This window comes from Petromyzon marinus, chromosome 44, assembly GCF_048934315.1.
Source record: "Petromyzon marinus isolate PM22_M1 ecotype Great Lakes invasive population chromosome 44, UKy_Petmar_22M1.pri1.0, whole genome shotgun sequence".
NCBI lineage: Eukaryota > Metazoa > Chordata > Hyperoartia > Petromyzontiformes > Petromyzontidae > Petromyzon > Petromyzon marinus.
Window position 1 is genome coordinate 3664252 of NC_133710.1, and position 144179 is coordinate 3808430.

Consider the following 144179-nt stretch of genomic DNA (forward strand, 5'->3'; position numbering starts at 1 on the left):
GTCGCGATTTTTACACACCGCACTAGGTACTAATTTGAGGCCAGAACCGGTTCAGATAATCGTCACTGGTGTTGGCCGTGAGCGGGAATCGAGCTCGAGTCGCCGGGTTCGTAGCGCTGCGCGCTGACCGCTACACTACCGCTCCCCACCATGCACGCACACAGACACACGCGCATGTGTCCGCATGCACGCACGCCGACACACGTGTCTGCACTCACACACACACACACGTGTCTGCACTCACGCACGCACACCAGCCCGCCGACGCTTGTGTGTGGGCCACCAACTCCGCCGCCCGCCCCCCACCCCCGCTCACAGCACCGACGTCCACGCGGGATTCACTTTAAAATGTTTCTCTATTCGGAAAGGAAGAGAACAACAACAAATCTCTTGCGTGACGCTTACAAATAAAATTAAGATAAAACAGATGTCGGCGGTGATCGGTGAACAGACGCAACAGGCGTGGTTTAGCATGAGGGTGAAAAACATTATCTACAGAGACAATACTCATTATTGTAATAATAACAACGGAGCCGGGAGATTCACATAGACACGTGGGCGAGCGATTGATCGGCGACACGTCCGGCGCGGTCTCGGCGCGACTGCCAGAGCACGTGCACCGGGGGTAACTCCGCACGCACCACCGATCGATCTGTAGGTACGGGGCAGAACAGCACCGCTCCCAACCCCATCCCCGCTTGGGATAAACCAACATCACCCACTGCCACCTCTGGTACGGGAGGGGGGGAGGGGGGTGAGGGCCCCGGCCGCATTGAAAAAGGGCGAAATTCACAGTGTGGAAGCCCTCTCCCCCCCCCCCCCCCCCCCACTTGCCCCCTCTTCCCCACGACCCCGTGGTTCGCTGTGGCTATAGTTACAGGAAGTTGCTTTGACTTGGACATTAATTACTGGGCCAACTCCGGGCTTATTTAGGTCGGGGAAGCGAAGAGGAGGGGTGGGGGGGTCAGAGGTCGCTTGGCTTGAACCTCGAGCGGTGCAGTAAATCGCTGACCTCACCACTCCGTGCCCGATATTTAGCGCAGAAGAACAGGCGGCACGGCCGACTTTATCAATTACATTCCCCCCCCCCCTTCCGCCCTCTTTAAAATTGCCACCACCCCTCTTCCCCTCCCATCTACCCCGACTTCCCCTTTCTCTCCACACATTCTTTCAAGCAATTTGGCAAAGCGCTGGCTAATGGCGAGCGCTTTTATGGAGCAAGCGTGATTGGTAGCAGCGCACGGGACCCTAAAGACCCTGGCCACGGCCCAAATTCATCATTGGTGTACTCTCGTCTGAGATTCCGTGTGCTCGGGGATTTAAACCCACAGAGGAACCTCCCCCCCACCCCACCCACCACCACATACCCCCAGGTGGTGCCCCCCCCCCCCCCCCCCACACGCTCACACGGGATGAAGCGCAGAACGTCAAACACTTGTCTCCCCGTGTTCTCAATGCAGCACCCCCATCAATACCCCCCACCCCCACCACTCCCGTGTCGCCTCTATATCAAATACAGAGATTTCCAGCTCAAACGAGCATCTCCCGTTTAACAGCCCTACAGAAGCCAGTGGTGGGAATTCCTCATTGCAGTGGCAAGGGTCGAGTCTACCCACAAAAGACTCCCTCCTACAAAGCGGCGCTAATTTTATCCACCCCGGAGAGGGGATGATGGGGCCGAGTCGACCCCCTCCCCCCCCACCCATCCATCAGGATTTGAACTCGCGACCTTCCGTTCGTGTGCCGCTCACTCTGCCGCTGGGGCCTTTCCCTATATACAGCGCACACCATAAAAACACGATTTGTCGTTGCGATAGAGACTGTACATGGGTCAATACATTTTTTTGCGGAGGGGGGGGGGAATTAAAAGATAAAAAAAATATAACATTCAGTGTGTTGGAAAGAGGAACTAAAAAAAACGTTCCAGCGAAGAGGGCCGCGATTTACCACCGGCCCTCTCCCTCTCTGCAAGGCACACGCGCGGGCCCGGGGTTCTTCGCCGCTCGGAGGGCGCCGTTGCGCGACAGTGGACGTGGAAAATATCCCGGCGAAAAAGTGGGATCCGGTGACTCCACACGAGTGGACGAGCGGAGGGGGGGGGAGGGGTTGTTTTGGGAAACGAGGAGGTCGTGGCGATGGCATCTGGAAACACAATACAAGGATCACCCCCCCCCCCCGCCACCCCCCCCCCCCCCCGCCGTGCCCTCTCCACTGCCTCGGGAACGATCGCCAATGTTTAATGTTTAACACCAACCCACACGGTTTTTGTTCTCTGTAGAAAAGCCGCCGTCAAAAACGCTCCTCGTCTTATTGCCCCACACGACGCACGCCAGTCGGCCGCTCTCGGTCCGCGGCTGACGTTCGCCGCAAGCCCTTTGCGTCGGTTAGCACCGTGCCCCGGGAGACGCTCGACACAGCTGGACCCCGGCACATGACCAAGGCGCCCGCCCGCCCGCCGCCTCCAGCAGTAGCCGCTGGTGCTGCGGTGCGCTACGAGGGGGACCGAAACGCATCGGTCGATCGCGGCGTCGGCTTGGCAGCGCGCGGGCTGGCGAAGGTGGCGCGAACGCGCCCGAGCCTACGCTTGTTCGTGTGTTATTATTTAAGAGCGCGCGCAATTGGCTGCCACGAGTGATTATTAAAATCGGCCGAGGTCCGCGCGTACGCTGTGCGCGCAGGTGCACGCAGCGAAGCGAATTCTACGCTGTCAAATTATATATATAAAAAAAATCAGAAATATAAACGATCGGTTTCTTGAAACGATTGCGCAGAGCGCTGCCGTGCGGTGTGGCAAAGCGAAGAGCGGGTTTGCAGCTGCGCCCGCGTCATTGCATAGCAAGGTGAACGCCCACCACTGGCACTGCGCGCCGACCACCGGTGCCGGCATTCCAGAATCGCAGCACACGTTTTTTGTGTTTCTCGTTTGGAACCTCGCCCCGGCCCGTCGTGCTGCTCTGCAAGCCGGCTCGGAGCGATTGTCGTTTTTTCCTCGCGGATTAATCCATGGCGTCGAGCGTTCGGCCGCGGAGTCGTGTGGGACGGGGTTCACGAACACGTCGCGCTTTCACGGGCCGCTCGCGGTCGTTGCCGTGCGGCTCCGAGTTCGCGCTCACGACGCGGCGCTGCTTTTTCCGCCGCCTGCCGCTTAGGAGCCGCGGGTGCTTTCCAAACCAAATATGACAAAAACAATCTTAATTTTATCCGTCGCTCGCTCTCTTCGGTTAGAAAAAGTCCCCGCCTGGATTTGCGCGACTCTCTTCGTCCGAAATGATGCTCTGTGGGTTCATCCGTCACGGCTCTCGCGAGGATGGATGCGTCTCGTGGTCGGGACGCAGAGGCACTGCACTGTCACAGTTCACGGACCATGTTTTACACGCGCTCATCTTCATGAATTGCCAAGTGGTTCCTTGAAGTAAAGTATTGACTGCACTGACGCCCTCTCTGTGGCACACGATTCTCAAAGGGCATCAGGCGACGGCGCTGCGGCTTCAAAGACTATGGGCGCAAGGTATCCCCATTGTCACTCTGCTGTTGATCGGAAATCAAGAGGAAAGTCTCATACAGTTGGGAGTCTTGCACCTGCCAATAAATTCCTGCTGATTGTGCAATACCTATAACCATTTACGGATTATATCATTAAAAACGGACGATAATGGTAATAAACTAAGCATCTGACGTGCTGCAATGATGAGCGGCGAATCACAGCTCGGCCTTGATGGAGAGTTCATTCGCCGTCGGCCCGTCGCTGTCCTCCAGAAGCGCCGTCTCGTCAGAATCCTCCTCTTCCTTCTGCTGCCCCGCGGCATGCTGGGAGCCCAAGGGGGGGGGCAGCACTTGGTGGTGATGCTGCACAGCACTCTGGGAGGCCGGCGAGAGGCTGCCCGCAGCGTAGGGGGTGCCGGCGTGAGCGTAACGCTGCTGCTGCTGCGGCGGCGGCGGCGGCGGGCCATCGCGCCCCCCGTAATCGCCCATCTCCTCGTCGCCGTCGTCGTCGTCGTCCCCCTCGTCACCGTCTTGCCGCAGCAGCGGCGTGTTGGAGCTCTGGTTGGAGCTGGCCGTGGAGGTGATGTGACCGTCGGCCCCTCCGTGGCCGTGGCCTCCCGCCGCCGGCCCCGCCGACGCTGCGTGGTGGGCCCGCTCGGCGTGCGAGGAAGCGCCGTGGCCCGTGCTGGTCGACCCGCTGGCGCTGCTGTGGGAACGGCTCGTCTTGCTCGCGCTGGCGCTCACGCTGGCCACGGGGCAGGCCGTTCCATGGTGCTGCAGCGCCGGGTGGTACGGCGGGTAATGCGCCGCCGCCGCCGCCGCGGCCGCGGCCGCCGCCGCCGCGCTGTTGGGTAGAGCGTACCGGCCGGAGTAAGCTACAGAAGCAGCCTGCGCCGCCGGGTGGCCGCCCGGCATGGGGTAACCGTAGTGGTGGTAAAACTGCGGGTGCTGCTGCTGGTGCTGCTGCGGGTGCTGCTGCTGGTGGTGCTGCTGCTGGTGGTGCTGCTGGTGGTGCTGCAGGTGCGGCACGGGCGGGTACTGCGGCTGCATGGCCATGGGCCCTGCGTAGTTGCTCAGCGAGCTGGCGCTCAGCGACGTGGTCTGCGTCGTGTTGGCCGACCCGGAGGCCGACAGCGAGCGGCCGGCGACGCCGCCGCCGCCGCCTCCGCCGCCGCCCATGGCGTCCCACGGCCCCGGCGCGCCCAGCGCCATCGACGGCTTCCCGGCGCTCGTCGCCTCCCAGCGGCCGTTCGCCACGCCGGCGGCCGCCCCGTCCTGGACCCAGTCCCGGGCGCCGCACGGGAGGCCGTTGGGCGCGCCCCACTCCCTTCCGGCGGCGCCGTTCCCTTGCCACTCGCGGCCCGCCACCGCCGCCTGGCCATTCGCCGGCCAGCCGCCCCCGGGTCCGGCGGGCGCCACGGCCGCGGGGCCGGCGCAGGAGGCCTCCCAGAAGGCGCGGACGCGGGCGTGGACGTCGGCGAAGCGGGGCCGCTTGGCGGGCGCCTCCTGCCAGCACTCGCGCATCAGCGCGTAGACGCAGGGCGGGCAGTCGTCGGGGCACGAGAGGAGGCGGCGCGCGCCCAGCGCCGTCACCACCTCGGCATCGGGACGGCCCCCGTAGGGCCGCTGGCCCCAGGAGAAGACCTCCCAGAGGAGCACGCCGTAGGACCACACGTCCGACTCCGGGGAGAACTGTCCGCGGAACACCACCTCGGGCGGCGCCCAGCGCACGGGCAGCGGCGAGTTGGGGCGCACGCGCACGTAGTCCGAGCTGTAGGCGGCGCGCGCCAGGCCCAGGTCGCAGATCTTCACGTGGAGGCGCTCGCACACGAGGATGTTGCGGGCCGCCAGGTCCCTGCGCGGTCACAAATCGCTCGGTTGGGATGGTGCCTGCGGCCGCAATTGTGCAGCCACTACCAGTGAGTGGCTGCTCACTCAGCGTGTGCCACACAGGGGGTGCCCCTTTACACTTTTTGAGATGAGAAATCATTATTGTTATTGTTAATATAACAGGCACTAAGGGCCCTGGCCGGCCCTGGCCGGCCCTGCCCGGCCCTGCCCGGCCCTGCCCGGCCCTGCCCGGCCCTGCCCGGCCCTGCCCGGCCCTGCCCGGCCCTGCCCGGCCCTGCCCGGCCCTGCCCGGCCCTGCCCGGCCCTGCCCGGCCCTGCCCTGCCCGGCCCTGCCCTACGCGCGAGCGTAGACTCACCTGTGGACAAAGTGTCGCGAGGCCAGGTACTCCATTCCGGCCGCCACCTGCGTGGAGAAGCAGAGCAGCTCGCGGCGCTCCAGCACGGGGAAGCCGAGCACCTCGCCGCCTCCGCCTCCTCCTCCTCCTCCGCCGCTCCCGCTGCCGCTGCCCTCCTGGTTGCTGCGCCGCCCGGCCGCCGTCGCCGCCGAGATGAGGAACTCGCGCAGGTCGGTGGCCCCGCCGGCGCCGCCCGCCCCGCACGCCGGGTACTCGAACACGAGGCACGGCGGCTGCTGCTGCTGCTGCGGCGGCGCCGGCGGCGGCGACACGACGCCCAGCAGGGCGCACACGTTGGGGTGCGCCAGCGCGCCCATCAGGCGGGCCTCGTGCAGGAACTCCTGCGAGCGCGCGCGTGCGGTGGCGTGGCGGTCAGCGCGCTGCGCCCCAAACCCCCGGCAACCCGGGTTCGGTTCCCGGGTTACGCGGACAAACGTCGTTGACGATTGTTCGAACCGGTCCTGGGCCCCCCCCCCCTAGGTCGACTCGGCCTCAAAGGAGTACCTGTCGCGATGTGTAAACATTAGCGCTGGGGAGAAAAATGCGGCTGAGGCCACCACTTCAATGCCCTGCTGCAGTCCAGCCAGGGGAAGGCTCACCAGTGGCAGCTGTCCCGGTAGCGCACAAGATGTAACGCAGCATTTCCCTGCACCTACTTTGGCTGCCCGCTCTCATGAGAATTAAACGTTGGTTTTGACCATCATACGTCGAAAATTACTCTCATAGAGCAGAGCGGCTAGGAGAGTGCTGCCTTTGACTGCGTGCGGGCCAGACTGTCACTTGGAATGATCTCAGAGTTACATCCGTGATTATCCACTTCCGTGGTCCATTCTCCATCCCGACGAGTTGCACCGCCGTACGAGAGATCCGATTGTACTCTGTCTCGTGACGAGAAAGTGCAATCCGCCTGAAATTGTGGAGGAGTAAAAAAATAAAAATCGCCCTAAAAAAACTAAACAAAAACTGGAGACGTTTGTAAATTGACGAGCGAGCGAGCGAACGAGCGGGCGCGGGCGCGGGCGTGGGGTTTCGAACCCCATCGCTGTATGGCACACGACGGTGTTCCTCCGCTGCTTGCCGGTATCGCCGAAGCCCGGAAGCGCCCCACCCCCTCCCCCCCCCTCGATTCAAGAGACTCACAGAAACCATCACAACGAGCCCAGCGCCAATATAAAGTAAGTGCCAAAGACTGTTACTTTCGTCATCGTCATCACCATCGTCGTCGTTTTCACAATCACCGTTAACACCATCATCATCGTCATCAACGTCGCCATCATCATCATCATCGCGCTCGTGCCGTTCTGTGCGACCTGCACCTGCCAGAGTCGCGCGTCGCTGGGGTCGCGAAGCGTCTTAACGGCGACTTGCTGGGGGGCGGCCGCGGAGCTCCCGGGATGCTGGGGGGGCTGGCAGGGCCCTCCGGCTGACGAGGGCCCCCCGGGCAGGTAGAGCACCCCCCGGTAGACCTTGCCGAAGGGGACCTCGCCGAGCTCCTCCAGGATCTGCAGCGACGAGGGGGGCAGCTCCCGCAGCTTGAGCTGCGGCGACAGGAAGCCAAGCAACACGACGCGAGAAGGTCAAGATGCAGCCCCGCGCAATTGCTCGCTCGTGCCGCCGTCGGCAGAAGGGGCACACGTGCACCGTAGGGAGACCTTTCAGAGGCTGCCTGGCTGACTCTTTCGCGTCGGCCCGACGTCTCGGAGGTGGTGGGAAGTGTCCCCACGCTTTACCCCGCGTTAGGCAATCCGATGATCGACTGTGAAGTACACGGCTGGGGAGCGAGGAGGCAGCAGCCGGCAGGATGAGGGAAGTTTTAGGAAACCTGCCGCCCCATTGTTGCCACTTCCACACCGGGACATGCAATCGAACGTGTGACCTCGATGTATGCTGAACTAATTTCGCAGCATACGTAGCCAACCACGGTAGATCGGAGGTGCGGGGAAGGACAACAAACTAACACAAAAAGCAGTTCTTAAGAAATGAGTTTTCATTTGCGAGTGCGGTCATGGTAACCATCACAGCAATGGAACAAAATATAAATACATATTACACATGCAACAACGTACTATATATAAATGCATTCAAAGGAAATTGATATTTCGCTGGAGAAATCCACGCACGTGAGAGCCAGCTCCTTGGAGCTTTCTGGGAAGCGTGCGTGTTATTCTTTCTCTTCGGGCCGTTCCTGGAAATCTTATTTTTTGGAAAACCTGCGGCTGGAGTTGCCGCAGCAGGTGAGAGAGGGAGAGAGAGAGGCAGGCGGAAGAGGGCAGGCGGGAGAGAGAGGCGGGAGAGTGAGAGAGGCGGGAGAGTGAGAGAGAGAGAGAGGCGGGAGAGTGAGAGAGAGGCAGGAGGGAGAGAGCCAAGCGAGCTCCCCTGAGACATGGTCTCCCTCTGCTGTGACACGGGGCAGGTACCGCCACCGCATCTGCGCCGGCTGGGGAAGGGGGGGGGGAAGGGGGGGGGGGCAGTGGCTGCTTAGTACCACCTGGGGAGGAATATGCTACCCTCCCCCCCCCATCCTGGACAATGTCATCCAAGGGCAGTGTCAACCACGGGGGCAGTGTCCACCACGTTGGCCACGTTCAGGCCAATGGCTCAAAAGACCACACATCCCAGATTGGGATTCGAATTTTATGAACAATCTCAGAAACTTAAGTTCAATTCCCAGCCATAACTAACGTCTTGTGCGAGTGCTATTTGAACACATTTAGGGCCTCACCTGTCAGCAAACCCTTAATTGTATGTGCGTATGTTGAACTTCTTTCATACCGTACGTAGCCAACCATTCTAATCGGAGGTGTGGGGGAAGGACAACTAAACACAAAAAAGTAGTTCTAAAGAAATGAGTTTTTGATCTAGATGTTTCAAACGCGCATAGCTCCAGTTGCTTCCTAATTAAAATGGTGCGGGGTGTGGAACCATCAGCACTAGGTATGGTGCTTACCACACCATCCCTTTGTGCACTTAACCCCGACAGTGCCACATTGGTTACACGATGGCGCCTCTGCGTCTGTGCACGCGTGTTGGCACTCCGCGCGGTTGCGCAACGGCCCTCTGGTCGCATTCACTTAAAAAAGGTCCCGGACGCATTTGCCGAGCCCCCTCCGAGGCAACCCGGCTGCATGGGCAACGCTGGCCCAGCCCACGTCTCGCACAGCCGCGGCCATCCACTCCTCCACTCGCTTCCCAGCAGCAGCCGCCTCACCGAGCCGCATGAACTCCATCGCAGGAGGGTCCTCCTGCCCAAGTTCTTCTTTAAACGCGCAGGTGCAGCGGGTTGGGCAGGTGCAGTGTGTTGCGATGCGCCCACGCGCGCGTACGTAGAAGGTGGGTGGGGGGTGGGAAGGATTCGCCTGACCCCCGCATTCTCTCTCTCCCGTTCCCCGCGAGATTCGGCGCGGCCCCGGCGAGGCCGGCCGCGCTCCGCCACGCCATTAAGCGGCGCCCCGCGTGACCCCGCCACCCGTCTCCTTAAGTGCCTCCACGTGTCGCCGTGGCCACTTATCTCAACCATCTGCTCCCGCCGAGGAGGAGGAGGAGGAGGGTGTTTAAGCCAGAACCCGAGCTCCGTCACAACACAGGGACGACTTTCGTGTAAATCGGCGCCCATAAATCCCCGAGTGGACGTCTGACCGAGTGGCCGGGGCCGCCGGGACAAACGGGCGCAGACACGCGCGTGTGCGTGCGCGTAAACATCCGTTAGCGTGTCGACCTCCCGGGCGCGCGGCTAAACGCTCTCGAGAACGAGCGCCGACCCCGCCAGGGCTCCCTCTCTCCCCCACCTCCCCCCTTCGCGGGTACCCGCAGCAGCCCCAACACATCCTCACCGTCATCGGTAGACATGGCCCATCCACTGCTGGATGACGGTCTCCCGAAGACACTCTCAGCCCCCGCTAGCGACTTTTGCCACCCGGGTCCACTCAGCCCGAGCGATGGTGTCCCCAACTCGGCACGTTCACTCGGCCTCGTGCTCGTCTCCCTGCCGCGTAGTTTAGTTCCCCGCTCGCGACTCCTCCGCTCTCCGTTCGCGCACTTCGCAGGCCTCGATGCCGCTTTCTCCGCCTCCGTTCCGCGCGCCGCAGCGGGAACCATTTGCGCGCCACTGTGTTGGCAGCAGCGCGCAAGGTGCGGACCGCGAACACTCACGCGGGCCAATAACGACGCAATGCGGGAGAAAACACCGACGCACGGCAGGCGATGTCCTGTGCAGTGGCGACGGTGGCGGGAGAGGGCGATTCATCTCCATTGTCTATCATAGGCCGCGTCGCAGCGAGCAAGCGCAAAGGGTCGTGCGTTCGCGAGGAGCGGGCGAGGAGGTGTCGGCGCGCGGGAGAGCAGCGCCGGGAATTCCGCGGGCGGCACCCTCGCGCGCAGGGGCCCTTCGAGCGGGCGGACGAGCGAGGAGCAGGGCAGGCCTCTCCTCGACGCCGGCTCAACGCTTCAAAGCGTCCTGCGAAACTCCGCATACGAGCTCACAGCCGCACGCACGCAGCCGGCACGTAAATCGAAGTGGTTGAGTGGGGACCGCGAGTGTAATCAAATGCCGGAGGTGTATTTATGCGCCGATGCCGATCGTTTCGCCCAACGTCTGTTTTTGCACTCTCCCCGTTGCGAGACGGTTCTCCCGGCCACGAGCACCACGGGGTTCACTGGTTCCTTATTGCCGTGGGGCGGAGGGGTGGGAGGGGTCCGCCGCTAACACCGCGGCACCTCCGCCGGAGCGCGTGGGGCCAGGCGAGTCCCGCCGGATCTGCACGCTGCGCGAAGGCAACCGTTCGGGCCTCCCTCACCTGCTTGTGCGGCGTGAGCAGCGACAGCTCCATGTCGTGGCGCGCCACCGGCTTGGCCTGCGAGCGGGGCGACGCCGCCGAGGACTTGCGCTGGTTGCGGCAGACGCAGACGAGGAAGAAGAGCAGCGCTACCAGCGCCGGCACGGCCAGGCTGGGGATGAGGATGTACACGATCTCCATCTTGTTGTTCTCGCGCGGAGCTGCGCGCACGCACGACAGCAGCAGCCACGGTCACTACCGCGGGTCGCTGTTCCCGCTCGTCGATTTCCCCCCCCCCCCACCCGTGCCGAGGGCTCGACACAGACTCCATGTACTTCCTGGTCAGCCGAGGCCTATTAGTACTGTACACCCGGCTGCGATGAAGTCGTACACAGCAATAACGCACCTCTGGTTGGCACCGTTGGCTACGTACGGTGCGAAAGAAGTTCAACGTACGTGTTCATACCGGTACCAGATCTCGGTGCAAAAAGTTTCCTGCCGCCTGAATGCAGCCCTGCGCCATGGACTCAACGATGATGACAACAGCGACAGACAACAGCGACGATGACGACGACGACATTGTCAATGACAGACATCAACAGCAACAACAAAAACAACAGCGATGACGAAGACGAGCGGCCGCCCATTCACCACCTAGTCGACTTTTTTTTCTTTCCCCACAGAAAATTGCCGGCGTCGCTCGTGTTGCCGCCGGCGGGGGCACGTGTTGCCAGCAGCAGCAACACCACCAGCAGCAGCAACACCACCACCACCAGCAGCAACACCACCAGCAGAACTTCCCATTGTACAGCTCCTCACACTTTCTCTACCGCCCAGCTCTGTGTAGACAAAGATCAACACAGTTCCCCGACAGCCTGCACCACGCTGTTGGGGAAAGTGCTGTTGGCGAGCACCGATGAAGGCCGGCATGGCACAGGAGGGGCGGGTGGTGTGTGACCGGCACCGCACCCTGCTGCCTTCGTCTCCCCAAGACCGATGTTTTACAACAAGGCCCCACCGCCCATTTAAGGCTGGGTTGCCAGAGTCGAGTCCCAGGACCGGTTGAGATACTCGCCACCGACGGGGCCCCCCAGGTGAACCTGGACAGCGGGGGGCGGGGACACACAGCCTCTTGGGGCCAGTGCAGGACCCCCACTCTCTGCTTCACGTTGATGGGAAACAAAAAAGGGGGAGGGAGGGGGCAATCAAAAACGCGCGCGAGGCTCCGAGCGGCGGCGGAGCGCGGATTCCTTTCCTCTCGCTTTTGAACCGAACCTGGAAGATCTGGGCACGATGGGGGGGGAGGGGGATCATGAAAATGTGAGCGCGAGTGCAAAAAACCAGACCCCGCACCCATGCTGTGACAACACTTAATATTGAGGTGCACGTAAATTTGAACTTGTGCAGTCTTTCTTGTCTCTCTCTCTCATTCTTCCCCGGCTGTGTCTGGGCGGCTGGAATTTCCGACCGGGGCCAGCGTGTCAGCCCTCATCGGGAGAGGTCATCCGTCAAACGCCGGGCGGGCAGCAGACTGAGCCACAGCTGCACTGGGTTTTCGATGTGACCTACCCCCCCCCACACCACTCCACCCCCCTCACACCCCCCCCCCCTCCTCCCACTCTTCCTCCTCACCCACCTTCTCTGGTGTCTCTCCATCCATCCCCCCCCCCACCGCCATGTCTGCTGTAGCTGCCCTTGCGAGCCCCCCTCCCCCTTCCCTCTGCCCCCCCCCTCCCCCCCTCATTCCGCCCCTCCCTGGGTTCGGCGCTGTGTGTTGTGGGGGGGGGGGGGTGATTCATGGGCAGAACGGGGAGATTGACAGGAGGGGGCGGGGGAGGAGCCCAGATTGAGAGTGACGGGAGGGAGGAGGAGCTGGGATGGAGAGAGGCGAGAGATGGGCGTGGGGCAGCGTGGCAGTGCGGGTGGCCGCGAGGTCGCCTCAAATGTGCCGTTGAGAGCGTGGAACGTGAGGCAAGCGACCTCCTCCACTGTGCCTGGAACCCTGTACCCCCCCCCCCCCCCACGAGCAGCAGAGAGCGGCATTCGGGAGGAAGCGGTGGCTGGGCTCTGGCGGGCGGCCCGAGCTTGCTCAGAATTTACGAGGGCGACGGTGACCGAGCATGCCCGGCGGTAGCCCCCCCCAACCCCCGCTGCTCCTTGTCAACGTTAAAGGTGCAGCCCTGCAATCGCTCGCTCGCGCCACTGCTCGGCCGAAGGGCCTCCCCCCCCCCCCACTAGAGGGTGCCTCTGGCGAGTCCCTCCAGGAGAAGGTATTTGGCGGACTACTCTTTCCGCGCTGGACAGATGTCTTCGAAGGAGATGGTAGTCGCCGCACCTTAGCACACCCACCGCACGACTAACCGTGGATGTGACCATTTACACCACTGGATGGACAGAGGTGATCGGGAGGGGGTGAGGGGGGCGGAATTTAAGAAACTCGTCAACCACCGTTTCAACGGCCGTGCGCGCCGGGAGATGGAGTCGAACCGGCGACCTCTGGATTGCAAGTCCGGTGTGGTGGCCGAATGCCACACCGCCACTGTGGCAGCGTCCCGACAGCCCCAGTAGAAAGTCGGGCGGAAAAATCGGAGACTTTTGATATCCTTCGGGTGGCGGCAGCCGCGGCGTAGCTAATGCACCGCGCGTGCGTTACCAACCCGGCAGACAACCCGAGTTCAATTCCCGGCCACGGTTAACAATCAGTTGCGAGCGATATCCGAAACGGTTCTGCGCATACCCCACCATCAGAGCCACGCGTGTACGTATGTTGAACTTCTTTTGCACCGTGTGTAGCCAACCACGCTTATGAGAGGTGCAGGAAGGGGGAGGGGCAACAAGAGCCATGCTTTAGTAACACAAGCTTGTGCGCGCTGCTCGCTCGCTGGCGACGAGTTCCCGAATTAAAATCTCCGCGCTTCATAACGCGACAACGGAGGGCCCCCTGCACCCCCGCGCCCCCGGAATAAAACTGTGGGGGAATGTTCATTCATGAGCAAATGAAATAATCCCGTGGCCTAGCGCGCAAAACGGAGAAGGTGATCCTGTGGGACGCCGTGGTGGAATCTCCGCCTGAAACAGGAGCCCGTTTGTTCGGCGGAGGATAGAGACTGCGCGCACGCACACAAGCACGTCGGCAACGTTTCTGCTTAAACAGTGAATAATTGAAGCTCCTTAAAAGGGAGGCAGTGGGGGGGGTGGGGAGGCAGCGGGTCAGGGCTCCCGGCTTCAGGGTCAACCTGCCGAAAAGAATGGAAGGCTCCTCACGGACGACAAATGAGATCAACGACCTTGACTCCGGTGGCTGTGCGCGCGGCACCGCTCCTCGCGGGGGCCGGGCAGCCGCTGTTGTGGCTTCTGCCGTGACGCTTTTCGACGTACGTTTACTCCTCGGAAGGGTTCATTGGGCGATAATGTCAGGTCCACGTAATCGAGAGGCGGGAAGTACCGACTGACGTTTAAGTGCTGGTTTTGAGCTGACTTTTAGCGCGGGTTTTTGTATCCAAGTTTTGTGAAACCCTTCCAATCATAAATTTTGATTTAAAGCTTTCGTGACTGCAGGGATGCACATTCTTGGTTCTTTCGGTAAAGTCACGTAGAAGGGAAACAATAAAATAATAAAAATATAAAACAATAAAATTCTCACGACGTTTCGACTGCAACACAAGCAATAATCATCAGGTGTGAAAACCACAGTTGTGGTTTTCACACCTGATGTGGTTTTCACACCTGATGACGATTGCTTGTGTTGCAGTCGAAATGTCGTGAGAATTTTAAACGTCACACCTGATGTGAAAACCACGGCTGTGGTTTTCACACTTCATGATGATTGCTTGTGTTGCAGTCGAAACGTCGTGACAATTGTATTTTTTAGATTTTTATTATTTTATTGTTTCCCTTCTACGTGACTTTACCGAAAGAATCATCTTGGGCAACTGTCGGTAGAGCGAGTCGCTAATAGCGACAAAACTTTACACGGGTTTAATTCGTATCGGATCATCTGTATGAGAGGTACCGAAGCTATCGTGCATTATTGCTTTCAACTTTAGTCTAAAAGCGTTATCAAACTGGAACACAATAAAACACACGCACACAATCTCCCATGTATGCGTTTCAGTGTGTACATTTGTTCCACTGGCCACCCATGCCGTCTTATGCCATGGCGGCCTTCATAGGTGTTCGCAAACAGAACTTGCTACACGAGGGAGCTTTGTACTGGTATGTGTGTGTGCGCACAAAAGGGATATGGTTTCAGGTTTAAACATTTGAGATATTCGCATATTTAAGACAACTTTCCATCTTTTGTTTTTAGCTAACCATGATACGTATTGAATGTGTCTTCATGTTGATCACCCAATGCTATGTCGATACTACTCAACAACACATCTTGGAAAAGTTTACATCTAGGCCCTACGACTTTTAAAATTTCCTGCTGAACCCATAAAGCCAGGAACTCATGCATAGCATGCGCGCGCGTGTGTGTGCGTGCGGGGAGCGGTCGTGTAGTGATTAGCGCACTGCGCTACATGGCCAACACCAGTGATGATTATTTGAACCGGTCCTGGGCCTCCCCAAGGTCGACTCAGCCTCAATTAAGTACCTGGTGCGGTGTGCAAACATCGCCACTAGGGAGACAAAGGTGGCCGGGCATAGTGCTGGACACCCACCCACTGGTGTGCCGTTCCGGCCTTCATAGGTGCTCACAAACAGCACTCGCCCCAATAGTCTGTTCAAGCCATAGGGAACGGGGGCGTTTATCTTTGTGTGTGCGTCTTTGTCTGGATCTATACTTGCGCATTATGGCGGGAGCTAGTTGCCAACGTCGAGGGTCTCCTGGCCACGGACGAGGGGGCTTCGGTGGGATCTTTGTCTGCGCGTGCATGCGTGCGCGTGCATCGCGGCCACTCACAGCAGGCCGGCACGTCGCACACCTCGGCGCGCACCGACTCGTCCAGCGTGAAGCACCAGGGCGCCTCGCGCTCGGCCCCGGGGTTGCGGCAGTACGCGTGGCCCCCCGCCAGCTCGGGGTGACGCGCCGGCAGCAGCGCGTGGGCGTGCGGGTAGTGCGAGCTCCACGGCTGGCACTGGTGGCCCGACCGCGTCACGCTCGCCGTGCCACGGTACTCCACGCCGCTGGCGTTGAAGCACTTGTGGTCTGCCCGGCGGGAGGCGACAGGCTCGGGGTTACGCGGTGGGGCCTAGAGGTCGCGACGACGGTCGCGGCCTGGGCGACCGCCACGTTAATTAATTAAACAGCGACCCCTCTCTGCTCACCTGCCCGCCCGCCCGCCCGCCCGCCCGCCGAAGCCCGCTCCCCCCTCCCCACCTCACCTCCCCGGCTTTGTTCACCATGTGGTAAAATTGTAAGCTTTTCTACTTTGGTCAAAAATAGTTTCTTCTCGTCCATGCCACCTTCCACTTGGTGGCTTAGTTCATCTTGACTCTGAGAAATTTCCGTTCGGGTCAAAGTTCCGGATGCAGGGACGGACATCTGGCGGCCCTAACTTCTCCGGCCCACTACCCACGAGCATCACTGTTTCATCGGCACCTGTGTGCGAGTTGCAGTGAGAGTTTTCGTTATCCGGTGAGACTAAAAAAAGCGGCGCATTTTTAACGCACTTAAGGGCCGCAGGGAGATGAGCAATAACACGAATGTCAAAATCCTCTTACAGTGTCTCATCGTTCTTTCCTTGATATCGCATCTTTTCTATGAAAAAAAATACAAATATCCCCCCCCCCCTCTCCGTGGTAATCAAGCGATCAGAACTCTGATCCACAACCCACCCACCCACCCTCCCCTCCCCTCCCCGCTCACCCACCTCGGTCGATGGGTTTCGCCGCGGGGATGCCCACGCGCACGCAGTTGGCCGCCTCCGGCGTGCCGGTGGGCGGCAGGTCGTCGCAGTTGGGCAGCCGCAGCGCCATGAGCAGGATGTGCGAGGAGCGAGCGACCGCGTACTCGGCGAGGCACAGGTCCGTCTCGAGCGCCTCGCACTCGTCGCGGCAGAGGTCGCGGGGCCGCGGCACGGGCGAGCGCTCGTCGCATGACGGGAACGCGTAGTGGCACAGCGACGGGATGGCGAAGCGCGAGCAGCGGTCCGAGAGCTGCGTCGCCGTGCCGATCATCGTCAGCGCCGCTGCGCGCGATGGGGAAGGGAGCGGGGGGAACGATGGAGAAAATGGAAGGTAAGTCGAATTAAGTTTAAACCGGGGGGCGAGGGCACAAGGGACCAGGATGAGTCTCGTATGTAAGAGTGACATGGGTCACCAAAATGATAAGAGCGATGATAGCGATTGATGACCGAGTTAATGGAAAGCACAGCAAACAAAGACGATGGTGAAAATGTATTAAATCCACCCCTCCCGTCTCTTTGAGTGGGATCGGGGGAAGGGGGGGGGGGGAACGTGTGGTGAGGTTATGTGCGGGCAACTCCCACCTCTTCCAAGGCATCTGGTAAACTGTGGAAGAGTAGGCCAAATACCCTCTCTTATGGGGGCTTCTCTCGATAGCAATGGCAACGAGACTGAAACCAGTCTGGCGAGTAATGAAAATGAATCAAAGAGTAGGATTGTCTAGGATTTAATGTCGTGTGCCATCTGGCTGTGGCCGGAGGTTTTTGGCCTAACCTGGGAAGGTGGGGGGGGGGGGGTGGAAGAGAGCTTGCTTTTGCTGCTCGGCCTACAAAAGTAAACATTTGGCGAGCGCAAAAGCACGCGGGGGGCTTGTTTTCGTCCTCCGCTCGGATGGGCGCGAGCGCTCGCCCCCAGGAGTCTCGGCGGCGACCCAATGTCGGTTCGCACCGCCGGGTGGTCGCGCGCCCACCGCGAAAAAGGCGGGGAGCGCAACGTGGCCGGTTATATCAAAAGGCGCTCCACCACCCCCCCCCCCTCCTTTTCATAACACGTCGGCTCTAAGACCGAGGAGACAGGGCGGATTTCTTCTCCACAACTCTGGCTTGTCGCCCGATGATGCTGGTTGTAGTTACTGGCGAAACGCCGTGCTCGAATTGTGAATTGTGTGGGTTTTGTGGGTCTCCGAGCACACCGATGTGCCCTTAACTAGTAACGACTTGGCACGCTTCATTCACGTGACAAACCCCTGACCGATTGGCTGTGTCGGGCTCCTCTCCCCTTCCTGAATTTGCGGTGGCTTTGGCCCACGCCCGACGTCAGAAAGTAAACCGATGGTCCTGTAGTTAAACCGGGACATCAAGCTGTGGACAAAGCCTGATTTGGCATCGGCAGAACCACTGCCATTTTGACAAGCACAGCGATCGTCCTTGCGAGCGCTCGGGTGGTGTTTTTTGGCATAGCGCAACACCTTGTTCGTTACATTCCCCCACCCCCCGCCTCGCACGCGCAGGTTTTCTCCGGGAATTCCGGGTTAATTTTTTTTTCCTCCCGACTAAAAGGGCACCTTTGCCCGGATTGTCCGCCTATCCTCCGCTCTCTCTCTCTTTCCAAGCCATCGCGCCTTTGACGAAGGTGTTGCGATTTCTACGCCAGTCGTGCAACAGCGCCAACGCAGCATCACCAAGCCGTTCGTTTAATTCCAACACAGGAAGGAGAGAGGTTGGGCAATTTTGTTGGCACCGCCTCTGGCTGCAATTTTCACTTGTCTGCGGTTTCCAGATTCAATCTCCTGGCTCGGCACTTGAAACATCGGTGAAAGTTTCTTGAATTCCCCCTGCCTGCCCGCCTGTCTCTGACCACCCAGCAGTGTAAACGGATGCCCCCGCAGTTAGTCTGTAATGGGCAGTAAAAGCACGTGTGATGGGGTAAAGCACGTGTAAATATCTCAACCTCTCACCAAGACGCCTAGTTAGTGCGGAAGAGGGAGGAGCCAAAACATCGTGCCACCTCCTCCGTGACCTTGTGGTCACAGCGGCATTGAAGGAGTCGACCCAAACACCACTCCGGAGCCCCCTTTCGACGAGGCCCCTTCCGCCGGCATTGCCATGGGGCAGGCAATTGCAGGGCTGCGCCTTCACAACCCTGTCCGTTGTGAAACCGTAGGAGGCGGAGCGATTGCCCAATGGCAATGTTGCGCTGCGCTGTAAATTCGGTGACCCCAAATTTCAATTTCCAACCACAGTTCACATCAGTGGCGGGTGACATCCGAAGCGCGGAGGAGAGAGGGGGTTGCCAAAGGTCTGTACAGACATATGATTCTGCTACTGTGTGACACACACACACACGCATGTAATGATTTTAATGCCTTAAGAATGTGGGATTATAGCGCAGCCAGCGTTTATTAATGTACACCACGGGAAGGGCAGGAGGTCGTGCATGTTTACTGCTCTGGGAGCCCCCAAATTAATGCAGCTGCTCTGCCGCTCCACTCGCATTATCGTTTAAATAAAAAAACGTAAACCCGGGCCAATAAAATTAATGCAATGCAGAATGACCGCCGAGAGTCAGGGGATCCGTGGCACCGTCCTCCAAAAACCACTCACAGCAGACATGAGGAGGCTCCCACACGCACACACACGAGGCAATGATCCCCCACATATATCCTTGACAGGCTGTTGGGGCAGATGGTGTTAGCAAGCACCGGTGAAGAAGGCCGGCACGGCGCACAAGTACACACAAAGACAAAGTCCCCCCTGTATAGCCTTAAACAGACTGTCGGGGCAAGTGCTGTTAGCGAACACCTATGAAGGCCAGAACGGCCCAAGAGGGGGTGGGTGGCCAGAACCACGCCCGGCCGCCTTTGTCTCACTAGTGGCAATGTATACACAAATCACCAAGTACTCATTTGAGGCTGAGTCGACCTCGGGGAGGCCCAGGACTGGCTCAGATAATGGTCACCGGTCTTGGCCGTGAGAATGAAAACTCAGGTCGCCAGGTTCGCAGCACCCTAACCGCTTACACTCCCACTCCCCGCAACACCTCACACTTGCGCTCGTGCATATACATGCAGACACACCTGCACACAACACGCATGCAAAAGCACCCGTGAACGTCAACAGTAACACACCGATAAGCAGATATGCGCCGGCCCACATGTGCACACGCGGGCACACTCGTACGCACGCGCGTCTCCCACACATGAAGCCACGTACACGCGCGCGTGCACGCACGCACGCACACACACACACAACCCCGCACACGGGGAGAGGGAAAGCCCCTCTGGGTGGGTGCTGTGCGTAAATAAATATCCAAATATGTTAAGTAGCTTTTAATTGTGGTCACTCTCCGCAACAGTTCCACCCCCGGGTCCCCAGGCCACACGGCCGGCGCGATGACGGCTCCTTTGATGCCACCCTCCTCCTCCTCCTCATCATCATCGTCCTTCTCATCATCGTCTGAGCCTTTTGTTTTTTACTGGAGGGGGGAGGAGGGTTAAATTATCCAACTGCCCTGACTGTGCCCAACCTCATCGTGTCACAGGACTCGGGCAGCACCAGCGCCTGCGCAGTTCTCCACGCACTGGGTTAAGGGGGGGACCACGCCGCATCACCGCTATCACGTGGCCGGCGGTCGAGACGCACACGGTGGAGTGGCAGCCAAGGGGAGGGAGGATCGCGCACGACTGGATCGACGCACCCTGTGGAGATGCAGCGACGGGGTCGGCCAAAGGTGGCATCTCGCACAGGAGGGAATGGCACCCGAGAGAACGTGCCCCGTGGAGACGGATCGACTCGTCCGCGTGCAGGAACGAGATTCACCGTGGCGCCACGCGACCGCGAGAGATAGCGATGGCTCAGTACGGAGGAAGCCTTCACCCGGCAGGTGAGAGAGGGGCTTGTGGGCAGGTGACACGACGGGATGGGCCACCTTACGAGGTCTTGCACTACAAACCTGGCAGCTCGAGTTCGCGTCTCAACATCCCCCTGCAGTGGATAGACAATTATTATCGCCGATGATGATGGTGCCGATGACGATGATGGTGATAACGATGACGAGGCCCACTCACCGGTGATCTGGTTCTCGATCTCGCCCTGCTGCTGCAGGGAGTCCACGTAGATCGTGCTGTTTCCGATGAAGCGGGCGCACGCAATGCCGCGGTATGGCTGACAAAATCCTTCATCGTCATCGTCATCGCTGTGATGCACACGACACGCACACACAGATCCCCACCCACCCCAGTGAGGCCTCTGGCAGACTGTTGGGGCAAGTTGCCGTTCGTAGCGAGCAACACCAATGAAGGCCGCCACATGGCACATGAGGAGATCGGTGGCCAGCACCGCGCCAGTGCTGATGGTTACACACCACAGCAGGTACTCATTGGAGGGAGAGTCGCACTAGAGGAGGCTCGGGAACCGGGTTCAGATATTCGCCGCCGATGTTGGCCGTGAGCGGGAATCGAAGCCCAGGATGCCGGGGGGTTTTGAGTGCAAGCAAGGACAACGGTCAAGAATGAGAATTGAGAAAATGTTCTGGAGCCGGCCTCGAAGCTTCTCCGTCCGAAATCATGACACTGTCCCCCTATGCTGGAAGGCGACAGGGTCTATTCATTTAGAGGTTGCCACCCATGCCCGTTACATGCGGGGCACGGAGGAGATGTCCCCCGTCACTGCCGCCACCGCCGCCCGATAGGAATTCCGCCAGTAACCGCCTTGAGATTTTTTGCCGCCCGCCTCCGTCGTCCGAGCAGCGACTGCTAATAAAGCAATGCCACCGCTGCAGTCGCCGCCCCCCCCCGTCTCGTAATTGCAGAGATGTTTATTTTCGTAGCAAACGAGGAAATTAAGAAATTAAGCACGGTACACATTTACTGGAATTGGAATTCTCCAAGGAGCGGCGCTGTACACAGTGGAGGGGTGGTGGGGGGTGGGGGGAAAGAGGGAAAAATGACGAGAGCTTTGGCGAAGTAATAATTAAAAGGTTTCTACGAAACATCGCCAGCCTTGGCTCGAGGTTCGCGAGTTTGAGCGCGCGCGGCACGGCCCCCTACACGGGAGCGGCGTTGCCGTGCCCAAACAGCGCTCCCCCCCCCCCAAAAGACAACGGCCCTTAAGCCAGCGGCGGGGCGTGAGCAAGCGGCAACATTGCAGGGCTGCGCCTTCCAGCCACCACCGGACACGCACGTGAGCCACACGGACACGTGACGCGCAACGCGGTGGAATAAGCTCGGACGTAATTGCACAGGGGCGGGCGGTATTAAACGAAGCTTTCCAAATAAACAGACGTGCGCTCGCCCTCTCACATCCACGTGGAACTAAACAATGGGGGGGGGGGGGGGGCCCGGGCCAATCGTGAAATGTGCAAAACGTTGTTGCTATTTAGGCAAAAAAAAAAAACGTTAACAATTATTATGATTAAAAATACACGGGAGGCATGTTGGTCCGCCCGCTCGCCAAACAGAGGGGGGGGGGGGTGGGGAAGGAAGTGTCTCCTGCGATTTGGCACAACGTGGATCGGACTCGCCGTCCAAAACCCATCCATCTGCGCGTTTCGTTTTTTCACCCTCGGAATGTTAATTTTTTAAATAGCGTGTTGTGATAATGGCCGTGGGGCCGCCCTGCGAGTCCGAGGGTCCCCTGGGCTTCGCGGAAGCAAGAAGCAAGCAAACAGCGAGGGGGGCGCCCCCCCCCTTCGGGGGCCCCTCCCCCCCACCCCCGTTCATTAATCCGTCCCCTTCGTCACGTTTGTGATCGCGTGCGTGCAGCGGCTACTCACTGTCCATCCTTGCCGGAGCTGGGGGTCGGTACCGGTCCTGTGGGAGGGGGCGGCGGCGGGGCAGGTATCGGGACGAGATGGGCGACAACAATCAGCGGGGCCGAATCGTGAAAACGACAACGCCCTGCTCGCGCGAGAGGCTGCCGCAATCAGCTGGGTGCCAAACAGGCCCCGCCCCCGCACGTGAGCAGCCATCGCGACACGGCAGCGCGGCTCGCGCACCCTTTACATCGAGAATGTTTTGACTGCGTTATCCGACAGTTTTAATCCGACCGTGATGTCGGCGTCGCGTGTACCTCCCCCCCCCCCCCCTCCACGGTCCGTTCGAATCTCTGGCAGAGCGGCGCGTCGGGGTGGTGGTGGTGGTGGAGAGATAACGGTGCTTATGCTGTTTCATTAGGTACCCCCCCCCCCCACCAATTATTCCGTGTGCTCACGGCAGCACGAGATTACTAAAAAGCTGCGTTTCTCGGGGGAGGCATCCGCACTGGGTGTCGTTGTGGAGATTTCACGAATTTGACCGCGATCGTCTCTCATTGGGGTCAGCCGTGCGGCCCTCGCTCCGATTAGAAACAGAAGCAGTCGTTCAACCTCGTTGAAAAAAAAATATGCCTACAAAACATCTTCCCATCCCCTCTCGCTCGCTCCTCTCTCTCTCTCTGGTGTTGGGACTGTTGCTCAGGTTGGGAGCGTTGAGGAGTCCATGTGGATAGCAACATCCGCGGCGTCACAACAAGGCGATCCGTCGCCCCTTCGGGTCGACAACTACAGGGACCCCTCAACGCTGCTTCCTCCTCCTCCTGCTGCTGCTGCTGCTGTTGCGATTTATGGCTCCCCGCTTGCGTCCAGGCGCACGAGGGACTCAGGATCCTCGGCCTCAGGAGGTCTCCGCCGCACACCGCGTCCCATTCGCGAAATGTGCGGGCGCGTGCCGTTAGAAGTCGCGTTTATTCCTCCTGAAGTTATCATTATTGTTGTTGTGGTTGTTGTGTGCCCGTCCGATAAACACGCGATACGGACTGTGCCTCGCCTCGACTTCTTCCACCATTCCCGTCCGTTACGTTTGATAAATGAGGTAACTCCCAAGTGTTTCTTTCTGACCGTGAAAGGGAAGGGAGGGGAGGGGGGATGGCTGTGGGGCCGGTGGAAGCGTTCGCGCATCGGGACGCAACCTCGGCACGGCCTGCGTCCGGCTTCTCTGTGGCGGCGACACCGCATCGAACCTCGGCAAATCATCTCCGCCGCGAGTTTCTGGCGCCCGGTAGTACGACGGAGGGCGTCTGACAATCGATCGATTAAAAAACAATAACACCAAGCACGTGCAACAGACTCCGCCGTGCCACGTGACAGCACCAAAAAAGCAATGGTTTTGTTGTCCAAAGTTCAAATTTTTCCCCTTTCTCAAAAGCGTACCAATAAAAAAATAAGAGTTATTATTTTTTCCTAAGCCGAGGGGAAGAGAACGGCCCCGAGGGAGGCATCTTAACGGCCACGGACGGCGGCGGAGCCACGACGGGCGAGAGTCGGCGAACGACGAGAGGGCGCAGTTGAAACATAATAATAATAAGAGGCGCGCCACAAGGGGAATTTGGCTTTTACACACAACAGCCATCGTTATTACGCATTCGCTCAAATATTTGCTGGCGAAAAGTTTCCAAACTTCTCCACTCAACCCCCTACCCCAATCGCAACTCCCACTGCCCGACCTCCCCACCCTCAACCTCCACCCCATACCTCCCCCCCCCCCCCACTGCCGCACCCTCCACACCCCCCACTCTCCGCGTTGGGTCTGACCGTCATGGCCAAAAATGACAGACTGCTCCTCGGCTATCAAAGAACACTCGGAAAACACGGATGCGCGGCACGGGTGCTTGCATCGGGCAGAGACGGCCCGCCCCGCTCACCTCGCCCGCTCACCCAACCCGCCCGCCCACCCGCTCGCTCACTCGCCCAGTCCCTCTCATGCTCGTGGTTGCTCGCCACCAAGTCAGTTTTATTTACTTGCCAGCGGCGAGTCCGGGGGCGCCGTCTCAGAGCGAGCAACGCGAGCGCGACACGAACACCAACAACCCCGAACCTTCGCGAGCGAGCGACGATGACGACGACGAACAAACGCCGGCGGGCTCACCGAACTTGACGAAGAGGATGCCCATGGAGGAGACGGAGCGCGGGCCGCTCGTCGCCACGCACTGGAAGTAGCCCGTGTCGGTCGTGTGCAGGTTCTGGATGCGCAGGCGCGAGCCGAACGGCGTTCGGCGCACGGTCACCCGGCGCGGCTCCTGCAGCACCGGCGCGTCGTTCTTGAGCCAGCGGAAGGTGGGCGCCGGCTGGCCCGCCACGCGGCAGTTGAGGATGGCGGTGTGGCCCAGCGAGCTCGTGATGTTGTTCATCGGCTCGAGCAGAGTCAGGAAGTCGCCTGAGAACGGGACGGCGGCGGGGAAAATGAGTCGTGGCTCGCACGTCGTGCCGGCCGTCTTGGCCGCGGTCGTGGCCGCGACGCGTTCGTGGGGCGTGCCGTGCGCGTCGGTTCGGCGTCGGCGTCGGGACGTTTCGTTTTTCCAGAAAAGCTACGGGGGGCGCGCGGAACGAAGCTAAATTATTTTATGTAACTGTCAAACAACTTTTTTTGTTTATTTTAACAGGCAAGGCCCGAAAAGTCGCCACGCGGTACGACCCGAACGCTACGGTGTCACGCGATGAGGAATTCGGCGTCACGCGTCCAATTATCACTGTGGAAGTCGCCGGGTAGCTGGTAAAGGCACCTCATAAGCGCAAATTGCTATTTGCATAGGTATCCAGGTTCATTAAATACACACCCCCCCCCCCTGAATATAAACTGTGCATACACACCACATAAACACACTACGTACACACACTCCACACGTACAACCCCAGGAGAAAAATTCACCGTGCGCACACAGCGAAACACACAAAGACACGCGCACACACACCCACACACGCGCATACATTCACTGTGTACATGCGGCACGCACACCGACACACCATCATGGTGATAAAACCACGGCACCAAAAACCGATTCGTTGGCGAGGAGCAAAGCAAGAAAAAGGCAAATCATGAATTGAGTGCAGAGCCGTTGACTCGCTCCTTGTGCACCGCGCAAGTTCCACACACGGACTGTTGCCCACAGTCCGGTTTAGTGTCGGGAGGAGCGGGGGGGGGGGGTAGAGCAGGAGGAGTGGGGGGGGGTAGAGCACGAGGAGTGGGGGGGGGGTAGAGCACGAGGAGTGGGGGGGGGGTAGAGCACGAGGGGAGGGGGGGGGTAGAGCACGAGGAGTGGGGGGGGGGTAGAGCACGAGGAGAGGGGGGGGAAGAGCACGAGGAGTGGGGGGGGGTAGAGCACGAGGAGTGGGGGGGGGGTAGAGCACGAGGAGTGGGGGGGGGGTAGAGCACGAGGAGTGGGGGGGGGTAGAGCACGAGGAGTGGGGGGGGGGGTAGAGCACGAGGAGAGGAGGGGTAGAGCACGAGGAGTGGGGGGGGGGGGGTAGAGCACGAGGAGTGGGGGGGGTGGAGCACGAGGAGTGGGGGGGGGGTGGAGCACGAGGAGTGGGGGGGGGGGGTGGAGCACGAGGAGTGGGGGGGGGGGTGGAGCACGAGGAGTGGGGGGGGGTAGAGTACGAGGAGTGGGGGGGGGTAGAGCACGAGGAGAGGGGGGGCAATTGCGCACGAGCGGGAGGAGTGGCCAGGGACGTTCTGAGGGCCACGCAAAGTGACCGGGATAGACGGGGGGGGGGGGGGGGGGGGCACGGGTGAATTCATGAATCAATGCCAGACGAGCCACTCTCACGGGTGACTGGGTGAGCGTGACCCAGCACGCCACACACACACACACGGAAGAGGTCACACCAGGGTGGTTCATAAGTCGGGTTCCGAGCCGGCACCGCACAGGACCTGGGATCGAATCCAGGTTGCGGCCACCTGGGATTATACGGGGGGGGGGGGGGGAGGGGGGGGGTTCAAGATGTAGCGAGTCGATGGCGTCAGGGCGGTCGCCAATGACCGCGCAGGAAAACCCTCGCATTCGCGTTATTTGTGCACTTAAATCAATCTGAGGTCCATCCGTGAGAATTCAAACATCGGTTTGATTGCCATGCGAAGAGCATTGCTCTCATACGGTGGACCAGGTGGGAAAGTGCTGCCCCCTACTGTGTAGCAACAGAGGTCATTTGATGGGATTCTTCGCGGTAGCTCTGCTCTATTCGTTTTTGCGGGCCATGCTCACACACCAAGGGTCACACCGCTGCTTTGCGTGTACGTACGCAGAACTTCTTTCACACCGTACGTAGCCAACAAGTGCGCACGCTAGAGATCCGAACGGATTCTTCTTCTTATCGTGACGCCGATCGCGTGACTGAAATAAAACATCGTGGGGAAAGACAAAAAAAAACACGCAACTAGTAACTCAAAAAAAATTCACAAATTCTGCTGGGATTGGCGAAACGTGGGGCGCCCCAATTCACAGAAACCATCGCTACCACCCCGGCACCAATATAAAAACGGCATGATGTTTTGTGGCTTGGAACCGAACCAAGAGCGCGCTCTCTCTCTCGCTCTCTCTCCCTCTCAAACTGATTTATAAAGGCAGCCGGCGACCGTCTGATTGTAAGATCTTTTTTACGCATTTCTTTTTCTCTCGCGTACATCAGGAGGCTGCCAGGGGTGCTGTCAGGCTCAGCACATGCTGGGCTTGAAACCCGGGGGGCCGCGGTTTGATTCAAACTCCTGGTGCGGCAGATGAAACGACGAGGGTGGGGGGGGGGGGGGTCGGGGAAGATTCTTAAATCCCCACCACCGCCTCTGTGTCCACCCAGCCAGCGGTGCAACTGGGTTGCACCACAGCGTGTCGACTGGTAGGTCACGTGTGGTCTGGTAAAGTGCCATGCAGCGGAGGGGGGGGGGCGGCTCGAAACCCTCCCTCTTGAAGTGGAGGCTCTTCCGCCAGCAATTGCAGGGGCTGCTCCTTTAGCTTTACGACAGTGGGGACGAGAGCCGCCGTCATCGTCGTCGTCTGTGCGCCACGGCGTGGTGAAGACCTGGCCCTAGCAGGCCCTGCGCGTGCGATGAGCCACGCATCCAGGATGCACGCCGCGAGATGACTTGGCAATTGGCTCTCTCCACGGAGGTGGTGGTGGGGGGGGGTGTCTGTAAACATGACCCGCATTACACAGTGCGAGTACAGTTCTCCCGCTCGCCGTCCCGGATAACCTGTTGAAATGAAAACGGGAGTTTTAAAGAGCGGCGTTTGGGCTTGCCGAGTTTCTGCGCGGCGAGAACGCGACACGGAGCCGCGCCGCGCTTCGCTCGCCGGGATATTTCCACCGTGTCCGGTGTTGCTTTTCATCTCTCTCGTAGGCGAGCGCTCCGTCTCAACTCCGTTAATTTCTGTCCACTTCCTCGACAAGCTTCTACCCTCACCCTGCCCCATCGCAACGATCCCCAGGGCTGTATTAATGTCTGGGGGGGGGGGGGGGGGGGACGATGACGACTCAAGGGGGTGCAGAAGCTCAGGGCCTCAGATCATTATAGCCCCGTTAGAAAATAATATACCGAATTCTCTGGATTACAAAGCGGTCCAGAAAACAGGACCAAGAAATAAAATAGATACCGTATTCTCTCGATAATGAGATGCTCCCGTTGAGCAAGAGGCACCCCTGACTTTCTGACCCGGCCCAACTGAGCATCTGTGAAAAAGAGATTCACAGCTAATCGGATTTCTCCAGGATCAATAAAGATTCTGAACTTGTGCAGTTAAGGTACTTCTGGTTCACACACATGCATATAAATGCTTTAAAAATCAGCGCACGTTGGAGTCCGGAGAGTACACTTAATAATGGTCTAAACTACAACGGTGCCCTTTATTTATCGAGCAAAGCTTCACCCCGAGTCTCAAGACTTCTTCGCGACAGTCCTTGGGCTGGGGGTTATTTGGGCAATTCCGTTCACGCGCGCCTGGCACGTGAGGAGGGAAAACCGGCGCGCGCACCTGACAGAACGCGCGCGTGGCAGAATCGCACAATCTTTCTTGACCCGCGCAGAAATCCGATGAGGATATTTATGTAGCTATTTGTCCCACAGATGTCCAGTAGGGGCAGGTTAGAAAGTTTGAACAAAAAGAAGGGGGGGGGGGAGGCTACAGACCACCGTTGCCAACTAGTGTCAGCCACCATCTCTCTGGCCTCTCTCTCTCTCTGTGTCATGAAGAAGGGCTATTGCCCAAAACGTCGCCGATTGTATATTTTTTTACTTTCAAGGTCACGCAGTATTGTCGACGGATGTGTCGAGCCCGTTTGTGTTATCCGTGCTTGTGCAAGACGACCAACGCAGCATCATCATCAACACCACCACCACGAGACAACGCCGTTAAATCTGCTCCGGTTAACACATTCACGGTCAAATGAGCATTAAATATTGTACGGTGCTCATAAAAACTGCTCAATGTTGCTTTTCACCCCTTAAATAGCATTTCGTTTTCACCAGTGAGTGGCAAACACGGTGGGTAAACTACTCGGAGAGACCCCCCCCCCCCCCAAGACATGAACTGGAGTAGTCAGAAAGTTACAACAAAGGAAGGTGATGTGGGGGGGTGGGGGGGTATAACGCACAGATAGATCCAAGAAACCAAAAAGGAAAACCACTGTTGACTTCCTCACAAAGTGGCACTCAATTTAAATCGATCCCAGATGGATGGATGGGGGCCCGACTCAGAACGCACCCCAGCAACAGTTGATTGAGCGAGCAAACCGCTGGGCCAGTATCGCCCCCATTCTGGGTCCTGTCGGCAGAATCAGGCCGACTGCAAAGCAAACCGCTGCTGTGCTTGCAGATGCCACTGACAAGGGGGGGCGGGGGGGGGCGGCAACTCCTCCGCTCCAAACGACGGCCAGCGCCGTTCAATGCAACCGCCCCCCCCCCCTCGCGTTCTCGGGACAGGGTGGACGATGAGGCCCAGGGGACGAGGGTGGGGGGCATGGGGTGGGGGGGGGGGTAAGGGGGGGGGCTCCCCGTGGTCGTGACGCTGCGAACGTGCGTCACGAGTGCTACTATCAAGAAGAAGATAGAGCCACGGGGCCCCGGGCACAGTATCGTCTCGTCGTCCGATGCGCCCGCACCCCCCTCCTCCTCCTCCTCATCATCATCATCATCGTCCCCCCACCCCTCCCCCCACCATCACGGCGCATTCGCCAGAGGACCTGGCTGGGCGCCGGCGGCCGGGGCGCTTTGATTGCGTGGGAGGGGGGGGGGCCCGGGGGGGGGGCCCGGCTAACAGCCCTCGACAGGCGTCCCCTTTGTTGCAGCCAATTGCGGTCAACCCCTCCGGAAGCCTCGGGACACGGGGCGAGTACGCCGACACTAAAAATGTCCGCGGCAAGATTGATCGTCGCCTCCTAAGAGCTTCCGAGGCATCTCCCCGACGGGGGGACGCGGGGGTGGGGGGGGGCAGGAGAGTTTCGGGGGCCATTACTTCATTTTTTATACAGTTTATTTAACATTAAGAGAAAAAGTTGTGTTTTTCTTGTTCGTCTTCGAATTCTTTCACTGCTGCCTTTCCTCCACCCCGCCCCTCGCCCCCCCCCACCACCCACCCCCTGCCACCCCACCCCTTACACAGCCCCATTAAATAAGAGGAGAATGTTATGGATGTTTCAGTCCGGGCACTTTAAACAATGGCACTTTAACGAGGCAGTGTCAAAACAAGTCAAGCAAGTGCGGCGCCCGTCTCCGATGCTGGCTGCGAGCCAGTGCTGGGATAATTCCACGTTGCAGTGACAGGGGCCAGTCCATCCAGAACAAAACCCACTGTTGACGTCCCACAAAGGGATGCTCGTTCGATGGACTCGCAAAAGGATGGTGGCTGCGAGATGGATGTTTGGTCAGACTCGTCAAACGTAAAACAGACTTGGGCAGGCCACGTTCGCTCGAACGGTTGACAGCCCGGTGCTCGAGACTAATGACAGAGTTGGCAGCCAAAGGTGAGAGGATACAAACAGCGGAGACCGACGGATAAAATCAGCTCCTGCGCTGAAGCGGTTGTCGCATCGCGCGACCACGAGAGACGGCGACCGACGGCTCGTGGGAGGCCCTCATTCAACAGTGGATAGAGCACGGCTCATGATGATGACAGTTCGTGCACGCTCTGTAGACACAGAAGGGTGATTTTCATCCCAGGATTTTGTGCGACCAGTGAACCGGAGCCCCGTGACGCCGATAGCTGATGGAGCTCGGGATAGCGAGCCCCTAAAATGTTGATTTTGCAGATTCGGGCCGGTTCATCTCAAGCATATTGCAGCCTCGGGTGCCTTGAAAATAAAATGATTGGTTCTTGGCGCAGGGCTTCATACGCCTTCCCTGAAGACTAACTTTTTATTTTTTCAACAATAAAAGGGGGGGAAAAAAGCTAAGAAATTGTTGGTTACCGGGTATAATTTTCCAAAACATCAAAATTTTTGGGTCAGCGGTTGATGGAGTTTAAGCGATGCTTGGCATGTGTGCCAGTAGGTGCCCTCTCCTCCTCCCTCGTGGCACTGGCGATGCCCTTGGCAGAGGAAACGTGGTGTCGCCAAGGAGGAGGAAGATGAGGGAAGTTGGCGATGCCACCGCTACCCTCTCCCGCCGCCATCGCCCAGCGATTTTTATAAAAATTAACACCGCTGTTTGACATTTAAAAGCGAAATTAATCTTCGCGCCGATGCCGGGCGTGTATAAAATAAGCAAGTAAAAAAAAACAACAATGGCAATTGGGGCTCGGAGCCGTTAACTGAAAGCAGAAGAGAAGTCTGGAAGGGATCAGGGGGCTCCCTTCCCGGAGTCGGTCCGTGGCCAATTCGCTCAGGGCAAATTCACAATGCGAGTCGTGCTATTACTCCAGATTAGCCTTTTTAAAACACGATAAACAGTGCTCCCACGCGCCGCCAAGAAAATCATCAGCTTCAGGGTTGGCGCCTGCTTGGGACGTGGCCTCCACGCAACTTCCCGCGGGAATGATCGGCGCGGGGCGGCTTGGGGGCACGTGCGACGGAGAGGGGGGGGGGGGCGACCGACTCGCCAACGAGTATTCGTTAGATCACAGATAAAAAAGGTGAAGGTGCAGCAGATCTGCAATTGCTTGCCGATTATCCCCTTCCTGGGGGAATGGGCATCCACTCGATGGTCTCTGTCAGAAGTGACGCGAGCAAGTATATCGCAGGGATCCATTTTCCCTTCAGCTCCTTGCGACATCGAAAAACGTTGCCAGAGTCGGGATATCTACGAGACACCTGCCCCACGGTAGCCGTGGCCCTGACAGGGAGGGCCCTGACAGGGAGGGCCCGGCCCCGGGCCTCCCTCCCCATCCCCCTGAGAAGTTGAGAACGAGAGAAGAGGCCGAGAGACATCAGGATGAGAGCTTCCCCACGCTGTAGCGTGAAAACGCAGGTGGCAAGCCATTTGGGGGGGTGGGGGCAATGTGCATCATGCGACCACCAACAGAGGGGGGGGGGGTGGATGGGCGGAGAAGCAGAGAATGAAAGCGAGAGAGAAAGAGACCGAGAGGGAGGCGGAGAAAGATCAGGACCGGCTCCACCGGCCGCCCCTGACAAACGGCGTCAATCCGGGATTAACGGCGGTGGCGTCGACGGGAGCGTGGGCTCCGTCGCGGCGATCCGCCACGGGGTTTTCAAATTCCTCATGCCAGGTGTGGTCGATGGGGCGGGGGGGGGGCGTGGAGGGTTTATGGACTTACGCTGACGTTATCGGTAACACCTGGCTCTGCAAAACATTTTATGATAAACTCCGGCAGCCGGTCGCGGCAGCCGCCCTTGCCGCACGTCCGCCCGATGGTCGGATGGGCCGTGTGATGACAAAAAAGAAACCGCCGCGGTTACCGCGCTCGACCGGAGGACGGGGTCGCGTGTGGCGCCCTTCACCTCGGGCGATCGCTCGCAGCGATCCACATGTCCGGAGCGGCGAGAGGCCGCGTGTCTTGTCTGGATTTGCCGTAGCCAGGTGCGAGGTGGCCACGTCTGACGAGGGCCGGCCGAGCTGGGCGCCTCCAATCGCCACCCCGGTCTCCACTCCGTGCTCCGTGTGTGTGTTGAACTTCTTTTGCACCGCACGTAGCCAACCCTGCCAATCGGAGGCGCGCTTGAGGCTGCTATGTGGCTGTGGGGTGTCGCGAGCGTGGGGCGTTCACGGGCGCTCCCCCTCCGACGTGGCCGGATGGCGGTCGATGATCGCTAGGCCGGTGCGCGTGTGGCACGACCGTGCACGACCGACGGACGGACGTGACCCGACGGGAAATGCACAAACCGCGGCTCCAATTACGCGGCCCCACTTGAGAGTTGCGCCGCGACGTCCATCAGATCCGTCTGGCGGAGCCCCCCCCCCCCCCCCCCGCGAGGCATCGGGAACGCGTGGGGTCACCGGCGGCTCCGGCAAGCACGCCGAGGGAGCATGGGGGTGGGGTGGGGGGGAGGGAAGAGGCCCGCCGGCCAGACGGCAGGGGTCGTGACACCGCTCGAGTGGCTGCGTTTGTGTCGCCGATGGCCCCAGGGACGGGCCGTGTCACCATCGCTCATCCTCCAGCCGGACACCGGCACGCCCCCTCTCTACCCCCCCTCCACCACCCACCAACGCCGCATCCCCCACGCGGCCCGAGACTCGTGCTCGTCTGTGCACACCCGACGCATTCCAGCGGTGCCGCGCTGTCAGACTCGTTGGCCCGAGCGGCTGTTCCTTGGCTCACGTAGGGCGGGGGTGGAGGGTGGCTCTTCAGCCCAGAAGAATACGTGAATGTTCCTGCGGAGGTGAGATCTTTACACGCCCGGGGCTGTGCGTTAAACCCGGCAACCACGACACCTGCCCGTCGCAGAATTTGCACACAATGCGATTGTCCATGACGCACCACGCACACATGCGTGGGAGTTGCAACGAAGGGCGATAGTTTGCGATGGAGTGGCCGAGAGGGGCGAGAAGTCGCACCGCCCGGTCAGATGTTTGCGCAACGGTCGCAGGTTGCGCAACATCCGCGGTGGAGTGTTGGTCGAGCGGTCGAGGGGAGCGATGTTGATAGTGGCGGAGCGATCGGGCATGCAGGCGGTGCAACGGCACCCGAGGGGGGCCCTGGCACCGCGCTATGAAGACGAGGTAGTAGACTGCACAAGGGGGCCACAATTTTTATTCCTTGCACCAGGAGCACTGCCAAAAGATGCATCGCTGCCACGTGTTAGCAGCCGCGGGGATCCATGATGTAATTTACTTATCCTGGAAATCCTCCCCGAGTCTTAGGACTCTATCGGGACAGTCCGGGATTAGGGTGTTTGACCAATTCTAATATTTCACGAGCGCTTTGCATCTGGGAGGAAAATCGGGATGACGCTCGAATAGGTCCGCGCAGATGGGATCACGAACCCACTTGCTGTGCTACCATCTCACAACAGCTTAGCCTAGCGGAGCTTCGGCAGTCTCACGAATCTAGCCGATTCACCAACCCCCCTTGCTGGGCGCCACAGAGACGAGATGTTAACGACCTCGCCTGGAGTTGGCATGTCTCTCTCCCCGTGGTGTGCTGGACTTTTGTCTGGGTCATCCGGTTTTTCACCCCACATTTAGAATCAAGACGTGTTTCTATAGTGCTTGGCTGCTAGAAATTATCCACATGACGATAAGACAGTTCGTTGAGCTATCACTTGTGGCCAGGTCGCTTCTGAAAAATAGCTACATCACTCGGTGGGCCTTTTACCTGGTCAAATAAAAATAGTTTTAGTTTGAGGATAAAATATCAAGTCGAGCCACCGCGACCCCAAGCTGTCACAGCCACGCCTCCGTGGTCGCTAAGTTACCAAGCGGCCAGCAAGCCCTGCGGGACAGCTGATGTCCCCTCAGCCCCAAAGCATTTTGGAGAGGGGGTGAGATCCACCATGCATTGCGGTGGGAGCATCGCGGGTTATGGCCTCCGCTCTTCATCTCCGCGAGCATATAAAAGCACGCAGACGAGACCCGGAAGGTCGAAAAACTGGTCCAGAGTTTCCTTGTTTAAATGCATTTTGCTTTGCTGGAAAATATTTAATCTGCAAAGTCAAAAGGCCGATGACCAATTTATTGTATTTATTCTGGGCCCGATAAGATTTGAGATTAATTCTTATCAGGCCCCAAGGTACAGACCACCGTCTCCAACTAGTATCAGCCACTATCTCACTGGCCTCTCTCTCTCCCTCTCTGTGCCATGAAGAAGGGCCATTGCCCAAAACGTCGCCAACATTTCGTTTTCCTATCTTCAGCTGTGGCAAAGACCGCAATGATGTGATCGTAAATTCGAAGACCAAAGCATTTGCCGGATGACCGCGCTGCATCGTCGCTTCAGCCGTTCTATCGACGTGGAACGGAGGGCCTTTAAGGAAGGGCTTTAAGGCCGTTTTTCACTTGTGAGGTTACTCTGGCCCTGCTTGCTCACACCGATGCTCCCGATCACGGATAAGATATCAGTGGCTGCCTGACATCGAACCCAGTGCTGGGTGCACTTTAGGAACCTGCCTGCAGTGGCCAGCGTGAGGCAGTGCATTGAGAATCAAAGTATTCATTTGTACTGGAGGAATCCGATGAGCTATAAAGCACTTTTTTCCCACAGGTGTCCGGTAAGACTTTCAATCAACTCCCACAATGTGCAGGGCATGGGGAGGGCCCTCATCCAGCAGTGGATTGGCCCAAAGGGCCATTACATGTACCGTGCACATAAAAAAACACCCCGCTGTCTCGCTTAACTTTTTCAGCAACAACAACAACAACACATGGTCAACAAGGGCGGCGTTAGTCAGCCCGGCGGTTTGTGACGACGGGGCGTCCGTGTGGCCACACAAACTATTTGCAATTGCCGCTCCACAAATGGGTACCGATTGTATATTTTTCCTTTCAAGGCCACGCAGTATTGTCGACGGATGTGTCGAGCCGTTTGTGTTATATGTGCTTGGGCAAGACGACCAAGGCAGCAGCATCATCACCACCACCACCACCACCACGAAACAACGCCTTTAAATCTGCTGCAGTTAACACATTCATGGTAAAGTGAGCATTAAATATTGTACGGTGCTCATCAAAACTGCTTAGGACTTCAATTTCAATGTTGCTTTTGATCCCTTAAATTACATTTAATTCTCACCAGTGCGTGACAAACACGGAGGGTAAAATACTCGGAGAGACCCCCAAGACATGGAATGTTCGTCACACCCGAAACTACATTTCAGACGGCGTATCATCAGCTGGACCGCTTCGTACGTATGTTGAACTTCTTTCGCACCATACGTAGCCAACCGTGCTCATCCGAAAGCCTGCCCATCCACTGGGTCGCTCCGATCACGACGTTCGAACTGCGTCAAGAGTCAGGGTTCGATTCTGGGTGTCAGCCGCTCACGATTTATTAAAAGGGGCTCCGAAGGGTAAAGCCCTGCTGTTTTGAGCCCAGTAACGAATCACTCTCCCCACCCATCAGCACTTCGAATTTGATGTTTACGCTTAAATTGAGCAAATTAAAACTCTTAAGAATTCCGGTTTGACTTGTGCGATGAACGTCTCTCCGGCGGGACACGTTGGGACGTGTTGGAGAACGGCCTGTGGAAGATGACATCACAGAACTAGTTCGGAGTTTTCTCGTCAATTACGGCTCCAGCTTCTAAGCCATCGCCAGGCCTCGTGGCGCCTGTAACGGCCGCATTGGCGAGGACGCGAGATGGCCGCCCTGTCCTGCCGGGACAACGATGGGGGGGGGGGGGGGGGGGGGTTGGTGGGGTCGGGCTTCACCTTCGCTGGTCGACGTGGCATAGTCGGGGAAGTGTGTGGAGTCCGGAGCCTTCCAGGCCTTGGTTTGGTCGTTGGGGACAACTGAATCTGGCAATGGGGGGCGGGGGGGGGAGGTGAACAAGAGAGCACGCCGGCGTTAGGGGAAAAAAAGATTGACGAGAAACGCACTAACGGACAGAACCACACTAACGGACAGAACCACACTCACGGACAGAACCACACTCACGGACAGAACCACACTAACGGACAGAACCACACTAACGGACAGAACCACACTAACGGACAGAACCACACTAACGGACAGAACCACACTAACGGACAGAACCACACTAACGGACAGAACCACACTAACGGACAGAACCACACTAACGGACAGAACCACACTAACGGAGAGAACCACACTAACGGAGAGAACCACACTAACGGACAGAACCACACTAACGGACAGAACCACACTAACGGACAGAACCACACTAACGGAGAGAACCACACTAACGGACAGAACCACACTAACGGACAGAACCACACTCACGGACAGAACCACACTAACGGACGGAACCACACTAACGGACAGAACCACACTAACGGACAGAACCACACTAACGGACAGAACCACACTAACGGACAGAACCACACTAACGGACAGAACCACACTAACGGAGAGAACTACACTAACGGACAGAACCACACTCACGGACAGAACCACACTAACGGACGGAACCACACTAACGGACAGAACCACACTAACGGACAGAACCACACTAACGGACAGAACCACACTAACGGACAGAACCACACTAACGGACAGAACCACACTAACGGACAGAACCACCCTAACGGACAGAACCACACTAACGGACAGAACCACACTAACGGACAGAACCACACTAACGGACAGAACCACCCTAACGGACAGAACCACACTAACGGAGAGAACCACCGCGGGAACAACGCGTTTCTTTTTTTTCTGCTCCGAATGCTGTGACGGAGCCTGTGCAGTGTCAGGCTTGTTATTGCGTTCAAGACGCACTCGTGGGCGAGAAACTGCGCACACCTCTCTCGCCGCACAGAATTCTGCACAAGACGGCGTTGTTCCCCGGAGAACGTCTGGCTTAGCCGAGACCGACATGGTCCTCCATCGATCTTCGTGGACAGCCGCGCTTCCCACACACGTTTCCGTGTTACTCCGACGGCGGGCGGCTCCATGCCAATCATCGTCCCCTTCCCAATTCTTATGATCTCGGGGCGGGGGGGGGCAGGAAGCTCGCAAAGGAAAGTTTCTTGAGACACGTGTTGGTGATTTTTCAACGGAGGCTAATGTATAACAAATAACCTGTGCGTGCCGACTGCTCTTGACGGAGCGGTTCAGAGATGCGTGCTTGGAATTGCATTTAGGGACGGGAGAGGTAGAGGAAGGGATGGATTAGAGAATGCACGCAGGATAAATGACATAATTCCCCACACTGTTAAGGAAATTAAAAGTTGTGGGAGTGGGGTGGAAGATGGCCGATGATCAAAGAGGAACTTCGGAGTGGCAGCCAAGGCATGGAACGTGTCGGAGTGGACATGGAGTGATGCAACCAGCACAATTACAAGTGGCTTGGTGGATCATTACATCGCAAGATTGCACGAGGTGGTTGTGGTAGCGGCGTGGGGAGGCGGCCTTCATCCAGCGGTGAACTGACCATGGCTAATGATGATCATAACTCACAATGCGAGGTTTTTTTATTGATAAAACCCGACTTAAGGGCTTCTTAGCTCACAGGCTACTTCGAAATAAACTGAACTGAAACTGTGCACTTATCCATTATTCATTCAGTGCTTTTATGTCATCCACACTCACCGTGCCTCCTGTTGCGACAGGAAACACAGCAAGAAGATCATGTTTAAACCAGAGTTGTGATATATGACACAGACGCGTCATTGATACCAGCAATCAACAAGTCACAAAAAGCATTATCATCACAATCAGTGCCATCACCATCGATGCAATCACCATAATTTTCAACCATCACCCCCCCCCCCCCCCCCCCCGCATCACTGCCACTAAACAAAGAGTGCAGCCATGCAATTGCCCATTGATGCCACGACTTGTGCAAGAACCTCCAAAGATAGGCAGTTGCTCTCGAGAGCCCTTCTAGAAGGTATTTGTGACCTACTCTCTTACGGTGAACAGTACACATCTAGGAAGAAGGGTGGACGCGCGCCCTCATGCCCCACACAATATTTCGGCAAAGCCAAAGAAAAAGCCCAGGAGGAGGTTAAACAAGGGGGCGGTTTTGCCATTGCTTTGTTTTGATGAAACATGGCAACAGTGGCCAGCCAGCATGGGTTTTATTGGTGTTGTGCAGACAGACACTCCTCGTCTACCGCACTCTCCTTTATCTAAACTCTCCGGGCCCGGCGGCTGATAAACCGGGGGGCCGGTCGCGCTGCCGACACAGCCATGCTGCTCGGTCGCGGACGGGAATAGCCGAAACTCAGTCACGCGCCCCATCGCCGGGGCCAAAGGGGACAGCATTTATTTAGATTTTTGACCCCCCCCCCCCACTTCTCCACCACCCTCAACCACCACCCCCTCACTTCTACCTCTTCCAGTTTTAAAAAAACACGTCGCCCCAACAAAAGGTCAGTAGAAGCGGGAGTCGTTTCGCCAGGGCCCAGGTGCGCGCGCGTCGAGAACCGAGCCCTCGCACGGATCCTCGGAAGGAAATTGCCCTCGTTCAATAATTAACCAAAAAAACCACAATCATCCCCCCCCCTCCGCGCTCAATATTTTTCACGCTGTTATTTTGAAATTAAATTCGTTCGGCTGCACGCCGCCGGCCATCGATGGATATTGCCCGGCAGAGGCGTTCGGGGCTTCCCGCGAGTGGGCCCTCGGTATTCCTGTGGCCCCTCTTAGGAAAAAAACCCAAACCGCAAAAAAAAAGCCGCTCGACATAGACGCGCAGAGAACACCGGGGCCAAAACGTCACGTTCTCGCGAAATTGAGATAACGGAGAACTTTTGATCGTCGTCCCAGGACGTGCTCTGCAACACATTACTCTCTCGCACCGCGGCAGGCTGCCCTAACTCGGCGCTCCGTCACGGCACGCGTTCATTTCCTGCCCGGCCTACCGAGGCTTCTCCGCGCCCTCTCGGGTTTCCACTCCACTGCCCCCCCCCCCCCCGACTCGTCACTCACTGCAGGCAGCCACGAAGCGATCCTCCGGCCCTCAATTGAAATTAACGCCTCGTGCCTCAGAGGTCAGACATGCCGAGCCGCAGCCGCCGAGATTTCTGGGGTTGCGATCCGGGTTTTCCAAAACGCCCGCGATTAGCATTGTTGGCTATGTGCGGCGCGAAAGAAGCGCAACATACATCCATACATGAGGACATCTGTGAAAGAGAGCTTCATGGCTCATCGGATTTCTCCAGGATCAATGACAATTTTGATTAAACCTGGTTCAATGGGGTTTCTTTCAAGGATGGCGAAGCCGGGTCACCGATGACTGCACAAATAAAATTCCCGTCACACCCAACTTGGTTCCGCACTTAATTCCAAGACGACGATGAAGAAGAACCGACACTGGCGAGACGCTCGCGCGTCGGACATTTCTCTCGGTGGCAGGGTGGGTGGCAAAAGTGCTGCCCCTCTCTCTCGTGGATTAAAAGTGTGCCCGTTGATAGCACAAACTAAATTTTGCTCGATGCAGAGGCACAGTGCACGCACGCACACCATCACCCCCAACCCCTCTCCCCCCCACACACACAAGAGACCACCTTCCCCCGTTCGATCTGGGCTCACGACGGCCACGTGAACACTGTCCGAGCTCGCACCGACCACGCAGCTCTGCAACGCGAGATGTCCCAGAGACGTATCTGCAAAGCGGCCGCGGCAGGGAACCAGCCCCACACGCTCCGCACGCTCGCTCTCTCTCTCTATTCTCTCGTCACGTTGTTTCGCATTTATTTATTTTACTAACAGTGATTGAGGAGCCCTGGGCAGAGTGGCTGAGATGGAGAGGGAGGTCGGGGGGGGGGGCGATAGGTCTTTTTGGCAGCGAACCAGAAGGTTGGGGTGGTGGGGGGGGGGGCTGTGTATACCGGGCCGCTGAGATGTGCGACGTGAGAACAGTGTCGACGGTTCGAGCCTCGGGGGGGGGGGGGGGGGGGCCCTCCTCGCCTAACAGCGAACCGCCAACAAAATAAATGGAGCGCAAGCGCCGTGCGCACATTCGGCCAGAGCAGCGCCGCAGAGGAGGGATGATGGGGGTGGGTGGGGGGGGGTGTGGCGTTGGGGCAAACTGAAAATAAAATATCTGTAGGAAAAGTAATTTACGTCGCTGCAATTACCACGGCCGTTATACAACCACGAGCCGCGCAACAGAACGACGTTTCGCGGAGCGGACGCTCAAGGAATCGGAAACCGTGGACTCCCCGACGGCCACCCCCCCCCCCCCCCCCGTTGAAGTTGACACGGCCGGTCAGCGCGGCCAGGTGGTGTGAAGTGGGCGAGGTGTTTGGGGGGGGCTGTTCCCCGCCGCTCCTCCGAGCTGCCCAAACAGCCGCGCCGCATCTCGCTTAACATAACAAACGGCGCTGGGCTGCCGCTTATCTCCGCGCGCCTCTGCTTCTCGCTAAACCAGTCCCCGCAAACATTCCTTCCGGCCCGTATCACCACGGCTCGCGCGGCCCGAACGCTCCGACCAAAACGCAAAGCCGTTTCCTTCTCTCCCTCCACAGTGGTGCGCGACGCTTGCGGTCCTCTCACTCCACCTCTTGTCTTTCACGACGCCTGCGCGGAGCTTCCCCGCCCCCCCGCCAAACCTGACCGCCGCCCTCCCACGCCCCTGGTTTGGCAGATGTCTCACGTTGGGAGCCGATGTCTGTTGGCACGGGAACAGCAACGAAGGCCCACAGATCCACGTGGCGCTCGTTGCGCGCGTTAAAGGCCCACCCCCCCGCCGCTCAGTCCCCAGACCCCACGCCGACGATCGTGGCCCGGGCTGGATGTCATAATAATCGTGATAGCCTTCATAACAAAGGTGAGAACCGATTGAGAATACTTTCGTCTCTGTCGTCTTCTTCATGTTCGTCGTCTTCATCTTCGTCATCGTCTTCATCGTCGTCTTCATCTTCAAGCGACACCTTGGATAAACAATTAAAGTCGATTTGTTAAAGGCTTCGTTCATCCGCTGCCGGATGACGGCTATCCCCACGCCGCGACAGTCTTGGCCGTGGCTCCAGGACACTTCCCCCGCGTGAGTCAGCACGGTTTTATGAATGGGAGGGCCCGGGCGGGGAGTGGGGGGGTGCTCAGGACCAGTTCTGATATTACTCGCCACCGATATTTGCCAAGCGTCCTGCTTTTGTGTCAGTTGCCTAACAATAATAATAATAACAACAACGACACACCGCACGAGACAAACACGTGTACGCGCGGTTCGGGCCTCTCCCGGTGATGTTCCACTTCTCATGCCCACGATCCGTCCCCTGTTTTTGTTGGCACCCACGCTGGTGGCAATCCTCGGCTGGGGAAGGAGGTTGCGAAGGGGGAGGGGCTCTCGCCATGGGAATGAGTTCTCTGTCCCGCGCCGGAACGGAACCAGCTACGGAGCGCGGTTCCGGATCCCCACCGGCCATCCGCCGGCTACGTGCAAACGCAGCGCCGCCTGCAGCTGCACGAGGGGGCCCACGGCCAAGGCGCAGCGGGAGACGCTGGTCGCTGTGGGGGTCAAACAAAGGCCGTCTCTGTGCTCGCGCAACCAACAAAAAAATTATAAAGACGAATTCGGCCGCTTCCCCCACCCTCCCCCAAATCGTAGTAATCCCTCTCTCCCCACTCGGCAGCAGCAGCAGCTCATCGAGGTTCAATTAGAGTCTTTGGTCATTAAGGTGGGGGGGGGGCGGCAGAGTTGGCTGTGGTTACTCATCACCCAGGAGCAAACTGACGGCTGCTGGCGAGGTGCAGGAATGTTATTGTTTTTCCACAGTGGGGTCCCGTTTTTTTGTTGTTGTTGTTGTTGTTGTTTTGATCGTCGTCGTCGTCCTCTTCGCCTTCTTTCCTCCACCAGTCCTCGCCGTGCCCCGGCGATCTGCATCTCCATCACGGTCACTTATCACGGTCGTCCGTCCGTCGCCCACCCGGTCTTAGCGCGGGATGTCCTCGCAGGCGAGGCCACCGTCGTGTTGGGAGCCTCGCTCGACCGCGGCGACGCATGCAAGCGGCGCCAGCAAGGGGCATGTCGTCTCTCACCCCCCCCCCCCCCCTCTTACTGGCAGGCTAAGGGCCCATTTTTGTTCGGCAGGCCAGATGCCAAGTCAGCTTGTGCTGCACAGGGGCAGCTGCTACTGTGGGTGCCCTTTGAAAATGTGCCGAGGTGAGATGTAGGGTGCGCCGAGATGCCCCGGGGGTATCGCAGGACGCATCACCAATAATGTCACCACCATCATCATCATCAACTGCCAGATTTGCAGACGATAAATCGTAGTTTCTGTCTCAGTGTGCGGTCGTAGAATTCTCTTCACACGCGTTATTACCAACGCCCAGCCATTTGCTCCGTGTTCTTTCCGACGATGCCTAGGCGTATCTCTCCGTATTTATCGCCACATCTCAAAAGCATTTGTGTGTTGGCGCTGTGATTTAAAAAAAAAAATTGTTCAACTACTCACTAAAAACTTTTCTGGCGCGTCTTCCGAGTTGAAACGTGTGCTGTTCGGCACAACGTCCGACGTTTCGCTCCACGTGCTAAACAAGTTCCCACCAGCTTGTGGAGCGAACGCAACATACGCCGGAGGACCGCGCGGTGCAGCCGTGAACACCCCTCCCCCCCCACTCGCCCCCGCAGCCAAAGAACCAACCGGTGATGACAGTTGACACCAGAGTCATCTAAAATAGGGCAAGACACACGGGGAAAAAAAAACCCTGCATTTTTCCCAACCAGAAAAGGAGTTCACGAGCGTGCGGGGGGTTATTTTTTGTGTATATATTGAAGGGGGGTGGGGGGCGGTGAGGGGGAGGGGTGCGGACGGGGCATAATTTACGAGGTGGTGTCAGGCCGAAACTAAACTGCGTGTTCTGTAAGATGAAGTGATCTGCCTGCGGGCTCCTCGTCCGTTTGGATTGCAGACGTTTATTTTCTAAGCGGGTGTCCCACCTCCCACTTCACCCACCCCCCACCCTCCACCCCCATCCCTTCCTTCCCTCTTCCCAACACCTCCACAGTGCGACCGGGCTGCTCGCTGGCAAAGCGAGCGGCTCCTCGCCATCGGAAGATCGCGAGTTCAAACAGACTCGCCTCCGCCATAGGAATGTGGAATTTCCACGACTGACTCTGCAGGGCTGTAGACGGGGAGGTGAGCACTCTCGCTCAGAGCCCCTCGCTCGGCTTCAGGGGACGAAGAAGAATAATATCGCGCGTACACAGCCCTCTCCTCCGATGAGCACGGTTGGCTACGTACGGTGCGAAAGAAGTTCAACATACGTACGAAGCGGTCCAGCTGATGATACGCCGTCTGAAATGTAGTTTTGGGTGTGACGAACACTCCAGATCATGTCTTGGGGGTCTCTGAGTATTTTACCATCCGTGTTTGTCACTCACTGGTGAGTGAAATTAATTTTAAGGGGTAAGAAGCAACATTCCAATTGAAGCCCTAAGCAGTTTTAATAAGCACCGTACAATATGTAATGCTCACTTGCCCATGAATGTGTTAACTAGAGCAGATACGACCCGAGGCTCCCGGTGTTTGCCCACGCGAGACAAATAACGATGGTTTATCACGTACATTGTTCACGCATTATCATTTTATTTATTTAACGTGCAAACAATGTGCGGCGAAACTGATGGGGGATTGCTTTTCTCGGCGTCGTGGTTCGCAACGCGGAGGGGGTCAGTCTCCCGGCGTGGCGGGGTTGGAAATGATGGGGGCAAATTTCTTACAATCCTTTGCCCTCGCCCCGTGACTCTGTCCATTTGAGCAGTAACGCCGCGGGTACACGGGAATCGATTGGCAGGCTGCACGTGCTGGATGGGGTCGGGGGGGGGGTAAAGTGTGGGTACAACCACCTCTTCCCAGATGCCTGGCGAGCATGGAAGAGTAGGCCAAAAAAACCGCTCGAGATGATCTCTCTCTCTTTCTCTCCCCCTTTCTAACCCGCCGGCAGTGGTGCAGGCAAGGGAGTCACGAGCGTGGCATCCCCCGCAACGCCGCTCCGGTGAAACCAAATAAATCGCGAGCAGTCCGTTAAACCGATCGCGTTCCATTTACATGACTATTGGGGGCAGAGGATTTATTTTTGGGGAAGAAGAGAGAAAGAGAGAGAAAGCGCGAGAGAGTGCAGCCAAGTACGCCAGGCCCACACCACCAAAAGGATCCTGAACCCGAGAGCCCGGGCTGCAGAAACAATTTAAGGGTGATTTTAATTTAACTGGCGTAGCGTGCGCAATAAACAGGGCTCGCAAAAGAGCATCACATGCTTGCGTGCGCGCGCGGGGGGCGGGGGAAGAGGAGAGAGTGGGGAGGGAGGTAGGGAGGGAGGGGGATGAGAACAACGCTTTGGCCTCCAGTGGGCAGAGGGGGCCCCGGGGGCTTCCGGCCACACTGCCAGAGGTTTGTGGTATTGAGAGGTGGGCGGGTTTCTTTGGTGGGTGGGGGTGGTTCGGGCAAAGCGCAGATGGCAAATCGCTCTCCCTCAGTCCCCATCACCTGGGAAACCCACCGTGCGAGCTGACAGAGTGTGGAGAGGGCTTCTGGGCGCTTCCCCCAACCTGAACCGCCGTGCGGCACGCGGCAGCCACGAGCCGCCGCTGCTGCCGCCACCCTGCGCTGGCCACCAGACATCCACCCACCCCCCGTCCTCACAAACCCACACGGAGAAAAAGACCCCCCCCCCCCGTCCCGTGGAGCCTTCACAGGTTGTAGAGGGGGGGGGGCAATTGTTGTTAGCGAGTAGCACCTATGAAGGCCGGCATGGTGCCCGACCGCCTTTGTCTCCCGGAGTTTGCTGATGTTCACGCATCACGCCAGGTACTCCATTTGTTGGCGAAAGGACCCAGGGGTGGAGACTGGGACCGGTTCGGATTCCCCACAGATGTTGGCCCTGCGTGGGAATCCAACTTGAGGCCACTCGGCTCTTGACGCAGTGTTGCTAGCTACTACACTACCACTTCCAATGACACAAAGGAACTCCCGTGTAGCTTGAAGAGACCGTTTGGCAAAGTGCTGTTAGCGAGCACCTATGAAGGCCAACACCACGCCCGGCCGCCTTTGTCTCCCGAGTGGCGATGTTTTACACACCGCACCAGGTACTCATTTGAGGCCGAGTCGACCTTGCGGAGGCCCAGGACCGGTTCAGATCATTGTCACTGGCGTTGGCCGTGAACGGTAATCGAACTCGGGTCGCCAGGTTCCTATCGCAGCGCGCTAATCACTACACTACCGCTCCCCACCTTCCAGTGACACACACACGCGGACTCCACCAGGCAGCAAATAACAAAAAAGACAATCAGTCATGCTGTTGCATTGATCCCAGCTACACTCGGGCACAGCCTCCCCCTCTCCCACCTAGGCCCCCACCCTCCCCCCACATCCACCACCTTCCGTCTCCTATGCCAAGAATGCGATAGCCCGGCCAGGTTAGCAAGCCTGGGCTTCCCCCCCACCGCCCCCCCCCCTTCTCTATGTAATGCGCAGGGCCCTGCTCTGAACTGGGGGCAGCTACAGCCGTGCAGACGATCGCAGCGCTGAAACAGGACACGACGAGTCGGCACTGCTCACCAGCGTGCGGCTCTTGAGCGTGAAGGCTGTGCCACTGCACTGCGACCCACGAGGCCCACGGGGGCGTGGGGGGGGAGGGAGAAGGGGGTGCCCTCAAGCGCTGTGGAAATTTGCCGGGGGGCCCGTGCCAACCACGCCACGCCAATGTGGAACAGCGCGGCGTCGCTGCGGGACGAAGGCGGCCGGGCGTGAGGGGGGGGGGGGGGGCCTTTGGCCACACGACCCTCTCGTGCGGCGTGGGCATGCACGAGGGGCCCGTGCCAACCACGCTCGAGGCAATGGGCCGGCACGGAGCTGCACAAGAGCGCTGGCCTCACGCCATGCCCTACGCAGCGCGAGGCCACCACGAAAAGCACCGGGCGCGTTACGTGCGGCGCGCGCTCGATGGTTTCGAAGCCACGGACGCACTTTCCCGCGGGCGGGCGGGCGGAGGGGGGGGGAAGCGGAAAAGCCACGCGCACCTCGCGGAGAGGGGCGAGAGCGGCGTCCGGAGAAGCAAGACTCGCGAGCGGGAGGACGGAACGCGACGTCGCGATAGTACGTCGCAGCTCGTGCAAGCGCGCGTCGAGCGAGGGAGCCGGGACCCCCCCCCCCCACATCCATTACTCCGGTGCCGGGGTTCAAACGCTGCACACAAACACGCAGTCCCGCCCACCGCGGCATTCGCTTCCCACAGCCCCCCCCCCCGCACCCCGCTTGCAAAACGCGCAATTCCTGCCCCGCCGTGTGTAAGGCACACCGCGAACACCCCCACCAGACCCACCCTGCTCCCACCCTACTCCCACCCCCCCCCCCCCCCCGAACCTAAGCGAGTTTTCCCCAGGCCCTCCCAACGTCGCCACGCGTGGACGCGCGTGCTGTTATTTATTTGACAAAACACAGGTGCTGAGCGCAGGGCCCCCTCCCCCCGAAGGGGCCAAAAAACGTCAAGCGGCCGGCAACGATCAGCATGTCGGAAGTTGTGATAGAGAGACGAATTAATGTTTCGTTAATCGAGAGCGGTTATTTATGAGAATGGCTTGGGGGTTTGGGGGGGGGGGGGTTCGAGTTTGCGACGGTGTTTTTTGGCTACCCCCAAAAAAAGTAAAATCTTAACAAAATTCAACGAAAAAAAATCAACGGATCTCGGCTGTTCCGAGCTTCGGCCAGAAGAGCTGCTGTGAATGGCTCAAGAATGGTGGCAGTGATCTTGACACGCGAGGTATGCGCTGGGGCTCCCGTGGTACTGTGTGATGATGATGTTCTGCTGTCACCAACGCCCACGGGTAGTCACTCGCCACGGCCGTCTTGCCATTGCGATAATAGAGCGCCAACACATCGAAATTCAAGTGATATATGTGTGTCTATACACACACACACATCTCTAAGGGGGTTTAAAAAAATAACGTCGGCCATAATTTACAGACAACAATAACGATGACAAATAATCACTCGTAAACAAAACAGTGACGGTCCTTGGTCAAACCGCTTGTGGATGAAAGCCTCCGCAAAGCGATGCTGAGGTTGATAGATTATACATCACCAGGCAGACGTCACTCGCCACCGATGTTAGCCGTAGCCTGGAATAGAACTCGGGTGACATGAGGTCGTAGTGCTGTGCGCTCACCACTATGCCACTGCTCCCCCATACATCATGTAAATGCATTCCCACAATCACACTCACACAAATGCGCACTCCCACACACACTCACTCATGCAGATACGCTCCCACACAAAGACAAAGATCCCCCGTATAGCCTCAACAGACTGTAGGGGCAAGTGTTGTTGGCGAGCACCTATGAAGGCCGGCACGGCACACAAGGGGGTGGGTGGCCAGCACCAAGCCCGACCGCCTTTGTCTCCCCAGTGGCGATGTTTATACACCGCACCGGGTATACATTTTTAGGCTGCGTCGACCTAGGGGAGGCCCAGGACCAGTTCAGATAATCGTCACCGGTGTTTGCCGTGAGTGGGAATCGAACTCGGGTCGCCGGGTTTGTCGCGCAGTGCGCTAACCGCTACGCTATCGCTGCCCACACACACACTTCACAACGCGCACACACACAAACGTCCTCCACGCCAGCGTACACACACTCGTTGTTTGGCGCTCATTATTGATTTAATTTGAGGTACGTCCACAATTTTCCTCTGATCTGTATTGATTTCCTTGAGCATGCAACTTCTACTTGGAACGCACATTCGTTACATCCCAGCTCTGTCTTGCAAAGTAGACTTGTGGTTTGATTGTTCTCTCGCCTGCTTGCGACGCTCCTGTGTACGTGTCCACATGCGCTGTGTATACAGGTATGTGTGTACGTCTGTGTGCACGCACGTGTGCGCGGTGGGAGCGGTGGGGGTGTCGTGGTGGCCGCGCTGTGCCACAAACACGGCGACCCGAGTTCGATTCCTGCACCACGGCCAACGCCAGTGACGATTAACTTAACCGGTCCTGGGCCTCCCCCTAGGTCGACTCAGCCTCAAACGAGCACCTTGGTGCGGTGTGTAAAACATCGACACAAGGGGAGCACAAACAGTGCCGGTGCAGTGCTGGCACAGTTCTGGCCACACCAACAGCCTCAATTAAGGTGCTTGCAAAAAGCGCTTGCCCTCATAGACTACGTAAGCTACACAGGGGAGATTTACCTTTTTTTGGTGTGTTCCTCGCCTGGCACAAGCCGTGGTGATGTCACCGCCACTTACTTGCCAATGTTATATTACAGGCTATACGGGGAATCTTTGTGCCGGTCTGTGTGTGCTGGTGCATGCGTGCTAGTATGGGCTTGTGTGCGTGCGAGTGGTGACGGGTTTAATGCGCGCGCGTACACACCTGCCGTGAGTACGCGCGCGCATTAGGAGCGGCGGCAGAGTGGTTAACGCGCGGCGCTACGAACCCAGCGACCCAGGTTTGTCTTTCCCCCTGAGGCCACACAAACTGGGCCACCGCTCGGTCAACTCGGTTTCAATCAAACAAGTACGTTGGCGAGCGGTGTGCGAATGTTGGCGCGAGGGGGGTGAAGGGTGGGGGATGGTGGAGACAACGGCGGCCCGGACGTGCTGCTGGCCATACCACCCAGTGGCGTGTGCCGTGCCGGCCTTCATCGGAGCTCTCCCGATGGCACTTTCCCAGGCCAGTCTCCCTGCAGACCGCGTGGTGGAACCTCGTCTGTTGGGCGCGCTGGCGTGGGTGTGTCCATGCGTACGCGTGCGAGCGAGCGTGCCGAGCGTGACAAAAAAATATCGAAATGCATGCGTGTCCACACCTGTGTGCACATGACCGGGAGCTTAAGGCCTTCCCCGAGACACACGCCAAAAAATGCCGGCGCTAATCTACGGGCTGCCAAGGCTCTTAGGGGTCCGGGCGTCCACGCGCTAAACATCGCTGACGATGACAGCAGAAATTACCGCACGCTTAAAATGTAACCGTGCTTTTGCAGTGCTTGTTGGCACCAAGGGGACCACTGCGTTCTGAAGCTGAAGTCCCGAGTTGGATTCCCGTGCCACGGCTTAACATCCAACGGTGTGTAAACGTCTGAAGCGGTCCTGGGCCCTCACCCCCCCCCCCCCCCCACTCCATTCACCAACCTGTATACTGACCAGCGTGGTGAAGTATGGTCAAACAGCCTCCAAGACACTGCACCGTGTGGGGGAGGCCTTAATCCATCCATGAATTGGCAACGGTGGCTCTGCAGTTTGACACTGCCATACGAACCCAGTGTTCGAGGTCGAATCCCAGCCACGGCTAACATCAGTGGCGATTATCTCAACCGGCCCCGAGTCTCGCACATAGGTCGACTCGGCCTTAAACGAGTACCTGGGTGAGGGGTGTGGAAAACTTTGTCACCGGGGAGACAAATGTGGTTGTGGATGCTGACCGCACGTCCCCCCTCCTTGCACACATGCCGGACTTACATAAATACTTGCTTAAAAGCACTTGCCACAACGGTCTGCCGAAGGCTACATGGGAGACCTTTGTGTACGAACCAACCAGGGGTGGTGTGGGATAGAGGGCCCAAGGGAAGTAAATCCTCCCAGCATGGCCACCCTCGAGACAACACACACACACAAAGACAAAGACCCCCCCCCCAACACTGCAGCAGATATTGATTTGAGTCGAACTCTACGGGAGGAGGTCCAGGGCCGGTTCAGGTGATCATCACCGGTATTCGTGGCCGCGAGCGGGAATTGAACTCTGGTTCGCCGGAGTTCAATTCCGCCACCGCTCCCCATGCTCACACACGAGCGGAACGAACGGTGGGGGGGGGGGGGGGCATTTCACAATTGCCATTTAAATCTTTTCGCCGCTCGGCACCGCAGGCTTTCAAGCGAACACACATTTCGCTCGGACGTTTTCTTGTTGTTTTGTTTGTCCGTTGTCCGCGTATCCATTTATCTAGGAGATGATAAAATAAAAGAGTCCGTTGAATAACAAAACGTGTTTGTTTACGGGCGTTTCGTGCCCGGGAGTTTCGTGTGGGAGTACGAGGGGTCGCGCACTGTACGCCGCCGTCACCCCCTCGCTTTTATTTACAAACTCATTTCCCCCGCCCCCCAGCCTCCCTCAAAAACGTTCACCAAAAAAAAAAACCCAGCTAACCTCGCCAAGGAAAAACATGGGGCCCTACCCCCATAGCTGCCCCTCTCTCCATCCTTATAACCGCACCCCCAACCACCCCCCCCCCCCAAAAACACATCCCACAGCCCCATTCTCTCCGCCTGCTCTCCGCTTGTTTTCTTTCTCTGCTCAGCTACAGACCGTATTTATGCGCTTGGCAGCAGTAATTTGGGTAATTACAATGACCAACCCAACTTTTACAAGATTTCCCCCCCCAGCATTCCACGCCGCCGCCACTGCCGCCCCCCCCCCTTCCCCTCCCTTAGCGCCAGCCCCAAAATCTCTCCCAGACTACACCGCCACCACCACCACGACCACCACCTCAACCTCGCTTGACCAATCGGTGGGGGCCCCGTGGGACCGTCGCTGTGGCGACTGAGGCCCTATAATGCGACGCCGGCTCCTGCTGCCCAACCCAGAGAGGGGGGCGGCTGGTGGAGGGGGGGGGGGACAGGAGCGTTTATTTCGTGACCTTGGTGAGGGCCGGCTCCCGAGAAGACGTGATCGGCGGGACGCCGAGAGTTGCACCAATTCTGGAGTAGACGAAAGTTTGTGGCAGTTCTGGATAAAAGTTGGCCATGAAGTCAGAAAAAAATCAGTGCCAATCCCAACGCGATGGCAATCCTGGGCAGAATCAGTATCAGCTCGGATAAAAAAGTTGTGCCAATCTCAAGAAGAATGCAGCGCCAGTTTCAGTACAAAGCTTTTGCCAATCTGGGGTGAAATCTCTGCTGATCCTCTCTTGGGAGTCCTCCTTGCACTCCTTCCTCCCACTCTGCTTTCCGCCCAACGCACAAATCAACCGTCACACGCGGCCCACAAAGGCTCTGCGGGGGGGGGGCGGGGGGGGTTTGGGAAGAGTGTTAACGTGAACGATGCTGGGTGCGAGTAGACAGAGCGGGCGAGCGTGTTAGCCAGCGAACGAGAGACGGGGGGAGGAGCGGGGTGGGCATGGGGAGGGCGATGGAATGCAGTCGCTACAGAGGCGGCGGCAGCAGCAACAGCAGCGGCATTAACTGTGACGCCGGCATTCGCTAAAGAGAGCGGCAAATGGAGGCGTGAAGCAATACTGTCATCGCAGAATTGCCTCACACCAAACACGCCAAATCCTAAACATGCCTACGGGTAAAATCACCGTGAACGCGCCCCCGCTACCCCATCTCTTCGGATTTCAAGAGCTATGCCGGGGTTGAGCCCGATTAATGCTTGGTTGGCCGATCCACCCCCATCGTCGGGGCTTGCCAGGTGTTGTAGGCGTGGGGCCGAACGGGTGTAGTAGCCAGGAGATGGCAGTGCAGAGGGCCCCCTTGTACGCGTGCTCCGGGTTTTTCCTCCAGCTTCTCCGGTCTCCTCGCAGGTGAAGCCAAACTCTCACGACTGGGAGTCGGTCAAACCTTTCCCATGTGACAGGGCCCTCCCACCCGACAAAGCGGGCTTGGAGACTCAAAAGCCGGGCCTTTCCCCAGCACCGAGCGGTCTCAACCCTCGCACGCTTTGCTTCCGAAATCCGATGGGATTGGCCACGTTTGCAGTGACGCGGTTGTGGACGGCGGCGGTGGTGGCGGCGGCGATGACGGCAATGATGGCGACGACGGCGACGAGTAATCCTGCTATCTGATTTTGTGCACGACTTGTTGTGGCTCGCTCCGACCCGGCCAACCACGGCAAGCACACCGCACTCGCTCTGTCTGAAAAATGGTCCAACCGTCACAAAGACAAAGATCCCCTCGTAAGGCCTGAACAAACTGTCGGGGAAAGTGCTGTTAAGCGAGCAAGGATGAAGGCTGGCACGGCTCACGAGGGGGTGGGGTGGCCAACACCACGCCCGGCCGCCTTTGTCTCCCCAATGGTGATATTTCACACACTATGTACTAATTTGAGGCCGAGTAGACCTTGGGGAGGCCCAGAACAGATTCAGATAATTGTCACTGGCTGCGAGTGGGAATTTAACTCGGGTCGCCGGGTTCGCAGTGCAGCACGCTAGCTGCTACACTACCGCTCCCCAAAGACAAAGACACACACGGACACACCTACATCTAATGCACACGCACACAACACGCACAGACACACACACACACCACCTCCGCCTTCCAATGGTTTGATCCCTTAATCTCAGAACGGTCAGATCAGGTGTGCCAAGACCTGCGATTAGAGCAACAGGCGTGAGCCTCTGGAATTCATTAGCGCCAATCGCAACGGCGGCTTCCTTGCCGTCCGGGCAAATGGCGCGGCTGTGATGCCGCAAGCACTGAACTATCAAAGCGCCGCGCGCCGCACCGCCGCTCCAACGAAGCCCTGCGCGCTATTGAGGCAACGTTCCGTCGCGGGTTTTGGGAGAGAGAGGAAAAAAAACACCCAAACATCGTTAGAAGGTAACCACGCGTAATAATACGACGCCAAGCCAAAGTGTCTGCGTGCGCGCGCGTTTCGGGTGCGTGCGTGCGTGTCGCCCCGCTCCCCGCACGTACGCGCGGTGGTGCAGCGGTTTGCTCACAAATCCTCCTCTCGTCTACTGCCCCGGTGGACCAGAGTTCGAATCCCAACTGCTGCCAACATCACGGCCGGGCCATTTCTGAATCTGTCCGGGGCCCTCCGAGGTCCACTCAGTCCCGATAAGTACCCAACGTGCTGTGCGGTTGGCATGAGCCCCAGCGCAAAGGAATTAAATGGGGGAAGCCTCTCCCGCCCCCCCCGCCTCTTTGTCGTGGCCCGGCAACTGGGCCCCCTCCGGCCCGTGGGCCCCATTGCAGCTGCACCGCCCGCACACCCGACAGCCACGCCACCCGGTGAGAACATCACCACCGGGGCGGGACAAAGGCGACCGAGCGTGGCACAGGCCACACCGTCGCCCTCGTGAGCCCTATCAGCCCGAATCGGCTGCTCGCGAACAGAACTTTTGCACACGGAGTATCAATAACTATGACTAATGTACGTAGTAGGGGTGGGATCTTTGTCTCCCGCGTGTGACTGTGCATGCAAACCCTGCTGGAGGTGGATGCAGGGCTGTGGGAATGAGACGAGGGATGGCTTGGGGAGCGCAGGAGTGGAGTTGGAGCGCGGTGGGGGGCGGGGGCGGAGTGGGAGGTCACGGAGGTCACACGGGGAGGAGAGCCGAGGGGAGAGGGGGGCAGCTCCGCGCGTATCGGACGCGCGTGCGAGCACGGACGTGGGAACGTGCGGCCGGGCGTGCGGGGCCGCTGGGGCTCGAGAAGACGAGAAGCAGACGCCCGCGGTAGGCGCCAGTGCCGCGGGCACGACCAGACGCGGGCGTGTGGCGTTCGCTCGCTCCGGGTTGGCGCGCTCCAGGTTTGCTCGCTCGTCCTCTGCCAACGATCCCCCCCCGCCACCCCACCCACACCAAGCACATGGGCGCAACGCCGGTACAGACTTGAGAACTCGCGAGTGAACCCCGCGCGAGATTAAGAACCAGGGCTACGCCAAGATTTGACAGCACAGGCCGAATGCTGACGATACGTTTCTCGCAGTCGACACGAGGGTCTCGATTGTCAAAAACCGTGCAGCCTCCTGTAATGATGTTCAACCACAAGACAGGTAACCAGATCTCTTGGTGCGAATCAATCCCTGCCACAACCTGAACACAAGATGCCAATTCCTGGACTGTCTGGGTCAAATTGGGGCACGTGGAAACTCTAGCAATTATTGTTCTATCTACGTGACTTTACCGAAAGACCCAAAGAATATGAATTCTTGCAGTCACGAAAGCTTTAAGTCAAGGTCTAGCAATACCATTACGGTATTAGTGAACATCTATTACAGAAAACATCCTACAATGAATAACGTCGCTTATCCGACCCTCCAAATATCTGTGCTAATTAACCACCCACGCCCATTGCAGTGTGTGCATTATGGCGTTACCTGACTTGTCTATAACTTAGTCCGCAGCGAACCTGCTCAGCGAAGTTCTGCTTTGTCACTGCTCGGCGACTTAATACATTGCAGGATTGAGAAATTGTTGACGGCTTGCGGAGGCCTTCATGCAGCAGTAGAGTGATCGTAGCTGACGATGTCGATGATGATGATGAACGTCAATAAATCAATCAGTTTCACATCTGGGGCCAAAAGGGCATTTCCCAGGATTCAAAAACTGCAGCAAACACCAAGAAGAACACCAAGGGGCCAAATCCGTGGAGCGAAAAATGCACGGCTGACCTTACCGACTGGCGGCGCACATGGAGGGTTGATCCCTTCACTCTCCTACAGGTGTTAACGATCGTGGGGTAACGGGCGAGCACACCGCTATAGCCACCGCCGCCGCCATGGTATTGACGCAGCACCGCTCTCACGCACACACACGGCCATAATTCCTCCCCCACCATCCACGAGGGTGACGAATAAACCCACCCCCCACCCCCCCCTTGCTCTTCTCGGGAGGCTGCCCGGTGGGACAGGGTGTGGCCGGCCATGTGGACGTGCCGGCCGGGTACTTGACGGGGCGTAGGCTGACAAGCGGGAGAAAGTTCGACAAGCGGCACCTGAAAAGAGAGGGCGGTCACACCGCCGGAGCCGGGCGATATTCTCCCCGAGGTCATTCAAGCGAAATCGACTGAACGACCGCCCACTTAGTAGACGCCAGCACCACTCTTCCTCGCAGAGCAAAGGCCGGCTTCAGCAGATGTTATTGACAAGGCCGAGGCCCTGTGCCTTGCTTAGTTTTCCTACTGAGATGATTCCCCCCCCCAAAATCCGGCTGAAGTGAAACGTGGGGACGATGACACAGATGCATCCATGTAGCTTACGCAGAAAGTTGGGGCAGGCACTGTTTGCGAGCTCGGGTCACTAACATGGGGTTCGTCGAGTAGTGTGCTATCCACAACACACGTGCTCCCCACAACAGACACGAAAGGAAAAGATCACCCCCCCCCCCCCCCGCATAACCTTGAACAGACTGTTGGCGGAAGTGATGTTAGCGAGCAACTTTGACGGCTGGCACGACACACAAGGGGGTAGGTGGCCAACACCACGCCCGGCCGCTTTTGTCTCCCCAATGCTGATGTTTACACACCGCAACAGGTACTCATTTGAGGCCGCGTTGAGATGGGCCCATGGACTGGTTCAGATAATCATCACCGGTGTTGGCCGTGAGCGGGATTTGAATTCGGATCGCCGGGCGGCGCTAACCGCTACACCACCGCTTACCACAATAGCCACGCACGCGCACGGCCACACACGCGACCTGGGTGTTGGTACCAATGTTGCATGGTTGCCCACGTAGCCCGGCGCGAGGCACCCGCAAATCCCGCCCCCTACAGAACAGGTGGGCACCTGTGAAGCTTGGAGGAGACGATGGATCAGGCCCAGTTGCTCGGTTAATCTGAAAATGATCACCGTCCCGCCGATACACTGCCACTAATTAAGCGGAACCTTCCAAGGTGGCATTAAGTTTTCCAAAATGAGGTATTTGTGGCGTGCCGCAAGAATGCTGCAGACAGGCACGCGTGTTGAGAGGGGGAGGGGGCCATAAATCAGACGGTGTGTGGCAAGGCGTGGAATTTGAAAATTCGCAGCTCTGGGGCCGCCCGTGAAAATGTCCAGACTGGCGAGTGGGGCGGCAGATAGAGACGTGGCACGGGCAGGTGAGAGGGCAAACGCGCTCCCCCCCCCACCCCCCCCGTCGGGCACCTTCCTTGGAACGAGCTTTAATCGGTTGTTTTTAGAAAATGTTTGATTATATTATGAAAGTGCTTATGAAAGTGGTTCCGGCATCAGAGAAACCCCGAGCCAGCACAGCCAAGATCCTGGGTTGCAAGGTTTCAGCCGCCCCGTAAATAAGCCGCGTCTTTAAGGTGGAGTGGCATGGTCCCAGCCTCATCGCAAAGGACGAGCACACATGCAAAACTAGCGTGGGGAAATTTGGTTTTTTACTTTATTTGGCTAAACGCCAACTCTGAGGACTAAAAAAAAACGTTTTTATTTCAGTGCCATGTGACAAACATCGACTACTGAGTGTGTGGAAAGTGCAGCACCACGCTTTAGTCATGAGGGGATCTCAGAAGTAGTTCTGTGAACTCTCCTTCGACACTGGACGATGCAGCCCTGGATGGACATTTCGCTGCATACCGATTGAGGAAACGCAAATGGCTTCGAAAGTTTTTTTTTATTGACGTGCATTCCATTATGGACCAGGAACGTTTCCTAAATTACGATAGATCGTTTTTTATTTTTTTTAGGACGAGGCCAACAGCACAGTTGGCTACGTATGGTTCCGAAAGAAGTTCAACACGCATGCAAAGGTCTAAACGGTAAGAGTCGCAATTCATTGATTTGAGCCGAGGGAACGTTGCAAGAGGGAATTTCCACGGGGAGAGGAGTTCAGAGCTGCGGCGTGGACGTTGAACGTGTCGTGCGCGAGACAACAAGACCGTCGGCCCGGCCCGCTGAGTCCTCACCGGCGGTTTCTGCCGGGGGGGGGGGGGGGAGGGGGCTTTGCCGCCGCCGTGACCGTGGGCACCGGCTGGGCAGGTACGGCTGCACACACCTTGCTGCTCGAGCGTGGCTAAGCCCTAAGCCGCGGGGGGTTCAAAGACCAGGGTGAGGTGGAGAGAGGTGGGGGCGACGTTGCGGGCTGTGGAATTTGCCGTGAAGCCGACTCCTCGAGCGTCCCCCCCCCCCCCCGCTTTGCCGTCCGCCCCCACAACCCTACTTTCTGTGCACCGCGTTCGCCGCGCTGGGAGTCATCCCTTGGCCCTGTCACGCTCGTTTTCCACGACGGCCGCTGGAAACGCCGCGCCATCGGCGAGTGCGGCGACATAGGCGACGGCTCGGGCAATGGACCTTCTTCAGAGCGGAGACGTGAAGCAAGGCCGCCGCCCGCAAATGTTGCCCCAATTACAGAATACTTCCCTCTTCAGGGCCACGGCATCACTGACCACCGACGTGCTTGGCAATTACATCGGCAAAGTGTTCTGGCATTTTCCCCGATCACGGAACCATTTGGCCGCTTGTTGTGTATGGGGGGAGGGGGATGAGGGGGGTGGGGTTGTCGTGTGGGGTTGGAGGGGAAACGTGGGGGCAGGGGGAGGAGGGGGAGCAGATAGTTGGGTAGCACCAAATGGATCACACCCAGCTCACACACAGAGGCGATAATTAGTTTGGTGATGAGTGTTTGGCGGGTGTGGTGGTGGTGGTGGGGGTGGTGGTGGGGGTGGTGGTGGAGTGTGTGGGTGGGGGAGGGTGGTAGTGAGTGAGGCTTCCTCTGATCAGTAAGACCGACAGGGCATGAGGTCGTCATTCAGAAACCCCCACCCACGCCCCCACCCTCCCCTCCCTCCCTCGGGGTCCCTTCTCCAGAGAGAGAACTTGTGTTATCGTTGTAAAAGACGCCTTGATGGATCTGCACACATCACCAGAATTCACTTGAGCAGTTACCGTCGTGAAATATTGAGCAGTAAATGCAAGGAACGCCTGTCATGAGAAATTTCCAATTCTGGTTGTAAATAGGTGGCTACCCCCCTCCCCCCCCCACCCCACCATGGCTATTGGAGTTGGAAGCCACAGACTTTCAATCAGAATTTCTCAAAATTCGACGTTTTCTAACGTTGAACACAAACATCGTCGTCTTTAATCACCGTCGTCACCCCCTTCTAGGTCCATGCGTCCCTGGCCTGGTCTCCCGCGCCGTCCTTGACGGTCGTGGCGACGGCGAACCCCGCGCGTCGCCCACCGATCCACGCGCGCGACTCTTCCCGTCCTTTCGGTGCGATTCCAAGCGCGCTTCTTTGCGCGTGTTTCAGCCTGTTTTTTTTAGTTCCATTTCCGTCGCCAACGTCCTCGCTCCCGATTCGCCAAGTCGCGAGTCACGACAACGAGCGACGTTTATTTTTTATTTTTTTACAAGCGGAGCAAAATTGTACCGCTCGAAAACGACGGGCGCACCCGCCAGGCCAACTTTTTCCCCGTACAAGAAAAGGGGAAAAGGGGGCGCCGGAGAAAAAGAAACGAATGCTTTGAGGCGTAATTACATTTACAGCACACAGTCGTGGCCGCTCACGTATGTAAGAGTCGCTGGCCGTGTTTGAGAAGGTAAAAATATTAAATGAGGGTAGTTACACAACTCTCAGAGTGGGCCCCCCCCCCACGAAAATTTGGCACCTCACCCAAAAAGCACTCCGAATTTTTTTTTTATCATCGCACGATCAACACGCAGCCCCATTCATACCCCCACCCCACCTCCTCCAACACTTCTGCCAAGTCTCTTGCCACCAAGGCCATGAATTTTTGGAAAATTCCTCAGCGAAACGTTTCGGACAAATGCGCACAAGGGCATTTGCGATGAATTAGCAAAAGGGGAAGGGGGGAAGGAGGGGGGGGGCTGCACCCCCCCCCCCCATCATGTCCTGACTTTTAGGTTCATCTGTGAACGCTGGCATCAGATTACCGAGGGCACGTTAATCACGGCCGACACAGTTGGGCCTATTTTATGCAAAATAAATTGGCGAGGTTGTTAATTTCTGGCTTCTAAAATTACACCGTTCGGCAGCATAATTCCCCCGTAATCTGTACTAATTGACCATCAAAAACCACGAGGGTGGTCATTTCTAAAATCCCAAACTGCACCTAGAAGGTTTCACACAGCAGTCCGGTGGGGTTGGGAACTGGTCTGGAAATCGGAATCAAACACCAAAACACAGAAATATGAACGGTGGCTCAAAAACCGACGCTCAGGGTCGTACGAATCCATAACGGATCCACGCACATTGCGTCTGCCAGGTCCTGTCCATCGGCCTCCAAAAAAAATAATAAAAAAAAATCGTAAGAAAAAATATATATAATTTTTATTTTTAGTTTTGCTAAAGAAGTCGGTTGCCAAGGAAAATGCGGGCACAGGCGATCTTTGTTTGGCACCATCGAGGGGTTGTGGCTCTCTCGCCACGCTCGCCGCAACGAGCCCTGCGTCGGTCCGCGCGTCTCGCACGCAAGCGCCCCCCCCCACCACCACTATTTCCCCGCTCCCCCCTCCCCCGCCCCTCCTCAATGTCTTTCAGCCGTTCTCATTAGTGGCCGTTTGTCTCGGGTTGCATCCCGGCTGGCGAAACGGATCTGAGACCCCCTTAGAACTTCGCAACCCCCCCCCCAACCCCCTCCACAACCCGCACCCACACCCCTCCACATGGCCCTGTCCTCACCTCCACCGCCCCTGTGAACTCACGCCCCTCCCCCCTGAGCGGTCCCACACGACCGGCGTCTTCGTGTCCACACTAATTACTGCGTGTCGCTCGTTCAGAGGCAAGGGACCCCACGGCCCATGCCGGCTTTGAGCTCCGGGGCCTTCACCCAGATGGAGTGCGATTGCTAGGGTGCCGGACGCTGCAACGCGGCGCGTTGGTCCCTTACGCACAGGTCACTGGTTCGCTTTCGCACCCGCCCGGCGCCGGCAGCTGATGCAACGGTGCCACAGTTTCTTAAAACCCTTCGCAGCCGCTGCCACCACCACCTCTGTCCACCCACCCCGGCGGTATTCAAAGGGCACACACCGCAGTTTGTCGACCGGGCAGGCTGGTCACGTGTGGTGGGGTAAAATGTGGGTAGTGCCACCTCTCTCTCTCCCAAGACAGCTGGCAAGCGTGAAAGAAGAGGTCAAAAACCACCCTCTCACGGGACTCCTCCAGTAGAGGTCTAACAACCCCACCACCCACCCAGCAGTAAGGGGTGTGCGTGAAATTTCAGGGCTGCACCTTTGCCAACGATTCCACGTGGGCGTCAGAGTGCAGCGTGTACCCAGGGCAGTTGTAACCGGGGTCAGCGTCTCGTGGTTTAGTCGCAGTCAAGAGTCACGCCCCTGTGGAGTTCGAGAGTCCAGCCTCGGTCTGTGGACGTCGTTGAGCCGTTCGGTCAGTCCGTCCACCGAAGCAGTCGCGTGACAACGCGGAGTGCTGGACTCGATGTTTATGTTAGGCATTGCTACCCATGGACTCAGCATTGCCATAGACCAGTGGTTCTTAAGCTGGGGTGCAAGCACTCCCTGGGGGTGCAAGATGCCCTGCGAACCAAAGGAGTGCAGGCTGCAGTAAAAGGTAAAAAAAAATCACTGCCATAGACTCAACACTTTTACGCTTTGGGCTCACTCAGCACTCAGAGTTGTTTAATGCTGGTGTGAGGATCGTGCAATTCCCCTGCCACACCCCACTCCAAATATTATCAGGTCAGCCTATCGGTGAACTCGGTAAAATCTTTGTCTAAACACAAGCAGCCAATTACCATGTTTGGTCTTCCCCAAGAGACTGCAACGCGGGCCTCGGGAACGTCACCACGTTGTCTCAGCTGGCATCTTCGTTCCACCTGGCCCCCGCTGTCGTCGTCGTCGTCGGCACAGTCGGTCACAATCAGGGTCGCCGGCGGGTGGCAGTTACCCGTCCAGGTTACATACATCAGTCCACCGAGGTCACCGTCAGTCAACCAAAACAAATGAGTGCCGTCGTTAACCAAACATCGCCGTCGCTATTCTCGCTAACGAAACAAACGGCGAGCTCCAACTGCCCTGCCGCAGAGCCAGGGAGATGTTTTTTTTTTTAAATAATAATAATTTCCACGCATCCCATCCGCCGTCGCTTGGTAAGACGTCGACGCAGCTCGCCTCGTTCGCGACGTTCACAGGTGAGCGAAAAATAAAAAAATAAACTAATTCCGCGCAAGTTCGTAGGATATAAAAGCGGGAACAAAAGACGGTTGTTTCGGGGGCACTGAACGTGCGCGGTGCTCTGGAGCCAGGGCCAGGCTCGGCCATAGCGAGCCATCCGTCAACTGCTCACAGCTCCGCTTGAAAAATTGAACAGTTTGCAACAAGCCCGGTCATTGAGCACGCTGCCCGAGAAGTCTGTGACGCTGGCTGGACACAGGAACCCAAGTCGGCTCGCATTTATTTGTTCTACATTTTTTCCTGCACCCCCCCCCCACCACCCGGTCTCTCTCTCTCTCTGGGAGCTAGCGCAGCAGCGGCTGAACTCGCCAGACAGCGGCAGATATTCTACCCAGAAAGCCAAAAACCCCATGACCTTTAACCTGCCACTCCCCCCCCCGCGCTCCACCTCCAACCCCCCTTCTTCATGGTTTCTTTACAGATTTTGAAACTGCTGCCTGCGCTCGAAAACATTTTTGGACAATTCTAGTAAAACAAACCCAACGCCAGTTGTCTGGGTTTTTTTTATTTGGCTGCAGCAGCGGCTTGTTTAACGGTTCAAACCGGCCTTAGGAGAGAAACCCGTTGAACCCCGTCCCGCTTATATAAGTTGTTATTTTACGGAACATCTAACAAAGGAAAGGGATTGCTGGTTAACGCTGCCGTGGCGTGGCCTGACCCCCCCTCTGCCTTTGAAAGTCGAAAACCAAAAGGAGTTTCTCCGCCCGAGTGAGCGGTGAGGCTTTGGGTGGCTCAATTCCGGTTTACAGCCACTGAGCCAGCGGTGGAAATTTCACGTTCCTATAGCAGGGGGCGACTTTTATCCGCAGCACAACCACTGTGCTGACTTTCCGACACCAAATCAGGTTCGTTCTATCGACTCCCGGGAGGACGATTTGCCGAGTCAATCTGGATAGCTGTGAAAGAGCTTTATAGCTCATCGGATTCCTCCAGTATGAATACATATTTATACTGGAGGAGTCAACCCCTCAAACAGAGATGCGAGTTCTCTCTGGCACCAAGCCACCTGACCCAGTCAGGGTCATCGCGATATAATTTTTCCTAACTTTGCAATTGTAATTTGCTTTTATTCGTATTATTACAATATCGTCTTTGTGCTTTGCTAGAACTCCCAGTGTAAAGACGACTTAAACATTCTTCAGCTGCAGTTCACTCAACAAGAGGCTGCCTGCAGTCAGTTTTCTAATAATTGCAAATTGACATCCTGCAATGTTCATGACGCACGCGGCTGTCAGTTACGCAATACTTAATTGAGCAATTAAGAGCTGCGGGGAAAAACGATGATGTCACGCGACCGAGAGCCGTCAGTTACTCCGAAATTACCTTGGCAAAAAGCAAACCCATTCAATTTGGAATAGCTATTTACTTAGGAATCTAATTACAGCGTTTGCCTATTCCACCAAAACATAAAATACATTGAACGAGCAACGATAATCACATCGCACGATACGCACCGTGGTACCGCCATATCAGGAAGGTCCCCCCCCCCATCCCCCTCCACCCTCCCATACCCCTTCCCCCCGCCCCCCCTCCCCTCCCCCACGTGTTGGAGCAGTGCCCGCGAGATGCACGCTGTGGCACTTGAGCGGTCCAAGCGGATGCAAGCCGCCCCCCCCCCCGCCGCTCCCTCCTCCGAGTTGTTTGCCGTTTTAATTAAGACAGATGAGGCTCCGGTGGCGAGGGTCACGTTGGAGCCCGTCTCGAACGCTCGAGAGTGGCGGCTGGACATGAAACGCGCCGTAATGAAGATAAGTGAGCGGCCCCGCGTCTCGCCGCCAGACCCTCTTAGATTCTGCACCCCGCGACCCAACGGCAGCCGTACGTTTAAGCCCCCCACCCCTCCCATCCCATCCGCTTGCATTTTGTTTAACCTCTCCGAATATTTCATTTCGGTCGGGCGACAAAATAACAAATTCGCGTGACCCGCGCAGGCGACCGCGCCAACGCAAGTTTTGGCTTCAACGTCCAGATCGTCGTCGTTCGCAGGTTTTAAACGCAACGCAGCGTTGGGGGGGGGGGGGGGGCCTGCTCGCAGCTGCACGACACGCCGCTGCGCGTCGCGCGATGTGCGGTGGTCACGTGTGCGGCGCTCTGGGGTCGCGTCCGAGCCGGTCGCGTGCCTTCCTACCCCGTGAGAACAGCGTGCCCCTGCGTGCCGTAAAATGGTGGCAGGACGTCAGCAACCTCGCCCGGTACTACAGGAGGTCTCGGGTTCGATCCCGCCAACGACGCCTGTATATTTCGGAGTTTGCGCGTCCCTCCCCCCGCTGCGGTCGCGTGGATTTTTCTCCGGGTCCTCTGGTTTTTTTCCTCCACCACATTTAAGAAACGCGTGCTTAGAGCATTTGGTTGCTATACATTTTCCGCATAAGCCACTTCTCATTGAGTTATCATTTGTGGCCGGGTCGCTTCTGAATAAAAAAGCTATTCTAGCTGTGGGCCTGACCTGGTAAAAAAAAACAAAAAAATTAAGTTTTCATAGTTTTAAATCCGTTCGTTTCCAGCCTGCACACAAGCTCTCCTGTCGCGATGCGTCGTCTCGTCATTGACAAAGAGAGAGAGCGTAGCAGCACAGATAGTGAATTGCCCTCTCCCGATGCCAGCGAATTGTCAAAAGCCAACGCCGCTACGCTCACTCGCTCACAACTACGACGATGACGAAAACGACGACGAAAACGACGACGTTGCCACCGTCGCCGAGTTCGTCTTCGCTTCCACGCTGCGGCGCGCCAACCCCAGACTGAAGGGCGGCCACACGGGGAAGATGAATTGCCGAGCACTTGATTTGTTAAATATGCCACGACATCAAACCCACGGGGGCCGAACATGAAAGCAACCGGGGGGGGGGGGGTTATAAATCAGAATTCGGACTCCGGGGACAGGAGAAAGAGCCGTCAGCAATGACGCCGTCTAGTTTGACGGCTTCCGTTCTTGACAGCGACCACATTAATCCGTTCAGTGTCACGGGGACTTCTAAGGAGGCTCATAAAAGGAATGCTTAAACTATATCGCGATGATACATTTTAATTTCCTCGTGACCGTGCGGTTGGAACCCGACCCCTTGCTCGTCTGTGCCATCGTGTCCGCGGGGTGACGGCTCTAGCGAGGCTTTTCGCACGTCTCGCCTGCAGCTGCCTCCGTGGAGCTCTTACCGCCCCGCGGGGGAGGAGGGGGCAGAGGGTGGAGGGGGAGGGGGGGTGGGGGGACACTCGCGAGCCTCCGAGCCCCCCACAACACACAAATCACACCACACGCCAAACGGCGTGGGATTACAGCGGCGATTTTCATCAAGCAGAAAAATCGCAGCTGGCAAACGCATTCCGGTTGGAGGAGAGGATAGATAAAAAAAAAAGTCCTGCATTTATCTTGATTTTCATGGCTGTGAAACGCGGAGCGTTGGAGGCTTTCGCCAAAGAACGCGACCTCGGCACGAGTTGCCGCCGTTCCCGCGCGCCGGGTAGGGCTCTGCCACGACCACGTCAGGAGGGGGGTAAGAAAACAAAAAAAAACAACAACAACCCCCGCTCGGCTCGCGAAACATGACGCAGTCGGCAACACGGCGGCACGAAAACCCCGGGGCCGGGCCGCCACGGCGCGGTGGGAACGGCGCCCAGCGCACTCAGCCCTGGCCGCCGCCTCTCGGCTCTCTCGTCAGCGCGCAAAGCGCGGAAAAACCAAAACATTTTCGCCGAACGCCAAAAGCAATAACGGCCCAACGAAGGTTCACATCATTAAAAAAAGAAAAAAAATTCCCCTCTCTCGACGCCCGCACCTGGGCGGAGTAAGCTGCTGGGAGCTGTCAGGGTAGAGTTTCATAATCGGGGATTAATGCGGCGAGGGCCACCTTCGCAGCAACGGACAACTCCACGTGGGGCTATTCGCGGCGTGAGTACGGGGAGAGCCGCGCAGGTGCTGCCGCCGCCGCCGCTGCCGAAGGATGCAGCCGTTTATACTTCTACCGCTACTTAAACAATTTGTTATTTTACCACGTAAGGCCCTCTGAGCTATATATAGATCTTCGTCAGAAGCGAGCTGGCCATCGCAAATGATGGGTCGACGAAGTAATTCATCGTCACACGGAAATTTATAGCGGCCCAAATGCTCTAAACGCGCAAATGTTGATTCTAAACGTGGAGGGAAAAAAAAAATCGGAGGACCCCAGAGAAAATTCCACGCGACCACTGGCAGAACATGTAAACTCCAAATATACAACAGGCATCAAAGTCAGTATCGAACCCACGACCTCCTGTATACCAGGCGAGGTGGTTAACATCTCGCCACCGTGGCGTCTCGTGTCAGCAGCCGGGCACAACCTCGGTCAGATTTTTTGTCGGCATTCCGAACGTTACCACCCCTTGCTGCTGCCACGGTTCCTGTTGCCGTGACTGTAGCTGATGTTTCTACTGCTGCCACTGCCGTTTCTGCTGCCGCTGCTTTTGCTGCGAAAGGAATGGAAAGCGTTCCGTCTGCACGTGCCCCTTTCATCTGTGGAATCGTGCGAAGTGGATGGGCTGTGGGATGGGCCCCCTTGTTTAATTTTCTTCGTGCGTGTTTTTTTTCTTCTTCCCCCAAACGCTTTAAAAACCGTACAATGTTGAAATATCGCTCCCCAGCGAGAGCTTAACACGAACACAATTTAGCGTTGTTATGACGGACTACAGCCCAATTCTCATTTTTTTTCCTCTCTTCCCTTGAATAACGTTCCTTTAAACACCAATCGCTCGTCGCAGGGACAGTAACGTTCTGCTGCACACCAACGGCAAATCTGACCGAGGTTACGCCGGCTGCTTATGCGAGGCCCTCCACCCACAATCCACCCCCCGCCCCGTCCAACACCCCCCCAGGGATTTAGCCGTTTGCCAATTAATCCCTTCGGCTGACGCGAGTATTAATTGGTTCTCGTGCGACGACGGATGGGGTGAAGCTAGCGGAGGAGGGCGCGTGTGCGCATGCACCCGGCCTGGCACGGAACAGCTGCCGGCGGAGAGGCGGAGCTGGGGGAGCTTGCGGTGCAGCTTCCTACCATGCCACAAAGCCAGATCCGTCCCCCCACCCCCCCCCCCCCCCATCGTTAACTGGGGCTCACGAAATCAGCGGTGAAGATGTCCGTCAACGGAAGGGTGCGCGTTTTATGCAGTGGACGGGAATCATCACGAGCTGACGCCGACGACTGCGACCGCCACCAAAAGAGCGGAGCGTGACCGTGACGGGACGAAATGAACGAGTGCAATTGGAGACGCAGAGCGAGACCACTTAGTAACGTCGCTAGGCACTGCAGCGTATCGAGAAAGTCCCCGAAAGCGTGGTAACCGGCTATACCTCTCGTGCCAGTTGCATTTCTTAGCTGCCACTCCCGTCAGTACATTTTTTTTTCTCCCCGAAAGTTTTTTTTTTTATCGAACAAACGATTCGGGTGCGCTCCTTCTGGGCAGCGACGCGTTCTGCCCAAGCCCGCTCGCTCTCGCGAACAGTTTTGGATGACATCGCTAACCCGCGTACGTTCACCACCCTGACGCACGCGGCTGCTCCTCTTCGCCGCCTCTCGGTGCGATTTGCCGGCGTCGCCGAGTGGGCAAGGGGGGGGGAGGGGGCTGCGATCGCAGAGCGAGATACCGAGCGCGTATGCGGCGTGTCCGCGCGCACCGATCGCCAACTCTCCGGGGATCCCAACTCTTATCGGAGATCTTTCTCCGCGGAGAAGCGGCGGGGCTGTGCGCGCGCGCGCGAGCTCACGCGCACAGTTTACAGAGACGCGGTACAAAGGGAGGCCCGCTTGTGAACGTAGTTCAGCGCTCGCGAAGAAAGACGCTCATCGGAGCGTGCTCCAGAAGGTCACGCTCACTTTCTGTTTTTTTTTTTACGACAGTCGGTAAAAGCCTCGCAGCCGAGTTCTCTCATTCGTTACCTCCGATGAGCACCGTTTGGCTACGTGCGGCGCGAAAGAAATTCAACGTACATGCCTATGTCAGCCAGGTTCAATCCACTGCTGAATTAAGGCCTTCCACCCCCCAAAAGCATGAAATAGAGCCTAGCAGCTCATTGGGCCCTCCCTGTCGAATTTAATACAATCCATCCATAAAGAAAATACAATCTATCAATCAAAGCCGCTTCAATCTCTCACGAACTTGCAATGTAATAAGCCATCCCCCGGCACCTGCAACATTAGCCGATTTCATCGCTCTTATCGCCTCGCTGAGAGCGTCCTCCTGGAGGAGTTCCATTCCTTGGTCGCTCTCATTCCCGTTGTCAACTTCCGAAGCGGAGCTGGTTGTTGTCCCGTCGCGCAGCAGCTACGCATTGAAGGGCGATTCAAATTGTACGAAAGGTTCAAGATCACCCTCGATTCCTGTTTGCCATGACCAGAAATCAAACTCGGATTGGCGGGTTTAATGGTGCGGCACGCCAACCACTGTGCCACCAGTCCCCCTCCCCCTCCCAGCTGTTACAAACTGCAGCTTATTTATTCGGGAACATAAAACGTTCGCCAAAAAAACAACAACCCCAAAACGCACTCTGCATGCGTACAACACAAGCACTTTCTGCGAAAATAATTAATAAATAGCCAGCAGGAAACAGCCGCCGCGTGATAATACAGCACCGGGGTACGCACGCAGTGAGCCTGCGAACAATCACACGCGCGCGTGCACGCACTCGGCACGCACTAGGCCGGTGCCCTCGGCTCCGCGCTGCACCGGTGTCACCGGTTGTTTCGCGTTCCCCCACCCACCCCCCCCCCCACAACGTGCACCACAGATGTCTGAACAGGGCTCGATGAGAGAGCGAGCGTTCATTCATGGGGCAGCGCGATCCACGTGGCAGATTTCGCCGTGGACGCGTCGGACGATCGCTCCGCTTCAACGCGCGCGTTCGCCCGTCCTCCTACACCGGAGTGCGGGAGACACGGTGGGGGGGGGACAGAGTCACGGGCGTGTAAAGTTGCCAAGGGTTCTTGGGAGGTTCAACCAGGACACGTGGTGGAGCTGGCAGGCCCAACCGTCTGTGAGAGACGCCCACTTTTTCTTAGCCACGCCCATCCGTTCACTATCCCCGCCCACCGCCCAGGTAGCCCCGCCCTGTGTCCGTATAATAAGTCGAGCACGAGGCCAGAAGTTGTTTTAAACAGAGACAAAATCCAAAAATTTGCAAAACCTTCATGGGGACGCCGGGACAAAGTCTCTGTAACCACCAGGACATCCCAGGACATCGTGTAGGTTCAAATGGGTTTCAACGCTGTCAGGGTTTAGATACATCTGAACTGATGTGGAGAGTTGGACTGGGCATCCAAATGTCTTTCACGACCGCCCCCTCCCCTAGCCTTCCCATCTGCCACCTGCCCTCAACACCGACCGTAGGGGAGGTCTCACCATACAGACCGGCACGGCACCACCCGTCCTGCAACCCAGATGTCCGTTGGCTCGATTCAATCTCCCGGCACGGCAGGTATTAATGACGGTGCAGGTTTATTAAATCCACCCTTCCTCTGTCCACCCAGCACAGTCGTTCGGCAGATTGTGCGCATTGGGGTAAAGTGTGGTTGCTCACACTATTTTCAAAACATCTGGACAAACGTGGGAGTGTAGGCGACCAACCATGACTCTGGTAGATGCACTTCCGCAGGAAGGGCCACGAACATGGCTATTGCAAGGGCTGCGCCATTCCTTTTGAATTTTACTCCTCCGTGCCAGCCGCATTGAGCCGCAGCGGTAGCAGAGGCGGTGGTTGGTGGTGGTGTTTGTAGTGACCTCGTGTCACCTGGAGGCAGAGGGCCGCTTCTGCGTCTATCCGTGATGTTCACCAGAGGTCCAGCAGACAGGAAGTCAATGCAACCCACTTCCTGCGTAATTACTGCGGGGAAACGGAATTCCGGGAATACTAGACCGTGCTTTTCAGCTCATATTTTTTTCATCTTCACGTGAGTGAATACTCCTTGCTTGATATACAATTGGAACCAGGCCCACCTAAAAAAAAAAACATGGCGATGTCTTTTCCGTTGTCAATCCCCCCCCATATTGTATCTCGATTGCGCTCTTGGCATCGTGCCTTGAGACAAATCCATTCAGATCTCTCGGAACAATGCATCCCACCCCAACATCCCTATGCTAGAGAAGAGTCCGAAGAAGCAGATATCACAGAACTGCTATGTACATTGCAAATGGACCGAGCCCATCAACTCGCTGCATTCAAGAACCTATTGAAAAATATTTTTCTCAGGGCAGCCACCCAGATTTGAACTCCGAGAGATCTCAGTTGGGGACGGATCGGCATTCTGACCTCTGTGCCACCCGGCCACCTCTCACACAGATGTGGCATCTGAATGCTCGGGTGAAGAGGGCCCCCTTTTAAAAAAAAAACCTGTTTCCATCTCGTGGACCTTAGGTGGGTCGAGGCGGAGCCCTACCCCTCCCTGCCCACCGCGCACGGGAGGTCCCGCCGGCGGAGCCACACACGAAGACGACATTCGTCATTCTCGCGTGGAGTCCGCGATAACCGCCCTCCCGTCTTTCTTTCGCGCGCGCGCGCATCCTAGCAAACGTTTTCCCAATTTGCGCCGGGCAGAGCTGCTAAAAAACAGAAACACAATGGGGCGAGGTGTTTCACCAAGTCCCCCAACAGTCACCGCCACCGCGTCGGGGCCCGCAACGGCATTTCGCGGGAAGGGGCAACATTTGCTCTGCGGCTCATCGCCGCTTCCAGCAGCGGCTCGGAGGAGCGAGGGTGGGGCGCCGGCCGGGCGGGCGGGGAGGCCGACGAGTCTGGTACTGCGTGCCGGTGCTGGCAGCGCCAGTATTGGAAACACATGCACATCCTCGGCGCATGAAAGATGACTAACAAGACATTTTGCAGGAAAGCCGTGACGGGGCAGAACACCGGCAGACCGTGCCATTTCAGCGTCCCGCACACACAAAGCCGCCGCACGAGCAGCGCCCGCCTGGCTCACGGGGCCCCCGCTGGAAGATGCTAACGTTTAGCAATAACAGCCATAAATTCTGACAACTTGAGTAAACACACTTCCACTTAGGTAATGAATCACACGCGCATCAAGGCTGCGGTGCAACGTTGTGGGAGGGGGTGGTGCGGCGGGAGGGGTGTGGGGGGTGTGGGGGCTGATGCGAGGAGCGAATTGGCAAGCAGCACTTGGGGGGGGGGGGGGAAAGTCCCCCAAAAATATATTTGCAAAACAAAAAAAAACACGCCGCAATCTTAATTAGGCTCTTAAGTTCAGCGGAAATGTGACTTTGCGAGCTCCGATGTGAGAGACGCCAGGGACCCATCCCACCGGCGCTCCGTGGGATTAGGAACGCGCTCCGAGCAGTTGCGGGGAGTGTCGTGGACAGTCCCGTCGGCGAGAGAGGGCCCACGCATCCCCCCCCCCTCCAAATAGGGAGTTAATGCCCGGCAAACACGGCGCAGCAAGACGGACGACGAGCTGCTGTCCTGCAAAAAAAAAATCGCTTGCTCACGCCACTGCCAGTGGAAGGGTATATTTTGGCCTATTCTTCCACGCTGATCATACGTCTTCGAAGAGGTTTAGGCACTTAAATGCCCCCAGCATCTCAAGAGTGCCTGACATCTCATTCTCTCATCAATCATTCCAAAGTCCGGCTCTAAGGTGTGGGGATTGCCGACATTTTACCCCACCACACGCAGCCAGGATGGCGTTACCCGCACCGTCCTGCTGGCTGGGACAGAGGCGGTCCGGCTGTTGTGGGTGGAATAATAACTGCCGTGCCGGGGAGATGGAATCAAACCCGGCGAACCTGTGGATTGCAAGTCCCAGCGCGCCACCCATACACACCGCTGTGGCAGCAGCGTTGGCAGGTCGCTCGGATTTTGGCTTTCATTAAAAATGACCCCGAGCTCGGAATGGCGGCTCCTGGCAGCGCGGTGTGTCAGCATGACCGAACTCCCCGACTCCGACCGAGCAACGCCACGCTTCGGCAATTGCCACCGAGCCAAGCAAACCGGGATCGATGCCCACACCACGGGAATTTTTCCTCCTCCTTGCCACAGCCCAAACAGCTGCACGTTTTCCCTCACGTTATTTTCCTTATTTTTTTGGTGCCAATTAAAAACCTCTTCATTCCAGGTTGTAAAATGTGAAAGCTGCGTTTCTTTAGATTTATATTTTTTAAACGGGCACGGCGCACAGTCTGTAAATCGTGGCGCGCGTTATAGCTTAATTCCAGAAAGAAAAAAAAAACAGGGTAATAGGCTCATTAGGAATAGCCTGCCAGCGGTCCCGTCCCAGGGCGTAGTTATACCACGCGCACGCGGAGTAAAACGTAAACACATCTGAACGCAGGAAAGGCACCGCGTGTAACTCTTTAAAAACTACATGGGCCCCGCTGAGTGCCAGAGATTTCAGCCAAAGTTCGTTAACGAAACGTTTTATTTTTGTTCCTCCAGCAGCCAAAATAAGGCACGAGGGCGCAGATGGACGATCCCCGGGAGGTTTTTAAACGATGGGGGCTCTCGGGGCATCTCAAACGCAAAGCCCCGAGACCCAGGGCACGTGACCCAGAAACTCGCATTCACAATCCCACAAGCCAGGGTCATGAGCTAGTCCCAAACCCACAACCCGGCGTCCCAGACAAACAACATTCTACTCCCACGCTCGTAATCGAGTTCTGAACCGTGGATACCGGACTCCTGGACCCCGATCCCCGGGTCGCTGCCCCACAACTGAAGACTGAACCCATAACCACAATGCCCAGATTCATGACCCCCCAAATGCCGAACCAATGACACGTGATAGAGTTCCAAATCCCGAGTCTCAGACTCATAGCTCGTGGACCCACGACCTAAACTCCTGGCCCCATGACCTCAAGTCCCTGAACCCATGGCCCTGAGTGTGTGGCTGTCAACTTCAAAACAAATCTAGACTCACTGTGCCGAGTCCTGAATCAATGACCACGATACCCTGACCTATGCACACCACTGCATGTGCGGTGTGCATAGGTCAGGGCAGCGGTTGGGAATAATAACGGAGTGGCAAGCAAAGGACGGAATAGGCCCGGGGAGGAATCCATCGCAAAGATGAGACTGAAAAAATCGGCTCATAACATTACAGGATCGTGAGGGATGGGCGACGGCTTGGGGGAGAGGGGGCTTCATATAGCAGTAGATAGATCATGACCGTGTGCCCTGATGTATATCCACAGCAGTTAAGGGGGTGGGGGGGGGGGGGGAACCACCACAAAGGCAGCCACGAATAACGCGCGTGTAGCGAGTGTGCAATCGTCCGAGGCAGGAACGGGTTAGAAGATTGACGTAATGGCCAACGCAAGCACACAATGATGGCTCACGAAGGAGATAGACCCAGGCAGTAGGGTGGGAGGGGGGGTGTAGCTGGTGAAACGCAGTTTCCACACACAACACCCCCCCCTCCTTCTCGCCACCACCTCTACGGGAGCGGAGGCGGCTGCGATAACCACTGCATCGCCGCCCACCACCGCGGGACACGTACGCGGCGTCCTTGCGTGGGCCACGGGCAAGCGGTGTTGTAGCGAGCCCCAGAAAGCGGTGCAGACATTCGTCACCGATGTTGGCTGCGAGCTGGGAATGGAACTCGAGCGGACGGGTTCGCAGTGCGCTTTGCCACAAACCACCATACTGCGAGCTACACTCTCCTGCCGCTAAACACGCACACAAAAGACAAAGATCCCCCGTATAGCCTTAACAAACTGTCGGGGCAAGCGCTGTTAGCGAGCACCTTTGAAGGCAAGCACGGCACACGAGGGGGTGGGTGGCCAACACCACGCCCGCACACGTGCGCACATCACAGACGCAGAGAGAGAGAGACAATTACCCCCTGTAGTGACTTGACAGACTGTTGGGGCAAGTGCTGTTAGCGAGCACCTATGAATGCCGGCACGGCACACGAAGGGGTGGGTGGACACGCACACGCGCACTCGTCTGTCCCAAGCGCCAACGAAAATAGCGCCGAGGTCTAAATTCTCTGCCTTGACCACACTTCGAGCAATGCGTTTGTAGGAAGCGAGAGAGGCCAAAAAAAAAAATCCGTTTGATTCGAGGCGCCCTGCCGCCGCCGCCGCTGTCGGCGCGAGCGAAAGAGACGGAGAGACACGGAGAGACAGAGAGACACGGAGAGACACGGAGAGACAGAGAGACACGGAGAGACAGAGAGACACGGAGACACACGGAGAGACACGGGGAGACAGAGACACGGGGAGACAGAGACAAAAGGCAGACACGGGGAGACACGGGGAGACAGAGAGAGACACGGGGAGACAGAGACAAAAAGGCAGACACGGGGAGACACGGGGAGACAGAGAGAGACACGGGGAGACAGAAAGAGAGAGAGACACGGGGAGACAGAAAGAGAGAGAGACACGGGGAGACAGAGAGACACGGGGAGACAGAGAGAGAGAGACACGGGGAGACAGAGAGAGAGACACGGGGAGACAGAGAGAGAGAGACACGGGGAGACAGAGAGAGAGACACGGGGAGACAGAGAGAGAGACACACGGGGAGACAGAGAGAGAGAGACACACGGGGAGACAGAGAGAGAGAGACACACGGGGAGACAGAGAGAGACACACGGGGAGACAGAGAGAGAGAGACACACGGGGAGACAGAGAGAGAGAGACACACGGGGAGACAGAGAGAGAGAGACACACGGGGAGACAGAGAGAGAGAGACACACGGGGAGACAGAGAGAGAGAGACACACGGGGAGACAGAGAGAGAGACACGGGGAGACAGAGAGAGAGAGACACGGGGAGACAGAGAGAGAGAGAGACACGGGGAGACAGAGAGAGATAGACACGGGGAGACAGAGAGATAGACACGGGGATACAGAGAGATAGACACGGGGAGACAGAGAGATAGACACGGGGAGACAGATAGAGACACGGGGAGACAGAAAGCGACACGGGGAGACAGAGAGACAGCCACGGGGAGACAGATAGACACGGGGAGACAGATAGACACGGGGAGACAGAGAGACAGACACGGGGAGACAGAGAGACAGACACGGGGAGACAGAGAGACAGACACGGGGAGACAGAGAGAGACACGGGGAGACAGAGAGAGACACGGGGAGACAGAGAGAGAGACACGGGGAGACAGAGAGAGAGAGACACGGGGAGACAGAGAGAGACACGGGGAGACAGAGAGAGAGACACGGGGAGACAGAGAGACAGACACGGGGAGACAGAGAGACAGACACGGGGAGACAGAGAGAAACACGGGGAGACAGAGAGAGAGACACGGAGAGACAGAGAGAGAGACACGGGGAGACAGAGAGAGAGACACGGGGAGACAGAGAGAGAGACACGGGGAGACAGAGAGAGAGACACGGGTAGACAGAGAGAGAGACACGGGGAGACAGAGAGACAGACACGGGGAGACAAAGAGAGAGACACGGGGAGACAGAGACAAGGGAGACAGAGAGAGAGACACGGGGAGACAGAGACAAGGGGAGACAGAGAGAGAGACACGGGGAGACAGAGACAAGGGGAGACAGAGAGAGAGACACGGGGAGACAGAGAGAGAGACACACGGGGAGACAGAGAGAGACACACGGGGAGACAGAGAGAGAGACACACGGGGAGACAGAGAGAGAGACACACACACGGGGAGACAGAGAGAGAGACACGGGGAGACAGAGAGAGAGAGACACGGGGAGACAGAGAGAGATACACGGGGAGACAGAGAGAGAGAGACACGGGGAGACAGAGAGAGATAGACACGGGGAGACAGAGAGAGATAGACACGGGGATACAGAGAGATAGACACGGGGAGACAGAGAGATAGACACGGGGAGACAGAAAGCGACACGGGGAGACAGAGAGACAGCCACGGGGAGACAGATAGACACGGGGAGACAGATAGACACGGGGAGACAGATAGACACGGGGAGACAGATAGACACGGGGAGACAGAGAGACAGACACGGGGAGACAGAGAGACAGACACGGGGAGACAGAGAGAGACACGGGGAGACAGAGAGAGACACGGGGAGAAAGAGAGAGAGACACGGGGAGACAGAGAGAGAGAGACACGGGGAGACAGAGAGAGAGAGACACGGGGAGACAGAGAGAGACACGGGGAGACAGAGAGAGAGACACGGGGAGACAGAGAGACAGACACGGGGAGACAGAGAGACAGACACGGGGAGACAGAGAGACAGACACGGGGAGACAGAGAGAAACACGGGGAGACAGAGAGAGAGAGACACGGAGAGACAGAGAGAGAGACACGGGGAGACAGAGAGAGAGACACGGGGAGACAGAGAGAGAGAGACACGGGGAGACGGAGAGAGAGACACGGGGAGACAGAGAGAGAGACACGGGGAGACAGAGAGACAGACACGGGGAGACAAAGAGAGAGACACGGGGAGACAGAGAGAGAGACACGGGGAGACAGAGAGAGAGACACGGGGAGACAGAGACAAGGGGAGACAGAGAGAGAGACACGGGGAAACAGAGACAAGGGGAGACAGAGAGAGAGACAAGGGGAGACAGAGAGAGAGACACGGGGAGACAGAGAGAGAGACACGGGGAGACAGAGAGAGAGACACGGGGAGACAGAGAGAGAGACACGGGGAGACAGAGAGAGAGACACGGGGAGACAGAGAGAGACACGAAGAGACAGAGACAAGGGGAGACAGAGAGACAGACACGGGGAGACAAAGAGAGAGACACGGGGAGACAGAGACAAGGGGAGACAGAGAGAGAGACACGGGGAGACAGAGAGACAAGGGGAGACAGAGAGAGACAAGGGGAGACAGAGAGAGACACGGGGAGACAGAGAGAGACAAGGGGAGACAGAGAGAGACACGGGGAGACAGAGACAAGGGGAGACAGAGAGAGACACGGGGAGACAGAGAGACACGGGGAGACAGAGAGAGAGACAAGGGGAGACAGAGAGAGACACGGGGAGACAGAGAGAGAGACAAGGGGAGACAGAGAGAGACACGGGGAGACAGAGAGAGAGACAAGGGGAGACAGAGACAAGGGGAGACAGAGAGAGAGACACGGGGAGACAGAGAGACAAGGGGAGACAGAGAGAGACAAGGGGAGACAGAGAGAGACACGGGGAGACAGAGAGAGACAAGGGGAGACAGAGAGAGACACGGGGAGACAGAGAGAGACAAGGGGAGACAGAGAGAGACACGGGGAGACAGAGATAAGGGGAGACAGAGAGAGACACGGGGAGACAGAGAGAGACACGGGGAGACAGAGAGAGACAAGGGGAGACAGAGAGAGAGACAAGGGGAGACAGAGAGAGACACGGGGAGACAGAGAGAGACAAGGGGAGACAGAGACAAGGGGAGACAGAGAGAGACAAGGGGAGACAGAGAGAGACAAGGGGAGACAGAGAGAGAGACACGGGGAGACAGAGAGAGAGAGACACGGGGAGACAGAGAGAGAGAGACACGGGGAGACAGAGAGAGAGACACGGGGAGACAGAGACAAGGGGAGACAGAGAGAGACAAGGGGAGACAGAGAGAGACACGGCGAGACAGAGAGAGACAAGGGGAGACAGAGAGAGAGACACGGGGAGACAGAGACAAGGGGAGACAGAGAGAGACAAGGGGAGACAGAGAGAGAGACACGGTGGAGACAGAGAGAGAGACACGGGGAGACAGAGAGAGACACGGGGAGACAGAGAGAGACAAGGGGAGACAGAGACAAGGGGAGACAGAGACAAGGGGAGACAGACAGAGACAAGGGGAGACAGACAGAGACAAGGGGAGACAGACAGAGACAAGGGGAGACAGAGACAAGGGGAGACAGAGAGAGACAAGGGGAGACAGAGACAAGGGGAGACAGAGAGAGACAAGGGGAGACAGAGAGAGACAAGGGGAGACAGAGACAAGGGGAGACAGAGAGAGACACGGCGAGACATAGAGAGACAAGGGGAGACAGACAGAGACAAGGGGAGACAGAGAGAGACAAGGGGAGACAGAGAGAGACAAGGGGAGACAGAGACAAGGGGAGACAGAGACAAGGGGAGACAGACAGAGACAAGGGGAGACAGAGACAAGGGGAGACAGAGAGAGACAAGGGGAGACAGAGAGAGACACGGGGAGACAGAGAGAGACAAGGGGAGACAGAGAGAGAGACACGGGGAGACAGAGAGAGACAAGGGGAGACAGAGACAAGGGGAGACAGACAGAGACAAGGGGAGACAGAGCGAGACAAGGGGAGACAGAGAGAGACACGGGGAGACAGAGAGAGAGACACGGGGAGACAGAGAGAGACAAGGGGAGACAGAGAGAGACAAGGGGAGACAGAGAGAGACAAGGGGAGACAGAGAGAGACAAGGGGAGACAGAGACAAGGGGAGACAGAGACAAGGGGAGACAGAGACAAGGGGAGACAGACAGAGACAAGGGGAGACATACAGAGACAAGGGGAGACAGAGACAAGGGGAGACAGAGACAAGGGGAGACAGACAGAGACAAGGGGAGACAGACAGAGACAAGGGGAGACAGAGACAAGGGGAGACAGAGAGAGACAAGGGGAGACAGAGACAAGGGGAGACAGAGACACGGGGAGACAGAGAGAGACAAGGGGAGACAGAGAGAGAGACAAGGGGAGACAGAGAGAGACAAGGGGAGACAGAGAGAGACAAGGGGAGACAGAGACAAGGGGAGACAGACAGAGACAAGGGGAGACAGAGACAAGGGGAGACAGAGAGAGACAAGGGGAGACAGAGAGAGACAAGGGGAGACAGAGAGAGACAAGGGGAGACAGAGAGAGACAAGGGGAGACAGAGAGAGATAAGGGGAGACAGAGAGAGACACGGGGAGACAGAGAGAGACAAGGGGAGACAGAGAGAGACAAGGGGAGACAGAGAGAGACAAGGGGAGACAGAGAGAGACAAGGGGAGACAGAGAGAGACAAGGGGAGACAGAGAGAGACAAGGGGAGACAGAGACAGAGACAAGGGGAGACAGAGAGAGACAAGGGGAGACAGAGAGAGACAAGGTGAGACAGAGAGAGAGAGACACGGGGAGACAGAGAGAGACAAGGGGAGACAGAGAGAGACAAGGGGAGACAGAGAGAGACAAGGGGAGACAGAGACAGAGATAAGGGGAGACAGAGAGAGACAAGGGGAGACAGAGAGAGACAAGGTGAGACAGAGAGAGAGAGACACGGGGAGACAGAGAGAGACAAGGGGAGACAGAGAGAGACAAGGGGAGACAGAGAGAGACAAGGGGAGACAGAGACAGAGACAAGGGGAGACAGAGAGAGACAAGGGGAGACAGAGAGAGAGAGACACGGGGAGACAGAGAGAGACACGGGGAGACAGAGAGAGACAAGGGGAGACAGAGAGAGACACGGGGAGACAGAGACAAGGGGAGACAGAGACACGGGGAGACAGAGACACGGGGAGACAGAGACACGGGGAGACAGAGAGAGACAAGGGGAGACAGACAGAGACAAGGGGAGACAGAGACAGAGACAAGGGGAGACAGAGAGAGACACGGGGAGACAGAGAGAGACACGGGGAGACAGACAGAGACACGGGGAGACAGAGACAAGGGGAGACAGAGACAGAGACAAGGGGAGACAGAGAGAGACAAGTGGAGACAGAGAGAGACAAGGTGAGACAGAGACAAGGGGAGACAGAGACAAGGCGAGACAGAGACAAGAGGAGACAGAGAGAGACAAGGGGAGACAGAGACAAGGGGAGACAGAGAGAGACAAGGGGAGACAGAGACACGGGGAGACAGAGACACGGGGAGACAGAGACAGAGACAAGGGGAGACAGAGACAAGTGGAGACAGAGACAAGTGGAGACAGAGACAAGTGGAGACAGAGACAGAGACAAGTGGAGACAGAGACAAGTGGAGACAGAGACAAGTGGAGACAGAGACCAAGTGGAGACAGAGACAAGTGGAGACAGAGACAGAGACAAGTGGAGACAGAGACAAGTGGAGACAGAGACAAGTGGAGACAGAGACAGAGACAAGTGGAGACAGAGAAGACAAGGGGAGACAGACAGAGACAAGTGGAGACAGACAGAGACAAGGCGAGACAGACAGAGACAAGTGGAGACAGACAGAGACAAGTGGAGACAGACAGAGACAAGTGGAGACAGAGAGAGACAAGTGGAGACAGAGACAAGGCGAGACAGACAGAGACAAGAGGAGACAGAAGAGACAAGTGGAGACAGACAGAGACAAGAGGAGACAGAGACAAGTGGAGACAGACAGAGACAAGTGGAGACAGACAGAGACAAGTGGAGACAGAGACAAGGGGAGACAGACAGAGACAAGTGGAGACAGAGAGAGACAAGTGGAGACAGAGACAAGTGGAGACAGACAGAGACAAGGGAGACAGACAGAGACAAGTGGAGACAGAGAGACAGAGACAAGTGGAGACAGACAGAGACAAGTGGAGACAGACAGAGACAAGTGGAGACAGAGACAGAGACAAGTGGAGACAGACAGAGACAAGGCGAGACAGAGACAAGTGGAGACAGACAGAGACAAGGCGAGACAGAGACAAGTGGAGACAGAGACAGAGACAAGTGGAGACAGACAGAGACAAGAGGAGACAGACAGAGACAAGAGGAGACAGAGACAAGTGGAGACAGACAGAGACAAGAGGAGACAGACAGAGACAAGAGGAGACAGAGACAAGTGGAGACAGACAGAGACAAGTGGAGACAGACAGAGACAAGTGGAGACAGACAGAGACAAGAGGAGACAGAGACAAGTGGAGACAGACAGAGACAAGTGGAGACAGACAGAGACAAGTGGAGACAGACAGAGACAAGAGGAGACAGAGACAAGTGGAGACAGACAGAGACAAGTGGAGACAGAGACAAGGGGAGACAGACAGAGACAAGGCGAGACAGAGACAAGGCGAGACAGAGACAAGAGGAGACAGAGACAAGAGGAGACAGAGACAAGTGGAGACAGACAGAGACAAGTGGAGACAGACAGAGACAAGGCGAGAGAGACAGGCGAGACAGAGACAAGTGGAGACAGAGACAAGTGGAGACAGAGACAAGTGGAGACAGACAGAGACAAGTGGAGACAGAGACAAGTGGAGACAGACAGAGACAAGTGGAGACAGACAGAGACAAGGCGAGACAGACAGAGACAAGTGGAGACAGAGACAAGTGGAGACAGACAGGCAAGTGAGACAAGTGGAGACAGAAGAGACAAGTGGAGACAGACAGAGACAAGTGGAGACAGACAGAGACAAGTGGAGACAGACAGAGACAAGTGGAGACAGACAGAGACAAGTGGAGACAGACAGAGACAAGGCGAGACAGACAGAGACAAGTGGAGACAGAGACAAGTGGAGACAGACAGAGACAAGTGGAGACAGAGACAAGTGGAGACAGAGACAAGTGGAGACAGAGACAAGTGGAGACAGACAGAGACAAGTGGAGACAGAGACAGAGACAAGTGGAGACAGAGACAAGTGGAGACAGACAGAGACAAGTGGAGACAGAGACAGAGACAAGTGGAGACAGAGACAAGTGGAGACAGACAGAGACAAGTGGAGACAGACAGAGACAAGGCGAGACAGAGACAAGGTGGAGACAGACAGAGACAAGTGGAGACAGACAGAGACAAGTGGAGACAGAGACAAGTGGAGACAGACAGAGACACGTGGAGACAGACAGAGACAAGGCGAGACAGACAGAGACAAGTGGAGACAGAGACAAGTGGAGACAGACAGAGACAAGTGGAGACAGAGACAAGTGGAGACAGAGACAAGTGGAGACAGAGACAAGTGGAGACAGACAGAGACAAGTGGAGACAGAGACAGAGACAAGTGGAGACAGAGACAAGTGGAGACAGACAGAGACAAGTGGAGACAGAGACAGAGACAAGTGGAGACAGAGACAAGTGGAGACAGACAGAGACAAGTGGAGACAGACAGAGACAAGGCGAGACAGAGACAAGGTGAGACAAACAGAGACACGTGGAGACAGACAGAGACAAGTGGAGACAGAGACAAGTGGAGACAGACAGAGACACGTGGAGACAGACAGAGACAAGTGGAGACAGACAGAGACAAGGCGAGACAGACAGAGACAAGTGGAGACAGAGACAAGTGGAGACAGACAGAGACAAGTGGAGACAGACAGAGACAAGTGGAGACAGAGACAAGTGGAGACAGAGACAAGTGGAGACAGAGACAAGTGGAGACAGACAGAGACAAGTGGAGACAGAGACAGAGACAAGTGGAGACAGAGACAAGTGGAGACAGACAGAGACAAGTGGAGACAGAGACAGAGACAAGTGGAGACAGAGACAAGTGGAGACAGACAGAGACAAGTGGAGACAGACAGAGACAAGGCGAGACAGAGACAAGGTGAGACAGACAGAGACACGTGGAGACAGACAGAGACAAGTGGAGACAGAGACAAGTGGAGACAGACAGAGACACGTGGAGACAGACAGAGACAAGTGGAGACAGACAGAGACAAGGCGAGACAGACAGAGACAAGGCGAGACAGACAGAGACAAGGCGAGACAGACAGAGACAAGGCGAGACAGACAGAGACAAGTGGAGACAGACAGAGACACGTGGAGACAGACAGAGACAAGGCGAGACAGAGACAAGGCGAGACAGACAGAGACAAGTGGAGACAGACAGAGACAAGTGGAGACAGACAGAGACAAGGCGAGACAGACAGAGACAAGTGGAGACAGACAGAGACACGTGGAGACAGACAGAGACAAGGCGAGACAGAGACAAGGCGAGACAGACAGAGACAAGTGGAGACAGACAGAGACAAGTGGAGACAGACAGAGACAAGTGGAGACAGACAGAGACAAGTGGAGACAGACAGAGACAAGGCGAGACAGACAGAGACAAGGCGAGACAGAGACAAGTGGAGACAGACAGAGACAAGTGGAGACAGACAGAGACAAGTGGAGACAGACAGAGACAAGTGGAGACAGACAGAGACAAGTGGAGACAGAGACAAGTGGAGACAGACAGAGACAAGTGGAGACAGACAGAGACAAGTGGAGACAGAGACAAGTGGAGACAGACAGAGACAAGTGGAGACAGAGACAGAGACAAGTGGAGACAGAGACAAGTGGAGACAGACAGAGACAAGTGGAGACAGACAGAGACAAGGCGAGACAGAGACAAGGTGAGACAGACAGAGACACGTGGAGACAGACAGAGACAAGTGGAGACAGAGACAAGTGGAGACAGACAGAGACACGTGGAGACAGACAGAGACAAGTGGAGACAGACAGAGACAAGGCGAGACAGACAGAGACAAGTGGAGACAGAGACAATTGGAGACAGACAGAGACAAGTGGAGACAGACAGAGACAAGTGGAGACAGACAGAGACAAGGCGAGACAGAGACAAGGTGAGACAGACAGAGACACGTGGAGACAGACAGAGACAAGTGGAGACAGAGACAAGTGGAGACAGACAGAGACACGTGGAGACAGACAGAGACAAGTGGAGACAGACAGAGACAAGGCGAGACAGACAGAGACAAGGCGAGACAGACAGAGATAAGGCGAGACAGACAGAGACAAGGCGAGACAGACAGAGACAAGTGGAGACAGACAGAGACACGTGGAGACAGACAGAGACAAGGCGAGACAGAGACAAGGCGAGACAGACAGAGACAAGTGGAGACAGACAGAGACAAGTGGAGACAGACAGAGACAAGGCGAGACAGACAGAGACAAGTGGAGACAGACAGAGACACGTGGAGACAGACAGAGACAAGGCGAGACAGAGACAAGGCGAGACAGACAGAGACAAGTGGAGACAGACAGAGACAAGTGGAGACAGACAGAGACAAGTGGAGACAGACAGAGACAAGTGGAGACAGACAGAGACAAGGCGAGACAGACAGAGACAAGGCGAGACAGAGACAAGTGGAGACAGACAGAGACAAGTGGAGACAGACAGAGACAAGTGGAGACAGACAGAGACAAGTGGAGACAGACAGAGACAAGTGGAGACAGAGACAAGTGGAGACAGACAGAGACAAGTGGAGACAGACAGAGACAAGTGGAGACAGAGACAAGTGGAGACAGACAGAGACAAGTGGAGACAGAGACAGAGACAAGTGGAGACAGAGACAAGTGGAGACAGACAGAGACAAGTGGAGACAGACAGAGACAAGGCGAGACAGAGACAAGGTGAGACAGACAGAGACACGTGGAGACAGACAGAGACAAGTGGAGACAGACAGAGACACGTGGAGACAGACAGAGACAAGTGGAGACAGACAGAGACAAGGCGAGACAGACAGAGACAAGTGGAGACAGAGACAAGTGGAGACAGACAGAGACAAGTGGAGACAGAGACAAGTGGAGACAGAGACAAGTGGAGACAGAGACAAGTGGAGACAGACAGAGACAAGTGGAGACAGAGACAGAGACAAGTGGAGACAGAGACAAGTGGAGACAGACAGAGACAAGTGGAGACAGAGACAGAGACAAGTGGAGACAGAGACAAGTGGAGACAGACAGAGACAAGTGGAGACAGACAGAGACAAGGCGAGACAGAGACAAGGTGAGACAGACAGAGACACGTGGAGACAGACAGAGACAAGTGGAGACAGAGACAAGTGGAGACAGACAGAGACACGTGGAGACAGACAGAGACAAGTGGAGACAGACAGAGACAAGGCGAGACAGACAGAGACAAGTGGAGACAGAGACAAGTGGAGACAGACAGAGACAAGTGGAGACAGAGACAAGTGGAGACAGAGACAAGTGGAGACAGAGACAAGTGGAGACAGACAGAGACAAGTGGAGACAGAGACAGAGACAAGTGGAGACAGAGACAAGTGGAGACAGACAGAGACAAGTGGAGACAGAGACAGAGACAAGTGGAGACAGAGACAAGTGGAGACAGACAGAGACAAGTGGAGACAGACAGAGACAAGGCGAGACAGAGACAAGGTGAGACAGACAGAGACACGTGGAGACAGACAGAGACAAGTGGAGACAGAGACAAGTGGAGACAGACAGAGACACGTGGAGACAGACAGAGACAAGTGGAGACAGACAGAGACAAGGCGAGACAGACAGAGACAAGGCGAGACAGACAGAGACAAGGCGAGACAGACAGAGACAAGGCGAGACAGACAGAGACAAGTGGAGACAGACAGAGACACGTGGAGACAGACAGAGACAAGGCGAGACAGAGACAAGGCGAGACAGACAGAGACAAGTGGAGACAGACAGAGACAAGTGGAGACAGACAGAGACAAGGCGAGACAGACAGAGACAAGTGGAGACAGACAGAGACACGTGGAGACAGACAGAGACAAGGCGAGACAGAGACAAGGCGAGACAGACAGAGACAAGTGGAGACAGACAGAGACAAGTGGAGACAGACAGAGACAAGTGGAGACAGACAGAGACAAGTGGAGACAGACAGAGACAAGGCGAGACAGACAGAGACAAGGCGAGACAGAGACAAGTGGAGACAGACAGAGACAAGTGGAGACAGACAGAGACAAGTGGAGACAGACAGAGACAAGTGGAGACAGACAGAGACAAGTGGAGACAGACAGAGACAAGTGGAGACAGAGACAAGTGGAGACAGAGACAAGTGGAGACAGACAGAGACAAGGCGAGACAGAGACAGAGACAAGTGGAGACAGACAGAGACAAGGCGAGACAGAGACAAGTGGAGACAGACAGAGACAAGTGGAGACAGACAGAGACAAGGTGAGACAGAGACAGAGACAAGTGGAGACAGACAGAGACAAGGTGAGACAGAGACAAGTGGAGACAGACAGAGACAAGTGGAGACAGACAGAGACAAGTGGAGACAGACAGAGACAAGGTGAGACAGAGACAGAGACAAGTGGAGACAGACAGAGACAAGGTGAGACAGAGACAAGGTGAGACAGAGACAGAGACAAGTGGAGACAGACAGAGACAAGGCGAGACAGAGACAGAGACAAGTGGAGACAGAGACAGAGACAAGGTGAGACAGAGAGAGACAGAGACAGAGACAAGTGGAGACAGACAGAGACAAGTGGAGACAGACAGAGACAAGGCGAGACAGAGACAGAGACAAGTGGAGACAGAGACAGAGACAAGGTGAGACAGAGAGAGACAGAGACAAGTGGAGACAGACAGAGACAAGTGGAGACAGACAGAGACAAGTGGAGACAGACAGAGACAAGGCTAGACAGAGACAGAGACAAGTGGAGACAGAGACAGAGACAAGGTGAGACAGAGAGAGACAGAGACAGAGACAAGTGGAGACAGACAGAGACAAGTGGAGACAGACAGAGACAAGGCGAGACAGAGACAAGTGGAGACAGACAGAGACAAGGCGAGACAGAGACAGAGACAAGGTGAGACAGACAAGGTGAGACAGAGACAAGGCGAGACAGAGACAGAGACAAGTGGAGACAGACAGAGACAAGTGGAGACAGACAGAGACAAGGTGAGACAGAGACAAGTGGAGACAGAGACAAGTGGAGACAGAGACAAGTGGAGACAGACAGAGACAAGGTGAGACAGAGACAAGTGGAGACAGAGACAAGTGGAGACAGAGACAAGTGGAGACAGAGACAAGTGGAGACAGACAGAGACAAGGCGAGACAGACAGAGACAAGGCGAGACAGAGACAAGTGGAGACAGACAGAGACAAGTGGAGACAGACAGAGACAAGTGGAGACAGACAGAGACAAGTGGAGACAGACAGAGACAAGTGGAGACAGACAGAGACAAGTGGAGACAGACAGAGACAAGTGGAGACAGAGACAAGTGGAGACAGACAGAGACAAGGCGAGACAGAGACAGAGACAAGTGGAGACAGACAGAGACAAGGCGAGACAGAGACAAGTGGAGACAGACAGAGACAAGTGGAGACAGACAGAGACAAGGTGAGACAGAGACAGAGACAAGTGGAGACAGACAGAGACAAGGTGAGACAGAGACAAGGTGAGACAGAGACAAGTGGAGACAGACAGAGACAAGGCGAGACAGAGACAGAGACAAGTGGAGACAGAGACAGAGACAAGGTGAGACAGAGAGAGACAGAGACAGAGACAAGTGGAGACAGACAGAGACAAGTGGAGACAGACAGAGACAAGGCGAGACAGAGACAGAGACAAGTGGAGACAGAGACAGAGACAAGGTGAGACAGAGAGAGACAGAGACAGAGACAAGTGGAGACAGACAGAGACAAGTGGAGACAGACAGAGACATTGGAGACAGACAGAGACAAGGCGAGACAGAGACAGAGACAAGTGGAGACAGAGACAGAGACAAGGTGAGACAGAGAGAGACAGAGACAGAGACAAGTGGAGACAGACAGAGACAAGTGGAGACAGACAGAGACAAGGCGAGACAGAGACAAGTGGAGACAGACAGAGACAAGGCGAGACAGAGACAGAGACAAGGTGAGACAGACAAGGTGAGACAGAGACAAGGCGAGACAGAGACAGAGACAAGTGGAGACAGACAGAGACAAGTGGAGACAGACAGAGACAAGTGGAGACAGAGACAAGTGGAGACAGACAGAGACAAGGCGAGACAGAGACAGAGACAAGTGGAGACAGACAGAGACAAGGCGAGACAGAGACAAGTGGAGACAGACAGAGACAAGTGGAGACAGACAGAGACAAGGTGAGACAGAGACAGAGACAAGTGGAGACAGACAGAGACAAGGTGAGACAGAGACAAGTGGAGACAGACAGAGACAAGTGGAGACAGACAGAGACAAGTGGAGACAGACAGAGACAAGGTGAGACAGAGACAGAGACAAGTGGAGACAGACAGAGACAAGGTGAGACAGAGACAAGGTGAGACAGAGACAGAGACAAGTGGAGACAGACAGAGACAAGGCGAGACAGAGACAGAGACAAGTGGAGACAGAGACAGAGACAAGGTGAGACAGAGAGAGACAGAGACAGAGACAAGTGGAGACAGACAGAGACAAGTGGAGACAGACAGAGACAAGGCGAGACAGAGACAGAGACAAGTGGAGACAGAGACAGAGACAAGGTGAGACAGAGAGAGACAGAGACAAGTGGAGACAGACAGAGACAAGTGGAGACAGACAGAGACAAGTGGAGACAGACAGAGACAAGGCTAGACAGAGACAGAGACAAGTGGAGACAGAGACAGAGACAAGGTGAGACAGAGAGAGACAGAGACAGAGACAAGTGGAGACAGACAGAGACAAGTGGAGACAGACAGAGACAAGGCGAGACAGAGACAAGTGGAGACAGACAGAGACAAGGCGAGACAGAGACAGAGACAAGGTGAGACAGACAAGGTGAGACAGAGACAAGGCGAGACAGAGACAGAGACAAGTGGAGACAGACAGAGACAAGTGGAGACAGACAGAGACAAGGTGAGACAGAGACAAGTGGAGACAGAGACAAGTGGAGACAGAGACAAGTGGAGACAGACAGAGACAAGGTGAGACAGAGACAAGTGGAGACAGAGACAAGTGGAGACAGAGACAAGTGGAGACAGACAGAGACAAGGCGAGACAGACAGAGACAAGGCGAGACAGAGACAAGTGGAGACAGACAGAGACAAGTGGAGACAGACAGAGACAAGTGGAGACAGACAGAGACAAGTGGAGACAGACAGAGACAAGTGGAGACAGACAGAGACAAGTGGAGACAGACAGAGACAAGTGGAGACAGAGACAAGTGGAGACAGACAGAGACAAGGCGAGACAGAGACAGAGACAAGTGGAGACAGACAGAGACAAGGCGAGACAGAGACAAGTGGAGACAGACAGAGACAAGTGGAGACAGACAGAGACAAGGTGAGACAGAGACAGAGACAAGTGGAGACAGACAGAGACAAGGTGAGACAGAGACAAGGTGAGACAGAGACAGAGACAAGTGGAGACAGACAGAGACAAGGCGAGACAGAGACAGAGACAAGTGGAGACAGAGACAGAGACAAGGTGAGACAGAGAGAGACAGAGACAGAGACAAGTGGAGACAGACAGAGACAAGTGGAGACAGACAGAGACAAGGCGAGACAGAGACAGAGACAAGTGGAGACAGAGACAGAGACAAGGTGAGACAGAGAGAGACAGAGACAGAGACAAGTGGAGACAGACAGAGACAAGTGGAGACAGACAGAGACATTGGAGACAGACAGAGACAAGGCGAGACAGAGACAGAGACAAGTGGAGACAGAGACAGAGACAAGGTGAGACAGAGAGAGACAGAGACAGAGACAAGTGGAGACAGACAGAGACAAGTGGAGACAGACAGAGACAAGGCGAGACAGAGACAAGTGGAGACAGACAGAGACAAGGCGAGACAGAGACAGAGACAAGGTGAGACAGACAAGGTGAGACAGAGACAAGGCGAGACAGAGACAGAGACAAGTGGAGACAGACAGAGACAAGTGGAGACAGACAGAGACAAGGTGAGACAGAGACAAGTGGAGACAGAGACAAGTGGAGACAGAGACAAGTGGAGACAGACAGAGACAAGGTGAGACAGAGACAAGTGGAGACAGAGACAAGTGGAGACAGAGACAAGTGGAGACAGACAGAGACAAGGTGAGACAGAGACAAGTGGAGACAGAGACAAGAGGAGACAGAGACAAGTGGAGACAGACAGAGACAAGTGGAGACAGACAGAGACAAGAGGAGACAGAGACAAGGTGAGACAGACAGAGACAAGTGGAGACAGAGACAGAGACAAGTGGAGACAGACAGAGACAAGTGGAGACAAGTGGAGACAGACAGAGACAAGGTGAGACAGAGAGAGAGACAAGTGGAGACAGAGACAGAGACAAGGTGAGACAGAGACAAGTGGAGACAGAGACAAGGTGAGACAGAGACAAGTGGAGACAGAGACAAGAGGAGACAGAGACAGAGACAAGAGGAGACAGAGACAAGGTGAGACAGAGACAGAGACAAGGCGAGACAGACAGAGACAAGGTGAGACAGACAAGGGGAGACAGAGAGAGACAAGGCGAGACAGAGACAAGGCGAGACAGAGACAAGGCGAGACAGAGACAGAGACAAGGTGAGACAGAGACAAGGTGAGACAGAGACAGAGACAAGTGGAGACAGACAGAGACAAGTGGAGACAGAGACAAGGCGAGACAAGGCGAGACAGAGACAAGTGGAGACAGAGAGAGACAAGGTGAGACAAGGTGAGACAGACAGAGACAAGGCGAGACAGAGACAGAGACAAGGCGAGACAGACAGAGACAAGGTGAGACAGAGACAAGGCGAGACAGACAGAGACAAGGTGAGACAAGGTGAGACAGAGACAAGGTGAGACAGAGAGAGACAGAGACAGAGACAAGGCGAGACAGAGACAGAGACAAGGTGAGACAGAGACAGAGACAAGGTGAGACAGAGACAGAGACAAGGTGAGACAGAGACAAGTGGAGACAGAGACAAGTGGAGACAGAGAGAGACAAGTGGAGACAGAGAGAGACAAGTGGAGACAGAGAGAGACAAGTGGAGACAGAGACAGAGACAAGTGGAGACAGACAGAGACAAGTGGAGACAGACAGAGACAAGTGGAGACAGAGACAAGTGGAGACAGAGACAAGTGGAGACAAGGGGAGACAGAGACAGAGACAAGTGGAGACAGAGACAAGGTGAGACAGAGACAAGTGGAGACAGACAAGGTGAGACAGAGACAAGGTGAGACAGTCTTCCCGGGACGACACCACGCTGCACGGGTCTCGGCTCCTCCCGACCGGCGCGTCAAGGAACCTCGTCAAGGAACCTCGTCAAGGAACCTCGTCAAGGAACCTCGTCAAGGAACCTCGTCAAGGAACCTCGTCAAGGAACCTCGTCAAGGAACCTCGTCAAGGAACCTCGGCCAAGAGGCGAGGACCTCTCAAGTTTGGGACGAGTTCTCAGTTGTTTATTTTTGTTATAACTTCCGACGCGTGCGATCGACTCCCTCCTCTCTCTCTCTCAAGCCAATTGCCCGGCGTTGCCGAACGCCGCGCGTTGGTTCTGGTGCCACACTAGAAAAAAAAAGTCGATAACACCTTGGCTTTAAAATGTATAATAGGCGACGTTTCGGGCAATGGTCCTTAATATCAGAACCGACTAAAGTTTGTTTCAAATGTATAACTTTTATTTTTGCATAACCGGTAAGCAAATTTAAAAAAAACCCGGTAAAACCGGTTACCGATTTGCAATTTCTCGAGCAATTAACTGGGAAACGAGGGCAGCCTCGCCGTCGAGTGTAATCGTTGGCACACCGATTCGATTCCATCTGCCGGAGCGGCACGTCGAGACAACGGAGCAGAGTTTTTGTGTTTGTTTGTCCATTGCACCCCGAGCGGTATCAATGGTCAACCGGAGGCGTTGTTTCTCTGTGTGCCTATGTGTGTGCGTCTCTCTCTGTGTGTCTGTGTTATCTCTGTCTGCTTATGTGTCTGTCTATGTGTCTCCGTGTCTGTGTTTTGTCTCTCTCTCTTTCTCAAATTTAGCAATCTTTGGAGGAATGTTAAATCAACCAGGTAGGGTGTTGACTTTCATGTTAGCCGACTCTCTGTGTTGCGTTGCATTATATTTCTAAGTTTACTAGGTTTCATTCGTCCCTGATGATGATTGCTTGTGTTGCAATCGAAACGTCGTGTGCTATTATTTAATTCATTTTTTTCTGCTTTACTTTACCGAAAGGACCAAAAGAGTAATTCCTGTAGTCACGAAAGCTCCAAATCAAGTTTGGTCACCAACAGTTGAGAGTCATCCGGTCGGCACGGCGGTCGCTTGTGATGTGGGGGGCAAAGCGGTTGGGGGGGGTGTTGCTCCCCCCCCCCCCCCACCACCTCTGCCACGTCGTGCGGTCGACCCAAACGCCACTCCGAGGCTCCCATCTACCGGGAGGCCCCTTTCTGCCAGCGGTGGCGCGGCGCGAGCGATTGCGGTGCTGCGCTTGGACACGTCGACTGGACACACGTCGAGTGAGACGACGTCGACCGAGACGTCGACTGAGAAAGGGAAGAGCCACGTCGCGAACCACGCCGGTGACTTCGGTCGCCATGCGGTTTTTTTTTGTCCCGTCGATAAAAATTAGTCTGCTCACATCCACTCTGGGCAAACGGTTACTGTGCAGGTGAACCGTGCAGGTGAACCGTGCAGGTGAACCGTGCAGGTGAACCGTGCAGGTGAACCGGGCAGGTGAACCGTGTCAGTGAACCGTGCAAGTGAACCGTGCAGGTGAACCGTGTCAGTGAACCGTGCAGGTGAACCGTCTCAGTGAACCGTGCAAGTGAACCGTGCAGGTGAACGCTGCAAGTGAACTGGGATGCGGGGGGCACAACGCTTCGGGTGCGCGGCGCCGTTGTTCTGTGTCGTGACTCGGGCCACAGCACCCACCCCCACCACCCCCACCACCACCACCACCACCCCCACCACCACCACCCCCACCACCACCACCACCACCCCCACCACCCCCACCACCACCACCACCACCACCCCCACCACCACCACCACCACCACCACCCCCACCACCACTACCCCCACCACCACTACCTCCACCCCCACCACCACTACCTCCACCCCCACCACCACCCGGCGTGGTGAAGTATGGTCGCGTAACATCGAGTGCAGCAACAACAACGACAATCCACAACACAACACGAAGGGCGCACACCTTCCCGATCGCCACGCGAATTGACGGAACGTAGCAATCGTCCGGCTCTCTGTGGAGAGTTGGTGGCGTAGGACTACACTTTCGTCACTCTAGTCGAAAGTTTCCAGTTAGTAAATTACAAAGGTTCATATTTCCAGCCAACCCCCAAGTGTACGGTATTTATACATGTAAAAATTTCCCATGCAAATACAACAGCCACTTTGTAAATCCACTGCTGGATGAATGCCCGTCGAGCCGAGTCGTGGGGATTATTTGACCGTACACTTCGCCACGCTGGTTGGCCAGTGAAGGCCGTGGGGATACAATAAGACGCAGGGGGCATAGGGGTACAGTACAGTAAACACATTCATTAAGTCGCACTGCCATAGAATTCCCACCACGCAGCCTTTCCCTCCCACTATTTGACTAAGCGGTGGGTGGCATGGCCGTTTCCGCCATATCGAAGCACCAGGCTCCACCAGGCTTCACAAGGCTCCACCAGGCTCCACCAGGCTTCACAAGGCTCCACCAGGCTTCACAAGGCTCCACCAGGCTTCACAAGGCTCCACAAGGCTCCACCAGGCTCCACCAGGCTTCACAAGGCTCCACCAGGCTCCACCAGGCTTCACAAGGCTCCACCAGGCTTCACAAGGCTCCACCAGGCTTCACAAGGCTCCACCAGGCTTCACAAGGCTCCACCAGGCTTCACAAGGCTCCACCAGGCTTCACAAGGCTCCACCAGGCTTCACAAGGCTCCACCAGGCTTCACAAGGCTTCACCAGGCTCAAAGCCCTTGTCTATGAGGTCGAGGCTTGGCTAAAGTGGGGGACGCGTCCCGTGTGACGTTATATAGGAGTTTCACGCGTTGAAAGTGCGTCACAAAATCAGAATCGGATTTACTTAAACTGGGAGGAATCCGATAATCTATGAAGCTCTTTGTTCACAGATGGTGGCTGAGAAGGGATCACGTGACCGGGGGGACCAGGGTTCCCAGAACCCCCGTGCTTCTTAAGGGGGTAAATGCAGGGGGTGGCGCTAATGATTCATGGGAAAAAAATGATGCAAAAAATCTGCTTCATTTCAGACGCTAATAAATACGAACGTCAACGTAACGCCCCAACCTCATCTCTCACTTCTCTCTCTCGTTCTCAGCTCTCTTCTCATTCTCAGGACGCATCCATCTCCCGTCTACATCTCTTCTCTCATTCCACCGCATCTCTGCACACTTCTCTCGTCTGTATCTCCTCCGTCGCCTCGGGAGTTTCAACACCGAACGGGTCCGATGGATTGCCCCCCATCCCCGCTACCCGAATTTTTTTGCCACAGCGTTGGTAAATGGGGGGGGGGGGGGGGGGAGGTCCACACAATAATAGAGGCAGTGTTCAATCGGCAGGGACCCGGCGTTATTGTGCGAGCCGAGCATCGCGATTGAGAACAGTGGCGTTCCCTGTGTTGCCGCGTCGAGCGACTCCAACCGTACGCGCGCGTGCCCGACGTTTGTAAATTACGTTACAAACTCTTCTTTTCTTGGCGATGGGAGAGGGTGCAAACAATACAACATATCCGAGCGAATAGCGCATCAGCAATCACAACAGCGATGGGTTCAGACAAAGGGAACCGGCAGAATGCGGGGACTTCGCGCAGCTATCAAAGCTGGCGGCGTTTAACATTTTTTTTGGGAGTTGTTCGCTCGTGCAAACAAACTTCGGTTTCTAATGCTCGACGGCTGAACAATCCGATCGGAATCTTCGTCGCGCGCAAGCTCTCTTTGTCAATTCCACTGCTGGATGATGGCCTCTCCCACGCTTTGCGGGTCGTGGAGGCTATTCGACCATACCTCGCCACGCCGGTCACGCCTATCAAACAGCATCGCCAATAAGTGCAATCGTCAAGCGTAACAAAAAAAAACCACGCAAACGTTCAGCCACGCACCACCAGACCAGACCAACAAGCGCGCGCGTTCCCACAAAACTCACCCTGCGCTCCGACAGCTGCCCCCACCATCACCATCATCAGCACCTCCATCGCCACCATCATCACCATCCTCATCCGCAGCAGCAGCAACGGCGGTGGCATCAGTGTTCGGGCTCCTAGGGAGAGGCTATCTAGCCCGGCGCGTCGTGCCTCCCGTGTGCGTTCTGCATGGAGCTGGGGGGGGTGACGCGCGCAAACTGCCTCCGACCCCAGCCGTAGCCGCGCGCTCCGACTTTTGTTGTTGATCTTGCAATTAAGTTCGTCGTGGTATGAAGAGAGGTCCTCTGGTTTGCTGCCCCGCCCCCTTCACGCACCTCCCTGTCTGTCTCTCTCTCTCTCGGTTCGTTATCTCCGCAGAGAGACGGGCGAAGGCGATGGACAATGAAAAGACTACGGGGAGGCAAGCGCGTGTGTTGGTGCTGGGTCCGCGTGCACGGGAAGGTGATGCTCCCGTGAACCGGAGTGAATGAGCGTGTTGTTTCGGGTTTGGTTGAGTGGGGGTTGGGTCGAGTGGGGGGTGGGGAAGAGGTGAGCGGTGGTGGTGGTGAGGGGAGGAGATGAGAACTGGGGTGGAGTGGGTGGGGGGCATGCGATGCGTGGCGCGCCCTGTGTGGATCGTGAGCGCCCCCAAGGTAAACCTCCCCGCTTTGCGCTTCTGCTCAATGGCTTACGACGACGACAACAAACAGCAAGGCTGCCGCTGGCTGCTTTGCTGCTGCTGCTGTGCCTGCGCCATGCAATTCTGGGGTGGGGAAGGGAAGAGGGGATGATGGAGAGAGGGTGGGGGGAGAACAGCAGTGGATGAGTAGACAATTGAATGTGATTACCGCGTGCTCCCGATTATAGGGCGCGCATTCTTCCCTTATTCAAAAGGCTAGGGCGGTCGAGGCGGTTGGGGGGGGGCGTCTTATAATCCGGTAGGTGTGTGCGTATTATAGTCCGGTAGGGGTGTGCTGTACACGTGTGTGTGTGTGTGCGCGCAACCAAATTTGTAGAACTTCATTTGCACCGGGAGCACGTTGTTGTGCTGCGTCTTAGTTTCCGGAGCGTTCTGATGAATCTCGAAAAGACGGTAAATCGTTGCGTTCAGGCGGCAAGGGATTAAGTACACGCGTTCAACAAAGAGACAAAGACAAAGATCCCCAGTATAGCCTGGCACAGACTATTGGGGCAAGTGCTGTGAGCGAGCACCTATAAAGGCCGGCACGGCACGGGAAGGGGTCGCCTTTGTCTCCCCAGTGGCGATGTTTGCGCACCGCACCAGGTACACCCTTGAGGCTGAGCCGACCTAGGGGAGGCCCAGGACCGGTTCAGATCATCATCACCGGTGTTGGCCGTGAGCGGGCATCGAAACACACACACGCGTGCGTGTGACCAGGCTGCTTAAGGGATTCTTTAGCTCGAAAACAGCGAGATGATGATTATGGTGATGAGACTGTGGGGGGTTGGCGAGTCACGCCGCCGCCGCCGCCCCTCACTGCCCACCCGAGGCGTGGTGCACAAAGCCGTGGTGGCCTCTGTCGGGGTCGGGCTGGGGGTTGGTGGTGATGATGAGATGATGGGGTGTGTGTGTGCGTGTGTATGATGGGGGGTGTGTATGATGGGGTTTGTGTGTGATGGTGTGTGTATGATGGGGTGTGTATGTGTATGATGGTGTGTGCATAAGCGGGAGTGTAGCGGTGAACGCGCTGCGCTACGAACCTAGCGACCCGAGTTCGATTCCCAATCATGGCCAACACCAGTGACGATTATAATCGATCTGATACGGATCTGGGCCATCCCCTATGTCGACTCAGCCTAAAATGTATACCTGGTGCGGTGTGTAAGCATTGCCACTAGGAAGACAAAGGCGTTCAGGCGTGGTGCTGGCCACCCACCCCCTCGTGTGCCGTGCCGGCCTTCATAGGTGCTCGCAAACAGCACTTGCCCCAACAGTCTGTTACAGCCTAAACATGAGGATCTTTGTCTAAGTCTTTGTATAATCGCCCAAATGCAATCGCTTTCTCCTGTTAATTAGCCAATTCAACGGCAATTGAACAACACACAGCACACGCGTGTCCATGCAGGCCATTAAGCAATGACAATACACACACCCACTCATTGTGTTTTTTAATGCACGGGACACTGCTTTTTATAAGGAGTGATTTGGCCAATAACAGCGGGTAATCGAGCAGCATTTGCTTAACAAGCCCGCCTTTTGATGCAACCCAGAAAGTCAAGTGTATATATATTTTTTAACCAGTTGAGAACTCCATAAATGTTACAGCCGATCCAGAGTTTGCCTGCTTCAACAGTCAGGTTTGTCTACCTACTGACCTAACGTCTGACTTAACTGCTGACCTAACTGCTGACCTAAATCCTGACCTAACTGCTGATCTAACTCCTGACCTAACTGCTGACCTAACTGCTGACCTAACTCCTGACCTAACTGCTGACCTAAATCCTGACCTAACTGCTGATCTAACTCCTGGCCTAACTGCTGACCTAACTGCTGACCTAACTCCTGACCTAACTGCTGATCTAAATCCTGACCTAACTGCTGACCTAACTGCTGACCTAACTGCTGATCTAAATCCTGACCTAACTGCTGATCTAACTGCTGACCTAACTCCTGACCTAACTGCTGACCTAACTCCTGACATGACTGCTGACCTAACTGCTGACCTAACTCCTGACCTAACTGCTGACCTAACTCCTGACCTAACTGCTGATCTAACTGCTGACCTAACTCCTGACCTAACTGCTGACCGAGACACCAATGGACTGTTCGACTGAAACAGATCTTCCCTCAACTGTGGAGGCATAGAAAAAACCGAATATCTGATTCCGAATATGTAGTTATACCTGAAGAATCCGATGAGCTATAAAGCTCTTTTTCACAGATGTCCATTCGGGGCACGGGGTAAGACCGTTACAACAACAATCAGTTACACAACAACACGACAGTGTCCATACTCTTTGGTTCTATTCGGTAAAGTAACGTAGGTAAAAAATAGAACAACAAAAAAATTCACGACGTTTCGGCCACAACACAAGTGGCCTTCATCAGGTGAAGGGATCAAACTGTCCAGAGGACAGCGTTGGAGTGAAGAAAGCTAAGCGCAGGTCGCCTCCTTTTAAGCTGTGAGGGGGTAAACAGAAAACGCCTTGACAAAGGAAATTAGCATACAATGTACTACTGTGAAAGCTTGGAATTAGCATAAAATGATGTTACACCACCTAGGAAGTTTGGAATGCCAATACTTGAATAAATATACTGTACCATTGAAAATTAGTTTAATGTTTGGTTCGATTTAGAACATCTTTCCAATGGTTGCTTAATTTGAAACCATCTTCTCGGTTGAAATTGTGTCTGTTTGTAAATCTGAATTGCCTCGTGAACAAATCTCTGATAAAAACCAGTGGGTTTGCAAAGAACCTTGGCATCGGAGAAAATTATATCGTGATCACCCACAGCGTTGGAACAGTGATCAGCTACAGCTTAAAAGCTGTCCAGCTTAAAAGACGCTGCCATGCTTGGCAGGGTTCACTCAAGCGCTGTCTTCCGGACAGTCCTGTTTCTTCACCTGAGGAAGGCTACTTGTGTTGTGGCCGAAACGTCGTGATAATTTGATTGTTATTATTTTTATTATGTTTATCTCCATTCTACGTGGCTTTACCGAAAGAACCCAGAAGATGAATCCCTGCAGTCACGAAAGCTTTAAATCGAAACATCCCCATCCTACCAGACAAAGCCCACTGAGGTATTCACTTATTTTTTTCAAAAGCGACCTTGCCACAAATGAACCTCATGGCCGGGACCCCCGAGTTCCATAAGCCCCCGGCTCTTGCATAAACTGCGTTGCGACGTCATTTTATGTCTGTTGAAGGCGAACGATACTGCAATCTGTTCTTCTCGAAGAGCTCTACACGATGCGCTAATCGAAGTTTCAAAGGTTTTTTTTTTGAGGAATTCGTCCTCGCTGCTGCGCTTGGACGAGACGACAACAGAACGATCCGCGCCAGGCGGGACACGGCGTTTCAGTGCGGGGTGGGACGGAGTCGCCAAAAATAAAACAAAATAATTACGATTTTGACTTTATTTATTTGGGACCCCGGGGTCCCGCAATAAGGTTCAAATGATTGGCTTAACAAAATGGCACCATCGTTTGGACATTTATAGCAACACATGGGGGGTGGGGGGGATACTCTAATGCGTCTTATAATCCGGCCAATCTGGGTTACCCTTCGGGTGGTTGGGCAAGAGACACGGGTTGGTGGTGGTGGTGGGGGGCTGGTTTTGGGACGTTCTCTTCCTGCGGCCGGTGATGTCTCTCGCGATGAGACAGACGATGGGCGATCCCTCGTTCTCGTGCGCCTGGAACTCCGCACAGATGGCGAATTGCTCGCGATTTCACTAATTAGGGTGCGGCGTTAATTGGCTGCAGATGCGCCCCCCCCACCTCCATCACACCCCCCCCCCCCCCCGGTTCAGCCCCACGCGCTCCTCTGCGTAAGCGGGAAACACGAGTGTCGATTGAGGAAATACAAAAAGAAAGACACGCGAATTTCCACACGGCGACGTCGAGCTCTCGAGTGTTTTTTTTATAATTTAGATGATGATTGCTGCCACTTTGTCAAAATCCACCGATGGATGAAGACCTCCCTCCACGCAGTGTCGGTCCCGCGCCCGCCGTTTGACCATACTTCCCCGCGGTGGCTGGTGCGGATTTGTGAAGGTGGCGGGGGTGCTGCCCACGACTGGTTCAGATGTATTACTCTCCACTGGCGCTAGCCGTAGCGATGTGCTCACCCAGGGCGCTACTTACTCCCCACGTTCTCAGGCGCCTCGAGCTCCTTAAGAAGAGCCGTGGTAACGTCACGCCTCAACCTCGCAAGCGATCGCGTCTTCCCATTTCTCACCCGAAAACTTCGTAAATCCAGGAAACATTTTTTTGGAGACGAGTGGGCCCAGCGAGCGGTCCGCGCGCGGTGTGAACTCGGCAGCGTGCCGCTAATTGAACGTCTCACAACGTCGCCACGTGACCGAGTCCCAATTAAAAACCAACAACGCCTCGGGGTCAAACTTCTGCTGTCCCCACCCCCTCCTCCTCCACCCCCCCCCCCCCCCCCCATCGAGGACAAAAGGCTCCGCCGATTACCCGCCACGACAAAGGTGGTGTTACTTGCGAAGTAATTAAACGAATGACAATACGAAGTCGATGTATGTCCATTAAGTGATATCGCCGTTTATTAGCCTCCCCCCTCCCCTGCCTCGCCAAAATGTGGTTGCCGCTCCCCGCCCAGCCACCCCCTTCGGCTACAGCATCACTGATTGATCGACGGAGTCTTTAACACTTAAAACAAAAGAAGATTCCCCATATATAACTGTGTCAATGTGCGTGTTGTTGTTGTTGTTACAAAGCTATTGCAGGTAATGACACCATGGATACAACCGTTCCTCTTTGGACGTGAGAATACATTCACCCTGCAGGGCTATTCTAACTTACAAGGCTCTACGGTGGCGAGATGTTTACTCCCTCGCCTGGTATACAGGAGGTTGTGGGTTCAATGCCAACCCTGACACCTGCTATATATTTGGAGTTTGCATGTTTTCCCCGTGGTCACGTGGGTTTTTCTCCAGGTCCCCTGGTGCTTCCCCTTCGTTGAGCTATCATTTGTGATGGCCAGGTCGCTTCTGAAAAGGAGCTTTATGTCTCAGAAGGCCTTACCTGGTAAAATAAAAATAGTTGAAGTTTTAAGTTTGTTTTAACTCCCATCGGACAATCCTAAAAATATCCGTCGACCGTCTGAGTGTTTATTAACAGTTCCCATATTTGCTACACAATTTGGATCAAAAGCATCTAATGTAACTGCTGCTCCAAAGTTTTGCAACCACCACCCAGTTTTGTCTCTTGGCATCTTCATTCTGCCAACTCTGCCCACGTTGACACTGTTCCAATAACATCTTCATTCTGCCAACTCTGTCCAAGTGGACACTGTTCCATTAACATCTTCATTCTGCCAACTCTGTCCACGTGGACACTGTTCCATTAACATCTTCATTCTGACAACTCTGTCCACGTGGACACTGTTCCATTAAAATCTTCATTCTGCCAACTCTGTCCACGTGGACACTGTTCCATTAAAATCTTCATTCTGCCAACTCTGTCCACGTTGACACTGTTCCATTAACATCTTCATTCTGTCAACTCTGTCCACGTGGACACTGTTCCATTAACATCTTCATTCTGCAACTCTGTCCACGTTGACACTGTTCCATTAAAATCTTCATTCTGTCAACTCTGTCCACGTGGACACTGTTCCATTAACATCTTCATTCTGCCAACTCTGTTCACGTTGACACTGTTCCATTAAAATCTTCATTCTGCCAACTCTGTCCACGTGGACACTGTTCCATTAACATCTTCATTCTGCCGACTCTGTCCACGTGGACACTGTTCCATTAACATCTTCATTCTGCCAACTCTGTCCACGTTGACACTGTTCCATTAAAATCTTCATTCTGCCAACTCTGTCCACGTGGACACTGTTCCATTAAAATCTTCATTCTGCCAACTCTGTCCACGTTGACACTGTTCCATTAACATCTTCATTCTGCCAACTCTGTCCACGTGGACACTGCTCCATTAAAATCTTCATCCTGCCAACTCTGTCCACGTGGACACTGTTCCATTAAAATCTTCATTCTGGCAACTCTGTTCACGTGGACACTGTTCCATTAACATCTTCATTCTGCCAACTCTGTCCACGTGGACACTGTTCCATTAACATCTTCATCCTGCCAACTCTGTCCACGTTGACACTGTTCCATTAAAATCTTCATTCTGCCAACTCTGTCCACGTGGACACTGTTCCATTAAAATCTTCATTCTGACAACTCTGTCCACGTTGACACTGTTCCATTAACATCTTCATTCTGCCAACTCTGTCCACGTGGACACTGCTCCATTAAAATCTTCATTCTGCCAATTCTGTCCACGTTGACACTGTTCCATTAACATCTTCATCCTGCCAACTCTGTCCACGTGGACACTGTTCCATTAAAATCTTCATTCTGGCAACTCTGTCCACGTGGACACTGTTCCATTAACATCTTCATTCTGGCAACTCTGTCCACGTGGACACTGTTCCATTAACATCTTCATTCTGCCAACTCTGTCCACGTTGACACTGTTCCATTAACATCTTCATTCTGGCAACTCTGTCCACGTTGACACTGTTCCATTAAAATCTTCATTCTGGCAACGCTGTCCACGTTGACACTGTTCCATTAACATCTTCATTCTGCAAACTCTGTCCACGTGGACACTGTTCCATTAAAATCTTCATTCTGGCAACTCTGTCCACGTGGACACTGTTCCATTAACATCTTCATTCTGCCAACTCTGTCCACGTGGACACTGTTCCATTAAAATCTTCATTCTGGCAACTCTGTCCACGTGGACACTGTTCCATTAACATCTTCATTCTGCCAACTCTGTCCACGTGGACACTGTTCCATTAAAATCTTCATTCTGACAACTCTGTCCACGTTGACACTGTTCCATTAACATCTTCATTCTGCCAACTCTGTCCACGTGGACACTGCTCCATTAAAATCTTCATTCTGCCAATTCTGTCCACGTTGACACTGTTCCATTAACATCTTCATCCTGCCAACTCTGTCCACGTGGACACTGTTCCATTAAAATCTTCATTCTGGCAACTCTGTCCACGTGGACACTGTTCCATTAACATCTTCATTCTGGCAACTCTGTCCACGTGGACACTGTTCCATTAACATCTTCATTCTGCCAACTCTGTCCACGTTGACACTGTTCCATTAACATCTTCATTCTGGCAACTCTGTCCACGTTGACACTGTTCCATTAAAATCTTCATTCTGGCAACGCTGTCCACGTTGACACTGTTCCATTAACATCTTCATTCTGCAAACTCTGTCCACGTGGACACTGTTCCATTAAAATCTTCATTCTGGCAACTCTGTCCACGTGGACACTGTTCCATTAACATCTTCATTCTGCCAACTCTGTCCACGTGGACACTGTTCCATTAAAATCTTCATTCTGGCAACTCTGTCCACGTGGACACTGTTCCATTAACATCTTCATTCTGCGAACTCTGTCCACGTGGACACTGTTCCATTAACATCTTCATTCTGGCAACTCTGTCCACGTTGACACTGTTCCATTAAAATCTTCATTCTGCCAACTCTGTCCACGTGGACACTGTTCCATTAACATCTTCATTCTGCCAACTCTGTCCACGTTGACACTGTTCCATTAACATCTTAATTCTGCCAACTCTGTTCACGTTGACACTGTTCCATTAAAATCTTCATTCTGCCAACTCTGTCCACGTGGACACTGTTCCATTAAAATCTTCATTCTGACAACTCTGTCCACGTTGACACTGTTCCATTAACATCTTCATTCTGCCAACTCTGTTCACGTTGACACTGTTCCATTAACATCTTCATTCTGCCAACTCTGTCCACGTGGACACTGTTCCATTAACATTTTCATTCTGACAATTCTGTCCACGTTGACACTGTTCCATTAAAATCTTCATCCTGCCAACTCTGTCCACGTGGACACTGTTCCATTAAAATCTTCATTCTGCCAACTCTGTCGACGTTGACACTGTTCCATTAAAATCTTCATTCTGCCAACTCTGTTCACGTTGACACTGTTCCATTAAAATCTTCATTCTGCCAACTCTGTCCACGTGGACACTGTTCCATTAACATCTTCATTCTGCCAACTCTGTCCACGTGGACACTGTTCCATTAACATCTTCATTCTGCCAACTCTGTTCACGTTGACACTGTTCCATTAAAATCTTCATTCTGCCAACTCTGTCCACGTGGACACTGTTCCATTAAAATCAGTGAAGTTTAAGCGCGAATGTTATTTTACACTATAGTCACTATTATTAAGTTTGGTCGCTTTTAAATTCTGTAATTACGGAATGCTTTGATGTTGTCTGCCGGCCAAGTGGCCCTTGAATAAAATAGCTTCTTAGCTCTACGGGCTTTACTGAGTGGGAACTACACTCCTGGTTCTCAATTCCCATGGTTCTCATTCCCATTGGCGAAATGGTATACTGCTCTCAAACCATGGCACGAACACGGATGTTTTCGCAACGAAGCACCGAGGAGGAAGACGCGGAGTAGAGAACACACACACACACCGGATGCAACAGCCATAATGACTACTGTGGAAACTAAGTGCGATGGGGTGGCCAGGTGAGGATGGTGGCCGGTGGTGCGAGACTCGAAACATCAATGTGAACATTACCCATAAACGGCTGGGATTATTTGCTCACAAACAGAATGCTTCTTTATTTTGTAAGTGTTTTGCCATTTTTTTTTTTATATCCCGATCGTGCAATCGGCGTCCCTGAGAACGCTGCGACCCCTATCCGCCGTAGGGGAAACGCCACCGCGGAAGGGGACATCGCAGAACTACCTCTGAGATTTCCCTTCAAGTGACTTGTGGTCTACGACATAGGGGGCGCGGCGATTTCCTGTTTGTAGATCTGATTGTGGCAAAGAAAAAACTAAAAAGAAATTACTCTGCTGGGTGGGAACACGTGTGCAGCAGGATGGAGGAGGAGGGGCCGATTGCAGAGACAGGGTTGGGGTTAGGCGACCGAGAGGAAGAGAAGACCCAAGAGCAGATGGTGGGATGAAGACTGTCAGAGCAGAGCTCTGGGGTCGCGCGTGCACCGTGGAGCAGCTGTTGTGGAATCTGGCCGAGGGGAGGAAGCGTTGGCGATTTGGCAGTGGTGGCGGCATCAACGGCTTCGGCCACGATCTTGAATAACAACGCGAATGTATTATTTTACTCTGACTGTTGAGCAATCGTCCAAGCATTCTGCCATTTGGTGGGTGGGTGGTGGGCATGCCCCCCCCCTCCATCCCCGGTCCCACCACCAACTTCCCCGTCTCCCAGCGCCACGTAGCACTAATCACCCAATTGGCTTCATTACAGCACGAACAACGTCGGCTAAAAATAGGCGCCGTGCCCGCAATGTGCATCTCATTAGGGTAATTGTAACGAGCGACGTGTGTTTACCTTTGCACGTTCTTATACGGCTCCCTCTCCACGTGGAACAGTTTACGCACTCGCAGCCACAACCTCCCCTCTTCCCCCTGCATACCTACACACACACACCGCTGCCGGTGTAAAGGGGTTCGGATCGGCACCACCCCTGGAAAATCCCTCCCGCCCCCCCCCCCGGGATGGATCTTCATCCAGGCTGCGTGGGGGAGCGGTGGCGCAGTGGTTAGCGCCGTCGCCCTACTTAGCCGGCGGACGCCGAGTTCAAATTTCCGGCCCACGGTCAACTTGGTGAGATGACAGAGGATAGATGGACGAGATTACAGAGTGGTAAGCGAGATAACAGCAGAGAGTAGTTGCATGCGAATAATGTCGAAAGAGGTGGTGAGATGAGAGAAGATGTAGATGGAAGAGACGGATGTCGTAAAACTGAGAGAGACGTGGACAAGAGGCGATTACGTACGTTGAACTTCTTTCGTACCGTACATATACAACCGTGCTGATCGGAGGTGCGGGTGAAGGACAATAAGCTAAACACAAAAAGCAGTTCTAAAGAAATGAGTTTTCAATCGAGGTGACTTAAAAGTGCGTAGCTCAAGTGGCATCTTAACATCGGAAGGAAGCGCGTTCCAGACGCTGCGAGGGTGATGCGGTTGCGATAGATTCCCTTTGTTAGCGTCTGAATTCACGTTGATGTTTGTTCACCCCAGCGTAGGAGGTCGTCCATTCTCCTGTGCTGCTCCAACTGTCTAAAACTCCCTTCCTCACACCAGCCATCCGTGCTGTCGAATCCCTGACCTCTGTTCAAGCCCCCTGGCTCACGACAATTGCTTTGTTTTCCTCGATCTCGTCTCGCCGGTTCTCTACACCGTGGTCGCGTTTACACGCCACGTGAATCCACATTGTGTGTTGCATAAACCTACACAGCGACCCATATACCCACATAGCGACTCGTATACTTACACAGCGACACATATACTCACGTAGCGACCCCGTAGACTTACACAGACACATGTAGACTTACACAGAGTTCCATAGACTCTCATGGAGACCCAACGGCGAGGAGGTGTGACTGCGGTGCTGTGCAGCAAACAGCGGACCACCACCGCTGCTTTCGGCGTGATAATGGCCACGCCAAAGTAATTCGCCAAACTGGACCAGAATCGAGCGAATCGAAGATTGCCACCTGTCCCGGTTTGAACCGGGACAGGTGGCAACCCCCGATGCGCTGTCCCGGTTTGACCGGGGCAGTCCGGAAAATGATATCAGTAAATTTTGACTTAAAAACTTTCGTGACTGCAGGAATTCATATTCTTTGGAGCTTTCGGTAAAGGCACGCGATCGCTTGTGTTGTGATCGAAACGTCGTGGTTATTTTTTACATTAACTGTTATTTGTTTCTATCTGCGTGACTTTACCGAAAGATCCAAAGAATATGAAGAATTATATCAGTGTTCGGGTGGCAGGGTTTGCTTCGTACCGAGGTCTGGTGGCATTGTGTTGCGTTTTATTCCGGTAAACTGCACAGTTGTGTGCTCAGTCTAGCGCTGACTGATGTGTGCGGGCCCTGGTCTACAGTGGCTAATGCGGCGGGTTGAAGCTTTATTCTTCTTCTTCTTATGATAAAATCCAGCCTTAAATATACAACGATGCCGTTGCTATTCTTTCCCATGACATGTGCTTGAAGGAGACGCGATCAGTGACAGGTCCAACATCCGACCTCCTGACCCCCTCCCCCTCTTTGTGTCGAGCAATTACGTCCCATCTATCACCGGGGGAAACAGGCTGTTTGGCAGCCGCGAGGTTTTTTTTAAAAAAAGAAAAAAACTCCCCGCACACAACACACACACAAACTCGCACAGAGATCCTTGCGTGGCGCGAAGGAAAACAAAAACAGCGTCCCAAGGGGGCCCTGGGGGGAGGGGGGGAAGCGCTCGGGCACCGCGCACCAAATTCAACTTTTGGGCTCCTCAGGGGAATCATCCTGAGGAATGTCACTGTGCGTATCTACTGGACTGACTTGACTGACTGACGGCTGAGCCGCCTCGTTCCCATCGCAGGAACGTGGAGTTTCCACGGTGGTGGGCCGGGGGCTGTGAGCAGGAGTAGAGGGAATTGCACCGCGTACAAGCTCACTTGGAGCAGAAAAGCGTTTGTGACTTTTTATTTATTTTGCTCGGGAAAAAAAAAATCAAACATCTCTTGCAAGGGGGACCTGGGATTGGTCCTGCCTCAAGTATTTTTTTTTTAAATTCATCATTAAATGCATTTGTGCATTTTGCTAGTTCGGTACTGTACAGGTTTCTACGTATGTATTTTGAACTTCTTTCACTCTGTACGTAGTCAACCGTGCTGATCGGAGGTGCGGAGGAAGGACAACAAACTACGGGTGTTTATGTGAGTCTATGGGTGTCTGTGTGAGTCTATGTATGTGTATGTATGTTGAACTTCGTTCGCACTGTACGTAGCCAACTGTGCGAATCGGAGGTGCACGGGGAGCACAACAAACTATGGGTCTCTGTGTGAGTCTATGGGTTTCTTTGTGATTCTATGAGTCTCTGTGTGAGTTTATGGGTCTCTGAGTGAGTCTATGGGTCTCTGAGTGAGTCTGTGTATGTATGTTGAACTTCTTTCACACCGTACGTAGCCAACCCTGTTAATCGGAGGTGCGGGGGAAGGACATCAAAGTAAACACAACGCGCAATTCCTACTCGGAGAGGTAGTGTTGGTTCATCAGTCCGGGTGACAGCGTTTTACCTATGCAGGTGAGAAGCTGAGCACACGACCTGCGATCCAGAGGTCACAAGATTAAATTTTCACGGCGCGGCAGCTGAAACAATGGTGCAGGTTTTCTTAAATCCCCTCTGTCGCCTCCGTCCACCCACCCAGCAGTGTGCACGCGCATATTACACAGTTATTTTATCACGTGTGGTGCGGTAAAGTGTGGGTACTTGCACCCCTTCCGAGATGTTTTGGGTCAGTGTGGGAAAGAGCAGACCAAAATACAGTCTCGAGGGATTTCTAGAGAGCTCCCTCCTTCTGCCAGCAGTGGAATGAGCGAGCTCATGCAGGGCTGCGCCTTTATCCTTATTCCTCTAAGGTACGTGCGTGGCGTCACCAGCAGAGGCACGTGTGTTTTAGCAGGACTTGTAAGTATTCACGTTACACGTGTAAGTTGGACTTAAAAAAGCCAAAGCAAAGAAAACACAAGCATGCCAAATCATTGACAGTACAGGTAAGTGTGTGTATGTATTCCTAGCACAGGTGTGTATCACCGACAGAGGTAATATTTCTTAACTGGTACTGGTTTGTTTATTTAATCGGTGTAGGGAAGTGGGGTTTTACAAGTACAGGTACGTTTATCAGTACAGGTGTCTGTTTTTCGAGCGCAGGTGAGTTGATTTTATCACGACACGGTGGTGTGTTTTACCAGTGCAGGTGTGTGCGTAACTCGTAGAGGTAAGAGTGCATTTTTAGTGAAGATAAGTCTTCACGTTACACATGTAAGGTTGACTTATCAGCGGAGGTAACGAAAACACGGGCATGCCAAATCAATTACAGATTTAAGAAAAACCTCCCGAAACTCAAAAAATAGGAAAACACGCCGCCACACATCAAGTATTTACCGTAACAATCTCCGCTTTCTCGAGTTTTCCTTTGCTGCGAGCAGATGACATCTGTGTACAATTTCTCTCAAATTGGTGGAGCACTGCTTGTTTCAAAGCCAATTTGTCCGGCCTAACTGCCGCGTTCCAGATGGCCAACGCTTGAGAGCTCCCCCACTTGGCACGAGCGCGACTCTGGCACGAAAAAAAAGGGTGAGCGGGAAGGAAATGGCTGGGCCCGCCACTCGGAGGAAGCACAAGCAACGGGGACAATCAGCCGCCCGGTCACCCAGCCACTCGGACACCCAGCCGCCCGGGCCACCCAGCCGCCCAGCCACAAGGCCACTCGACCACTCGGCCACCCAGTCGCCCGGCCACTCCACCACTCAGACATTCGGCCAACCAGTCGCTCGGCCACTCGACCACTCGGCCACCCAGTCGCCCGGCCACTCGACCACTCGGCCACCCAGCCGCCCGGCTACTCGCCCACTCGGTCACTCGGCCACCCAATCGCCTGGCCATTCCACCACTCGACCATTCGGCCACCCAGCCACCCAGCCACTCGGCCACACAGTCGCCCGGCTACTCGACCACTCGGTCACTCGGCCACCCAATCGCCTGGCCACTCCACCACTCGACCACTCGGCCACCTAACCACCCGGCCACTCGACCACTCGGCCACACAGTCGCCCGGCTACTCGACCACTCGGCCACCTGGCCACCCAGCGGGTGGCCCCATCGCCGCAACACGGTGCCGCGGTGAGAATGACTCGCGTAAGCGGAAGATAGCCGATGCTGGGGTTTTTTTTTCTTCCAAGAAAAATTATGTTAAGTGTCGTGGCTGATTTTAAATCACGTGGCACGCTGATCAAATATCTCTCAAAAAATATTCGAGCCAATGCTCAAATTTGGGGTGATCGTCACTGTCAAGGTCATCATCGTCGTCGTCGTTATATCTCTGACGTCGTTGTGTTTTAAGACAAGTTAAAATAGGTGTTCTGGCGAGTCAGATGATTTATTTCACGTGGCGCATCTATAGAATATGATTAAGAATTGTGTGGGCAACCACTTGGTAACGCTTTGTCATTATCATCGTCATTGGCAGCATTGCAAAAGGTATCTTATTTTGATGTTTGAACATCGTAACACCTGTTATATTGCCAGAAAGGTGTCCCATAGATATAACTGCTCGACCCGCATTCTCTTTGTTTTGTTCGCCTTTTTGGCGTTGTTCTCTGGTCTGACACTGGTGGTGAGACAAGGCCATGAAGACGGCCGTTGTCTCTCGTGTAGGCCAATCAGCTTCAAAGACAATGCATCATATTGTTTATTTGGAATGTTTTGCCACGAGCATGTGTGGTCAGTGCAGACTTGATGCCTCGCAACATGCATCGCTTTTGTTATTCGAACATCTTAAAACCTCCTGTTTCATTGCCAGAAAGGGTAAAAGCTATTCTTAAAATGTTATCGTAATTTTTTATACCGGCAAAGAGGTCCCAATAGATATTGGGAGCATTATAAATTTTACTTGACCAAGGCTATATGCCACTGAGACCACAATTGAGATTGGGGGGGGGGAGTAGATAAATGTAAAACAAAACACATAGAGTGGTGGCAGGAAATAGACTCTTAAACACAGAGTGTAAGTGCCACAGACTTTGCATGATAAGAAACTTCGCGCGTGCACGTGAGTCAGACTGCCCAGCACCTGTCTTGCAACGGGTGCGCTCGTATCGAGTTAAACAACGACTCATTCTGACCAGAAGATCCAGTGGTGGGGGGGGGGAGGTTACGTAAAATCTGCCATGTTTGATCTAGATTCGCAAAGCAAAAAGTGTCTGAAAGTATTCTCTGCACACGATTCTTAAGTACTTTGCAAACATTCAAAACTCGATGCCCATGTCTATGTTTATTTGAGTTGTGAGTTAATGTTAGTTTTGTTAAATAAATACAAAATCTGGGCAACGTTTGGGAGACAAACACTTTCCTTGACAAGCGCTGAAACTGATTTTTTTTCCCAGCTTCAGTGTTGTGAGTTTACTCTCCAAACACCGATGCGTGGTACTGGTAACGAATTGCCACGTTATGTTTACGTGACAACACCTTACTAGTTGGCTGTGTCGGGTGGTGACGGGTTCTAACGACACATTTATACTCTTTGGTTCTTTCGGTAAAGTCACGTAGGTATAAAAGAAAATAAATCACGACGTTTTAGGTCGCAACACAAGCGGCCAAGAGTATGGATTCCTGCAGTCACGAAAGCTTCAAATCAAGATTGACACATTTATACTTAAGCGAGCTAACCCCCCCCCCCCCCCCCCAAAAAAAAAACTCTTTTGTGAAACTGTCTCGCGTTGTTTTCCGGCAATCGACGTCGCGTTGCATTCACGCTTCGAGAAGTTGCGACGAAACTTCGCGCTCCCGCATTTTTTGTCCGGCACCACACGCGCGCCCTGTTTGTCAACGCTCGGGGTTGTTTTTCTCTCTCTATCTCTCTCTCTCTCCCTCTCGGAATAATTCAAAATCTCGGTGTGTGCGAATAAAGGAGCAATCGGACCTTGCTATCAACATTGTCCTGGCGAAGACAAGAGGGCAGACGACGGAAGCAGATATGACAACGTTACGGCAAACAATCGGCGAAACCAAAAGGACCCCGGGCGAAAGCCGCGGCGCGCAGCCGACGCGCAATCTGGCACGGCATCTCGCGTCTGATTGCGCTCCTCTCGCGCTGGAGTTGCCCTGCTGCGTCTGTGCCGTGGTGGGTTTGAGATCGTGCTCGTGTGTGGTAGGGGTTGAGATCGTGCATGGTGTGGGTTTGAGATCGCGCCCGTGTGTGGTGGGGGTTGAGATCGTGCATGGTGTGGGTTTGAGATCGCGCTCGTGTGTGGTAGGGGTTGAGATCGTGCATGGTGCGGGTTTGAGATCGCGCCCGTGTGTGGTGGGGGTTGAGATCGTGCATGGTGCGGGTTTGAGATCATGCCCGTGTGTGGTAGGGGTTGAGATCATGCATGGTGTGGGTTTGAGATCATGCCCGTGTGTGGTGGGGGTTGAGATCGTGCATGGTGCGGGTTTGAGATCGTGCTCGTGTGTGGTAGGGGTTGAGATCGTGCATGGTGTGGGTTTGAGATCGCGCCCGTGTGTGGTGGGGGTTGAGATCGTGCATAGTGCGGGTTTGAGATCATGCCCGTGTGTGGAAGGGGTTGAGATCATGCATGGTGCGGGTTTGAGATCGCACCCGTGTGTGGTAGGGGTTGAGATCGTGCATGGTGTGGGTTTGAGATCGCACCTGTGTGTGGTGGGGGTTGAGATCATGCATGGTGTGGGTTTGAGATCATGCCCGTGTGTGGTAGGGGTTGAGATCATGCATGGTGCGGGTTTGAGATCGCACCCGTGTGTGGTAGGGGTTGAGATCGTGCATGGTGTGGGTTTGAGATCGCACCCGTGTGTGGTGGGGGTTGAGATCATGCATGGTGTGGGTTTGAGATCATGCCCGTGTGTGGTGGGGGTTGAGATCGTGCATGGTGTGGGTTTGAGATCATGCCCGTGTGTGGTAGGGGTTGAGATCGCGCCCGTGTCTGATTAATAAATGGCCTTCATGAACTTTCGGGGTTATTTCGTAATTTTGTATCACACGAATGTGGGAAACTTCCAAACTGACTATGTCTTTGAGGTAGTCAGGATAGTGCAGAACAGTAAGTGGGTTGAATCCCTCTGTGAGTGTCATCCCCTCACGTGCGTGAGGTTTCTCCAGATTCTTCCCACAACAACCAAAGCATTCACTCGTGAAATTGGTATAGCGTCCCAATGTAGCAGGGCCCTCCCTAAAATAACTCTGTGGTATATTTCCGGGCAAATATTTGGCACGAATGTTATTTTTTTTTATTGGGTGCAGCAATGATGTTTGGAACCTTGCAACGTGAGTTCAATTCCCGATGATGGCGAACACCAGCGGCACAATATATCTCACCCAGTCCTCGGCCCGTCCCTTTACAGCTCACGTTATTGACCTGCGTGGTGAAGTATGGCCTAACAACTCCTGTGGCCGACAACGGCATGGACGGACTTTCATCCAGGAGTGTATTAATAAGCGATGTTTATTATTACATCGCTTCAACACGACTATTCAAAAATGAGTAAACATATTTTTAATATTAAATTTCGTATTTTTATTCGTGTCATACTCGAGCGCGTGAACAATTAGCATTGTGACTGCCCGGTGTGGTGGCTGGCCCGTTAAAGCGTCTCAGCTTCCGCGGATTTTTATTTATCTGTTGTGTTCGTAGCCGCGGTGGCTGGCCCGTTAAAGCGTCTCAGCTTCCGCGGATTTTTTTTATTTGTTGTGTTCGTAGCCGCGGTGGGCTCGCCCGTTCAAGCGTCTCGGCTTCCGCGGATTTTTATTTATTTGTTGTGTTCGTAGCCGCGATGGGCTCGCCCGTTCAAGCGTCTCTCGGCTTCCGCGGATTTTTACTTATTTACGTTTTGCATTTTCGCGACGCGCAGTCATGGGACGCTCGGCGGGACCGGGCCAAGCGGCGTGCGCCACTGCCGAGGCTCACGATTCCCATGGTGCAGCCTCCGGGACCGTCGATCCCCACCAGAGCTGCAGGGCATTCACCCGCGGGGCGTTGCCACCTGTCCCACGTTCGACCGTGGACAATTGGCGTCCGTGCGGTCGGGTGGCCGGGCGTTTGATCCGGCTTGGGGATCTGGGCCCTGGTGTTGGCGTCCAGCGTTTTACTCCAGCATGGTGCGGAGTTTTGACATGCCTAGGTTCATTCGCTCGGCCACTCGTTCACTCGTTCAGTCATTCCCTTTGCTGAGTCGCTCACTCACCCACTCGCTCACTCAACCACGCACTCAAAGAAAAAGATCCCCCGTATAGCCTGAACAGACTGTTGGGGCAAGTGCTGCTAGCGAGCACATATGACGGCCAGCACGGCACACGAGGGGGTGGTTTGCCATTACCACGCACGGCCGCCTTTGTCTCCCCCTGTGGCGATGTTTACACACCGCACCAGGTAGTCATTTGAGGCTGAGTCGATCTAGGGGAGGCCCAGGACCGGCTCAGAAAATCGTCACTTGTTTTGGCCGTGAGCGGGAATCGAAGCCGGGTCACCAGGTTTGTAGCGCAGCGCGATAACCGCTACGACTACCCTTTGCTGAGTAGTTCACTCACCCACTGGCTCACTCAACCATGCACTCACTCACTCATCCACGCACCCACTAACTCACTTTAACCATTCAATCACCCACCCACTCACTCGCCCACCGATAAGGATTGCCACCGGTCTGAGTTCAACCCAGACAGTCCAGGAATAAGGCATCTGTGCTCGGGTGGCAGCAGTTTATGGTGCCAGCGTTGCTGCGTTGAACTTTATCGCGAGATTTGTGCACAGCTTTAACAATATAACAAGCTGAGGCTTACTGGGAAAATGTCCCGGGTTTGGTTTGTGGGAAAAGTAGCTGCTCTGTTCACGCATCTGGCATCAAGTGGATAATCATATCGATGTCTCTATCACGAGGGCTGTGCGGAAAGTGCTCAGCCTTGTTGTGATCTCCTGTCGAAGTGAACATGATTTTACGCTTAACAATAGTTCAGAAGGTAAAGGCACAGCCGTGAAACGGCTTGCTTACGCCACTGCTTACGGAAGTGCTTCTCGAGGGTGTAGAGTGCAGTTTGGCCGACTCTTGCAGACGCTGGCCGCACGTCTTGGAAGAGATGGGAGCAACCCGCGCATCGCAGCATCATTACGTTCACTCTGCGACATCGAGACGCGATCACCGCCAACGCTGGCGATGTCGCTGCACTACACGCCGTAGCTTCCTTCCTTCTGCTCGATTACAGGAGTCTTTGTTGCACAGTCCTGAGTTAGTCGTGGCTTCGCGCGACTGCCTCCCAGCCCCTAGAGGCCGCTATATCTACCAACAAAATGCCTTCGCAACCATGAATTACAAACACCCCTGAAGAGCACACTCTGCACGTGTGTGGGGGGAGGTATACTTTGCTTACAGATTCATCATCATCATCAGCCATGATCAATCCACTGCTGGATGAAGCCCCCCACCACCCTTGAAGCTGTCGCCATCTGCAACGACTCGTCCAGATTTCACCGCTGCGTCCTTGCCACGCGCGGATTTCTCTCCTTTGGCTGCCGCTCCACGGTTAGTCTCGGCCATCGGCCACAATCAGATTCCACGGGGGTGTTTCGTGGCTTTGTATTCACTCGCGAATATCAAAAGCTGATTGGTGGAGGGAGGGGTGGGACAGCGGTGGGAGGAGGGTGGAATCGCGTTCTCCGTAGGTCCCCCGTCCACGGATAAAAGAAACGCGCGCGCACACACACAAAAACTCCCGTCACAAAAAGTGTGGGTTTTTTTTTCTGTGTGGGTGCGCGCGGCGACAGTTGAGTGGCAGCTGTAATATTCCAGGGGAAGGTAGAGAGGAGGGCCGGTAATTAAACACATCGCACAGATGTCGGCAGCAGGGCCCGAAACCAAAACTTGGCTTCCGCCTGCCAGCTCGTCCAATATCGTCCCGTCTTTTTTTTTGGACTCAGTAATTTCCCAACGTTCCGCAGATGTTTTCAGGACATTTTTTGTTTGTTTCTGGGGCAGGGATGGGGGGGGGGGCTGCGGCCGGCGGTGGCGGTTTTATTACTTTTATTATTCTCTCTCTTTCTTTGGACAGAAGGGGCCTTTGAAGCGGCGTGCAAAACTCACAGCGACACACGCGGGAGAGGAAACGGTGCCAACCGCGCTGCTGCCGTGGCCACGCCGAGTGCCGGACCCCCCGGGAACGATGCCAGCAGCGGACAAACTGCAGCGGAGCGTTTGGTTTGGGTCACGATTGAACGTTTGACCACCACCCGGTTAAAGAGGGGGGTGGAGGAGCTGGAGACAATCAGAGTCCCAGGGGGAACCCGCCTGTGTTGCCCGGGTCACCGTGGTATCATTTTTTTGTTGTTTGTTTGCTTTCACGATACGATAAGTCTTCACGAGACGGTACGATATCGAATTTCACAATAACGATGGTTATCGCGATATTCAGTTTCCCATAACTCTGCGCTTTTTGCTATTCTGCGTTTTTTTGAATTCACTTCGTTCGTTCGTGTGCTTTGCCGTACAGTTCCAGAACGGGCAGAGATTACTTTAAGCAATTTCAGCTGCAGTTCACTCTCAGCACAAGACTGCCACGAGTCTGACAATCGTCCCATCGTTACCAACATATGGCGCTTCTAACGCACATGCTGTCAGTCACACGACGGATAATTCAGTAAAAAATGGGAAAATTGCCAGTCGTGCCCATGGTTGGTTTGACCACTGGTCACCACTGCTTATCTGATCTGATGATTTACACAATACGAAACTTGTAATGTCAAAATAATAATGTACAGCCCTTCGTCAATCCACTGCTGGATGGAGGCATCTCCATGCAGTGTCGGTCAATAATTGTTTGACCATACTTCACCACGCTGGTCAGGGCACATTGGTGAAGGGGTAGGCCCAGGGTTTAATTTCTCACTCGACATTTCCCAGAACGCTGCCAGGCCGTCTTGGAGTAAACATTCTTGGCATATGACACTGCCACTAGATTATACCTATCAACAATAACCTTATATTATTGACGAAATTGAAGTTGCGGTGTGCCAAAAAAATACATCCTATCTCGAATAACATGGCGAGGTGTTTGTGGCGTGGCCCAAAATTAATTCCTGGAGCAGCGTTCCGTCCCGGCTGCACTCAATCAGCGAGGGTTACGGCCCACTGGACGGTTCAGATATCACTCACCACCTCACGTTAGCCGTGGCCCAGGAATCGAACTGGGGTCTCCGGGGTCTCGGTGCACGGTTTATTATCGTTGCGCTCGCCGTGGGAGTGCCAGCTTTGTCTAGACACCTGAGGCTGTCGCCTCGGGCTTGTGCCTGGCGTGGTTATCGTTACCCGGCCCTGATGCCTTATCTGGGCCAGCGGCTCGGTGGCCATAGAGACCTCCAGATAAACCTCGTGACCGCACAGCCAGCGGAGTCAAAACCTGGCCCCACGGCGCGATGGTGCCTGCACGTCCCACCCGCACGCCCGTTCCTGTCACCGTCAGCCGCCCGTGAGAATGCCCTCCCCGTTGAAGCCGGCGAGAAATCCGTGCCCCCCCCCCTCTTTAAATCAGCTGGAGAACGTCTACAAGGGGCGCGCGGTCGCCGGGTTTGGCTTCGCGACGCCTCGAAGTGTCGCTTGCGTTCCCACACACAGAGAGAGAGGAGGTGTTCGTTGCCCACAGAACCGCCACGCGTGGCGAATGTGAGGAGGACGAGTCGAGGGAGGTTGTCGATTTCCCTCCACGCCCGCCCACCTCCCGAGGTGGGGAGGGGAAGCCACGCGGGATCGCTTCTCGTGGGGCCGACACGAGGAGCGGCGACGGCGGCGGCGAATGTGTTAGCGATTAGCGGAGCCGTCAACTCGCAGGCAAGCGCGCGCGCGTGTACATTCCTCGGGCAATTATGAATAATTGCCATCCCTCCTTCGCAAAACTCGAAGAAGAAGAAGAATAAGTTGTCATTATGGCACTTCAGCAAAGCGGCGTTTAATAGGCGTGCTCAGATTTTTCTTTCTCTCGCCCGGTTCTCCCGAACAGATTAAACGGCGGGGACGCGAGTATCGGCTTACCGCGGATGCTGAGCCCTTTTTTTCGTGTCTTTGTTCTACACAGTCGGTTGCTGTGCACGGGCCCCCAAACTAAAAAAGGGGGTGAAGCGGTCATAAACAAATAGGACGCCGTGAACGTTGCAATAGACAAAAGTTAACACGCTTAATGAGTTGAGCGAGTTTATTATTGTTATTGTAAGAGCTTGGGGAAAAGAGATGATGATGATGGGAAGAGGGAATTCCTAAGTGGAGCAGTCTGGCGGAGTGAGTGGGTGAGTGGAAGTGTGAGTAGGTGAGTGACTGTGTTATTGTGACTTAAGGGCCGTCTAAAAATTACGTCACGCGATTTTGAACGATTTTTGACCCCCCCCCCCTCGTCACACGGCCTCACAAAAAGTCAGACCCCCCTTAAAATATGACGTCACAAAGCTCTGCCCCCCCCAAAAAAAAAACATGCTTCAAATCGCTTTAAACTATTGTCATTGTAGTGCGTAATTAATGTGGCGCTGCACTCTGATGTTGTAGGAGAAAACATTTAATAAAAAGTCAATTTAATTAAGTAGCACGTGTTGTCTATATTTATTTAAAGTTGCGCATTTTGATGTGACGTCACATTTCTCAAACCCCCCTCCCCTCGTCACACATCGTCACAAATGTCTGACCCCCCCCCCTCCTAGGTGCGTGACGTAATTTATGGACGGCCCCTTACAGCGCGGTGGATGAGACGACACGGTCAGGGTCTGGTAGACGCGCGTGGAGGAATTGACGAGTTCAGTTCACGGGAAGGGTAACCGTGCGGTCGTAGCGATAGAAGAGTGATAAGGAGGCGACTGACCGTTTGGCGAGTGAGCGAGTGACCGGAGGAGTGCGTCAGCGAGTGCTGGGTCATCGATTGACGGGACTGCTTTGCCTTGAGTTCTGCCCAGCGCAGTGACGTAGCAGCTGGGTGCTGCACCCAAGATATGACGTCAGCGGAGAGAGACCATTCCTTTTACAGGGACCCCTCGACTTCCGAACATTCGACTTACGAACTTTCAGAGATACGAACAAACCTGGTCCGTATGTCCAGTTGCCCGTTCGGACCGAGAGTCGTAAGTTCAACCGCTGCGCAATTGATGGCGGTGGTGACATCGACATCTGCACAACACGAATAACCAGTGGCATCTACGTCTATAGGAGATTATACAACTTTTAAATCCATTGCTCGTGTTTAGTGTACATGCCGCACAACATGTTTAGCGTCGACAGGAGTAAAGTTGGACTTACGAACAAATCGACTTACGAACAGACCTCTGGAACTCGTCCGTCAGTAGAGGAGTCCCTCAACTTTTTTTTAACCAGGTGGTGAAAACTCAACAGGCCAGGACGTCTCATTTTCAAGAGTGACCCGGGGCATGAGTCTGTCGGAAGGAGACGATGGTCGCTATGTATGATCCCAATTGAGGAATTTACAGGAAGTTTTATTTTAAAACCAAATTTGGACCCTGACGCCGGCACACAAAGGCCGACTCTTGCGAATGATGTCAAGAGGTCTTTAACGTCCGCTGTATGTGTGTATGTTGAACTTCTTTCGCACCGTACGTAGCCAACCGTGCTAATCGAAGGTGCCGGGGGAAGGACAACAGACGAAACACAAAAAGCAGTTCTCAAGAAATTCGTCTTCACGAGGCGCGTGGTAACGTGACGATTACTTCCCACCACAGTAATAATCAGGGCGGCCGCTGGAATTCCGAACCGCGAACCTCTGCAACGGGCCACGAGCAGGCGCGGTGGAATCAACGCCCTTGGCCATGGTGGCACCTTGATCTGGATTCCAACTGTGACCACAAAGCGCACTGCCACAACCACTGCCAAAGATCCCCGGTATAGCCTGAACAGTCTTCTTGGGGCAAGTGCTGTTCGCGAGTAGCGCCGATGAAGGCCGCGACGGCACACGGGCGGAGGGGTTTGGGTGGCCAGCACGACGCCCGGCCGCCCGGCCGCCCTTCTGGCTCCAGTAACGATATTTACACATCACATCAGCTACTCATTTGAGGCTGAGTCGACCTAGGGAAGGCCCAGGACCGGTTCAGATAACCGTCACTGGTGTTGGTCGTGAGCTTGAATCGACCTAGGCTTCGTCGGGTTTCGTAGCACAACCGCGATAACCACTGCGCCACCGCTCCCCGTGACCACCACCCGACGTGCATGGAAATCTGTGCAGCCGCCTGGGGGCGGAGCGCTCTGCCCTGTGGCTGAGAAGGGAACTCTTTGGAGATGCCCGTGCCTTGGGTGATCTGGGCAAAGTTCCCGCAGCAATTTAGGATTTTTTTTGTGATTGTGGAAGTTAATTATTTTTTTGTGACCGAAATTATAATTTGGCTCGTATAACCCTTCACTGCGGAATGGAATTATTTTAGAGGGGAGTGCAGGCAGGGAAAAACACCGACAATCATAATTACAGGAGAGAAGCCGGCTGAGTGGTGCAATGTCAAGAATACAGAGGGAAAAAAGTATTTGATCTCCTGCTGATTTTGTACGTTTGTCCGCTGATAAATAAATGACCAGTCTATAATTTTAATGGTAGGTTTATTTGAACAGTGAGAGACAGAATAACAACAACAAAATCCGGAAAAACGCATGTCAAAAATGTTATAAATTGATTTGCGTTTTAATGAGGGAAATAAGTATTTGACCCCTCTGCAAAACATGACTTAGTACTTGGTGGCAAAACCCTTGTTGGCAATCACAGAGGTCAGACGTTTCTTGTAGTTGGCCACCAGGTTTGCACACATCTCAGGAGGGATTTTGTCCCACTCCTCTTTGCAGATCTTCTCCAAGTCATTAAGGTTTCGAGGCTGACGTTTGTCAACTCGAACCTTCAGCTCCCTCCACAGATTTTATATGGGATTAAGGTCTGGAGACTGGCTAGGCCACTCCAGGACCTTAATGTGCTTCTTCTTGAGCCACTCCTTTGTTGCCTTGGCCGTGTGTTTTGGGTCATTTTCATGCTGGAATACCTATCCACGACACATTTTCAATGCTCTGGCTGAGGGAAGGAGGTTCTCACCCAAGATTTGACGGTACATGGCCCCGTCCATCGTCCCTTTGATGCAGTGAAGTTGTCCTGTCCCCTGAGCAGAAAAACACCCCCAAAGCATAATGCTTCCACCTCCATGTTTGTCGGTGGGGATGGTGTTCTTGGGGTCATAGGCAGCATTCCTCCTCCTCCAAACACGGCGAGTTGAGTTGATGCCTAAGAGCTCCATTTTGGTCTCATCTGACCACAACACTTTCACCCAGTTGTCCTCTGAATCATTCAGATGTTCATTGGCAAACTTCAGACGGGCATGTGTATGTGCTTTCTTGAGCAGGGGCACCTTGCGGGCACTGCAGGATTTCAGTCCTTCACGGCGTAGTGTGTTATCAATTGTTTTCTTGGTGACTATGGTCCCAGCTGCCTTGAGATCATTGACAAGATCCTCCCGTGTAGTTCTGGGCTGATTCCTCACCGTTCTCATGATCATTGAAACTCCACGAGGTGAGATCGTGCACGGAGCCCCAGGCCGAGGGAGATTGACAGTTCTTTTATGTTTCTTCCATTTGCGAATGATCGCACCAACTGTTGTCACCTTCTCACCAAGCTGCTTGGCAATGGTCTTGTAGCCCATTCCAGCCTTGTGTAGGTCTACAATCTTGTCCCTGACATCCTTGGAGAGCATTTTGGTCTTGGCCATGGTGGAGAGTTTGGAATCTGATTGATTGATTGCTTCTGTGGACAGGTGTCCTTTATACAAGTAACAAGCTGAGATTAGGAGCACTCCCTTTAAGAGTGTGCTAATTTCAGCTCGTTACCTGTATAAAAGACACCTGGGAGCCAGAAATCTTTCTGATTGAGAGGGGGTCAAATACTTATTTCCCTCATTAAAATGCAAATCAATTTATAACATTTTTGACATGCGTTTTTCTGGATTTTGTTGTTGTTATTCTGTCTCTCACTGTTCAAATAAACCTACCATAAAAAAATATAGACTGATCATTTCTTTGTCAGTGGGCAAACGTACAAAATCAGCAGGGGATCAAATACCTTTTTTCCCTCACTGTACGTGTTTTTTTTTAAAAGACGAGAATAATTTCCAGAATCGTTTCGCTAAGTGAGGTACTTTTATTTATATAAAGTCCTGCCTTTAGTGTCGTCAACGGTGTCTTAGTTTTCAGTCAACGCTCAAGAAAGAAAATAAAACATAAAACGCAACATTGAATACGTGTCTCTTTATATATTTAAATGTAAGACAGTAACTGCTTCCACGTGCGGCGAGAGGAGACGGGCCCGCGTGTCACATTTGCGATTCTAACAGCGGAAAACTTCACGGATAAAATGTTCAATAAGAACGTCAGCGAAACTCTCCGCAATCAATAAAATAAATCCGCGGCAGCATCGGTCGGGTGTGCTTGTGGATGTCCATCGGCAGAAACAATAGAAATCCGCGGAAAGACTCAGATTGCTTTGACAACAAAGGAAGTGATTACGTCAACTCGATTTTTTTGTTATAGGGGGGTGGGGGGGGGTCATCGTAATTCAAAGTCGGCATCACGCGCCTTGCTCAAGCAATCTGTTAAAAAGAGCTTTACAGCTCATCGGGTTCCTCCAGTATAAATAAATATTCTGATTATATTTATCAGCGCGGTGGGCTCGCGTCTCTGTTGGCGGTGCTGAGTCAGTGGGAGAAATTTAAACATTCCACTGGCAGGGACCGGCCTTTTTCCTGCAGAATGACGGAACTAATTTGGAAGAACACAGCTGAATGTTTGGCTGAGAGCAATCGTTTGGTGATGCAATTCCAAGGTTTCTAAATTATTACCGCATAAATCATTAAATTGCAAAACTCGTTAATTGGCTGGCAAGAGTTTAATATGTAGAGGACCACGGAGCTTGGGAAATGTTTTGGGAGCGCAGCCTCACCGGCTGACTGCTGCCTTCCCGCTCCCGTCTGTGGTTCCTCCTCGTTCATCCTGGAAAAATCCGATGAGCTGTGAAGCTCTTTCTCACAGGTTTCCAGTGGTCTTTCTCTCTCTCTTCGAGAGCGAGCGGACACCGTGCGACGGCGGTGCGTTAGAAGTTGAAATCGCCATGATCGGTAAAATCGTTTACACGTATCGGATCATTCTCTTCGAAACGTTTCAACAACAACAACAACAACACGTTGACACATTTCGGAATCGGTCGTGTGTGTGTGGATGGCACCGCCTGGCCCACGTGTGTGCGTGTGGATGGCACCGCGTGACCCACGTGTATGTGGATGGCACCGCGTGACCCACGTGTGTGTGTGTCGATGGCACCGCGTGGCCCACGTGTGCGTTTGGATGGCGCTGGAAACTTGGGGAAATCGCGCGCGACTGTTGCCCAACAGAGACGCGAGTTTGTCCCGAGAGCGGGGGGGGGGGGGGGCTCACACGCGTGGGCAGCCGCTTTTCGCGGTGGCCGTAACCCCAGTGCCTCGCGGCAATGGTCTGTTTGGCAACAAAAACTAAATCCACACTTTCTAAATGTTCGGAGGAACCGTGAGCCACTGTTATCGTTGCGTTCCACCGCGTCGGTTTTTTTTCCCTCCACTGTTGCGATGCTACAGCCCCTCCCGGTGTGGCTTTCGGGGTCGTGACCCCGCTAAATGTTGTTCGGCACGACGTCCAACGTTTCGCTCCGCGTGCCCGGTGAGATCGTGCACGAAATCGATGCTCGGGAACCGAGGGAGGAGCTCTCACAGCACGTGCAGCGAAAACGTCGGACGAACAGCAAGATGAAGAGGGACCCCATCGCAGAGAGACGTCGACGTGGCGGACACACGGCACAGCTCCAGAAAAAACAACAACGTTGCTTTCTAATCAAACAATGCGCAGCGTAATTGGAGAGAGGCAGAGAGAGAGAGAGAAAAAGAAACCGCACGAGACGGGCGCATGACGCATCTCGCGCGCTCCCCCCACCTCATCCTTGCCCACCAGCCCGCTCCAGACGCACTAATGAGCATTAGAATTGATCTGCGGAATGCTTGGAGCCAGCGGCCCCCACCACCACCACCACCACTCCTCTCCACTCCGGCCCCCTCCGCCGCCCCCCCCCTCGCCACCCCCGACGGGACCCAGCTCGCGGTTACGATGGATCGACGCGTGGCAGAATCGGTTGCCGTCATCACGGGGAAATGAAAGTGCCCCCCTCCCTCCCCCCACATCGCCGACGGCAACAGCGCAGCAACAACAACAACAAGACGGGAGCGACTTTGACCAACAGCCACACGGCCCGCAGAAGTCGCCGTTCGGGTGGATTGCGACTCGCACGAGCGCCCGAATGGCTGATTGTAAAAAGTGCGAATTAATTCAGGGGAGTGAATTATTTTGGCAGAGTCGATCGAGAGCCTGCAATTAAGAAAAAAACGTGATCTCACCGCAAATAAAGCGTGCCCATTGTTTTTTTTGTCACCGTTCCTTTGTGCCGGATGTTTTTTTTATTTTTAAAAAGCAATGCGCACCAGAGGCGGTAGGTTTCGCACTTGTGGACGCGAAGGCTGCTCCAGAATTGTTTGGGGCTTGTTTGTGTCATTCTCCATCTATCTCGGCCACATGTTGAGTCGAGTGAAAATTAACTGCCAGCCCTAGATGTGAAGTGAAATAAAACACGGCGTCAATCGAGGCGGCGCGAGAGGAGAGATCCCCGAAACGAGAGATCCCCGATACGAGAGATCTCCGATACGAGAGATCTCCAATACGAGAGACCTCCGATGCGAGAGATCCCCGATACGAGAGATCTCCGATACGAGAGATCCGCTAGACGAGGGACCCGCGTCCCTTGCCCCGAACGCGAGAATTCGAACTCCACGGCCCTCGTCAAGGAGAATCCCACGGCCACCGCAACGTAACGCCAACTATTTCCCCGTCGCATCGTATCCCTTTCCTCTGCTGAATTATGACTTGCCATTATTTTACACCGCTTCTTGTGTTTATTTAAATATCTATTTTAAAACATTTAGGCAGGGGCTAAGCACCCTGCAGTGCACCCTTTGTCTGGGATAGCCCTAAAGCACGACCTACATGTGCCCTGTCTCGCACCTCCGATGAGCACGGTTGGCTACGTACGGTGCGAAGGAAGTCCAACGTACACACCTACATGCATCTCGTCAGGATCTCGGAATCTACGCACGCTGTGTTTTTGTTTTGGAGCCCGACGAGTTCCTTGAATGGATGACCACCAGAAGGGCTTGCCAGGTGTTGTAAGTGCGGGCGTGGGTGGTGTGGCCGGTAGGCTGCAGGGCCGAGTGTCTCCTCCTTCCCCCCCCCTCCCCCCCCTCGTTATGCGTGGTGAGGTTTCTCCAGGGGGTCCTCGGGATTCCTCCCCACACGAAGCCCGACTCTCACCAAGCGTCACGGCCAGAGCGTCGTCTTGTTTCACGGGGAGCGATGAGAATTGTTAATAAACTGTTAATAAACTCGCAATTTGTCCGTCCCAGTAGACGGGCGTATCGCGGTCAATCTGAAACTTGCAAGCGAAAAGCAGACCGCGACGTGATATATTAATTGCATCAATTCGTGTGCAATTTGTAAGGCCGCGGTGACACAGACCTGTTTCATTTGAAGGTTATGATCCCTCGTTCATCACGAGGTCCTTTTTACTTCGATGTCTCAACAGCGTTACGGAGATGACGTGATGACGTGAGGGTTCTGCCTTTGTAGCGAGGGTTGTGAGTTGACGCCGAGGAGGGGGGAGGAGGCGCCTCGCCCCCCCCATGCGGTGTGACGTCACCCGCTCATCATTATTAATGAGGGAGGCTGTTCGATTTGGAGTGACGTCGGTGAGGAGGGGGGGGGGAGTACTACGTCACCCGCTCATAATTATGAATGAGGGGTGGGGGGGGTGTGTCCATTTATAGGACGTCACCTGCTCATGAATATTAATGAGGGGGGATGGTCGATGTGGAGTGACGTCACGAGCGTTAAGGACATTCCTGGGTGATTATAGTAGGTATGCCGGAGGAATGTGCAGGCAAAAAGACAAGGATCCCCCGTGTAGCGCTTGATAGATCGTCGGGGCAAGTGCCCCAACACAGCACATGAGGGGGTGGGTGGCCAGCACCACGCCCGGCCGCCTTTGTCTCCCCAGTGGCGATGTTTAGGGGCCGTCCATAAATGACATCACGCACCGATGGGGGGGGGGGGGGGTCAGACGATGTGTGACGAGCGGGGGGGAGGGGTCGGGGTTTGAGAAATGTGACGTCACGTCAAAATGCGCAACTTTAAATAAATACTAATTAAATAGAATTGTTATAACAACACTATTTTTTTTATTAATTTTCATTATTAAATATTTTATTATTTAAATTTACTCAGGTCACCTTTTATTTATTCCATGAAGGAGCATTTTGCTTCTCCATGGGAGAATGGAGAAGCATAAATTTAGTATTTTTTTGAATGATTGCTATTAAACATTTTGATTGTAATGATTCTACCAGGGCTTTTCATTCTATGAAACGAAGATGTGATTGTTATAATTGTACTCTCCATTTTGCTTCGTTCAACTACAAAGTTTCAAGTCTTTTTTATATTTAGAATTACTTTTAATATTTTATAATTATAAGAGAATTTCAATATGATATTCTGAACATCTGCAGTTTTAGTTAGACGTTGAATATTTTCCAGTACATTTTATGTTTAATTTCAGCTTTCCAACGCCTCCTTTTTAATAAATGTTTTCTCCTACAACATCAGTGCAGCGCCACATTAAATACGCACTACAGTGACAAAAGTTTGAAGTGATTTGAAGCATGTTTAATTTTCAAAATGTAAAAATGGTTTGGGGGGGGGCAGAGCTTTGTGACGTCACATTTGAGGGGTCTGACATTTTGTGACGCCGTGTTACGAGGGGGGGGGAGGGGGGTAAAAAATCGGCCAAAATCGAGTAACGTCCTTTATGGACAGCCCCTTACACACCGCATTAGATATTCATTTGAGGCTGAGTCGACCTAGGGGAGGCCCAAGACCGGTTCAGATAATCGTCACTGGTGTTGGCCGTGAGCTGGAATTGAACTCGGGGCGCCGGGTCCGTAGCGCAGCGCGCTAACCGCTACACTACCGCTCCCCACACACACACACCCAACAACAACCGCCATTCGCCACGAAGTGGCGGTGACGTCACCAGGACGCTTGTACCAAGCTAGGTGCATGTTGAAGCCACGTGAAGTGTCGAACGTCCGCCGGCAGGTCACGGGGCAGACCCAGGTGCCACGGGTCGACTGACTGAGATGACTGAGATGACTGGCTGATGCACCACCTGTGCCCCCTACTGTGCCAACTTGCTGTGCTTTAGTCACCCAGCGCTCCGCTCGTTGTGAGCATCGCTTCTCCCCCCTCCGTTGTTGTTGGAGGGCGACTGCCTCCAACTGCCCAGTAGCGTTCTTCACGAGCCTCCTCTACAGAGGCTGATCTTGACACCGCTGGTTCCAGTCATCGGAAAGTCCACTCAGCTCCACATCCTCTTGTACCACATCACTCTATCTCTTCTTTAGCCCGTGCCGCGCCCGTTTAGCTCCCTCTATCCGGCCAAATACAAGCTGTTTAGGCATGCGGTGGCTGGGCATGTGGGGTACATGACCCAGCCAACGCAGCTTTGCTTGCCGGAGGAGCTCACCGATGGGACTTTGTCCAGATCTTTCAAGGATATGTGAGCTCCTTACACAATCCAGCCTGGTTAAACTCAGGATGGATCGTCGCTGGCCAGCCTAATGTGTCTAACCGGTGAAGATGTTCCATTAGGGGGGGGGGGGTCCACGTTTCGCAAGCGTAGAGACGGGAGGGAATGACCGTGGCCGAGAAGACCTGAAGCTTCGTGCGGAGCGACAGACCAGGTAGCTTCCACACCGCGTTACGCAGCCCGATGAAAAGATATTGTCGCTCGACTGATTCACGCGCATGCACATACACACGCGTGCCTGGCGAGCCGGGCCTCCTGTTAACGCTGACACGAGTCGACGGGCCCGCTGGCGGACGCCCGTGATTCAGGCGATGGTCGGTGGATCACGCAGAGATTTGTGAAACCTCCCAAGCCTCGCCGTGCTCTGAGGTGGTCTGGAGCTGGCAGTGCGGTGAATTGACTGAAACCGTTTGGGGGGGGGGTGGGGGTTGGGGGTGGATTCTCCCGGACGAAGTGCGAGCGTGAGACAACGTCACATTGCCGATGCGGACGACATCACGGCGATGACACTACAGCGCCACTCGTGACGCGGTCGTCTGTGCTCGACCCACCTGAATGTTGAAACTGCAGTCGTTGCTCTGCATCGATATCAGCAGCCGCCGTGCGAAAGAAGTAGAACACGACGACGACGACGACGAAGAAACTGGATCCATCTTTCTAGAACTTTGAGGGTCACACCCCTCCTATGCGCTGTGGATTTTCTCCAAGTTGTCTGGATTACTCCCCGTTGCGGAGCCGAAACTCTCATTCATGGAATTCGTGGCCAAACATCCCACTGCAGCAGCACCTGGTCTTGGAGCTCAGCGAGGCTTCCCCAAGTAATTGCTGGCACAACCACCGAGCCACGTGCCTCTGCAGTTTTTGCACAGAGCCTTGAGGTGCGATTTGATTTCGATTCTAGATCAGTGGGTTCTGTACCTTTACTGCAGCCTTGCAGCCCTTTGGTTCTAAAAAAAACCATGTTTAATGTTTATAAATACATAGGGCTTGATGAAACAATGTAGTTGTACTCACGTGTTCATTTACCCTCGAAAACAATCTGGCCATGCCTCGCACCCCCCAGGAAGGGCATCTCGCACCCCCAGGGGGTGCGTGCACCCCTGGGTCAAGAAGACCCATTGTTCTAGATCAATCCAAATTGTATTGCATCATCACCAGCAGTAGCAACAGCACCATCATCATCATTATGGCCATCTTCACTTTCATCATCATCATCATCACCATCATCAATGTTTACTCTACGAAACAAAACGTATGTTTTTGAACGAGTGAAAACTTTATTAAATAAATATGTTCCTGGTATCCATGAATAGTGGCTCACACACGACCTCGCCAGGCTCCAGCCTGCTGAGCGTTAGAGATCTGACGGGGTCCATTGGATCCCTGGTAATTTTGCAACAGGCACGGAATAACTACACCTCGAGAGAAAATACACAGATGGTGTGGGGGGGGGGTGTTGGAGGGGAACATCTTCAATGTTGTCCGTTGTTGATTTTGACTTTAAAAAGTCTTCAACAAGAATTGAGCGAATTTCCATGAATTGTATAAAGCCTCTGTCTCTCCATCTCACATCACTCGTTTGGCTCCTGGAGGTAGAGTGTTGGATTTGTGGAGGAATGGGGGGGTCTGACAGGGGTCCACCCCGCTCCCCTTCATCCTCCCCATCCCACCAATCCCCTCCTCCTACTTTGCAACTTTATCTGCCGGGAGGCTTGCTGTTGACTGAGTGCCAGAGAGCTGTTGTTACATAAACACTGAGATAATTTTCTAACTTGCCTGTGTTTTGTTAAGCTTGAGGTGGGGTGGGGGTAGAGACGGCGGGAGGGGGGGGGGAGCTACAGTTGTTAGCCTTGCAGTGGCTTCGTCCTGTTGTTTTTGGCTGTTTTGTGTGCAAAGTAGACAAACCGAGGTGGCGGGCAACCGCGTTAAAAATTTTATTGAGCAACCTCCCCAGCTCTGCTTATTGGTAGCAACAAAAAAAAACAACTCAATGTGATTTCGCGGTCGTGCCGCCGCGCGTTGCCACTGCTCGGCCCGGCGTCCCGACGTTTCGCGTATACCCCGTTCAATGCAGTTCGCTGTAGAAAGCTCCCAAGGGGCTGTAGAGGCGAAACGTCGCGACGTGGTGCCGAGCAGCGCGCGGCGGCACGAACTTGCGGGAGGCGCAGCGGAGGAGCCGTACGAGCTGCGCGGCCGGGAAAAAAAAGCAAAAACTGAGTGACTTGCTGTCGAAATCTTTACCGCCGAGACTCAGAATCGTCGCTTTGTTGTTGTTGGTGGTGGTTAAGGCAGCAACGACAACGGAAAGGGGACAGCGAGACAGAGAGAGGAGAGAGAGGTGGGGGGGGGGGGCAGATAGCACACGGAACGGCCACAGTTGAATTTGATGAAAACGTTTCTGATTTACGATACAATGAGATCGGAGCGCAGAATTAATCCCTGGCGTGGTGATGAGCCTGTGGGCGGGCGGGCGGTATCAGCCTCATCCCAGAGGCAGATAAGCCCTTGCTTACAAAAGCCAGATAAAAGGCATCCCACCAAGGCAGGCCCAGAGGGCAGAACGGCGGCTGTGGAGTAAAACAAAAGCGGTCGGTGGCCCAGAATTGCGAAAAGCAGAAGGGGAGAAGGGAAATCGTGCGAGGGAAAGAGAGAGAGAGAGAGAGCGAGGAGAGAGGAGAACTAAAAAAAAGTGTGCACTGAGTGGCGGTGCTGGAATGTTCAAAATTAAAACAAGGAGACAGGCGGACAGGACAACAAAAGGAGGTGATGGTCTGACGAGAGACACGGCTACAATTGGGGCTGAAGGGGCGGAGGGAGGCACGCACGGAGAGAGGGAGAGAGAGGAAGAGAGGGAGGGAGGGAGACACGCGCCCACTTACACCGAGGCAAATTGCATTACAGTCATCAAAACTGGAGTCGTCTTACAAAGCCATTATTGATCGCCGCCTGTCTCCGCGACGCGCACTTAATTTACCCAGATTGCTTTGGTCACGATCGCGTGTTTTGTACAGCGTCGGCTTGAAAAGTATAACCGATGCCATTTAGTATATATTAATATATTTACTTCTGAAAAAAAAAACCTTTCCTAATCCCGAGGAAACGTTAAGCATTTGCAATAGCTAAAGTAATTTCCTTTCGATTTACTGAGCGCGCAGCGCAGACGGGGGTGGGGGCATCAAAGGCGGGCTTTTCATAGAAGAAGAAAAAAACCTCAGTGCCACGCGACGCATGTACTCTACCCTTTGCCGAGAAGAAATTGTTCAGAAATTAAATATCTGTCATCCGTCCAAAAATAAAGCATCATTCGCAAAAGCCCCGAGGAGGCCTCCGAACTGCAATTTTTCAATTCCATAAAATGGGCGTCAAAAAAACCTGGCAAGCCAAGGAAATGGGGGGGGGGGGTCACCGAAGCGGAGGTCAACATCTCTCTCCTCCTCTCTCTCTTTCTATTTTCCTTTCCCAAGTCTTGAGTTCCGAGCAGCAGAAAAAAAACACCCAACACGATGGGAGTTGAGTTATTGGGAGATGTTGTCGATGAATAAAAACACACACGTCAATCGCCATTTCAGCTAAAAGAAAATTTGTCGAGGGCTCGCCGACGCACACATGATTTGCATTTTTGTTTCGGCCGAGGTATATATATTTACATTATATCTTCTTATTCGTCTTCACTCTCTCTCTCACCCACTGACTTTGAAAAATAAGAAAAAAACCGCCGACGCAGCAATCGGAGACGCTCGACTGCCTCCCGAGTTTGAGTTGAGCCGGTGGAGGACGTGGAGGAGGAGGGCTGGGCCCTGCTTTGCCTTCCACTGGAGCGGTTCACAACCGTTTATAGCTGCGGAATGTTCAAGTGAGGTTTGGGTGGTGGTGGTGGTGGTGGTGGTGGGAGGGAGTTATTTTCTCTCTCTCTCTTCTCCCTAAGCCAGATGCAAACACAGCTGGAGGGAATTCATTTACCCTCCCATAAACACGCCGTTACTGCTTGACAGCTATTTTTTTCCCCTTCTTCTTCCTCTTCTTGTTCAAATTGCGGAGCGGGTCCGAGGTGTTGTGGGTAGGGAGGCGACGATGATCTGGCGGAGTGCTCCTCGCAAAAGGACGTCGTGCGGACGATGGGTGCGACTCGACTCGACGCGATTCGACCTCCGCTCAACCTAGGCTCGCCACATGCCGGCAGACTCGCTTCAGCTTGTGATTTTGCCTGCCGATGGCTCTGCGTGGTGGGCCTACCGCTGTACCACACTGGCGGCGTGACGGGCACCACGCCGGGCCTTGCAATCCAGAGGGTTCGACGGTTCGATTCTATCTCCCGGTGCAGGAGTTCAAACAATCCGGACAGGTTTCTAAACACCACCCCACCCCCCTCGGCTCCTCTGTCCACCCAGCCGAATGAATGGGTTCACCGCTGTCAATCAAGTTGGCCGTGTGTTGGAAAGTTGTGACTTTGAATCTTGGGCGGGTGTTCATTCAGCCGATCTGTGGTGAAGTCAACAACGGTGGGATTTCCTTTGGATAGGACTCGCTCCGCCCCCGCCGTAGGAATGTGGAATTTCCACCACTGGCTCAGGGCTGTAAACGGTGAGATGAGCACCGGAGCAGGGTCTCGCTTCCACTTCAATTCTCCAAGAAGTCCCCGGACAGCTTGGAAGAGTCGGCCAAGACACCCGCTTGGCGACTGACTCGCTCGAGCTGCCTCTTAGTACACGGCCTTCCGCCAGCAGTGGCGCAAGTAGGCAGTTGCAGGGCTGCGCCCTTACCGATGGCCATGGATAGCGGACTCACAAAGGCCCATGTCCAGGTCTATTCGCCCAAAGGCAGCCTCATCACTAAAAGCGATGTTTGTTTAAAGCAATGAAGATTTTTCACATCGGTTTTATTACACGCTTTTTATTAACTCACTCCGTCTGTTGTTGTCGTTGTTGTCGTTGTTGTATCCTCAAATCTTGTAACTCAATTTTAACCCATTTCCCAATGTGGTATCGACTGCAAACTTGGTATACTTATGTCTTACTGATGACAATACTATATTCTATCGTAAAAAATAAATATATATTTTAAAACATTCTTTTTTGTTATGTTTCGGCTTGGGTCTAATTGTCCACGGCCCCTTACGTTGTGGCAAGCTTAGGGGCCACTTCCTGGGATCGTGGAGTTCTGCCATTATTAGTACACTTCATAAAAGCGTGTTTAATTTTTTTTTTAAATATTACTTATTTAATTATATAAATCGGAGGAGGGAACTCACAGCCCGCCTGTTTCGTTACAAAACAATGGCACCGCCACTTTCTGGTGAGTGAACTGCGGGAGAAACCCTGCCCTACCTGGGTTCCACTCCGGCCACGGCTGACATCAGTTTCAGTTTCATTTATTTGGAACCGCAACAAACAAAAAAACAAAAAACATGATCAAGAAAACATCTTAAAGTGACTATGCGCAAACAGAAAAATCCAGGAAAAAACAGAAAAAATCTTCCAGAAAAAGCACCGCACACCAACGCTGTGTGCAAAAATCCCAGTGGGATGCAAGTCAAACAACAACAACCACAAGGCAACTTAGATTAAAGCCATCATTCTAACTCCGTACTACAACAAAAAAAACATGGTCAAACCAAAAAAACGTTTTCGAAATCACCAAAATAAAGCCATAAAAGCAATGTAAGTGATCATAGGAACTTTGACCGAAATTTCACAATAAACGACATAAACAACATGTACCACCAAAACCCTGTAGCCATAGCTGGCTGCATGAGTCACTCCACAATAGTAGGAGCATCAGTTGGAGTATCAAAATTTTCCAATGCACCTTTAAAGATCAGCACACCAAATCAAAACACAAGATCATACTTTGCAGCGGTCATCTGGAGCGAAACATTTTATTTTAGTTGCTGCGTGCGGACTGAATCAGTCCCACAACCCGCACTGGCAAGCTTGGTGAAGTAGTAAGGGTTGTCAGGTAAACAGAACGTGCCAATTTGTCACTAGTACAGCACACCGGTGTGTTGGAGAGCCAAGCCACAACATTTACAATCCGAGTACGACGTTTCGCCAGTAATTACAACAGCCAGATCTGGCTGTCGCCTGATGAAGCACCACGCCCGTCCGCATTTGTCTCCCCAGTTCTGATGTTTACACACCGCACCAGGAACTCATTGAGGCTGAGTCGACCTAGGGGAGTCCCAGAACTGGTTGAGATGATCATCAATGGTGTTGGTGGCCATCATCACAGCGCGCTAACACACGAATGCAAAAAAAAGTTTTTTTTTTTTTAAACATTCTGCAGGAACTGTGAGGAAAGGGAAAAACATTACGGCATTTCTCCTCGCGTTTCACTTAGGCCCTGTAAATGGATTCAAGTCTGGCATACGGCCTGGCCATTTAACACCGCGCAGATGGGAGATTTAAATTCTGACAAATGTTTGCTTTGATCGCCGTTATATTTTACTTCGCTCCCTCTTGTTTTGTTTGCGCGCCGCGGTCGCAGAGCCGGGAGGAGGAAAAAGAGGGAGGAGGAGGAGGGAGGGAGGAGGAGGAGGGAGGGAGGGAGACTTTCACTCAGAGGCCGCGTCGCGACACACGCGAGCCCAGGGCACACGCAAGCGGTGACCCTCACGCAAGCCGCGTCATCTCGCGTGCCGCCACCCGAACGCCGCGGAGCCCTCGGCCACACAAAGGCGAGGCGGTCAACGCCCACGAACGCCGCCGCCTTTGGACTTCGTCACGAGCGCTCCCTCGCACGCTCGCCCGCTCGGGTTTCAGGCCACCAGGCCCGGCCCATGCTGCTTTTACCCCCCCCCCCCGACCAACAACCACCGCCACCACCACCGCCGCCCATCAAGACAAACACCATCACGCGACGAACATTGCTGTCACGCGACCGACATTACTCGCACGTGGCAGAGCTGGTGGGAGAGCGCTGCTCGCAGTTCGAAGGTCACTTGAGGAAGGGGCGTCCGTGGTGGCTCTACGATACCCGCTTCCGCGGGCGGCCGCTGTCTCCGACGGCGGCAATGTGGCGCTGCTTCTCCTCCCAGAGAGCCGAAATGGGTCAACGAGGTCTCCGCTACACCAACAACTCCCGATGCTTCGTGGTTATTTTTTTTTGTTTGTTTGTGGTGTGCAGCGCGTCGAGTCTCTTGTAGGAAGGCGCTTTGTAAACGTGATTATATTAGTGTGTAACACAATTTTTGTTTTGTTCCTGGGTAGTAAGTGTTATTTTTCAATTGCTTTATGCCTCAAAAGTACAGAACGTTGCTATTATTCCACACAAACTTTGCTGTTGTTACCAGGACACAAAAGAAAAGTTAATAATCCACTCAATTCTAACACTGTGTAACACATTTCTTATTTTTTGTTCCTGGATAGAAGTGTTATTTCCGAATTGCTTATTTCTCAAAAGTACAGAAAATTGCTTTTATTCCCCACAAACTTTGCTTTTGTGACCAGGACATTGATATTTTGAAATGTACTTATTTTCAATGAGAAAACGTGGTGTGCATTTGTTTTTATTCCTTCACGTAAAGAGTCCTGGTCACAAAAGCAAAGTTTGTGGGGAATACTAGCCATTTTCTATACATTTGAGGCATAAGCAATTAGAAAATGACACTTACTCCCCAGGAACAAAAATCGTGTTACATAATGTAATGTATTGTTATTTTTACAGACAGCTCGCATGTCCTTTGGACGCGTTCGGTTCTCCGTTACCCCCCCACCTCCCACAGGCTGCGAGTCCGCCAATTTTTGTTTAATATATACGGCAGCCCACGCTTATGTCTCACCACGTGACACCGTCAAGCAGGGCCCCGTAGTCGAGACGGAGCGCTCTCGCCAATAGCATCTGACAGCCCAGCGTCAACGTGATCAACAAGCCTGCTGATGAGACCCAGGAGGAGGTGGAAACCGGTCGCACGCGTCGCTCGCTTGAACAAATGCCGCTGGGTAATACCTGATGCGGACAGCCAACGGAGGACCCTGGGGGGAGCACGAGGGAACCTTTCGTATTTGTCCGTGGCGGCAGCGGCTCGGCGCTCTGCTCGCGTCGAGTTTGCTGTGCACGGCGAGGCGCGCCGCGCGTTCCCAGGGGTGCCGTGACACCGCCAGACGTTGTCCAGAGCACGCGGGGGTCGTGTCCCCAGGGCACCGCGCGGCCTCCACGGCGAGCTCACAGCCCCGCGCAGCGCGCGGGGCTGTGAGCTCGCGCCGGCCTTTGCGTGTCATCGCTGGGGGTCGCCGGTCTTCACGATACGACATCACATTCGCGATGCGGTTTACAATTGACGATACGATATCGAATTCACGGGACGATGTGAAATTCGCGGTACGATTTAAACGTCGCAATAGGACATATTCACAATACCTTATTTAATTCACGATGCCAGATCATATTCACGGTACGATTTAAAGTCCACGATTCGATATCATATTCCGAACACGATATCAAATTCACCATATGATATCAAAGACGATACGATATAATATTCACGTTACGATATCATTCATGACGCGATATCAAATTCACGATATGATATAATATTCACGATATGATATATTCATGACACGATATCGAATTCACGATATGATGGCGATCGCGACATGAGTTTTTTGCCTTACCATTGTAAATGCGTTTCGCATTTTTTCCATTCAATTTTATTGGTGTGGTCGGACAAATGAAGACGAAAGACGTTCAACTGCATTTCGCTCGCACGTGACCCTTCTCATTTAACGTTGCGATCTGTAACGATTATTACACACGTGGTGCTGTCAGTTACAATAGTGCATTTTTACACGCTTTCTTTTAACTCACTCTGTCTGTTGTTGTTGTCTTTGTTGTAGTTGTATCCTCAAAAATTGTAACTCAATGTTAACCCACTTCCCAATGTGGTATCGACTGCAAACTTCTTCTTTGGTTCTTTCGGTAAAGTCACGTATAATGAGAATAAAATAATAAATTGATAAAATAAAATAACACAATAATATGCTCACGACGTTTCGGCCACAACACAAGCGGCCTTCATCAGGTGAAGGGACGAGACTGTCTGGTAGGACAGCGCTGGAGTGAAAGAGCCACGTTCAGATCACGACCTTTAAGCTATGTGAGAGGAAACAAAGCGCCTTGACAAAGGAATTAGCATATAATTTAGCATTGAAATGGCTGAGTGATTAGCTTGTGACTGGTCACAGAAATAGCTACGTTGAAGTCAGAGCATACACATTCACCGAGGCACTTAGTACAAATCAAACAGGAGAATTTAGCATTGAAATAACTAGGCGAATTTAGCATTGAAATAACTGAGTGATTAGCTAGTGACTGGTCACAGAAATGACTATGTTGAAGTCAAGGCCTACACATCTGAGCTATTCACAGTACTATATAGTGAACCAATAAAAAACTAAAATATAAATTACCTTAATGTTATCAATAAACTCTATATTCTCCAATCAGCTAAGCTACCAACAATAAGTCGTTATATATCACAATGCTATATGGCGAAAAAATGGGTGGATTCTTACCCTCAACTTTAGCACCACGGATAGCTACGGGCCCCGTTCAGACGGACGAGTTCGTCCATGGTCGGAACAGAGGAGGGGGAGAGAGACAGCTGCGAGGCGCTACTCATACTCCATGTTGTAAAACCATACCATTAACCGTGGTGTGAGAGGTATTAAGAGTCAATGCTGGCGAAGGGGCTGCGGTCTGAAGGTCATCGTAAAAATACAATTAATTAAGAACAGAAATGATTTAAAACATCTTTCCAGTGGTTACTAAGCCAGAATCCATCTTCTCGGTTGAAATTGCACATATATATAACGACTTATTGTTTTATATATATATAACGAATTATAATTTATATTTTAGTTTTTTATTGGATCACTATATAGTACTGTGAATAGCTCAGATGTGTAGGCCTTGACTTCAACATAGTCATTTCTGTGACCAGTCACTAGCTAATCACTCAGTTATTTCAATGTTAAATTCGCCTAGTTATTTCAATGCTAAATTCTCCTGTTTGATTTGTACTAAGTGCCTCGGTGAATGTGTATGCTCTGACTTCAACGTAGCTATTTCTGTGACCAGTTACAAGCTAATCACTCAGCTATTTCAATGCTAAATTCTATGCTAATTCCTTTGTCAAGGGGTGCCTCTGCGGATGTGTAGCTATTTCAATGCTAAATTCTATGCTAATTCCTTTGTCAAGGGGTGCTTCTGCGGATGTGTATGCTTTAACTTTTAACATAGCTATTTCTGTGACCAGTCACAAGCTAATCACTCAGCCATTTCAATGCTAAATTGTATGCTAATTCCTTTGTCAAGGCGCTTTGTTTCCTCTCACACAGCTTAAAGGTCGTGATCTGAACGTGGCTCTTTCACTCCAGCGCTGTCCTACCAGACAGTCTCGTCCCTTCACCTGATGAAGGCCGCTTGTGTTGTGGTCGAAACGTCGTGAGAATATTATTGTGTTATTTTATTTTATCAATTTATTATTTTATTCTCATTCTACGTGACTTTACCGAAAGAACCAAAGAAGATGAATCATTGCAGTCACCAAATCTTTAAATCGAAATTTGTCTGCAAACTTGTTATAATTATGTCATACTGATGACAATACTATATTCTATCGTAAAAAATAAAAAAATCAATATTTTTAAACATTATTTTTTATACGTTATGTTTAGGCTTGGGTCTAATTGTACACGGTTAACTGACGTTGGCTGTAATTGCCCACGGTCCCCTTACGTTATGGCAAGCTTCAGGGCCACTTCCTGGAGTCGTGGAGTTCTGCCATTACTAGTACATTTCATAAAAGCGTGTTTTAATTTTGTTGTTGTTAAATATTACTTATTTCCCGTGTGATCAGGGGAGGACTCGAGAGATGAAGACGCCAATATTCGTAGCCAAAGCAATCACGAAACAAAGTAAAACAGCAGTGAAGTAAATAGCAATCGGCTCAAAAGCAACAATGTTCATTACATAAGCAATTTTTTTAGATTAGATCACGAAACTATAAATGTGTCGTTAAACTCGCCCACTACCTGACACAGCCAATCAGTAAGGGGGTTGTCACGTCAAAAATAAACGTGCCAGTTCCTTGCTAGTACAGCAAACCGCTGTGCTGGAGAGTAAACCGCCGGTAATTACAACCAGCCTCATCAGGCGATAGCCAGAGTTGTGGAGAAATCCTCCTGTTTCCAGTTATATTTACTCGATTGAACCCCTAAAAAAAAACCTCAATCAATGTTAATAGTTAAACGTTTAATTCCCTGCAGGGCAACTTCACTCGGGCAGATCACCTCCATATTTATCAGAGCACAAATTACAAAAGTGATTATGTGTAATCAAACTAAATATTGAACTATGAAAACGACGACATCATATGATCGCCATGCCGTCAATCATAATGAAAAACAATAGAAACCACAAATTAACGGATCGTAACTATATATTTACATTTTGATTTAAAGCTTTCGTGACTGCAGTGATTCATATTCTTGGTTCTTTCGGTAAAGTTACGTTGAAGGGAAACAGTAACATAATAAAATATAGAAAACAATAAAATTCTCACGACGTTTCGACTGCAACACAAGCAGTCATCATCAGATGCGAAAACCAACGGCAAGAACATTTGCCGTTGGTTTTCACATCTGATGATGACTGCTGGTGTTGCAGTCGAAACGTCGTGAGAATTTTATTGTTTTATATATTTTATTATTTTACTGTTTCCCTTCAACGTGACTTTACCGAAAGAACCAAGAATATATATTTACAGTTCAACACGTAGGCTTTCGCGACTAATATCATCCATAATATAGGTTTATTTACGCGATCTAACCCAAAAAAACCGAAATGGATATATATACACAACGTTAACGATTACAACTTTAGCGATTTGTTTTTCACCGTAAATAGAACATTTGAGCAACACAACGTGAGCAACAGTCATCGCGACGTGTCGACGCTTTGAAAACGGGACGATGGTCGCGATTGTCGCGGACCTCGCGTCGTGCGATGATATCCCATCGTGCTATTGCCACGTGGCGGTATCCTTCGCTGGCTACGCGAGTGCTGCTGCTGATGATGATGATGACGATGATGCTGATGATGATGCTGATGCTGCTGCTACTGCTGCGTGACGAGGGATTGAATTCGGCCAAACGGGCAACCACTCTTTTGTTGTTGTTGCCCGGTCTTGGAGTTGGGCCATCGTGCACCTGGCCCAACTTAGTTCTCAGCTTTAATCAGGCAGCGAATTATTAAGTTGGCCCGGGCGCGCCTGCGTGTGTCTGATGTGTGCGTGTGGGGCGACCCAGTCCCAGCAGCGGAATTCAGGTGGCAAATGCCTGGTTGCTCGGTGGTCAAGTCCGGGCCTGGCGTGAGGTCACGTTTGGTGGCGTCAATGAGGAGTGTGCGACGTGAATTGACTCCTGGGCAATTGAAATAAACTCTAAAACTAATAAACACTTTTGTTAAAGTTTGACCAGGTAAGGCTCCACTGAGCTACGTAGCTCTTTTTCAGAAGCGACCTGGCCACAAATGATAGCTTAACAAAATGGCTCATAATATGTAAATCTATAGCAGCTAAATACTCTAAACGCACGTTTCTAAATGTGGAGTGAAAAAAAACCGGAGGACCCGGAGAAAAATCCACGCGACCACGGGGAGAACAAGCAAATTGCAAATATACAGCGGGCATCAGGGTCAAGATCGAACTCACGACCTTTTGCGTACCATGGCGAGGTAGTTAACATCTCGCCACCGTGGCACCCCAATCGCTCCATGTGGCCACTGCCTCTAAGGTCTCTTTATTTAACAACTGGAGTCACTCGTAGCGATGGCAAGTGTAAGAAAGTGTACATCTTCACCCTTGACCTTCGACCTCCCCGTGCTGTGCAGCACACGGGCACCACCGCTGCTGGTCTTTAGCCAGCTGACCCACGTCTTGGTCTATAAGTGTACATCTGCTCGGTTCAAACACGACTGGCAAGGTGGGACGATACGCAGGCATTCAGGGGGTCGTTTAAAAGCCACCACTGTTAGAAGGCTGGGTGATTCAGCTGTCAGAGTGGTGACCTAGCACCGCTGAGATCCTGGGTTCGAATCTAGGCGACTGCCCGTGATTGAACCGCGTTGTCGAGTGGATTGAGTCCGTGGCCTCAGCATGGTCACGTGTGACATCAGAAACCCCGTCTCTGAGAAATAAAAATCTAAATTTTGTGATTTGACGAATATTGTTCTGCAGCGAGAAAGTGCTGCCTCCATTAGTGTGGTATCAGAGGTCACTCGAAGGAATCTCACGAGTTACGTGACATCCCCTTCTGTGGACTGTTCTCTAGCGTATAGGGTCATGGCGCTCTGTGAGATATCGGAGAGGGAGCTTTGTCTCGTGGCAAGGCACTTTTTCTTTACTCGATCGAGATAAAATTGTGGAAAATGAGATAATTGTAAGAAAAATATAACCAGTGAGTAAAATCGTGTGTGCGTGTAAGGTTCAGCATATTTCCTGCCTTGTAATGAGTTAACCTTTTTCAGAAAATACTATCCATTGGTGCCCGATTGTCTGGCGTTTAATTTAAGATACAAATAAAAATACTTAACATTTTATTCTTAAATTTTGACTTAAAGCTTTCGTGACTGCAGGAATTCATATTCTTTGGGTCGTTAGGTAAAGTTACGTAGAAAAAAAAAACGACGACGTTTCGACGATTGCTTGTGTTGCGATCGAAACGTCGTAGTTTTTTTTCCTCCGTGACTTTACCGAAAGACCCAAATAATATTTTATTCTTACTGATAAAAAAACCCACCAGGTCCACAAGTTAGGCAGATGACGACCACCACCATCATCGTGTTTACAAATAAATGCCCCCCCCCCCCCCCTGAGAAAAGAACCAAAGTAACAGCGGCGACCTTTGAGACTTGCTCCCGGGGACTCGGGGTCAAGTCAGTGATCCCAGCGAAGACGGTAATCTACGTCAATCACGCACGAAGCCCTGGGAGACGTGGCGGTGGCGGCGGTCGTGGCAGTGGTGGTGATGGTGACGGTGGTGTTGATGGCGCCGGTGGCGGCGATGGCAGCGGTTGTATTGGCGGTGACGGTGATGGCGGTGACGGTGGCGGTGACGGTGGCGGTGGCGGTGGCGGTGGCGGTGGCGGTGGCGGTGGCGGTGGCGGTGATGGTGGCGGTGACGGTGGCGGTGGTGGTGACGGTGGCGGTGACGGTGATGGTGGCGGTGGCGGTGGCGGTGACGGTGCCGGTGAAGGTGGCGGTGACGGTGGCAGTGGCGGTAGCAGTGGCGGTGGCAGTGGCGGTGATGGTTGCGGTGGTGGTGATGATGACGGTGGTGGTGATGGTTGCGGTGGTGGTGATGATGACGGTGGTGGTGATGGTTGCGGTGGTGGTGATGATGACGGTGGTGGTGATGGTTGCGGTGGTGGTGATGGTGACGGTGACGGTGGCGGTGACGGTTGCGGTGGTGGTGACGGTGATGGTGGTGGTGGCAGCAGTGGCGGCGCTGCTTCTCGTCCGACGAGAGGTGCCGTTAGCGGGGGGGCACGACGACGTGGAACACCGCCGCCGGGAGACGCTCTGACTTGATGCGACAACAACAACAAAACCAAAAAAATCAACAACCCCCAAAACAAAACCAAAGGCCCGCAGGTGACGACGATTGAGTGGCAGCTAATAACGCCCCTCTACTATTATCCTGTCAGCGTGCCGCCAGCGTGAGGCTGGGCTCGGTGACACGTGTGTGTGTGTCAGTGTGTGTGTCAGTGTGTGTGTCAGTGTGTGTGTCAGTGTGTGTGTGTGTGTCAGTGTGTGTGTGTGTCAGTGTGTGTCAGTGTGTGTGTGTCAGTGTGTGTGTGCGGGGAGAGGTGGTGTAGTGGCTAGCACGCTGCGCTATGAACCCGGTGGCCCGAGTTCGATTCCCGCTCACGAACATCAAAAGTGACGATTATTTGAATCGGTCCTGGGCCTCCCCTCGGTCGACTCAGCCTCAAATGGGTACCTGGTGCGATGTGTAAAACATCGCCACTGGGGAGACAAAGGCAGTTGGGCGTGGTGCTGTCCACCTACCCCCTCGTGTGCCGTGCCGACCTTCATAGTTGCTCGCTAGCAGCACTTGCCCCAAACAGCCTGTGCAGGCCACACGGGGGATCTTTGTAATTGTTGAGTGTTGGTGGTGGCTGCATGCCGCAGAGCAAGATATAGGACAGGTCTGTAATTTTTCCTGGCAACCATTGGCCCTGCTCGCCTCTCCCGATGGGTAACGGGATCCTTCGACTCGCATCAGGGAAGCGCGTTTGTTTTGTAATAATAAGCGCTCGCAGTGGACAGGACAGGCCTGGGAATTGGGATTTATCGAATGAGTCTCCGAATGGGGAAACTCTGTTTTGATTGGGAGCTGCGTTGCAGGGCGTCTTGCGTTCACGCCAAGACCGGCGAATTATTCAGCGATGGTATTTGCGATCGTTCGGGATTTAGGGAATCGCAGCTTGACCAGGGTGATCGATTCATTTGGTGGGAGATTTGTAAGGGGGAGGGGGGTATGGAAGGGATGCAGAGCTGGCATGATAGCACCCCCTAGGGCGAGACGTGTGCAGCCTGCGTGCTTCGTAGGATGAGCAGCTGGCAGCACGGAAGCACGCGCGCACGCACGCGCGCGTCCAACCGAAGCACTCGCAAAATGCGTTCACACATTCACACACGCGTACACATTCACACATGTTCACACATTCACACACATTCACACACGCGTACACATTCACACACGTTCACACATTCACACACATTCACACACACGTACACATTCACACACGTTCACACATTCACACACATTCACACACGCGTACACATTCACACACGTTCACACATTCACACACATTCACACACACGTACACATTCACACACGTTCACACATTCACGCACATTCACACACGCGTACACGTTCACACATTCACACACGCGTACACATTCACACACGTGTACACATTCACACATTCACACACGAGTACACATTCATACATTCACACACGAGTACACATTCACACATGCACACACATTCACACACGCTCACACATTCACACACGTTCACACATTCACACACGCGCACGCGCAGGTAAACGTTACGCTACGGGTCCGAATCGCCAGTTGGCGAACGCGTATTTTCGTTCAATTCTCGGCAAAAAATGTGCCAAGTAAAACTCACAATCATCGCCACCATCCTCGTACCAAATGGTACGGAACTTTTTTTTGCAATTTCACCGCTGGATGAGTGCTCCCCTATCAGGGGAGTCACGTTATTATAGTGTAGCCCAAATCCGATCTCCGTGCCACCTGAACACAGATGGCAATCATTCTAGATTTGAAGTTGTCGTGACTGCAAGCATCCATATTCTTTGGTTCTTTCGGCAAAGTGACGTAGGTGTAAAAATAATAAAAATAAAATAAATTAAATCACGACGTTTCGATTGCAACGCAAGCAATCATCATCAGGTGTGACAACCACAGCAATCTCCAGACCAATCCCGGACAGGTGACAACCCTAGGGCCTTCCCAAGTCGTGATGCAGGCCATGGGGGAGAGGGGGGATATAGTGACCATACTTCACCATGCTGGTCAGTGTGGGTTGAACAAGGCGTGGGAGCACAAACGTGGGAGCATAGAGGTACAGTACGATCATGGATTTTGCTGCAACGTCCTGTGCTGTCCACGATTATCTGGCGGGGCTTTGACTTCTCTGAGACTCATCAGCACCCAGACTCCTCCACGCCACGTGCATTTACGAGCGCCCCTCCCCCGCCCCCTGGTGCAGGTCCGCACTGACCAACGTGGAGAAGTATGGTCAAATGACCCCACCACTTGTATGACACCACGACAGCGTGTGATAAAATATGCATGTTTTAGATGGCACGGTGAGGTGCCACTGCGTGGTGTCACAGTGAAGTGTCATAGTGAGGTGTCACAGTGAAGTGTCACTGCGTGGTGTCACAGTGAGGTGTCACAGTGAGGTGTCACTGCGTGGTGTCACAGTGAGGTGTCACAGTGAGGTGTCACTGCGTGGTGTCACAGTGAAGTGTCACTGCGTGGTGTCACAGTGAAGTGTCACTGCGTGGTGTCACAGTGAAGTGTCACTGCGTGGTGTCACAGTGAGGTGTCACAGTGAGGTGTCACTGCGTGGTGTCACAGTGAGGTGCCACTGCGTGGTGTCACAGTGAGGTGTCACAGTGAGGTGTCACTGCGTGGTGTCACAGTGAGGTGTCACTGCATGGTGTCACAGTGAGGTGTCACAGTGAGGTGTCACAGTGAAGTGTCACTGCGTGGTGTCACTGCGTGGTGTCACAGTGAGGTGACACTGCGTGGTGTCACAGTGAGGTGTCACAGTAAGGTGTCACAGTGAGGTGTCACTGCGTGGTGACACAGTGAGGTGTCACAGTGAGGTGTCACAGTGAGGTGTCACAGTGAGGTGTCACTGCGTGGTGACACAGTGAGGTGACACATTGAGGTGACACATTGAGGTGTCACAGTGAGGTGCCACTGCGTGGTGTCACAGTGAAGTGACACTGCGTAGTGTCACAGTGAGGTGTCACAGTGAAGTGACACTGCGTAGTGTCACAGTGAGGTGTCACAGTGAGGTGTCACAGTGAGGTGTCACAGTGAAGTGACACTGCGTAGTGTCACAGTGAGGTGTCACAGTGAAGTGACACTGCGTAGTGTCACAGTGAGGTGTCACTGCGTGGTGTCACAGTGAGGTGTCACAGTGAGGTGTCACAGTGAGGTGTCACAGTGAAGTGTCACTGCGTGGTGTCACAGTGAGGTGTCACAGTGAGGTGTCACAGTGAGGTGCCACAGTGAGGTGTCACAGTGAGGTGCCACAGTGAAGTGTCACAGTGAGGTGTCACTGCGTGGTGTCACAGTGAGGTGTCACTGCGTGGTGTCACAGTGAGGTGTCACAGTGAGGTGTCACAGTGAGGTGCCACAGTGAAGTGACACTGCGTAGTGACACAGTGAGGTGACACAGTGAGGTGTCACAGTGAGGTGCCACAGTGAAGTGACACTGCGTAGTGATACAGTGAGGTGTCACAGTGAGGTGTCACAGTGAGGTGTCACTGCGTGGTGTCACAGTGAGGTGTCACTGCGTGGTGTCACAGTGAGGTGTCACAGTGAGGTGTCACAGTGAGGTGTCACAGTGAGGTGCCACAGTGAAGTGACACTGCGTAGTGACACAGTGAGGTGACACAGTGAGGTGTCACAGTGAGGTGCCACAGTGAAGTGACACTGCGTAGTGACACAGTGAGGTGACACAGTGAGGTGTCACAGTGAGGTGCCACAGTGAAGTGACACTGCGTAGTGATACAGTGAGGTGTCACAGTGAGGTGTCACAGTGAGGTGCCACTGTGTGGTGTCACAATGAGGTGCCACAGTGAGGTGTCACAGTGAGGTGCCACTGTGTGGTGTCACAGTGAGGTGTCACAGTGAGGTGCCACTGTGTGGTGTCACAGTGAGGTGTCACAGTGAGGTGTCACAGTGAGGTGACACAGTGAGGTGACACAGTGAGGTCTCACAGTGAGGTGCCACTGCGTGGTGACACAGTGAGGTGTCACAGTGAGGTGACACAGTGAGGTGTCACAGTGAAGTGTCACTGCGTGGTGACACAGTGAGGTGTCACAGTGAGGTGACACAGTGAGGTGTCACAGTGAAGTGTCACTGCGTGGTGTCACAGTGAAGTG

General features: G+C 54.2%; 1 protein-coding gene and 3 long non-coding RNA genes across 5 annotated transcripts; 3 read left to right on the top strand and 1 right to left on the bottom strand.

The window, feature by feature from the left end:
• Window positions 1-3586: 3586 nt before the first annotated feature.
• On the bottom strand, window positions 3587-94192 carry ROR1 (receptor tyrosine kinase like orphan receptor 1). 2 transcript variants are annotated; one of them, XM_076073939.1, is made up of 11 exons: window positions 93436-94192; window positions 35910-35990; window positions 24252-24539; window positions 22124-22160; window positions 20418-20545; window positions 16318-16635; window positions 15408-15653; window positions 10523-10722; window positions 7046-7267; window positions 5691-6070; window positions 3587-5338 (listed from the first exon to the last, which is right to left on the bottom strand). In XM_076073939.1, the coding sequence occupies exons 1-11, from the start codon at window positions 93533-93535 to the stop codon at window positions 3700-3702; spliced, it is 3639 nt and encodes a 1212-aa protein (XP_075930054.1). In that variant the 5' UTR covers window positions 93536-94192; the 3' UTR covers window positions 3587-3699. The 2 variants fall into 2 exon arrangements, with proteins under 2 accessions (XP_075930054.1, XP_032826840.2); XM_032970949.2 differs by having other exon boundaries at window positions 35910-35996; window positions 93436-94190.
• On the top strand, window positions 18593-20508 carry LOC142930884 (uncharacterized). The gene is made up of 2 exons (XR_012946860.1): window positions 18593-18649; window positions 19892-20508. It is a non-coding gene; the product is annotated as an uncharacterized LOC142930884 (long non-coding RNA).
• On the top strand, window positions 21706-23142 carry LOC142930883 (uncharacterized). Its single transcript, XR_012946859.1, has 2 exons — window positions 21706-22306; window positions 22806-23142. It is a non-coding gene; the product is annotated as an uncharacterized LOC142930883 (long non-coding RNA).
• Window positions 94193-109433: 15241 nt separating the features above from the next.
• On the top strand, window positions 109434-115777 carry LOC142930885 (uncharacterized). Its single transcript, XR_012946861.1, has 2 exons — window positions 109434-111851; window positions 113793-115777. It is a non-coding gene; the product is annotated as an uncharacterized LOC142930885 (long non-coding RNA).
• Window positions 115778-144179: the final 28402 nt, after the last annotated feature.

Coding starts and splice junctions, on each gene's coding strand:
- ROR1 (XM_032970949.2), bottom strand. CDS start 93,535: ATGCCACCGCCGTTGCTGCTGCTGCGGATGAGGATGGTGATGATGGTG. Junction 24,540..35,909: donor TGCCACGTCGACCAGCGAAG/GTGAAGCCCGAC, acceptor TCCCGTTCTCAG/GCGACTTCCTGACTCTGCTC. Junction 22,161..24,251: donor CATCCTCTTCGTCAAGTTCG/GTGAGCCCGCCG, acceptor CCCCTCCCACAG/GACCGGTACCGACCCCCAGC.